Source organism: Betta splendens, chromosome 21 (assembly GCF_900634795.4).
Source record: "Betta splendens chromosome 21, fBetSpl5.4, whole genome shotgun sequence".
Lineage (NCBI taxonomy): Eukaryota > Metazoa > Chordata > Actinopteri > Anabantiformes > Osphronemidae > Betta > Betta splendens.
Genome location: NC_040899.1, coordinates 7,427,784 through 7,561,914, shown reverse-complemented (window position 1 = coordinate 7,561,914; position 134,131 = coordinate 7,427,784). Strand labels below are relative to the sequence as shown.

Genomic DNA, 134,131 nt, shown 5'->3' with positions numbered 1-134,131 from the left:
GTTCAAATAAAGCGGCGACAACGCTCGCAGCCGAGCGGCTCCACGTTTTTTTTTTTTTTTTTTTTATTCCTTCAAGTATTTACAGAAATGCACGTGACAACAGACAACAAAAAGCAAAGTGATTCCCCGTGTCCGCGGCGCTGAAAAACACACCAACGCGCTCTTTTAGCGGCAAACAGTTACAGAGTGGCGCAAAAGTGTGACGAAGTGAAAAGTTAAGCTCGCGTGACAGCTCTGCTCGCGCAAAATCAAGAGTGTTCAGCAACTTGTGAGAAGCTTATCTTTGACAAATAGCGTCATGTGGTGCTGGTTGCGGGGAAAACGTGTGAAACCAGATGATGACTTCGCTTGTTGCTAGGGAATAGTTGAAGCGCAAATGTGTTATCCATCAGTTTTATTCTGCCTCCAGAGATATATGTGCTTCGCATGATCATTGTGATGCGAAATGGCTTTCCTTGATAACTAAGGACTAAAGCAACAGCCTTGGCACGCTAACAGGCTTTTATTGAGAATAGATCTCATCCTACAGATTTGGAAACGATAGTATTAACTCTCATATTCAAATTAGCACAAACCACAAAGTAGCAGCAGAGTTATTTAAATGTATACTTTGACAGTGTCAAAACCCCGCAAAATGCACTTTAAACTAATAATGTGCTACATGATACGTTATTAATAGAATGTTATTACAGTTCATCCTGTCAGTGACTTGAATGGCTGTATCAGATCTGGCAACCCGTCCGGTGATTGTGGAGGCCGCAGACCCTCCGTAGAACCATTAGCCGGCTAAAAACAACATCCACTATTATAGTAACGTCACAGTAATGTTTTCCACTGCCTGATGAAAAGGGTCGTGCCTGTGTTACGCTGGGTTGTGTTTGGCTCGGTTTCACGCAGCCGTATGTTACACAATGTTTAGATAAAATACACAAGTTAGGTCAGGCATTAAAAAAAGAAGTTTTCCACTGCAACAGCAGAAGAAGAAAAGAGAAGCCGCAACAGAAAATGTAAATACGCCGATGTTTTTCTGGCCAATGAAAGGAAAATATTTACTAATTGACTTTACTACTGACGTATCACAGAAGGAATATGGCCAAGAAAGGCTGCAGGCGCATTACTACACTTCAACCCCACAGGTCCAGATGAGCTTCTCAGACTTGTGAGAAAACAGTCCAACTACGTCGAGTCTTCCAGCCCACACTTCCTTTATCTGTCCCATTTGTAGCATTTATCGGTACACAGCCAGTATATTAAATGTGTTTCCAGTGATGCCATGGTTGTCATAATCTGCTTTGGGCAGACGTGATTTTTGCGTGATGACCAAGTGTTCGCAGAAAAGTAAGAGCACAGAGGTTGAGTTGGACCAAAGTATACGGTCATAAACATCATGACCTACGAGGGAAACTTTATTTATAATAACTGAAAAACAAAGTGCTGTTCCTCGTCATACAGTAAAAGCAGAAGCCAGAGACACATCAGGCCTTCCTCTAAGTATTAGTAGAGACGGGAAAGGGTTTTTGTTTCATTACAATGCTGCAGCCACACTTAATCTACCTGTATAATCACGGTGGCTGCTCGAGTCGCACTGTCAGAGTAATGATGGCTCAAAAAGGGCCAAGGACTTTTATTGAGTTGATATTAATTGATTTGTCCTGACCTACCTAGACCTGGCCTCCCAGGGCTCCGTTTCCTCAGTGGAGCGCTGCCAAAGCTCTGTCCTAACTCTGCATAAAAATAAATGAGAAGCTATGGGGCTGGCCTCTAAAGCCAGAGGATATTGTTCGATTTCACGTCGGCCCTCCAGGAGGCAATTTAAACAAGCCAGCATGCTAATCAAGCCTCCATAAAAGGCACTTCTGGAGGGCGGCCCGCGCTTGTTTTCCCCTCCCGCCTGTGGAAAGCAGGCTTAAAAGTCTACGCAGAAGGTTGTAATGTGATGTGATGTGGAAGGAGAAACAGCCCCTCTCACGTTGAAGGTCGAGTCCACGGCCTGACATGCCGTTGTCATGTATTTAATATGGAGGCGCGGCGCTGATCCACTGACTCCGGGTCAGGAAGTGACCTTCTCCGCTGCCGTCAACAAATCAACAGGTCTCAGTGAAACCACATTGTGACCCTCACGTGAAGAGGCAGAGCTCCGGTCCCAACCAATAATTCAATACTCTCATATCCCCCTGGTATTTGTTGCCACCGCAGAAATGTGATAGTGTTCATTTTGTGTTTGTGCCCTGAACCCACAGGTCAGGTGGTAGCAGATCACAGGCTTCTCTGTGACACCGAGGTTAAACTAATCACGCATGACTTTCTGCCACGGCCCGACCGGTGCCTCCAGAACCCTACGCCGGGCCTGTCAGCCAGCAGAACCTGCTGCTCATATCTGAGTGGATCCACCGTGGATGATGCGCTGCCGTCCATCGTACACCTACGCTGAGGCGCTCATCTACTAACACAGACCGTGACCCAGCTGTTTGGCTCCTTTGAACTGTAACAAGGGTTTGTCTAAACAGTCCTAGATTTCAGCTGAGCTGCACACATTCCTACACATGTAGGTGTGTGCAGTGGTTTTTGACCTTTGATGACCTTGATCTGCAATGGGTTGGTGGAAAAGCCACATTTCACCTTTGCACTTCACAATAAATGTCCTTCTACTATTTCAGTGTGAAGATCTTAAACACAAACTAATTTCTCCCATAGCAGCCTAAAGTCGGCACATTTCGCTGATAAACACTGCCCCCTATTGGCACAAACACGTTATTACAGTTGTTCATAAAAGGCCTTTTGTTAGATATGAAGCTTATAGACATGAAGCCAAACACAGACAAAACAATAAGTTTATTAAATCATCATTATTAAATTATTTATTTTAGCTTATTATTGATGCCTTTAGCGCTTTGTTTACAGTGACATTAGTGCCTTTTAAAACGCTGTCCACAGCAAAATAACAGAAAACAAACACAAAAGTAGAAGCTGTAGTGTGATTAAAGTGAATAGTTACAGCAGCTGGTTAGCAGGAATGAAATTCTTATTATAAGTGCATAAAACAGGTTCTGATAAATGTTTTACCCTCCCTGACCGTTTTAGTAAGACACCTCTACAGGAAGTTAGACAGGTGGTTTGACTACATGTTTATATCCACATGTTTACTACAAAGATCACAGTTGTCCTGGAGTGCATTAAATTATGGGATGGTCTATTATCACCCTTCCTTCATTTTAAATGTGGGGCCCAGAAACATTAGAACCTGCAACCACTGTGATTTCTGTAAAACTGGCAACCTGGTAAAAGCAGTTCTGTCTAATGAAGTTGTCAATGACTGTATATAATATACTAATAACTCAGTATCTTTCCAGGACAGAAGTTAGTTCCACTGTAGTGTCTTTAATACAGGTAGAGAAGATGAGCTTTACCAGACGAGTGCTGTTAAATAAAGCTTAATTAAACAAAGCATCATTAGCTGACACATTTATGCATCATCATTAAATGTAATGAAACAAACTATAAATGTTAAATGTTATGCTGCGCTAACATTATTTATTGTTATCATTATTATAACGGTATAACACTTATTTTACTAACATCTTCTGTTCTGTATCTTCATCATTACCATCTTCATCTGACTCTTCTAACCTTGTCTCCTCATCATCACTCTCTTTATCTGACTGTTGTAACCCTATCTCTTCTGTGTCTTTACTCTCACTCTCTTTAGCAGACTGTTCTTCTAACATCGTCTCTTCTGTATCTTCTTCATCATCACTCTCCTTGTCTGGCTGCTTTTCTTTTCCACTGCATTGGCCTTCATTGTCATCAGTGTCTCCTTCCTCTTTACCATTGTTTTCCTTGCTGACAGTTGTGTTGTTGTCTGACTGCTCCTCACACTTGGGTGAATCACACTCCACCTTATCTTGTGTTTGTTGATCTAAGTCAGAATGTGTGGCATCTGGAGACTCCTGTAGTGAGTTGCTCTGGTCTGGTTTTTCTGGGTTTGGAGGTCTCTGAGACTGATTATTGTCTGATTCAGTTTGATCAGAAACTGCTTTTCTTATTTGACTTTTTTTATTTGGATCGTTGTTTTTCTCACATTCAGACAGTTCAACATTTTCCGCTTTAGTTTCGTCTGTCACCTGATCAGAGTCTGCACCTTCATTGTGTTCAGTAGTATCCTTGGTTCCCACAGCTGGAAACCGCGTGCCCAGATATCTGACTGTTTCCTTTGCAGGAGGTTCTTCACCCCCATCTTTATGGAGCTGCTTTTGTTGATCTGAAACAGGAAAGAGAACTTATGAAATGCAAACTCCGATGAGTTAAACTCCCCCAAAAAATTGAATGTAGAAAACATTTGTAAACTAATACATTTTTTAATTTAAATATTAAAATTTAAATTTAAATGATTATATACTGCTATGATTAAACAGAACCTACCTGTTTGATTGTCTGGGATATATTCAAATTCTAAAACACGTTTGTGGACAATTCCTGCAAAGAGTAAGAACCACCAATATTAATATTTGAACTTGTAGCATCTTTCAAACAGTATTAGTGATGATAAACAATTTTTGTAATCCACCTTCTGGTGGCATCTGACTTTGACCATCTTCTTTTCCAGTTTGATCATTTTTATTATAAGGTTCATCACATGTAGATGTCATATTAGTATCATCGTGGGACAGATTGACAGGTTGCTGAGCAGTTGGAGCAGCAGGTTCACTGAGGGGGTTGATGTGTTTATTCTGAGGTGCCTCATTATTCAAACCTGAACACACAACATAATGCAAGTCAATACTAAGAAAATTAAACAGGGAACTAGAATGACAAACCATTACCTGTTGCTGTGCCTAGAAACAGATTCCTAATATGAGGATTTTTTTTAAACTCTTGAACCTTTTGTCTCACAGACCCTAAAAAGATAATAACATTTTTGTAATCTAACCTGATATTAGTATCATCGTGGGACAGACTGACAGGTTGCTGAGCAGAGGGAGCAGCAGGGTTGATGTGTTTATTCTGAGGTGCCTCACTATTCAAACCTGACAACTTGAATCTGAATATTTAAGTCTGAATACTGCAGATTTGAGAAATTTAAATGTTTAGATTTCTTATTTAATTTGTTCGATTTAAACATATGATGGTAGATAACCAGTAAAATCCTCACCTGCTTCATTTCTCTGCTCAGGATGTAAAGGATCTAGTTGTTTTGTCTCTGCACAAAAAGACTGTTTCGTATCTGGATGGAAAGGAACACACGCAAAAATGACAAATAAAAAAACTTTAATAGATTAAACCTGATTAATAACACCACCCAATAAAAAGGAAATGTAGAGCAAACAGATGTTAATTAAGCCATGTATTGTCCAAAATAAATATATACTGCTATGATTAAACATAACTTACCTGTTTGATTGTCTGGGTTGTTTACAAAATTTGAAACAAGTTCTTGGACATTTCCTGCAAAGAGTAAGAACCACCAATATTAACTTGCAGCATACTTTTTAACAATATTAGTGATAATAACATTTTTGTAATCTAACCTTCTGATGGCATCTGACTTTGGCCTTCAACTTTGCCAGTTTGATTATTTTTATTATCATCACATGTAGATGTCTTATTAGTATCATTGTGGGACGGACTGACAGGTTGCTGAGCAGAGGGAGCAGCAGGTGCCTCTGCATTCAAAGCTGAAGCACACAAAATAATGTGAGTCAGAATTAAGAAAATGAAACATGGTATCTGAATCTGAATATTTGAGACTGATTACTGCAGATTTGAAGATTAAATGTTTAGACTTTCATTTGATAGTTTGTTGAGCAGCTCACCAGTGAAATCCCCACCTGGCTCAACTTCCTGGTCAGAATGTGAAGGATCCTGATGTTCTGCATCTGCATCACTCTTCTCGTTGCTGGGAACATCGTCTGGACCCTCACAAGAAGGTTGTTTTTTAACTGAAAAAAAGTACATAAAGATGACAGAAATACAAAACCTTAATGGATTAATCCTGATGAATTACACCACCCAATGAAAATGGAAAAACAGGTGTTATTTGAGTATTTTTTAATCTAAAATCAACATAATGCGAGTCAGAATTAAGAAAATTAAACATGGTACTTGAATTTGAATATTTGAGTCTGCAGAAGTTTAAATGTATGGATTTTTATTTTATTCATTAATTTATTTATTTGTATCTGATGGCAGATCATCAGTGAACTCCCCACCAGGTTCAGCTTCCTGGTCAGAATGTGAAGTATCCAGTTGTTCTGCATCTGCTTCACCTTTGTTGCTGCTGTTTGAACTTTCACAAGACGACTTTCTAGGTGAATCTAAAGGAGTAAACTTTTTTTAACTGTCATTGATTTTCTTACAAATGTTTAGTACATTTAACAAGCTAATTAAATTAAATTAAATATATTTTATATTTAATAATAAATAAATATACTGTAACATAATAAATTTCGGTAAGTAGCTGATCCCTAATCACTCTGTTTATGTGACTGTTAAATAAACTTTTTTAAAAAGCAAAACAAAATAAGCATATTTATTGTCACAAATAATTTCACATAATAAAAATGTTTTTAAAATATAACAGATAAATAATAATAGTAAGAGAAATCATTACCTGTTGCAGTGCCATGGAATAGATTTCTTATATGAGATTTCTTTTCAAACTCTTGAACCTGTTTTCTCACAGACCCTGAAAATAGTAAATGGTAAAAAGCATTTGTAGCTTAAAACATGAAACCCCTAAAACTACATGTACACACAGCTAATGATTGTAACATTTTGTGGTCTAACCTCTTACTAGAATCTCATGTTTGCACAGCTCTGTGTTTCGTGTGTCACTTCTCTCTAGGTCACTAGTTGTGTTATTGTTGTACAGGAGCTCACCACCAAGTCGCTGATCAGAGGGAACAGTTAGTGTTCTGTGAATAAGACTTGTTCTTTCCTCATTGTGTTTTGTCTCATTTTTCAAACCTGAAATGGACAGAAATTAAAAAATAAATTTAAATATTGGCCAAACTGACCTTTGAGTTAAAAGAACTCCGTTCAGACAAATCAGTGACATGGACCAACTGGGTTCTAGGTTTTTTACAGCTCTGTTAAAAAGAAGCTAATAAAGAGCATAACAATTTGGTGCTTTTGGTTATCTCCACAACAGTTTTCTTAAGCAAATCATCTTTAAGTTATATATATATAAAAAAACTCCCTTCTCACCCCACGTGGGTATACAGTATATATATATATATATGCAGGACTTGCATACAGGGGTCCACGGTTCGAATCCCGTGGAATCAGAGGGGTTACATGCAAAGAATGTGCGGCGAACGGGAACGGAGAAAGCCACATTCAAGGCTGACGGCGAAGCAACTAGTAGCTCAGTGTTCCAACATCTATAAACGGCAATTGCTATCACAACTTGAGATGACGAGGTACAACACAAATGCTACGGCAAGGGGGAGCCAGGACGCCAGGTCAGAGGGGAGGTTTCACCATCTCCCCAACCGGAAATTGGGTATGAAGCCCCAATAAGCACAGACACGCTGAGCGAGGCAGCAACTGACCTGAAAGATAAGATCATGGCGAGATTGAACAGGCAACCCCGAACCCCACTACAACGGCTAAGTGAAGTACCATCAGAAAGTCTCATGGAAGATGTGAATGCAGCATTGAGAGCGATCCCTACCACAACAATCACAGAAACCAATGAGCTGATATACGCTTCAGCATCAGTGATCCTAGAGGTGCTTGGCTATAAGAGCAACCATGGGAGCCATGAGAAACAATACCCACCATGGAAACGAAGGTTGGAGGCAAAAATCAAGGCAGCTCGGAGGGAAGTGAGCCAAATGACAGAGGCCCAGAGAGGTGCAATGAGAAGACCGATGCCCAAGAGGTACAGCCAGATGACCATACCTGAAGCCCTCGAAACTGCCAAGCAAAGGCTACAAGCCTTGGCCAGCCGCCTAAAGAGATACACCAGAGATAACGAAGCCAGACGAATAAACTGGCTGTTCGCAACACAACCTGCGAAAGTGTACTCTCAATGGCAGGGTAATAACAGCAGAGCAGACCCACCAAGGCTGGAAACTGAACAGTACTGGAAAGGTATATGGGAGAGGGAGGCATCACACAACAGTGATGCCAAGCGATGGCAACATCAGGAAAAAGGAACATGAGAAACTAGAGAAATACCAAGGGCTCAGAGAAGAACTGGAGAAGGCTTGGAAGGTGAAGGCCACAGTGGTGCCTGTGGTGATTGGAGCACTGGGGGCAGTGACCCCCAAACTGGAGGAGTGGCTACAACAGATCCCTGGAATAACATCCGACATCTCAGCCCAGAAAAGTGCAGACTGTGCAGAACCCTCAAGCTTCCTGTGTGTGTGTGTGTGTGTGTGTGTGTGTGTGTGTGTGTGTGTGTGTGTGTGTGTGTGTGTGTGTGTGTGTGTGTGTGTGTGTGTGTGTGTGTGTGTGTGTGTGTGTGTGAATTCATACAGTACCGTTGTCATCTGTTTTTTCCACATCTTTTTTGAAACATGCTGAAACCACACCCAGAAGAAAGAAACATTGTGTTGTATTTTTCAAAAACATAAGCATTAACATTATTAAACTGAAATCTTCTGAAATCTAAAATGTTTGCTACAAAAATAACAATAATGATGAGGTTTCCATTTTTTTGTCACATTGTGTTGTGTTTTCCAAAAGCACAAGTATTAACATTATTAAGCGGATATCTTTCAACTGTGGGGAACGTTCACTACAAAGATAACAATAATGATGAAGTATCCAATTTTTTTTCAAAACAACTTTAGGTTGAACCTTTTGACAAGAATGGCCTCAAACAGGAGGAACTTTCCTTCCTGTTTCCTCAACTTCTACAGGGAACTTTGTTTTGCTTTTGTTGTTTTTTTGAGCTGGTTTCAAACAAACACCAAATCAATGTTATTTAAGAGAAATCAAGCTGACTGCAGCCTGGTCACTTCAATGCTTATATGCTCCCTAATTTGAAGTCATTTTTCAGTTAAAGAGGATTTTGTAATTGTACCTTTATTATGTCTCTTGCGGCATATGATGTCTACAACGACTGCTATGGCTGCTACTAATAGGACGACTGCAACAATCAGGCTTATGGTCAGTGCAGAGACACCTTCATCTGTACAGAAACACAAACATCAAACTCAGATCAGCTTCTTCTTCCATTACATTCAGGACTCTGTACTGTGGCTGACTTACCAGGGTGGCAGGTTTTGGCAGTGACTGTGGCTGTTGCATTGCTCAGACGGTTTCTCACTATACAGGTATATTCTTTACTTTTATCACTTAGTGGTACTGTCAGCCTTTGACCAGTGCCATGTGAGATCCACTCATACATTAAGTACTGACATTGTATGGACTCCACCGAGCAGGTCAACGTTGCCTCTTCTCCATCGTTGCTCGTCTCACATTTTATGTTTGGTTTGGCAAGCTTTTCTATATTAATACAAACATACATGAATGATACTGCAATAAAAAGACGGCAGAGTAACTTAACTGCTGTGTTTGCCAAAAAGCAAAGCAGAGCAAAGTCCTTCAACTGATATGAAAGGCACCAATAAAACTATAAAGTTGATAATAAAAACTCAAGAAACCCTCCACATCAACGTCCACAACCTTTAAATCTCCACATAAAATGTATAAAACTTACCTAAAACCACCAAATTCAATGTTTGCCGTTTCAACACTTTGTCTGTGTAAACGTCTAATTCATATACTCCACTGTCGTCCAATCTGAGGCCTGTGATACTCAGTTCTGCAGAAATCCGGTCAAGGGAGACCCGGTTTTCAAACAGACCGAACTCCTGCTGCTTTATACCATCAAACCCCACCACTTTGTTACCATTATACTTCCACAGGATTTCGTCCAGTTGTTTAGTGCCATTAAAGTGTGGCTTTAAGTTGACCTTCAGTCCCATTAGTCCAAATGTAGGAGACTGTCCATAAACTAGAAGGGGAAACATCACAAAGCAGATTGTATAAAAGAGTTTAGTTTAGTTTAGTGTAGTAGCCGAAGGCTGTGGCAGCAAAATCAGCATCTCTGCAAGAAAACTAACGAAATAATTAAATTAAATAATGAATTTAATAGAAATAGCTGCAGTGTTAACAGTCTGTTCTATTATCTCTTAGTCTGCAGCATTGAACTGAACGTCTAGAGACTTTATCTGTGCTGCCGTCATTCAGATACATCAAGGACACATTCAATGACACTTTCACCTAAACATGCAGTAAAACATAAAGCCTCTCTTTTTAAAGGCGATGACACAGACACGACTGGTTTAGATCAGAATAAGTCAACAAAGACTGAACAAACTGTCAAACTGCTGCTGCAGTAAAAAAGGCTTAATATTCCATTTGAATCATGTTTTAGTTATTTAATAATTGCGATTTCAAAGTCATAATATTCCACGATGCCATTACTATATAAAACGTACTTTATTGTGGTAGGTTCTAAATCATTCAACCATTAAATGGACAGTTGTACTCAGAACCACGCTCCACAGACGGACTCACCTGAGCAGCTGCAAAGGAGACAGAGGACGAAATACAGACGAGTCATTTTTGACTCGCAGGTGCAGCTGAGGCTGAACTTTCACTCCAGGGCTGAAGTTAAAGCAACCAAATGTCCTTCCTCTAATTGAATGATGTAATTCCTAGTATTTCTAGCATTTCTGGCAAAGCAGATGAGTTGAGCAGGTAAATTAGTGGCGTACACTGCAGAAGTGAAAGTCAAACCACACACAAAGAGAAAGCTTGTTTCATTCACCTGAGTTGCTGAGTTGGACCCGCCTTAATTGTTCCTTATCTAACGGTGACATGATGATAACCTCTAGATCTGTTTAGTAGTTCAAATAAATTATTGCTAGGACACATACTTTTTTTACTTTCATTTTAGCTTTGCTTATGTTTAGACATAAAGTTCCTAGTTTTAAGCTAAAGACAAAATTTGTTGTTGTTTTGAACATACTGTATAGTTGTTCTGGTTTGGCAAAAAATACCAAAAGCTTGAATTTTGCTGTTTGCTGGTTTGCTGATATTAGTGCAGTGTAAAGATCACACAAACTAATTTCTCACACAGGACCTTAAAATCAGCCCCTTAGTGAAGACCAATGCTGATGAACACTGCCCCCTACTGGCGCCTGTGATGGCCAGCACACTGTGTAGGGGGTGGAGGTGTTGTCTAGGACAGAGAGGAGTTGGACCAGCATCCTCCTCTCAGCTACAGCATGTAGGGGGTCCAGCTCCACCCCCAGAACAGAACCAACTCCTGATCAGTTTGTCCAGTCTGTTACTGTCTGCTACATTCATGCTGCTGCCCCACAGACCACAGCATAAAACACTGGCCACCACAGACTCATAGAACATCCTCAGCATAGAGCTGCAGACGTTAAAGGACCTGAGCCTCCTCAGAAAGTATATTTATAGACATGAAATCAAACACTATCAAAAGAATCAATTCAATTTCAATTCCATTTTATTTATTTTAATGACAAATTACAACAGTTACCACAAGCCACTTCAAAAGGTAAGGTTTAAGACCGTACAAATACATAAACAATGATAATAATAATATATATTTACACTTGAAAAACAAAAACAGGCATACATCTTACATCACACAATAGTAAATGTTGTAATATAGTTTTACCTTACTAGGAGAAACCAAGGTGAAGTGATTCAAAGCCACAGAACGTTCCTTACCAGAAGTCATAGTAAAGAGCAATGAACTGATCTGATTCTGACAGGGCAACAGAACTGTCCGGGAAATGTCGTTTGGGATTCATTTTTCTTTTATAGAGAATAGTGCACTCAGTTGTTCAAACAGAGGGGTGACCTCTGAACCCTGGTTGGACCAAACAATGCATTTGACGCTTCAGACGTCATCAATCACTTGATCAGCGCCATGTGGCACACATTGTGCCGAACCACTCTGCGAAGGTAAAACAGGCGCCGAGGTGTCCGTGTCAAACGGGTCGTCCCTACTAATAATATCACCTAGAGGAGACAGTACTGGACCAAGCACAGAACCCTGTGGTTCTCCAAAGCTAATCCTTGTTCATAAGGAGGACTTGTCATTAACAATTAATTAATTATTTATTACAACTTATTATTAAACACACACACTTATGAACATTTTTTTATTAAACCTTTACTTCACAGATGAAAAAGAAGAACGTGCCTTCATGCATTAGATTTCTGTTTACTGAACAGTGACATTTGTGCCTTTCAAAACGCTGCCCACAGCAAAATAACAGAGAACAATCACAAAAGTAGAAGCTGTAGTGTCATTAAAGGGAATAGTAACAGCAGCTGTTTAGCAGGAAGCAAACTAATCCTCAGTATCAGTCACAGGATTCATACTAGAGTGCATTACATTATGGGATGGTTTATTATCACCTCTCCTTCCTTTTAAACGTGGTGCCCAGAAACATTAGAACCTGCAGCACCGTGACTTCTCCTCCACCATATAGAAAAATGACAATCTAGTAAAAGCAGTTCTGTCAAATAAAGTTGCCAATGACTGTACTGTATATAAAATACTAATAACTCAGTATCTTTCCAGAACAGAAATTAGTTCCACTGTAGTGTCTTTAACACAGGTAGAGATGAGCTTTACCAGACTAATGCTGTTAAATAAAGCTTAATTAAACAGAGCATCATTAGCTGACACATTTATGCATCGTCATTAAATGTAATGAAACAAACTATAACAAGTAGTTACAAGTACTTAATAAATGTTATGCAGCTCTAACATTATTTATTGTAATCATTATAACAGTATAGCAGTTATTTTAATAACTTCTTCTGTTCTGTATCTTCATCATCACCATCCTCATCTGACTGTTCTAACCTTGTCTCTTCATCATCACTCTCTTTATCTGACTGTTGTAACCCTATCTCTACTGTGTCTTTACTCTCACTCTCTTCAGCGGACTGTTCTACTAACATCTTCTGTTCTGTATCTTCATCATCACCATCTTCATCTGACTCTTCTAACCTTGTCTCCTCATCATCACTCTCTTTATCTGACTGTTGTAACCCTATCTCTTCTGTGTCTTTACTCTCACTCTCTTTAGCAGACTGTTCTTCTAACATCGTCTCTTCTGTATCTTCTTCATCATCACTCTCCTTGTCTGGCTGCTTTTCTTTTCCACTGCATTGTCCTTCATTGTCATCAGTGTCTCCTTCCTCTTTACCATTGTTTTCCTTGCTGACAGTTGTGTTGTTGTCTGACTGCTCCTCACACTTGAGTAAATCACACTCCACCTTATCTTGTGTTTGTTGATCTAAGTCAGAATGTGTGGCATCTGGAGACTCCAGTAGTGAGCTGCTCTGGTCTGGTTTTTCTGGGTTTGGAGGACTCTGAGACTGATTATTGTCTGATTCAGTTTGATCAGAAACTGCTTTTCCTATTTGACTTTTTTTATTTGGATCATTGTTTTTCTCACATTCAGACAGTTCAACATTTTCCGCTTCAGTTTTGTCTGTCACCTGATCAGAGCCTGCACCTTCATTGTGTTCAGTAGTATCCTTGGTTCCCACAGCTGGAAACCGCGTGCCCAGATATCTGACTGTTTCCTTTGCAGGAGGTTGTTCACCCCCATCTTTATGTAGCTGCTTTTGTTGATCTGAAACAGGAAAAAGAACTAATGAAATGTAAATGCTGATGAGTTAAACTCCCCCCAAAAAAATTAATGTAGAAAACATTTTTAAACTGATACATTTGTTATCTAAAATGATTATATACTGCTATGATTAAACAAAACTTGTTTGATTGTGTGGGATATTTTCAAAATTCGAAACAACTTCTTGGACATTTCCTGCAACGAATAAGAACCACCAATATTAACTTGTAGTATCTTTCAAACACTATTAGTGATAATAAACATTTTGTAATTCACCTTCTGGTGGCATCTGACTTTGACCATCAACTTTGCCATTTGGAATATTTTTATTATCAGGTTCATCACATGTAGATGTCATATTAGTGTCATCGTGGGACACACTGACAGGTTGCTGAGCAGAGGGAGCAGCAGGTTTACTGGGAGCGTTGCTGTGTTTATTCTGAGGTGCCTCATTATTCAAACCTGAACAGACAACATAATGTGAGTCAGAATTAAGAAAATGAAACAACTTGAATCTGAATATTTGAGTTTGAATACTGCAGATTGGAGAAATTTAAATGTTTAGTTTTTGTATTTAATTTGTCGATTTAAACACGTGATGGCAGATCATCAGGGAAACCCTCACCTGCTTCATTTCTCTGCTCAGGATGTAAAGAATCTAGTTGTTTTGTCTCTGCACAAAAAGACTGTTTCGTATCTGGATGGAAAGGAACACACAAAAATGACAAATAGAAAACTTTAATAGATTAAACCTGATGAATTACACCACCCAATAAAAAGGAAATGTAGAGCAAACAGATGCTAATTAAGCCATGTATTGTCTAAAATAATTATATATTGCTATGATTAAACAGAACTTACCTTTTTGATTGTCTGGGTTATTTTCAAAATGTAAAACACAGTCTTGGACATTTCCTGCAAAGAGTAAGAACCACCAATATTAACTTGCAGCATATTTTCAACAATATTAGTGATAATAATATTTTTGTAATTCACCTTCTGGTGGCATTTGACTTTGACCCTCAACTTTGCCAGTTTGATCATTTTTATTATCAATTTCATCACTTGTAGATGTCATATTAGTATTATCGTGGGACAGACTGACAGGTTGCTGAGCAGAGGGAGCAGCAGGTTCACCGGGAGCGTTGTTCTGTTTATTCTGAGGTGCCTCATTATTCACACCTGAACACACAACATAATGTGAGTCAATACTAAGTACATGATACATGGAACTGAATCTGAATATTTGAGTCTGAATACTGCAGATTTTGAGAAATTTAAATCTGCACAAAAAGACTGTTTTGTATCTGGATGGAAAGGAACCCACAAAAAATGACAAATAGAAAACTTTAATAGATTCAACTTGATGAATTACACCACCCAATAAAAAGCAAATGTAGAGCAAACAGATGTTAATTAAGTCATGTATTTTCTAAAATAATTATATATCACTATGATTAAACAGAACTTACCTTTTTGATTGTCTGTGATATTTTCAAAATTTTCATATTTTAAAACACGTTCTTGGACATTTCCTGCAGAGTAAGAACCACCAATATTAACTTGCAGCATATTTTCAACAATATTAGTGATAATAACATTTTTATAATTCACCTTCTGGTGGCATCTGACTTTGACCCTCAACTTTGTCAGTTTGATCATTTTTATTATCATGTTCATCACTTGTAGATGTCATATTAGTATCATCGTGGGACAGATTGACAGGTTGCTGAGCAGAGGGAGCAGCAGGTTCACCGGGAGCGTTGTTCTGTTTATTCTGAGGTGCCTCATTATTCACACCTGAACACACAACATAATGTGAGTCAATACTAAGTACATGATACATGGAACTGAATCTGAATATTTGAGTCTGAATACTGCAGATTTTGAGAAATTTAAATCTGCACAAAAAGACTGTTTTGTATCTGGATGGAAAGAAACCCATAAAAAAATGACAAATAGAAACCTTTAATAGATTAAACCTGATGAATTACACCACCCAATAAAAAGGAAATTTAGAGCAAACAGATGTTAAGCCATGTATTTTCTAAAATAATTATATACTGCTATGATAAAACATAACTTACCTGCTTGATTGTCTAGGATATTTTCATATTTTAAAACAAGTTCTTGGACATTTCCTGCAAAGAGTAAGAACCACCAATATTAACGTGCAGCATATTTTCAACAATATTAGTGATAATAACATTTCTATAATTCACCTTCCGGTGGCATCTGACTTTGATCATTAACTTTGTCAGTGTGATCATTTTTATTATCAGGTTCATCACATGTAGATGTCATATTAGTGTCATCGTGGGACAGACTGACAGGTTGCTGAGCAGAGGGAGCAGCAGGTTCACCGGGAGGGTTGATGTGTTTATTCTGAGGTGCCTCATTATTCAAACCTGAAAACACAACATAATGTGAGTCAGAATTAAGAAAATGAAACAACTTGAATCTGAATATTTGAGTCTGAATACTGCAGATTTTGAGAAATTTAAATCTGCACAAAAAGACTGTTTTGTATCTGGATGGAAAGAAACCCACAAAAAAATGACAAATAGAAAACTTTAATAGATTAAACCTGATGAATTACACCACCCAATAAAAAGGAAATGTAGAGCAAACAGATGTTAATTAAGCCATTGTCACAGTCCAGGTCATTCAGTTACTGTTTCCATTCATTTCCGGTTTTATTTTGTCACCACTTCCTGTTTAGCTCTTTACCCAGTTAGCGCTACTTTACTTCCTGTCCTAGTTATTTCCACCTGTATGTCATCAGTAATCAGTCACCCAGTACTTAAGCACCACCTCTTGCCATAGTTCCCTGCCAGATTGGCTTTGTGTTATAGCCAGTAGTCCAGCATTAATTCATGTCTTGTTTTGTGACAGACCCTGTTTTTCCTGACTTTGCCACCTGCCTCATCTGTGATACTGCCTTGCCGTAAGTCTGACCTAAGCCTGCCCCTGACCACCGACTGTCTGATCTATGCCTGTACCGCTACTGCCTCAGTTGTGTACTGACCTTTGCCTGCCTGACGACGAGTTCTAATAAATCCTTATTATCACCGCGCTTTGTCTCCGCCGTGCATGTGGGTCCGCTACCTAAAGCGCCGTGACAGCCATGTTTTTTCTAAAATAATTATATACTGCTATGATAAAACATAACTTACCTGCTTGATTGTCTGCGATATTTTCATATTTTAAAACAAGTTCTTGGACATTTCCTGCAAAGAGTAAGAACCACCAATATTAACTTGCAGCATATTTTCAACAATATTAGTGATAATAACATTTTTGTAATTCACCTTCTGGTGGCATCTGACTTTGACCATCAACTTTGTCAGTTTGATCATTTTTATTATGAGGTTCATCACATGTAGATGTCATATCAGTATCATCGTGGGACAGACTGACAGGTTGCTGAGCAGAGGGAGCAGCAGGTTCACTGAGAGGGTTGATGTGTTTATTCTGAGGTGCCTCATTATTCACACCTGAACACACAACATAATGTGAGTCAGAATTAAGAAAATGAAACAACTTGAATCTGAATATTTGAGTCTGAATACTGCAGATTTTGAGAAATTTAAATCTGCACAAAAAGACTGTTTTGTATCTGGATGGAAAGGAACCCACAAAAAATGACAAATAGAAAACTTTAATAGATTCAACTTGATGAATTACACCACCCAATAAAAAGCAAATGTAGAGCAAACAGATGTTAATTAAGTCATGTATTTTCTAAAATAATTATATAGCACTATGATTAAACAGAACTTACCTTTTTGATTGTCTGTGATATTTTCAAAATTTTCATATTTTAAAACACGTTCTTGGACATTTCCTGCAGAGTAAGAACCACCAATATTAACTTGCATCATATTTTCAACAATATTAGTGATAATAACATTTTTGTAATTCACCTTCTGGTGGCATCTGACTTTGACCCTCAACTTTATCAGTTTGATCATTTTTATTAACATGTTAATCACATGTAGATGTCATATTAGTGTCATCGTGGGACAGACTGACAGGTTGCTGAGCAGAGGGAGCAGCAGGTTTACTGGGAGGGTTTATATTTCATAATACATTTTTAAAATATAATAAATTTGGGTAAGTGACTGATCCCTATCACCCGCTTCACTCTAAAAATAGTAAATGGTAAAAAGTATTTGTAGCTTAAAACATGAAACCCTTAAAACTACACGATTTACTACTCAATTTAAACACATCTTTATGTTAAATATATAACATATAACATATGTGTGTGCGTGCACACACACGCACATGCACACACGCACGCACACACACACACACACACACACACACACACACACACACACACACACATATATACATATACATATATATATATATATATATATATATATATATATATATATAGAGAGAGAGAGAGAGAGAGAGAGAGAGAGAGAGAGAGAGAGAGAGAGAGAGAGAGAGAGAGAGAGAGAGAGCCTCACACGAAAATAATGTGAGTCAGAATTAAGAAAATGAAACATGGTATCTGAATCTGAATATTTGAGACTGATTACTGCAGATTTGAAGATTAAATGTTTAGACTTTCATTTGATAGTTTGTTGAGCAGCTCACCAGTGAAATCCCCACCTGGCTCAGCTTCCTGGTCAGAATATGAAGGATCCTGATGTTCTGCAGCTGCATCACTTTTCTCGTTGCTGGAAACATTGTATGGACCCTCACAAGAAGGTTGATTTTTAACTGAAAGGAAAGAAGTACATAAAGATGACAGAAATACAAAACCCTAATGGATTAAATGAATTACACCACCCAATGAAAATGGAAAAACAGGTGTTACTTGAGTAATTTTTTATCTAAAATCAACATAATGTGAGTCAGAATTCAGGAAATTAAACATGGTACGTGAATTTGAATATTTGAATCTGGAGAAGTTTAAATGTTTGGAATTTTTTTTATTTATTTATTTTTTTGTATTTGATGGCAGATCATCAGTCAACTCCCCACCCGGTTCAGTTTGCTGGTCAGATGGTGAAGGATCCAGTTGTTTTGCATCTGCTTCACCTTTGTTGCTGCTCTTCGCACCTTCACAAGACGACTTTCTAGGTGAAGCTAAAGGAGGAGCAGATAAATAATGATAAAAAGAGAAATCATTACCTGTTGCAGTGCCATGGAATAGATTTCTAATATGAGATTTCTTTTCAAACTATTGAAAATGTTTTCTCACATACCCTGAAAATAGTAAATGGTAAAAAGCATTCGTAGCTTAAAACATGAAACCCTTAAAACTACTAATGATTGTAACATTTTGTGGTCTAACCTCTTACTAGAATCTCATGTTTGCATAACTCTATGTTTCGTGTGTCACTTCTCTCTAGGTCACTAGTTGTGTTATTGTTGTACAGGAGCTCACCACCAAGTCGCTGATCAGAGGGAACAGTTAGTGTTCTGTGAAGAAGACTTGTTCCTTCCTCATTTTGTGTTGTCTCATTTTTCAAACCTGAAATGGAGAAAATTTTAAAAATAAAAAATTTGAATATTGGCCAAACTGTCTTTTGAGTTAAAAGAACCCCATTCAGACAAATCAGTGACATGGACCAACTGGGTTCTAGGTTTTTTACAGCTCTGTTAAAAAGAAGCTAATCAAGAGTATAACAATTTGGTGCTTCCTTCCAAGCCTTCTCCAGTTCTTCTCTGAGCCCTTGGTATTTCTCTAGTTTCTCATGTTCCTTTTTCCTGATGTTGCCATCGCTTGGTATTGCCACATCCACCACTACGGCTTTCCTCTGTTCTTTGTCCACCACCACAATGTCTGGTTGGTTCGCCATTACCATTCTGTCTGTCTGTATCTGGAAGTCCCACAGGATCTTGGCTCGCTCGTTCTCTACAACCTTTGGAGGTGTTTCCCACTTTGACCTTGGGGTTTGCAGTCCATACTCCGCGCAGATGTTCCTGTATACTATGCCAGCCACTTGGTTATGGCGTTCCATGTATGCTTTGCCTGCCAGCATCTTACACCCTGCAGTTATGTGCTGTGACTGTCGGGGCCTTATCCTTGATGTACTTATGGATCTTGGATGTTTCATCCTGGATAGTGGCTCTCACGCTCACTAGTCCTCGGCCTCCTTCCTTGCGGCTAGCGTACAGTCTCAGGGTGCTGGATTTGGGGTGGAACCCTCCATGCATGGTGAGGAGCTTTCGTGTTTTAACATCTGTGGTCTGTATCTCTTCCTTTGGCCACCTTATTATTTCCGCAGGGTATCTGATCACTGGCAGGGCGTAGCTGTTTATTGCCTGGGATTTGTTCTTGCCATTGAGCTGGCTTCTTAGGACTTGCCTTACTCGTTGGAGGTATTTGGCTGTTGCCGCATTCCTTGTTGTCTGTTCAAGGTTGCCGTTCGCCTGTGGTATTCCAAGGCACTTGTAATTGTCCTCAATGTCTGCTATTGTTCCTTCTGGGAGTGAGACCCCTTCTGTGTGGATTACCTTGCCTCTCTTTGTCACCATCCTCCCACATTTCTCAAGTCCGAATGACATCCCGATGTCCGAGCTGTAGATCCTGGTGGTGTGGATCAGCGAGTCGATGTCTCGCTCACTCTTGGCGTACAGCTTGATGTCATCCATGTAGAGGAGGTGACTTATGGTGGCCCCGTTCCGGAGTCGGTATCCATAGCCAGTCTTGTTTTTTATTTGGCTGAGGGGCTTCAGAGCTATGCAGAACAGCAGTGGGGACAGTGCATCTCCTTGGTATATGCCACATTTGATGGATACTTGGGCAAGTGGCTTCCCGTTGGCTTCAAGGGTGGTTCTCCACAACCTCATCGAGTTTGCAATGAAGGCCCTTAGCGTTCTATTGATGTTGTACAGCTACAAGCATTCAGTAAACCATGTGTGTGGCATTGAGTGATAGGCTTTCTTGTAGTTGATCCAGGCTGTGCACAGGTTGGGGTGTCGCACTCTGCAGTCTTGGGCGACTGTTCTGTCTACCAGGAGTGGGTGTTTGGCTCCTCTGGTATCCTTACCAATGCCCTTCTGTGCTTCGCTCATGTATTGATCCATGTGCCCACTTATCTTAGCTGCGATGATGCCTGACATGAGCTTCCATGTTGTGGAGAGGCAGGTTATTGGCCGGTAGTTGGATGGGACTGTACCCTTTGAGGGATCCTTCATTATCAGGATCGTTCGCCCTTCGCCCTTCCCTGCTGCCAGGCGCTCATGGATTGCAGTGAGCTTCTTTAGCCAGTAGGCGTGGATCATGTCAGGGCCGGGTGCTGTCCAGTTTTTCATACCTGAGACTCTATGTTGGATGTCTGCCACTGTGATAGTCACTGGATTCTGTTCAGGGAGGTTGCTGTGGTCTTCCCTCAGATCCACCAGCCACTGTGCATCACTGTTGTGTGATGCCTCCCTCTCCCATATACCCTTCCAGTACTGTTCAGTTTCCAGCCTTGGTGGGTCTGCTCTGTTGTTATTACCCTGCCATTGAGAGTACACTTTCGCAGGTTGTGTTGCGAACAGCCGGTTTATTCGTCTGGCTTCGTTGTCTCTGGTGTATCTCTTTAGGCGGCTGGCCAAGGCTTGTAGCCTTTGCTTGGCAGTTTCGAGTGCTTCAGGTATGGTCATCTGGCTGTACCTCTAGGGCGTCGGTCTTTTCATTGCACCTCTCTGGGCCTCTGTCATTTGGCTCACTTCCCTCCGAGCTGCCTTGATTTTTGCCTCCAACCTTCGTTTCCATGGTGGGTATTGTTTCTCATGGCTCCCATGGTTGCTCTTATAGCCAAGCACCTCTAGGATCACTGATGCTGAAGCGTATACCAGCTCATTGGTTTCCGTGATTGTTGTGGTAGGGATCGCTCTCAATGCTGCATTCACATCTTCCATGAGACTTTCTGATGGTACTTCACTTAGCCGTTGTAGTGGGGTTCGGGGTTGCCTGTTCAATCTCGCCATGATCTTATCTTTCAGGTCAGTCGCTGCCTCGCTCAGCGTGTCTGTGCTCATTAGGGCTTCGTACCATATTTCCCGTTGGGGAGATGGTAAAACCTGCCCTCTGACCTGGCGTCCCCCTTGCCGTAGCATCTGTGTTGTATCTCGTCAATCTCTTACTAGAATCTCATGTTTGCATAACTCTATGTTTTGTGTGTCACTTCTCTCAAGGTCACTAGTTGTGTTATTGTTGTACAGGAGCTCACCACCAAGTCGCTGATCAGAGGGAACAGTTAGTGTTCTGTGAAGAAGACTTGTTCCTTCCTCATTGTGTGTTGTCTCATTTTTCAAACCTGAAATGGAGAAAAATAAAAAAATTCAGACAAATCAGTGACATGGACCAACTGGGTTCTAGGTTTTTTACAGCTATATATGTACATATATATATATGTATGTATATAAATGTGTGTGTGTGTGTGTGTGTGTGTGTGTGTGTGTGTGTGTGTGTGTGTGTGTGTGTGTGTGTGTGTGTGTGTGAATTCGTACAGTACCATTGTCATCTGTTTTTTCCACATCTTTTTTGAAACATGCTGGAACCAAACCCAGAAGAAAGAAACATTTTGTTGTATTTTCCAAAAGCATAGGTATTAACATTATTCAGCTGAAATCTTTCAACTGTGGGAAACGTTTACTACAAATATAACAATAATGATGAAGTATCCATTTTTTTTTTAAACTAACTTTAGGTTGAACCCTGGTTTCAAACAAACACCAAATCAATGTAATTTGGGAGAAATCAAACTGACTGCAGCCTGGTCACTTCAATGCATAAATGCTCCCTAATTTGAAGTCATTTTTCAGTTAAAGAGGACTTTGTACTGTAATTGTACCTTTATTATATCTCTTGCAGTATATGATGCCTACAACGACTGCTATGACTGCTCCTAATAGGACGACTGCAACAATCAGGCTTATGGTCAGTGCAGAGACACCTTCATCTGTACAGAAACACAAACATCAAACTCAGATCAGCTTCTTCTTCCATTACATTCAGGACTCTGTACTGTGTCTGACTTACCAGGGTAGCAGGTTTTGGCAGTGACTGTGGCTGTTGCATTGCTCAGACGGTTTCTCACTATACAGGTATATTCTTTACTTTTATCACTTAGTGGTACTGTCAACCTTTGACCAGTGCCATGGTAGATCCACTCATACATTAAGTACTGAGGTTGTCTGGACTCCACCGAGCAGGTCAACGTTGCCTCTTCTCCATCGTTGCTCGTCTCACATTTTATGTTTGGTTTGGCAAGCTTTTCTATATTAATACAAACATACATGAATGATACTGCAATAAAAAGACGGCAGAGTAACTTAACCACTGTGTTTGCCAAAAAGCAGAGCAGAGCAAAGTCCTTCAACTAATATGAAAGGCACCAATAAAACCATAAAGTTGATAATAAAAACTCAAGAAACCCTCCACATCAACGTCCACAAGCTTTAAATCTCCACATAAAATGTATAAAACTTACCTAAAACCTCCAAATTCAATGTTTGCCTTTTCAACACTTTGTCTGTGTAAACCTCTACTTCATATACTCCACTGTCGTCCAATGTGAGGCCTGTGATACTCAGTTCTGCAGAAATCCAGTCAAGGGTGACCCGGTTTTCAAACAGACCGAACTCCTGCTGCTTTATACCATCAAACTCCACCACTTTGTTACCATTATGCTTCCACAGAATTTCGTCCAGTTGTTTACTCCCATTAAATTGTGGCTTTAAGTTGAGCTTCAGTCCCATTAGTCCAAATGTAGGAGACTGTCCAGAAACTAGAAGGGTAAACATCACAAAGCAGATTGTATAAAAGAGTTTAGTTTAGTTTAGTGTAGTAGCTGAAGGCTGTGGCAGCAAACTCAGCATCTCTGCATGAAAACTAACGAAGTAATTAAATTGAATAATGAATTTAATAGAAATAGCTGCAGTGTTAACAGTCTGTTCTATTATCTCTTAGTCTGCAGCATTGAACTGAACGTCTAGAGACTTTATCTGTGCTGCCGTCATTCAGATACATCAAGGACACATTCAATGACACTTTCACCTAAACATGCAGTAAAACATAAAGCCTCTCTTTTTTAAAGGCGATGACACAGACACGACTGGTTTAGATCAGAATAAGTCAACAAAGACTGAACAAACTGTCAAACTGCTGCTGCAGTAAAAAAGGCATAATATTCCATTTGAATCATGTTTTAGTTATTTAATAATTGCGATTTCAAAGTCATAATATTCCACGATGCCATTACTATATAAAACGTACTTTATTGTGGTAGGTTCTAAATCATTCAACCATTAAATGGACAGTTGTACTCAGAACCACGCTGCACAGACGGACTCACCTGAGCAGCTGCAAACGAGACAGAGGACAAAATACAGACGAGTCATTTCTGACTTGCAGGTGCAGCTGAGGCTGAACTTTCACTCCAGGGCTGAAGTTAAAGCAACAAAATGTCCTTCCTCTAATTGAATGATGTAATTCCTAGTATTTCTAGCATTTTTGGCAAAGCAGGTCAGTTGAGCAGGTATTAGTGGCGTACACTGCAGAAGTGAAAGTCAAACCACACACAAAGAGAAAGCTTGTTTCATTCACCTGAGTTGCTGAGTTGGACCCGCCTTAATTGTTCCTTATCTAACGGTGACATGATGATAACCTCTAGATCTGTTTAGTAGTTCAAATAAATTATTGCTAGGACACATACTTTTTTTACTTTCATTTTAGCTTTGCTTATGTTTAGACATAAAGTTCCTAGTTTTGAGCTAAAGACAAAATTTGTTGTTGTTTTGAACATCCTGTATAGTTGTTCTGGTTTGGCAAAAAATACCAAAAGCTTGAATTTTGCTGTTTGCTGGTTTGCTGATATTAGTGCAGTGTAAAGATCACACAAACTAATTTCTCACACAGGACCTTAAAATCAGCCCCTTAGTGAAGACCAATGCTGATGAACACTGCCCCCTACTGGCGCCTGTGATTGCCAGCACAATGTGTAGGGGGTGGAGGTGTTGTCTAGGACAGAGAGGAGTTGGACCAGCATCCTCCTCTCAGCTACAGCATGTAGGGGATCCAGCTCCACCCCCAGAACAGAACCAGTCCTCCTCAGTTTGTCCAGTCTGTTACTGTCTGCTACATTCATGCTGCTGCCCCAGCAGACCACAGCGTAGAACACAACACTGATCACCACAGACTCATAGAACATCCTCAGCATGGAGCTGCAGACGTTAAAGGACCTGAGCCTCCTCAGGAAGTACATTTATAGACATGTAGCCAAACACTATCAAAAGAATCAATTCAATTTCAATTCCATTTTATTTATTTTAGTGACAAATTAAAGTGACAAACAGTTACCACAAGCTACTTCACAAGGTAAGGTTTAAGAACGTAAAAACATATATACAATGATAATAATAATATATATTTACACTTGAAAAACAAAAACAGGCATACATCCTACATCACACAATAGTAAATGTTGTAATAGTTTTACCTTACTAGGAGAAACCAAGGTGAAGTGATTAAAGGCCACAGAACGTTCCTTACCAGAAGTCATAGTAAAGAGCAATGAACTGATCTGATTCTGACAGGGCAACAGAACTGGCCGGGAAACGTCGTTTGGGATTCATTTTTCTTTTATAGAGAATAGTGCACTCAGTTGTTCAAACAGAGGAGTGACCTTTAAACCCTGGTTGGACCAAACAATGCATTTGACGCTTCAGACGTCATCAATCACTTGATCAGCGCCATGTGGCACACATTGTGCCGAACCACTCTGCGAAGGTAAAACAGGCGCCAAGGTGTCCGTGTCAAACGGGTCGTCCCTACTAATAATATCACCTAGAGGAGACAGTACTGGACCAAGCACAGAACCCTGTGGTTCTCCAAAGGTAATCCTTGTTCATAAGGAGGACTTGTCATTAACAATTAATTAATTATTTATTACAACTTATTATTAAACACACACACTTATGAACATTTTTTTTATTAAACCTTTACTTCACAGATGAAAAAGAAGAATGTGCCTTCATGCATTAGATTTCTGTTTACTGAACAGTGACATTTTTGCCTTTCAAAACGCTGCCCACAGCAAAATAACAGAGAACAAGCACAAAAGTAGAAGCTGTAGTGTCATTGAAGGGAATAGTAACAGCAGCTGGTTAGCAGGAAGCAAACTAATCCTCAGTATCAGTCACAGGATTCATACTAGAGTGCATTACATTATGGGATGGTTTATTATCCCCCCTCCTTCCTTTTAAACGTGGTGCCCAGAAACATTAGAACCTGCAACACCGTGACTTCTCTTACACCATATAGAAAAATGACAATCTAGTAAAAGCAGTTCTGTCTAATGAATTTGCCAATGGCTGTATATAATATACTAATAACTCAGTATCTTTCCAGAACAGAAGTTAGTTCCACTGTAGTGTCTTTAACACAGGTAGAGATGAGCTTTACCAGACTAATGCTGTTAAATAAAGCTTAATTAAACAGAGCATCATTAGCTGACACATTTATGCATCATCATTAAATGTAATGAAACAAACTATAACAAGTAGTTACAAGCAACAGCACCCAAGAAATCTTAATAAATAAGAAACAACAAGTACTTGACAAAATGTCATTCAACGCTAACGTTATGTACTATTATCATTTTTATAACAGTTATTTTAATAACATCTTCTGTTCTGTATCTTCATCATCACCATCTTCATCTGACTCTTCTAACCTTGTGTCTTCATCATCACTCTCCTTGTCTGGCTGCTTTTCTTTTCCACTGCATTGGCCTTCATTGTCATCAGTGTCTCCTTCCTCTTTACCATTGTTTTCCTTGCTGACAGTTGTGTTGTTGTCTGACTGCTCCTCACACTTGGGTGAATCACACTCCACCTTATATTGTGTTTGTTGATCTAAGTCAGAATGTGTGGCATCTGGAGACTCCTGTAGTGAGTTGCTCTGGTCTGGTTTTTCTGGGATTGGAGGACTCTGACACTGATTATTGTCTGATTCAGTTTGATCAGAAACTGCTTTTCCTATTTGACTTTTTTTATTTGGATCGTTGTTTTTCTCACATTCAGAAAGTTTAACATTTTCCTCTTTAGTTTTGTCTGTCACCTGATCAGAGTCTGCACCTTCATTGTGTTCAGTAGTATCCTTGGTTCCCACAGCTGGAAACCGCTTGCTCAGACGTGGCCGAGGAACAGGAGGTCTGACTGTCTCCTTTGCAGGAGGTTCTTCACCCCCATCTTTACACAGCTGCTTTTGTTGATCTGAAACAGGAAAAAGAACTTACGAAATGCAAATGCTGATGAGTTAAACTCTGAAAATTAAATATAAAAACATTTGTTAATGTTAACTTGTCACATTTTTCAAATACTATTAGTGATAATAAACATTTTGTAATTCACCTTCTGGTGGCATCTGGCTTTGACCATCAACTTTTCCATTTGGAATATTTTTATTATCAGGTTCATCACATGTAGATTTCATATTAATATCACCGTGGGATGGACTGACAGGTTGCTGAGCAGAGGATGTAGCAGGTTCACTGGGAGGGTTGCTGTGTTTATTCTGAGGTGCCTCATTATTCAAACCTGAACACACAACATAATGCAAGTCAATACTAAGAAAATGAATATTTGAGTCTGAATTTGAGATTTGAGAAATTTAAATGTTTATATTTCTTGTTTAATTTGTTTGATTTAAACATATATGTGATATATGTCGTAGATCACCAGTGAAATCCTCACCTGCTTCAGTTCCCTGCTCAGGATGTAAAGCGTCTAGTTGTTTTGTCTCTGCACAAAAAGACTGTTTTGTATCTGGATGGAAAGGAACACACAAAAAAATGACAAATAGAAAACTTTAATAGATTAAACCTGATGAATTACACCACCCAATAAAAAGGAAATGTAAAGCAAACAGATGTAAATTAAGCCATGTATTGTCTAACATAATTATATACTGCTATGATTAGACATAACTTACCTGTTCGATTGTTTGGGATATTTTCAAAATTTGAAACAACTTCTTGGACATTTCCTGCAAAGAGTAAGAACCACCAATATTAACTTGCAGCATATTTTCAACAGTATTAGTGATAATAACATTTTTGTAATTCACCTTCTGGTGGCATCTGACTTTGACCATCAACTTTGTCAGTGTGACCATTTTTATTATCAGGTTCATCACATGTAGATGTCATATTAGTGTCATCGTGGGACAGATTGACAGGTTGCTGAGCAGAGGAAGCAGCAGGTTCACCGGGAGGCTTGATGTGTTTATTCTGAGGTGCCTCATTATTCAAACCTGAACACACAACATAATTTGAGTCAATTTTAAGTACATGATACATGGAACTTGAATCTAAATATTTGAGTCTGAATACTGCAGATTTTGAGAAATTTAAATCTGCACAAAAAGACTGTTTTGTATCTGGATGAAAAGAAACCCGCAAAAAAATGACACATAGAAAACGTTAATAGATTAAACCTGATGAAATACACCACCCAATACAAAGGAAATGTAGAGCAAACAGATGTTAAGCCATGTATTGTCTAAAATAATTATATACTGCTATGATTAAACATAACTTAACTTTTTGATTGTCTGGGATATTTTCTAAATGTAAAACACGTTCTTGGACATATCCTGCAGAGTAAGAACTACCAATATTAACTTGCAGCATATTTTCAACAATATTAGTGATAATAATATTTTTGTAATTCACCTTCTGGTGGCATCTGACTTTGACCATCAACTTTGTCAGTGTGATCATTTTTATTATCAGGTTCACCACATGTAGATGTCATATTAGTATCATCGTGGGACGGACTGATAGGTTGCTGAGCAGAGGAAGCAGCATCTTCACTGGGAGCGTTGCTCTGTTTATTCTGAGGTGCCTCATTATTCAAACCTGAACACAACATAATGTGAGTCAGAATTAAGAAAATGAAACATGACTTGAATCTCAAGGTTTGAGTCTGCAGAAGTTTAAATGTTTAGATTTTTATTTGTATGTTTTTTTAATTTGATATTTGTTTGTTTGGAACAAATCTAATGGCAGATATTTAGTGAAATCCCCACCTGGCTCAGCTTCCTGGTCAGAATGTGAAGGATCCAGTGGTTCTGAATCTGCTTCACCTTTATTGCTGCTGTTCGCACCTTCACTAGACGACTTTCTAGGTGAAGCTACTAGAGGAGACAACATTTTCTTATTGTGATTAATTTTCTTACAAATGTTTATTACAGATGTTGAACCTATTTAAAATTTCAAAACAAAACAAATATATTAATTTAGATGTCACAAATAATTACACATAATTAAAATGTTCTTAAAACATAATAGATAATTATTAATAATAAAGTTTTAATATAGTACAAATGTTAGTTGAGCTGCTGCTTATTGTCTATTATCAGTATATGTAACTGCTATGACTATTAATCTATACTAATATGACAAACCATTACCTGTTGCTGTGCCTGAGAACAGACTCCTAATATGAGGATTTTTTTCAAACTCCTGAACCTGTTGTCTCACAGACCCTGAAAAGAGTAAATGGTAAAAAGCATTTGTAGCTCCCTTTAAACTACAGCTAATGTCTATAACATTTTGTGGTCTAACATTTTGCTGGAATCGTATGTTTGAATAACTCTATGCCGTCTGTTTCACTTCTCTCAAGGTCACTAGTCGTATTATTGTTGCTCAGGAGCTCACCACCAAGTCGCTGACTAGAGGGAACAGTTGGTGTTCTGTGCACAAGATGTGATTCTTCGTCATTATGTGGTGTCTCATTATTCAAACCTGTAATGAACAGAAATTAAAAAGGATGGGATAAATTTGAATATTGGTCAAACTGACCTTTGAGTAGAAGAATCTGTGACAAATCTGTGACATGGATCAACTAGGTTCTAGCTTTTTTACAGCTCGGTTAAAAAGAAGCTAATCAAGAGCATAACAATTGGTGCTTTATGGTTTATTCCATAGCAATTACCTCAGCAAATGATCTTTATTTTTAACATAGCTCCATTATAGTTTAGCAATCTGCTTATGTCTGTGCTCAGCCTTATAATATACTACAGTATACGTGAGACTGGTCCCTGATGATATTTAAATTCATAGCGTATCTTTCAGCAGATCTTTTTTCCACAAACCCAGACCAAAAAAAACATTATGTTGTATTTTCCAAAAGCACAAGGATTAAGATTATTAACCTGAAATCTTTATAATGTGGTAAATGTTTACTACAAAGATAACAGTAATGATGAAGTGTCTCATTGTTTACAGTGGTTAAAAAGTAAAAATACTGGCAAAATAAAATAAGTCAATATTTACAATGACCTGGTTTTCTGCATATCTTTATCATCATTCTCTTGTTCATATAGTGAACAACTGTAGCTAACAAGGCTAATAGAGTTACACAACTGATTAGATACCTTATTTACTCTAATAATCAGTATTGAATGTAATTTTTTTTTCTTCTTTGGTTAAAGAGGATTTTGTAATTGTACCTTTATTATATCTCTTGCAGCATATGATGCCTACAACAACTGCTATGACCGCTCCTAATAGGACAGCTGCACCAATCAGGCTGATGATCAGAGTGGAGACACCTTCATCTGTACAGAAACACAGGGATCACTTCTTCTTCCATTACATTCAGGACTCTGTTCTGTGTCTGACTTACCAGGGTAGCAGGTTTTGGCAGTGACTGTGGCTGTTGCATTGCTCAGACGGTTTCTCACTATACAGGTATATTCTGTACTTTTATCACTTAGTGGTACTGTCAACCATTGACCAGGGCCATGGTAGATCCATTCATACATTAAGTTCTGAGGTTGTGTGGACTCCACCGAGCAGGTCAACGTTGCCTCTTCTCCATCATTGCTCGTCTCACATGTTATGTTTGGTTTGGCAAGCTTTTCTATATTAATGCAAATATACATTAATGATATTGCAATGAAAAGACGGCAGAGTAACTTAACCGCTGTGTTTGCCAAAAAGCAGAGCAGGGCAAATGAGATGATAAAATGAATTAAAAAAAACTTTAAATCTTTAAAAAGCTTTAAATTCAAACTTACCTAAAACCTCCAAATTCAATGTTTGCCGTTTCAACACTTTGTTTGCGTAAACCTCTAAATCATACTCTCCACTGTCGTCCAATCTGAGGCCTGTGATACTCAGTTCTGCAGAAATCCAGTCAAGGGTGACCCGGTTTTCAAACAGACTGAACTCCTGCTGCTTCCTTCCGTCAAACTCCACCACTTTGTTGCCATTATGCTTCCACAGGATTTCATCTGGCTGTTTGGTCCCAGTGACGTCTGGCTTCAAAGTGACCTTCAGTCCCATGAGACCATATGTAAGAGACTGTCCAGAAACTGGAAAGGGAAAAAATCATGAAACAGGTCGCATTAAAGAGTTTAGGTTATTCAAAAGCCAAAGGTTGTGGCAGCAAACACAGCACATCTGCAATAAAACTACGAAAAAATATTTAATATTTGCAGGTGTACAGCTGAGGCTGAACCTTCAGGGTTGATGTTAAAGAAACAAAATGTCCTTCCTCTAATTTAAACTTGTTAATTTCCTGTATTTCAAGCATTTTTTGAAGCAGAGCTTTTATTCAGGTCCTGTAAATCAGGAAAATATGGCAGTAATGGAGGTTACTGGGCTTCCATTACTGCCATTACTAGGCAGTAATGGAAGTATTAAAAAAACAAAAAGCTTATTTTATCCACCTGTGTTCCCAGTGTGGTTTGCACAATAAGGTACCTGCTCTTATTATTTCTAAAACATAGCCTAAAGGTGAAACAACAGTAGTGACATGATGATGACCTCTAGATACTTTTAGAAGTTTAAACAAATAGACTACCAACTATATTTTTCTTTTAAGATTAGAAAACCACAAAGCAGATTTTATGAAGTTTGGTTTATTTAAAAGTCAAAGGCTGTGGCAGCAAATTCAGCACATCTGCAATAAAACAATAAAAAACTAAATACTTAATTAAATAATGAATTTAATAGAAATAGCTGCAGTATTAACAGTCTATTCAATTATCCCTTGGTCTGCAGCACTGAACTGAACGTCCATAGATTGGATTTGGGCTGCTGTCATTCAGATACAAGGTGACATTCAATGACACATACACGTGCAGGAAAACAAAAAGCTTTGTTTGTGACGGCGGTGACACAGGCACGACTGGTTTAGATTTGAATGACACGTAGAGTCAACAAAGACTGAACGAACTGCCAAACTGGTGCTACAGCAAAAGCTGAGCTCGAGACAAAAGGTTTAACGTCCCATTGGAATCATGTATTATATATATTAGCTAATTAATAATTGCAGTGTATAAACATTCAGCGCTGCCATAGCTGTACTTTATACATGTACTAAGTAATTAAATGCGAAGAGGAACTTAAAGTTAAATACTCATAAAGACGACGCCCCACAGACGGACTCACCTGAGCAGCTGCAAACGACAAAGAGGAAGAAATGCAGACGAGTCATTTCTGACTCGCAGGTGCAGCTGAGGCTGAACTTTTACTCCAGGGCAGACGTTAAAGCAACAAAATGTCCTTCCTCTAATTTCAAGTTGTTAATTTCCATTATTTCTAGCATTTTTCGAAGCAAATGCCTCGTGCAGGTACATTAGGCACACACCCAAAAGTGGAAGTGAAAGTCAAGCCACACACAACAAAGACAGCTTGTTTCATTCACCTGAGTTCCGAGTGTGGTTTTCACAATAAGTGACCCTCCTCAATTATTTCTACAACTTATCTAACTGTGAAACAACAACAGAGGCATGAAAATAACCGCTAGATACTTTCAGTAGTTCAAATAAATAATGCTGCAACATATATTTTACTTTAATTAATGTTAGATTTGCTTATTATTATTGCTTGTTTACACATAAAGTTCCTAGATTTTAGCTATAAAGGCAAATTGTTTTTGTTGTTGCCGTTGTTCTTGTTGTTTTTAAAATATGGTGTAAACATGTGTTATGAAGTTTCTTCATAACTTCCTGGTTCAGCATGACATACAAAATGACCCACTGACGTTAAATGCAATGTTCATTTAACAGAAAATCTTTAATAGTATTAACTTGTCTGCGAGACTACTCCACTTAAAGGTTTACGTGCAGTGCAGTAATTACCAAATTGATTTAACTTCAAAAGAAGTTATAATATCATAATATTAACTATGTTACAACATAGTTGAAATATGAAATATGAAACATCACAAAGCAGATTGTTAGAACAAGACAGTTTATTGAAAAGACAAATGTTTTGGCAGCAAAATCAGCACTTCTGCAAGAAAACTATAAAAAACGAAATAATTAATTTAATAATCAATTTAACAGTAATAGCTAAAGTATTAATAGTCTATACAATTATCCCTTAAAGTCTCTTGGTCTGCAGCATTGCACTAAACGTTCATAGATTCAATCTGCTGTCATTCAGATAGTAAGTGATGTTCATGACGCCTTTGCCTAAACATGCAGGAAAACAAAAAGCTTTGTGTGTTTTAAAGGCAATGACACAAACACGACATGAGTGTTTGTGTACAGCGCTTGTATTGATGAACTTTATCCTTATACTAAATCATTAAAGAACCGTTAAAGTTGTAGAGGCTCCACAGACAGACTCACCTGAGCAGCTGCAAACGAGACAGAGGACAAAATACAGACGAGTCATTTCTGACTCGTCTGTAATTAAATAATTAATTAAATAATGAATTTAATATAAATAGCTGCAGTATTAACAGTCTATTCAATTATCCCTTGGTCTGCAGCACTGAACTGAACGTCCATAGATTGGATTTGTGCTGCTGTCATTGACACCTACACATGCAGGAAAACAAAAAGCTTTCTGTGACGGCGGTGACACAGGCACGACTGGTTTAGATCCGAATGACACGTAGAGTCAACAAAGACTGAACAAACTGACCGCGGTAACAAACGGCCAAACTGCTGCTGCAGCAAAAGCTGAGCTCGAGACAAAAGGTTTAGCGTTCCATTGGAATAATGTATTATATATATATATATATATATATATTAGCTAATTAATGATTGCAGTGGGTAGCACTGTCGCCTCACAGCAAGAAGGTTCTGGGTTCGATTCCCGGAGGCGGCCCTGGTGCCTTTCTGTGTGGAGTTTGCACGTTCTCCCCGTGTTTGCGTGGGTTCTCTCCGGGTTCTCCGGCTTCCTCCCACGGTCCAAAGACGTGCATTAGGTTTATTGGCTTCTCTTCATTGCCCGTAGGTGTGAGTGTGTGAGTGAATGGTTGTCTGTCTATGTGTGTTGCCCTGCGATGGACTGGCGGCCTGTCCAGTGTGTACCCTGCCTCTCGCCCGTAGCCAGCTGGGATAGGCTCCAGCACCCCCGTGACCCCGCACTAGGGAGTAAGCGGTTAAGAAAATGGATGGATGGATGATTGCAGTGTATAAACATTCAGCTATAGCTGTACTTTATACATGTACTAAATCATTAAATGCGAAGAGGAACTTAAAGTTATATACTCATAAAGACGACGTCCACTGACGCACTCACCTGAGCAGCTGCAAACGACAAAGAGGAAGAAATATTTCTGACTCGCAGGTGCAGCTGAGGCTGAACTTTCACTCCAGGACTAAAGTTAAAGCAACAAAATGTCCTTCCTATAATTCCAAGTTGTTAATTTCCATTATTTCTAGCAGATACAATATAATTACCTTTTTAGATACTTTCAGTAGTTCAAATAAATAATGCTGCAACATATATTTTACTTTAATTAATGTTAGATTTGCTTATTATTATTGCTTGTTTACACATAAAGTTCCTAGATTTTAACTATAAAGGCAAATTGTTTTTGTTGTTGCTGTTTTTGTTGTTGCTGCTGTTCTTAAAATAGGGTGTAAACATGTGTTATGAAGTTTCATCATAACTTCCTGGTTCAGCATGACATACAAAATGACTGACTGACGTTAAATGCAACGTTCATTTAACAGGAAATCTTTAATAGTATTAACTTGTCTGCTAGGCTACTCCACTTAAAGGTTTACATGCAGTGCAGTAATTACCAAATTGATTTAACTTCAAAAGAAGTTATAATATCATCAACTATGTTATGTTCAATGATTTTATTCAATTTCTTAAGTCAAAGCAAAATTGTATCACCAATTCCTAATTCAATTCATTCATCATTAAACCAGACCACTGAAATCATCATAAAAACAAAAAACATGCAAATGTATTCTTTTCTTTATTTAAAATCAGAATTTGTAACGTTGGTCCAATACAGGTTATAAAAGACAATTCAAAAAACTCATTTATACAGTATATTGTGATGACATGCAGTAGTCTAACGCTGTACACTGGCTAACCTTTACAGCTAACTACTTTAGTTCTGAGCCCTATTGGTGAGAATATTTGTGTTCTATACACTATACATCCCCAGATACCTCAGAGCAGGAAGAGCAAATGGTCTTTGCCAGTTTGGTTTGTAACACCTGAACACGTCACAGCACCATGAGGGTCACCAAATCAACAACATCTTCAGTTATTGTTGTGACATTGATGAAACAATGTTATTCTAAAAATACTGATGGTTGTAAAAAGGTTAACAAAATACTTTTAAATTAATGTTGAAATATTGTCAGTTGTTTTTGTGAAATTGATGTAACAGTGAAACGTTTGATCAACACTTGACCAATGTTGAATCAATGTTGCCCCTTCAACGTTGATTCACCTTTCACAATCAATCATAATTTCACAATGACATTTTCAAACTGTGTTTGCCTCATATGCCAGTCTACCATCGCAACACCAAAGAACGGAAATGTGGAGCAGCCTTTTGCGAACTGTTCATAGAACATACAACACCGAATTCCCACAGAAAATAGAACTTGACATGAAGATACTTAAGTCCAAATACTGCTCCACTATGACTGATGAACATTTGGAAATGTGCCTGATGTTGGCTGTCAGCAGCTACTGTCCAGACTATGCATCCCTGATTGATTCAATTTAGTGCAATTCATCAGAGTGAACTTGGGTAACGGCAAAAATATGTACATAGTTAATTATGTTGCGTTGTGCAGCAAATGTGGTTATGCAACGTACATTTTGACTTGATCATTTTATACGTACTGTAGCTCGCATGCTGAAAAGGTGTGAGCACCCCTGTCTTAAACTTTACCTTGTAAAGTGCCTTGAGATAACTTTGTTGTGATTTGGCGCTATGTAAATGAAATTGAATTAAACATGTCAGCATAGACATTGCAATTTACCATGTTACAAATAATAATAATATTCTGTGCTTAGTAAATTAATTATAGATGTAAATAAAATAAACTAGCAGGCAATGTCCAAAATGTAATATTATTATAGATGACAATAAGTACTCTTGTTTTGTGGTAGTAATAAATATAACGTAATGTAGAACATAACACATATTCAGAGCTGAAAACCCTCAAATCCCCCAAATCAAGTAAGCAATGATTTGTATTTACTTAGATTATTAAAAACTCTGTGAATATAATAGTAACTACACAAAATATGAGATTTCTTAGGCTCCTTAACACTGATTTCTCACAAACCCTGAAAAATACTAAATGATAAAAAGCTGTCATCATTAATTTGTAGCTCCCTTTAAACTACACACAACTAATGTCTGTAATGTTTTGTGGTCTAACCTTTAATTGAAGCTCAGGTTCACATAACTCTGTGTCTCTTCTCTCAAGGTCACTAGTCGTATTATTGTTGCTCAGGAGCTCGAATTGCTCCTCAGGAGGAGGAACAACTCCTGGAACAGGAGGTGTCCTGTACATAGGACTTCTTTCTTCTTTGTTTTGTGCTGTTCCATTCTTCAAAACTGAAATGAACAGAAATATAAATGATGGGATATATTTGAATTTTGAACAAACTGACCTTTGAGTAGTAGAATTTGGGCAAATCTGTGACTACTACTACTTGGTTCTAGCTTTTTACAGTTATGTTCCTCAGATCAAAGAAGCTAATAAAGAGCATAACAATTTGGTGGTTTGTGTTTTAAGCAATTTCCTCATCAAATAATCTTTTGTTTAACATAGTTCCTTCATAGTTTAGTAATCTGCTGCTGTCTATGCTCAGCCTTAAAGATGAGACTGGTCACTGATAATATTTAAAATCATACCATATATTTCAGCTGATGTGTTTTCCACACCTCCTGTGAAACAGGCTGGAACCAAGCACAAAAAAAAAAGAAACATTATGTTGTATTTTCCAAAAGCATAAAAACTAAGATTAGTAAATTTAAATTGTTATATTGTTGGAAACCTTCAATACAAAAAGATAACAGTTATGATGAAGTATTTAATTTTTCACAGTGGTTAAAAAATAAAAGCAGTGACAAGATAAAGCAAAGCTAGTTATCAGTTCATCATCAGTCCAATTAATAAATGGCTTTGGAGACACAAAGGAAGGTTAAAGAGGATTTTGTATTTGTACCTTTATATATTTTGTAGCATATGATGCCTACAACGACTGCTATTGCTGCTACTGATAGTGCTACAACGTTTGCACCAATTGGGCCCATGATCAGTGTAGAGACACCTTCATCTGTATGGAAACACAAGCATCAAATGTAGATCAGCTTCTTCCTCCATTACATTCAGGACCCTGTACTGTGGCTGACTTACCAGGGTAGCAGGTTTTGGCAGTGACTGTGGCTGTTGCATTGCTCAGACGGTTTCTCACCATACAGGTATATTCTGTACTTTTATTGCTTAGTGGTACTGTCAACCTTTGACCAGGGCCATGGTAGATCCATTCATACGTTAAGTTCTGAGGTTGTCTGTACTCCACCGAGCAGGTCAACGTTGCCTCCTCTCCATCTGTAGAGCTGCTTTCATTGCTCCTCTCACATGTTGAATGTGAATGAATGATATTGCAATGAAAAGACGGCAGAGTAACTCAAACACTGTGTTTGCCAAAAAGAAGAGCAGAGCAAAGTCCTTCAACTAATGTGAAAGCCACCAATAAAACCTTAGTTTATAAAACTCTTCACATCAACCAATGTTGCCTCTATTTTTCGTGTGTCTGAGCAAACACACAAACCCTGAGCGATCCCTTGGACCACTGCAAGCGACATCAGACATGTACCCTGTGGTCGCGCCAGAATTGCATCTATCTAAATTGCATGGTTTGTTAAAGTAATGCTGTCAAATTACAGCATTTACATTTGTGTTAGAATACCAAATAAAAGACAACATAAATTAAACTTTCAGAATTGCACACACGTGCTGCTTAAAGGGAGCGTTGACGTCAATGTCATGAATGTTTAGAACAAGCTTTAAATTCAAATAGCTCAAACTAAATACTTACCAAAAACCTCCAAATACAATTTTTTGCCGTTTCAACTCTTTGTCTGTGTAAACTTCCATATAATATTCTCCACTGTCGTTCAGTGTGAGGCCTGTGATACTCAGTTCTGCAGAAATCCAGTCAAGGGTGACCCGGTTTTCAAACAGACCGAACTCCTGCTGCTTCCTTCCGTCAAACTCCACCACTTTGTTGCCTTTATAAATCCACAGAATTTTATCCGGCTGTTTAGTCCCAGTGACGTCTGGCTGCAAAGTGACCTTCAGTCCGATGAGACCGTATGTAAGAGACTGCCCAGAAACTAAAAGATGAAACATGAACAAGACAGTTTTTTGAAAAGACAAATGTTGTGGCAGCAAAATCAGCACTTCTGCAAAAAGACTATAAGAAAAACTAAATAATTAATTTAATAATTAATTTAACAATAGCTGAAGTATTAATAGTCTATACAATTATACCTTTAAGTCTCTTGGTCTGTAGCATTGCACTAAACGTTCATAGATTGAATCTGCTGTCACTCAGATACTAAGTGATGTTCTTGACGCCTTTGCTTAAACATGCAGGAAAACAAAAAGCTTTCTCTCTTTCAAAGGCGGTGACACAAACACGACTGGTTTAGATCCGAATGACATGTAGAGTAACTTTGACTGACCGCGGTGAAGTTAGTTTGACGTTGGACATTAAACAGACATTCCATCATGTGTCTACATGTCCTTCACAGGGCACAACAATTTATATATGGAAATAGTCATGTTGCATATTTTTCTATAATATTTTTGTATAAATATTACTGTAATATTTCAATACCACCCCCACCATATGACCTACTGGTTCAAAACCTCTAAAATGTGTGTCTACTAGAGATGGCAAAATCGAAGCCTCATGAATCACTGAGCAACTATGACACAGTTGGGCTGAAGTCGACACATTGCTCGACACCATTTGACACAGTCAGAACAACGACATCTGCTAGTTGTATGTGAGAACTGCATCAGAGCAGACTGACCATCAAAACCTCGCTGATACGTGGTTGTTCGGGATCACTGTCCATGTTTTATTGTCAAGTAAATGTTATTTAATCAAAGGTGTGTAATTGTGTTTCTCTGTGGATAATAATATAACTAATAAATATTTTTGATAGGAGAAGGAAAGGAGATGTAGACACACATTTTGGAGCAGATGTTGAACTAGTAGATCACATATTTTGGACGTTATTGACATGTTACAGTGAAATTTATACTAAAATATTATAGAAAAATATGCAAAATGACTATTTCCTCATAAAAATGGTTGTGCCCTGTGAAGCGGATGTAGACACAAGAGATGTCCCACTTGAGACCTCCCACTCTATACCTATATTTCCAGAGTCGCCAAGCGGCTGATTGAGGGAAGCTTGTCCGACGCGCTCCGTACAAATATTGACGGACTCGGTTTCAATTAATTTGTATTCCGTTTATTATTTTAACCATTAATAATGACACTCAAATACGTCGTCCAGTAGTCCCCAGAGTAACGTATTGTATCGGTATAATACAGCGGTCAACGAAAATAGGCCTCCCCCCATCACCCGCTTACTACAAACTGGCAAAACAGTAAAAATAGCAGGTACATACATATTAGCTAATTAATAATTGCAGTGTATAAACATTTAGCGCTGCCATAGCTGTACTTTATACATGTACTAAATCATTAAATGCGAGGAGGAACTTCATAGGAAGTTATATACTCATGAGGACGACGCCCACAGACGGACTCACCTGAGCAGCTGCAAACGATACAGAGGACGAAATACAGACGAGTCATTTCTGACTCGCAGGTGCAGCTGAGGCTGAACTTTCACTCCAGGGCTAAAGTTAAAGCAACAAAATGTCCTTCCTATAATTCCAAGTTGTTAGTTTTCATTATTTCTAGCATTTTTCAAAGCAAATGCCTCGCGCAGGAACATTAGAGACGCACCACAAAGTGAAAGTGAACGTAAAGTCACACACAAACAAAGAAAGCGTGTTTCATTCACCTGAGTTCCGGATGTGGTTTTCACAATAAGTGACCCTCATTAATTATAACAACTTATCTAACTCCGACACGATAATAACCTCTGAATACTTTCAGTAGATCAAATAAAACATGCTACAACATGTATTTTACTTGAATTAAGATTAGCTTAGTTTATGTTTACACAGAACATCCCTAGAGGTTTTAGCTAATAGGACAAGAAACAAACTTTTTGTTTTTTGAGTATCATGACTTCCTGGTTTGGCATGACATACAAAAACTTTATTAGTGCAGCCTTCACTGAATTTATTTCCTTTGAAACGTAATCTTAAGTGTGACTCTTTAGAACAATTTAGGACATAAAAGAAGAAGCACCAAATAAGAATAACGTTTTTAAGATAAAATGTGTTGTGGTCACATATTGTGACGTGTCCCACACATAACTGTCCATTTCCCGTTCGAGTCCTCTCCACCACAGTCCGTGTCATTGGACCTCTGAGGCCGGTGTGATCCTGTGTATGTGTGTGTAGGACTTCATGAGGGTCACGCTGCCGTGGTGCGACACTCCCATAGGCAGAACACACTCCTCGGTCAGAACCCCCCGGTCTATGTCCCAGCACATCACCGTGGAGATGACCTGGTTCTTGTTATCTCGCCCCCCGGTGATAAATAGTTTGTTGTTACAGGCAGCGATGGCACAGCTCGCCCTCTCCCCCAGACGGGTCACGAGGGCCCAGGAGTCCGAGAGAGGCGAGTAGCAGTACATGGCATGCATGGCGCCCCCTAGAGGTGGTCAGCACAGACATGAGCACATTTATTACTTATCTGATGCAGGAAGTACTGTGATAGTTTGTATTAAACATTAGATTAACCAGAATTATGAATAAAATAATGCACTTCTATTAATAGGCAAAAACACATCAACCTACCAACTACATAGATGGAGTTCTTGAACGTGACAGCGTTTGTGCATTTGGTTTCTGCTGGAATAGGAGCCCGCAGTTCCCAGCAGTCGGCCTCAGGTACCCAGCACTGAACCTTGTCCGTGGCCAGCTTTCCATTGGGCCCTCCGCCGATCACATAAATCCATCTGTCAAAACTGGCAGCAGCAAAGGAGCTAACGCCGACCGCAAGAGGCGTGACCTGCAAGTACAGGCAGCAGGAAGCTCCAATGAAGTACGGCTGAGCTGGCATTGCAACAAAGTCTGGAGTCTCCTGGTTAAAAGCTTCGTAGCCCAACATTAATCACATTGGCTGTGAGTTAACACTATTATAATGTGTTTACCTGTGTCCAGCGGTTGTGAAAGGGGTCGTACGCCTCCACGCTAGAGAGTCTCTGAACTCCGTCGAATCCACCGAGGGCGTACACCTTCCCCCCGTGAACGGCCATTTTGTGCCGCCAGCGCCCGGTGGCCATGGGCTCGATTTGGATCCACTTGTCCACGGCGCCGTTGTATTTCCAGACCTCATGTTGCGTCTCTTTACCCCCTGCAGCAACAAGACCATTATAGAAAATCATCACCTCGACCAAGAAGATCGCAGATCATTTCCAACAACGCTGTCTGAGCTTTCATACTGTGTGTATTGCTGAACATACAGTAGTTACAGTGTGAGAGCGTGAGATGGGAAACACCTAAAACCACAATAGCAGTTACAACAGATGACATTCACAGCTTCCTGTTGTTTGGTTAACTTGAATGTTCCTTCAATCTGCGGTTCTTTCAACAAACTGAGCATTCCTATGAAACGTTTGGGACTTTTCTCACCAGATATGTACAGCTCATTGCGGAAGGTGACACAAGCAAACTCCACCCATTTTCTGTTCTGGGACTCGTCCTCCAGCTCTGTGATTGGCAGCCGGGCCACCTCCAGTCTGCTGCGTCTCAGGGGGTCCAAACACGTCACCGTGGAAATGAAGCGCTCGTCTTTGGTGCAGCCGCCGATGATCAGAAACACCTCGGACAGGAAGTGCTGCACTCGGGGTTTGGTTCGTTCAGAGACGACCTACAGACACGTCAGACAGCGTCGTGAGCACATTAACCTTTAAAAATGCAGCTAAATGCACAGAGAATTCACTGTTGCCCCCGGCGACCCCACCGACCTCTCTCCCCGAGAGGTGAAAGGTTCGCGCCTCCTGCAGCAGAGGATAAACCTCACTGCTGCAGCGAATCAGGTCGTCCGCCTCCACTTTTTCCACAAAGTACGCCGGCTCCAGCAGCGGCAGCCGCACGTGCGACAGCAACCGGGCCAGTAAAGGCTGGCGCTGGTCCTGCCGGGCTCGGACCCAGCGCATGAGCGCCTCGAAAACGCACTCCTCGCACTTCACGTCGAGGTCGTCCCTCTCCAGGACGGCCTCCAGCGACCCGGCCGGCAGCTCCAGGAAGTCCTGCTGCTGGGCCACCTTGGAGAACTCGGAGGTGATGAAGTCCTGGGCCCTGGTCTTCAGGGCCGACAGGGCGTGACTTTCAGCCAAATTCAGGATCCCAACGCAGTTCTCCAGGTGCAGAGACTTGTTGAGAAAGCCAGCGCAGGCGTCCACCACGCGCAGGAACTACGAGGAACAGAGGGTTTCACACCACTGGGGTCAAAACAAGCTTCAGAACTAGCAAAACTAAATCTAAGACATATGACACAAAAAATGAATCATATAATATCAAATGTTAAAAAAATAAACCTGCATCAATAATAAAAACTAAAGTTTCTAACCAATCTGTGTCCAAAGGTGGAATCCACAGTGATTTAACCTTTTAGTCTTTAGGATGTAAATCTACGACCCGTGTCCGGTTTGTTACTCTGCAGCACAGCTGTGTAGTTAATTTTGGGCCTGTATGGAAAACTGATCCTGAGTGTAAACAACAACTTTCACTTCCCTCTTCGAGAAATTTGCCTCGCGGGTGGCAAAAACAATTTACAGACTATTTTAAATGATGTCATAGAGAAGATGAAAGACTATGTTTTCTGGAATGTAAATGTGTAAAAGATTTCTGTATCGATACTTCAGGACAACTCAAAATTGTGTTTTTATATAAAATAAATAACTATAATAAAGTTGACATTATATACATTATAGCTGGGAATTTTGAAATTTTGAAAACAAGAAGCTTTGTTCTCTTCTGCTGATACAGCTATTAAACTATCACATGATTATTTACGTGACTGCACTGAGTCAGAAAGGTAGAAAGTCATTCGCACATGACTGAGTTGAGCTAAAGAGCTGCTGTTTAAAATGTTTTACCTCCAAACTTTCTCTAACACTCACAGCTAAGCATAAGTAACAGGTAGATTTCAGCATCTTCTCCAGTGTGTGCGGAGCTGCACCTGAAACTGGCTGGCGGCCTCCAGGACCCTCTGGACGTTGGCGTGCGTGAGCAGGGCCCGGCTGGTGTAGGTGTACTCCAGGAGCGCGCGCATGGTCCCGCTGTCGAGCCCCTTCATCTCCACGCACTCCTCGCGGCTCTCCTTCAGGCCGCTGCAGAACATGGCCCTGCGCGGGGGACACAGACGCGGGTTTCGTGACCAGCGGGCCCCATCGCCGTCGCACGGGGGCCGGCGCCGGCGGTGCGTTTACCTGAAGTACTCGCTGGCAGCGGCGAGGACGGCCCTGTGGCAGGGGAAGTCGTGTCCCTGCACCCTGAGCGTCACGTCGGTCAGCTCCTGGTTCTCGCGCAGGGCCTCCATCCCTCGCTGTAAATCGGCCGGCAGCCCCCCGTCCTCCCAGTGGAGCTCGCCGGCCGCCGCCGCGGGGCCCCTCTCCTCCTCGTCGGGACCGGGCCCATCGGCGGGCAGCGGCAGAGGGTAGTCCGTGGTCTTCTCCAGCGAGTCGCTCATCTTCTACGCCGTGGGCCCGTCGGCGGGGGCTCGCGCTGCCGCGACGTGCACCTGCGCTGGTGTACAGATAGAAAGCCCTGCGGTTTCTGCCTGTAACAGTCGTGCTGCTCTGCGCTGTGGATTCTGTTTTTTCCTGTGCCGCTCATACTTCCTATTCCTCTTCAATGAGGAACATGCAGCACGCATGTAGCTGCTCGTTTCTAGACACTTCCTCTTCTAGCGCTGCGCTCGTTTCCCCGAAGTTACCAGATTTTCCTTTTTTCTCTCCAACCACAGCGTTGGCCTCCGTCGGACGCCAACGCGCAGAAGTGGTCACATGCTGCACACACGCTTTAAGAAGCATGCGTTTTTCACTTCATGTTTCACGGTCACCTGTTGGACATCACTCCATGCTCCTGACTGGGACAGAACTGGGTTCAGTCAAAAGAAGAGTGTGACCGTGTGTGTAGTGCCAAGATCAATCAGTGTAGTGTCACTCTTGCTCCTCCCTGCTTCTGCTTCTACAGGACTGCAGGTGGAAATCGGCCTTAAACCAGCCGCCATGTTTTACAAGGGTCACAAGTTTAAATGTTTTATAGCATTTTCTATTACATCATTACTACTTTATTGTGATTTTCCATTATTTTTGTTACTACATAATAATACTGTATTTTTTCTTAATTGGTACTATACTTTTATACTATTCAAGTTTAGTGTCTTTGTTATTATATTTAGATTAATTTCCATTGTCTACACAAAATAATAAGTAATAATAATGTAAACATAAATATCTGTTTCAGTTCAGATATCTATTATGTTTACATCTATAATGCATTTACTGTATTATTTAATACCCTTAAATTTTTTTTAACTTTTTCAGAGATGTTATTCTGTCTCAATCATATTTTATTTAATTGCATTTTATATATTATAGCTCCAATAAAGCTGCTTGGGGAGCTCATAGCTGTCCTGCCGTATCCTCCAAAAATGTGCAGCCTTTTGGTTGTTTTCTTAATCATACATGATGAATTTATCATGTTAAACCCTCACCAGGCCAGAAACCGGACGCCTGGGCCGAGACAGCGCCGTGACGACGCAGCGGTGTCTCAACCTCTCCACTGGGGGGCGATGTTGTGTCATTGATGATGAACCAACACAAGAAACTTAGGAATCAACTTACTTCCTGTTTGACTGTTTTGACAAACTTGGACACGGCCTGTTTCCTAGCAACGCTAGACCATGTCTCTATAAAGGCTAAGCTAAGGTGCGATTATGGAACTTTTATTTGGAAAAAATACGGAAGTCATTTATAGTTTAAGTGACAAAGGAACAAATTGGTGGGGAAATATTTACATAGAATCAAGTAAGCACATGGTTACATTATCTACCTGTACATTATCTTACATAACATTTAACGTTAGCCTGTTAACGGTGTTTGATGTAATCACGTGACCAGATGGCGTCAAACCACCTGAACCTGTTCTCTCAGGTTTCTCATCCCAGGTTCACACCCCGTTTGTGTGAAGGCGGAAATGCGTTTTTTTTTTTACCTTTCTCCAACCCGCGCGTGCTGGTTTGTCATAGTGGCGTCGGCCATGCGTATGTTGTGCGGTGCAGCATGCAGGAAACACCTCAGACTTCCTCTTGCTGCAGCGTCAGAGAAGCGAGTCAGTCGCCGCGAGCCTCTTCACAGCTGCTATGGTGTGAACGCAGTGTGAATCAGAAGCGGACGCAGCATGAAGCCTTACCTGTGCTCCACCTTACTTCTCTGGCTCGGTGTGTTCATGGACTGCGGTAAGTGGCTCTTTTTTATTCTTAGAGTTGATGTGGCAAAAAATATCTCAACTACTTAATTTAAAACTGAAGCGGGATAGAGATGAAATGATAAAGGGCCCGGCTGGTGTCAATTTCAACATAGGACTAATTATTATTATTATCAAAGAAAATAACTATATTAAAAGACTAAAGATATTAACTAGAACAAGCGTTTAACTTGTAAACTTATCTGTATACATCTGATCGTTTTCAAGACTAATTTTATAAAATGGCACATGGTTATCAAACTTGTTTTGTCTGTGGCTCATAATTCGTGATTTTTTTTTAGTTTATTTAGATTTGATAAAAGGAGTCCAACAGTTTAGTTATTAGGCTTCATGAAACTTGAATTGTTTCAGCGATTGTGGTTCAACAGGCTTGAACAGGCTCCTGTTCTCACTCAATGAAGTCATGTAGTTTTCCCACACTGTAAAAAGTGAGTTTCTTGCAGTGTGCTTTGGCCTAATGTATGCAAAGGCCGGACCCTGCGCTAATGCAACATGACGAACACTTACATTTGCAGGATTGAACTGACTTTATCAAGCGTGTTTTGCATCTACTCCACTCAGGAGAGGCCCAGGTGATGACTGAAGTGCCGGTGGGGCCTCTGTACCGCGTGGAGGGCTCTCCCCTCATCATCTCCTGCAATGTGAGCGGCTTCGCCAGAAAGCTCTCGCAGAAACAGTTTGAATTTCGCATCAAGAAACCTGCAAAACCAGTTGAAATCAACATAATCAGCAGTGAAGACAACTTCTTTGCCTATGCCATGTATGCAGACCGCGTGAGGAACAAGGACATAACTCTGGAATACGTGAACGCAAACTCAGTCCTCTTTAAAATAGGAACCCTACAGAAAGATGACGAAGGGGAATACGAGTGTACTGTACTCAACAAAGAAGGCAGTTACAGAGGAACCTACAGCGCTGTGATCACAGTTAAAGGTACCGTAAGACGCCATCATTACACCTACAAACCACTAGATGTAACAACAGCTGTGTGAGCGTCATGTCTTTGTCTGTTCTCTTAGTTCTGGACAATTCCCTCAGTGTCTCATCAAGCGAACCCGCAACGTTGGACTTGAACGAAGGCGACCCGCTCGCTTTGACATGCCAAGCCTCCAGCAACACCATCCAGCACACCCACCTGTCCTTCGCCTGGTACCTGCAGGCGCCGGGCGAAGACGCTGCTCGGACCATCGTGACTCTGGACAAGGACTTCGTGCTGAGCGCGGGCCAGGAGTTCGACGCGCGCTTCCGAGCGGGACACATACGGTTGGATAAGGTTGGAGAGGCTGAGTATCAGCTGAAAATGGATGAGCTGCAGGTGTCGGACCGCGGGAGGATCTACTGCCACGCTCACGAGTGGGTCCAAGACCCTGATCGCTCCTGGTACTGTGTCACCGACCAGAAGTCAGGGGAAACACAAGTGAATGTCAAAGCCAGAGGTTCGGAGCAATTAATCAGCTGATGTTTCCTCCCACACGTCATTTTGATATTTGTCATAAATTATTATTTGTTCTATTTCTAGAGGTGGAGTCAGACACGTCGCCTCTGCTGGTGAGGATCACAGCACAGCAGTCGGTTCTGTACGAGGGGCAGGGGCTGTCCCTGACCTGCAGCATCGACACACCGGACCTGGAGCAGAAGTTCTTCTCTGTCGCCTGGCTCTGGGGAAACGTCTCGCTGGCCACGCTGGGCCCCACGGGCGTTCTGAGCGTGGGGCCGGACTACAGGTCCCGAGAGAATGAAGGCGAGCTCAGGGCCTCTCGATCCGGCCTCAGAGATTACCGTCTGGTACTGATGCCCGTCAGAACTACAGATCACGGAGAATATACCTGTCGAGCCTGGCCTCAGGAGAGAGGGCAGGACGGACGCTTTGTTCAGGGTGGAGCCCAGGACTCCAAGCCCCAGCTGGTCAGCATTTCTGCATCGGGTCAGTCAAGAATGGATCATTTTATTTGAATAATGTTAGTTTAATATATTAAGTAGGATTTTGTTTCCTCCTCTCTTTACAGAAAGCGGGATTACTGTTGAAATGCAAGGCAACTTCACTGTTAACGAGGGCGACAGGCTGAAGCTCACCTGTAAAGTGGGCGGAGTCAAGGGCCAGCTCTCCGTCACCTGGCTGCACAAATCGGCGTCCGCGCCGGCGGCCGCGTTTGCCGACGTCATCAGCCTCAGTCAGGAGGGAGTGGCGGAGAAGGGGGCGGAGTTCAGGAGCCGCAAGGTGAGAGCAGAGCGTCCGGCCGGTGACGTCTTCACCCTGGAGCTCGATGAGGTCACGCCGTCCAGCTCGGGCGTCTACCAGTGTGCTGTGTCTGAATGGAAGACCAACAGTAAGACCAACAGCCAGTCACAAACCAAGACTGTGACTGTGACTCCTATAGGTAAGATGAACACACTGATGCAACCGTTTGCCTGCATGAAATCAATACTATTTGCATCTAATGGCAACTTTTGGGGTTTTTCTTGATTTCTTTTAACATTTGCTCTCAGATAAGTTTGCGAAGGTGTCTCTGAAAAGTCGCAACAGCAGAGTGACCCTGGGGGAGAACGTGGAGCTGATGTGCCGGGTCACGGGACCCCGCATGCCCGTCACCGTGACGTGGAGCCTGCAGCGCGACGGCACCACCCCCGATAACATCCTGACGCTGTACTTCGACGGCTCCATCAGCTGGTTCGGGAGCCACCAGCGGTACCAGCTGCGGGTGGAGAACCAGAAGAGCCAGGTGGTCCACTACCTGCTCATCACTGGGGCGACCTACAGGGAGGCGGGCGCCTACCAGTGCAGCGTGTCGGTGTTCCTGCAGAACGCGCACAGGAAGCTGCCTCCGTCCAACCTGCTGGCCGTGGTGGTGCAGAAGCCAGGTGCTGAGCTCTCGGAGCAGCATGGGATCGGGTTTAGGCCTCATTAACACATTAACATAACACTGACTTCCTCTTGCTCTCCAGTCTACGACCTTCGTCTCGCAGAGAAGGAGCAGCAGCAGCTGAGCGTCATGGAGGGAGAGGACGTGGAGTTCAAGTGCAGCGTCGTCTCCGACCCGTCCAACCCGCTTCCCTTCTACAAAGTAGCCTGGTTCTACTCCGGGCCCGGCTCCTCCGAGAGCAGCGTCTCCCTGGTGGAGCTGGATCACATGGGCGTGCTGAGGTTCCCGGAGAACCAGGCGCTGCGCGGCCTGCAGGGGCGGCTCCATCTGTCCCGACCCGCTCGCAGCAGCTTCCTCCTGAGCATTCAAAGGGCCCGCGAGGGGGACGGCGGCAGCTACCAGTGCCGCGCCGAGCTGTACCAGCAGGACCCCGAAGGCGTCTGGCAGCAGGAGGCGGCCGACAGCGGCGGCCCGGTGGAGCTGTCTGTGAATGTTACAGGTAAAGTCGGGCGAGTTTAGCAGTATCGTGTTAGTTTTCATCAGTTTGCTGGTGCTACGCAACTACACGAGTTATGACTGTGCATCAGCAAAACCCCAGTTTATCTATGTTGGCCCTGAGGTTTTGTGGTTTTGTGCTGCTTCTACATTTTTGTGTGCCTCTGCTGCATTTGTTCCTCTTTACTGCTTCTATTAACGTCAGTGTTTGTACTGGTTCGTAATCAGCTTCCTCAGACTTCTCACTATCGCTTAGTTTAAATGAAAACAAATGAAAGTTGTCTTGGTTAGTTTGTTTAAAATCAAAGTATAATTTAGTGTGTTTTTTTTTCACTTTTATGCTTTTCCTCTCCAGAAAACAACCTTCTCCTCAAAATGGAGGAGTCTGAGATGAACGTGACCAGCGACTTCACGATCCCCTGTAACATCGACCGGCAGTCCAGCAACGACTCTGAGTTCCAGGTCACGTGGTTCTGGCAGAGCAGGGACGACGCGAAGCCACGCCCCATCTTCACCTCCCGCAGAGACTCCACCCTTCAGGACAGGTCTGGGAAGGATTTCCAGCTCAGGTTTTACCGCCCGCTCTCAAACCAGTTCAGCCTCTCAGTCCTGATGCCAGGGCCTGCAACCAGCGGCCTCTACTTCTGCGAGGTGGAGGAGTGGCTGCCATCTTTGTCCCGCAGTTGGAGAAAGGTTGCAGTGGAGAAGTCAAAGTCTCTGACTATTAATGTCCAAACAGACGGTGAGCCTCACTTTCAGCACGTCGTCATTAACACATTCCCTCCACAAGTGCATCCCTCATTAATGTGTGTCTGTCTCCTCTGTGCAGCCCGGGCCTCCTCTGATGCTGTTTGCATGTCAGTTGCCTGGATTGGGGTACTCGCCGCTGTTACTGCACTCTCGCTGCTGGCTGTATTAGGGCTGGCGCTCAAGATGTGTTTGTGCAGCGTCTCGGGAGGAAAGAAGGGAGCCCAGTCTCTGTGGGCAGAGCAACTGCCTCTTGACACCAAACCAGGTGCAGAGGGTTGAACCTCCCCCGACAGGAGAGGAGGCTGTAGGGGAGGACGGGGGAGGGGGGGCTCTAGTGCTTTTTTTAAATGTGCTTGTACAGTAATGTATGCAGTGATGTTTTATAATTTAAAGTGTACAGATTTTATACATTTTTTATAGAAAGTTTGATAATTGTTTTTTAGCGATGGCTTTGTTTTATGAATTAATTAATTAATTAAAATGGCCCTTTTTGTCCAACCACTCGTGGTGGACTGTCGAGTTCACCTACAGGACAAAAGCAACTTGTGTCAGCTCAGCTCGTCTCTGGGAGCAGCTCACGCAGATGTGTGGGAATATCTGAAGCTTCTCTGAGTTGGACGGCGGTGTGTCAGACAGGAAGTGCTCTGCGGCTTCCTGTCTGTGTTCTGTGACTCATTTGCAGACGAAGTCGCTGTATTAACAAAAAGGTCACGAGCGAAAAGATCAGCTACCACAAACAGGATCCTTGCCCTCGTTATGGACGTGCCGTGATAAAGGTTGCACAAGGTTTTCTGCAACTGAGGATACGTCATAGACGCCATACTGTGCCTGAACCTGGTTGCACCACTTCACTTCTTACAACAGCGTTGTGACGCATCCGCGCCTCGAGGGGCGTGTGTGGGCTTGAGTGAGTGAGTGAGTGAGTTTGTGTTGCAAAACCGACCAGGTTTTTAGACATTTGGGCCTAAAATGAAAGCAACGACAGTGATGTTTTGAAGCGGGTTGTTCAGTATCTACAGCGTAACGGCTGAGCGGCCAGAGGCCTGAATGCCTCCGACCCGGGGGCTGCTGCACCATCATGCGATAACGCACCAGTTTTCCCCCAGTTCTCCAGGGAGGCGCAGCAACAGCATGGCTCCTTTTACTCTCCTTTTGTATCTCTCCCACAACATCGTCCTCTACAACATTGGACGGCGGGCAGTAATGAAATCAAAACAAAGGAAGCAGAAAGTAGTCTGGCTGTGCCTCGCTCCAGCGCTCCGTGCATCAGCCCTATCAATGTTTAACACTCCATCTGTGTAAGAGGCAAGAATAGAATCCATTTCTTCCTTTTACTCGTGAGCAAACAGGCCGAGGCACTGGAATACACCCGTACAAAGGAAAGCACTTGTCCGATGGGTGTACGCCAGCGATGTACGACCAGGGGTAAAACAATGGTTTGCTGAAAGTGCAGGCGGGAGCTGGAGACTGGAGGGCACGCTGCAGCTCCCTGGCCTCCGGAGGGAGCGCCGCCGCTGCAGCTTCGCTCCTGAACCGCACCGGCTCCTCTCGCCTAACTTTACTGTAATTCCGCTGCTTTGCGTTGCCACGGCAATGCCCATCGGAGTAAACAAAGGGACGTTGAATCTGGGCGCTCGATCGATGCCTGTGCCTCTGCAGCGTGGGCTGGACGCGCCGGGGACCAACTTGGCGGCTTTCTGTCGCCCTTCGCCTCAATGAGGTGCGAGATCAGCTGCTGTTGTATGTGAATCCAAAGTTGTTTTCTTTCCAGCGCTTGTATGCGTTGGGAGGCGTTTAGGTTCCAGCTTTCCAGCGCGACGCTGGACGCTGGACGCTGGACGCTTTCCGCTGGTTTTCGCCGATTCTGTGATCTGACTCCAGATCTGATTTGGCTCCAGCGCGACGCACTGTCCTTCGTCTGCCATGAACTGGATCCGTGGAGCCGGCGTGCGATTGTTTTACAAGATCTAAGACCGCAGCTCCGTCGAGAGGGCGGACGTTGCAGCGAAGGTCGCGCGGCATTGATTGTAGTGATGGCAGCATTATAGATGTTTGTGGTTAAAGCAGCAGCGACAGATTCACAGGAAACGAACAGGCGGTTTATTTGTGTCAAAACAACGTCCGTTCTCGCGCTTGGATTCGGGCCAATGGAGCCACAGGCTGACGTTGTGCTTCCTGTCGGTCCGGTTTCTCTGTGCACCTGCATTGGTTTCAGGTCCAGCTTCTTCAGCAGAACCAGGTCTCACTGCAGAGACGTTGAGGTGGACGTTTGTCACCTCCTGATGACGCCGACTGATCCTTTAATGGTCGGCAGCAGCATCGCATTGTGACAGCATTAACCCGATGACAACATTTGACACACACACACACACAATATACAGCGGCGGTGATCAAAGCTAGCCCGGCTCACCCTCTGGTACCGGGATAATGTGTCCTGGCAGAGGAGGGGAGAGAGACACTAAACTACCATCTGCACTGATTACGTAAGGCCTGAAATCTGAAAGTGTTCTCTGAAGCACTTGTTGGCCTCCCCTCCCCTCCCCTCACCTCCCCTCACCTCACCTCCCCTCACCTCAGCTCACTGAATCTCCTCACTTACACCCTCAGCCGCTCTCTCTCCGCTCCCTCATGGCCCCGTTCCTGCCTTTGATATTCTCTTTTCTCGCAAGGAGAAAGGACGCGGGATTGACAGATCCACCCCCCCACCCCCCCTCCTCCATCTCATCTCTGTCTCTCCATATCAGCCTTATCACCTGTCAGCACTAGAGAGAGCCATTGCTCCTCGTGAGTCAACAGGTTAAGTCTGAGCGAGGGCGAGTCGAGGGTGCTCGTCGTCGCTGAGAAATGCTCGTCCTCCGCGTGCACTTGTTGAAATGAGGTCTCTTGGTCCTCAGTGAGAAAGCCTGTGTGTGTGTGTGTGTGTGTGTATGTGTATGTGTGAGAGAGAGAATGGAGTGAAAAATGTCGCCAAAGTTGGGAAGTTACCTACGGTGGTGACGTTTTAATGTGCACGCTGTCACCTGGAATGAACGTTGGGAAGTGTGAGCGACAGCCGGGCCCTTTCATGCCAACGCCTCATTTGTACAAACCCCCCCCCCCCTCCCGGCGCACAACTACACCGGCACACGAGTCTCTAAACTATTAGGAGCTGTCTGACTCCTCTTGTTGAGGCCTGATCGTGGTCCCCAGGGACCGGTGCCGGCTGGTGGAAGGAGCCGGAGAGTCCAAAATAAAAACAGCTTAAATGGTGCAATATGAAGTAATAGCCTGCTCCGCCGCGTGCCGGGGGAGCGCTCCACACACACACTCGCTCGTCTCTCTCCCCTCACGTAGCGCAGGACGCTGCGGAGTCGTTCCAGCCCGCGTTCCTCCCCGTCGTCAACTTTCAGGGGTCTCACCTGCGCGGGGGAGACGAGGGCTGCTGTAATTACTGCGGCGCGTTTCAACGCACGCGTTAACGAATGTGTCAGAGCTGGATCTGTCCAGGCCTCGATCCAGCGGAGCCGCGCTTCGCCCGCCCATTCTCTGCAGAGCGCGAAACGTTTCCATCCGTCTGACGAACAAGATCTAGATTCCGTTCGTTTGGGGGATTAAGTGCAGCACACTTTCCGGAGCGGATGGAATGACAACAAACGCGCTGCCTGTGTTTATACAGAGGCTGCTGCCTTCCTTGGGCTTGAGCCTCGCAGCAACATCTGCCCATTATCAAAGCTGGAGAATCCGCAGGAATTATTTAGACAATCCCAAATAGATGTCAGTGAAGAGCGGGTGCCGGTGAGTCCAGCACGACCCGTGTTCTGTGTGGTTATGTGATGCGGGCTTCCACTTTTTTCATTTAGCACAAGCTGTGAACTTTCATGGGGGAGGAGATGGGGGACACGACCACTAAGCCGCCTCCATGCCCACAGCTGGACGTTGGACTTTATCTGATTCTGATACGGACCGAGCTGCGGCACAAGAGGCCTCTGAGCCGAGGAAAGCTTCCAAAACACACACACACACACACACACACACACACACACACACACACACACACACACACACACACACAGCAGTCTAAGGTCTCGTGAATCCTCACCTCCACCACAGAGGTTCTGGTGGACAATCGGTGCTTTGATGCTCACGCGTCTCTTTGCTGAGCGTCGACTGTGTTTTCTGTCTTCCCTCAAACTGTCACGGAAACAAGAAGTGAGAAACTTTCATTGGCTTCGCATCCAGCTCCTCCAGCCTTTGTGGATTTACTGGATTTGACTGCGTTCCCAAATTACACAGGACAGACTAAAGCGAAGAGCAGCTCAAATCAGACAGATCCGTCGAACAAACACGAGCAATCTGATCGTCTTTGCTGCCTCTCCCCCAGATTAGCTCTGCACATTTGAGTAGCTGCGCCGCGCCACCGCGACGCCACCTTCCCCCCCTGCGGCGAGACAATTGCGCGTTCGCGCGCACCGGCGTTTTAGGTGCCGGGCTCCGGCGTGCGCGCGCGCGACGACTCCTCAGCGCCGTCGGAGCACTTTATTCACGCCGCGCCGCCGCTTGTGACAGCTGCCTCGCCTGTGACTAAGACGCCCACTGTACGCCGGTGAGCCCACGTCTTCATTAGCAGCGGTTTAAACGCCGTCGCCCCGCCCCCCTCCTCCCCCATCCCCCCTTTCTCCCCGTCACCGGCGACGACGCTCCGCTGCGCCCATCACTTCCCATCAGCGCCGCTCCGCGTGTGAGCGGCTCCCCCAACTGCTGTTGCACTAATTCACGTTGCTAATTTGCTGACAAACGCTACAGTTCCACCAAGTGGCGGGCACATTTATAAGACGGCGACGTTCACGGGGCCATAAAAGCTGCCGCGCGCAAACAAGCAATTTGACTTAGTCATGTAGCGCTTACACTTTATTGACTTTTAATTTTATTATAGGAATATTGAAATGAGGCCGACGTGGTAACTCACAGGTTACCACGTGGATGTCAAATATTTACTTAACAACCTCAACTGAAACAGAGGGCCTGATTACCATCCTCCTTTCAAGTCACCCCTTGGCTGCCATGGTAACCAACTTCTTGTGAATATTAACAGAAGAAAAATGTTTTTATAATGTAAATGAACCAGTTATGACTGACATTTTTCCCCACTGCTTCTGATGCGTGATCCTTATTAGTGCTTTTTCGGTGACACTGGAATTCGCTCCGTGATGGTCGTCCGGTCAAATCCAGGTAACCACGGAACGTGAGGCCGGATGACTTCATCTGTCTCCCCCCCGCTCGCTCCCCTGCTCCGCTCCTGAGCATGTGGTTGATGGGGTTTGAGGCGGGCAGGCCTGTCACACGCCATCAGGGCTCCAGCGTGACGCGGGCCCCGCGGGCAAAGCGGTGGTCTGGGTCGCATCCGCGTGAAGGTACGCCGCTTTTTTCTGCTCCACGGAACAACCAGGTTCAAAGTCGAGATGGAGGTAATGAGAGGTCCCATGATACTTTTATGACACGCTTTCTTTTATTTATTACCTCTGCATAATTACATACAGTACATCACAGGAGCTGCTCTTTTTTTACTCCATTTGCGGACTGCAACCTTGAATTACAATTAGAAAGGCACCCGGCAGGCACAAACACTACATGCACAACCTACTGCACTTGGTGCCGCTTGCTTCTTTCTGAATTGTGTCCCGCTAATGAAGTGCTGATGGTTACTGTACTTACGCTGTGATGGATTACTGTGAACTCTTTCATAAATCATCATCTTCCTTCTTTTCATCTCACTACTCAAAGGGGGGACGAATTTGAGTGCAGGACAGAAAATGGATGGTGCAGAGGAACGTCTGAATCACTCTGCACCTCTGGCTGCACTGCAATCAGAGATGTGAAAGCGTGTGATTTTTTTTCCCCCAGCTGATTGAAAACATCTCTGATTGGGGTGTGGCCAAGACTGCAGCAGGCTCCATAGTCCCATCCATGGAGAGAATTTCAATGGCAGTTTTATTTCTGTGATTAATTCAGTTTTATTCTCAATGGACCCAAATAACGCAGGAAACCTGTCCCGGACAATTATTGTACACTTAAGCTAATTCTTAAGTAAGTACAAGTCCAAGGAAGTATAAGTACAAATCATTTTTAGCATTTATTAACCTGTTTACAATAGAGATAGAGACGCCTGCAGCAGACAATATAAGCAATCAGCCTCTGATGCACCAAAAGCAGGTAGTCTGACACATCCGTCTCGCTTTTGTTACCACGTTTCCACACACAAGGCTATTTGCAGTGAAGCTTATAAGTCCTCGAGGGTCTCGAGGGTCAGTCATCAACAGACGCTGTCCTTTCCCAGTATATTTAGCTCAAGAAACAAGAAAAGCCGGGCTCTTCAGACTGTGGCGGTAAAACGAGCGGGAACGGCTGAGATCCGGGTTTTCCTGCGCGTCTTTCATCCCCGGCATCTCCCCGCCACAGCAGGCCCATTAGGCGTCATGAGGCGGTGTGCAGTAATTGGTATTTCTGTCGGTAAGCAGCTTCTTTATCCCCGAGCTGAGCCCCACGCTGCGCTGGAGACCGTCTGATATCAGAGCTGCAGAGAACACATGACTGAACCTGTACAGCGATCGACTTATCAGTCAGATAAACACCTCCGAGGATGAGCAACCTCCAATACTGACAAAATTTAATTAGACATTCTGTTAGGAGATGCTTGATTCGTTTGGTTTTGCCCCTGTCTACCTTTTTTTAAAAATATGATAAACATTAAGCATGAATAATCGATCAAAACGGCTAATAGCTGTTGCCGACTCAGCAAGATGACCCTAACCCAGCTGGAGGGGCGTTCATGCGTTACTGTTGAAAAAAAAAAAAAAAAGCTCCGTATCATCAAAACTGCCAGCTCACTTTACACAAACAGCGAGCGAGTGGTTGCGCTTTGATGTGGTAATAAGTGTTTTGATTTCATTCACAGTCATTTAAGAGCATGTGCTAAGAAGAGCAGGGATGCAGTGGGAGTCCTGGGGAAGGAGGCTAAGCCTGGGTTTACATCAGTCCATGGATGATGTGCATTAAAATCCATAGGTGATGGGTGAACACGCAGCGCACAAGTGTATTAACTTATTCATGAGTGCGTTCGTTCGCAGTGTTGCGAGTCGGCTGCATGTGCAGTGCGTTGTTGCCGGAGAAGCCAGTGTTTCCACCGGCAAAAATATAATGGAAGCCTTGAAGTGACTTCATGCTGTTTATATGTTTGATGGCTCATCGAGTCAAGTTTGTCAGTGAGAATCCAATTAATTAATCTCCTGAGCGTCCTGTAACATTTACGAATCCTGGAACTAATATTCTCTGCTCGAACCAATTTCACATAATTTGATCCTCTTGGTTCCAAATGTCCTCATGATTTATAAAGACGGTGTGCTTTTCAAGTATTTCTTTTTTAAACATTACAAACACTAATCATTTTACTTGAACACCTCTAAAAGTTGAATCTGAAACCCACGAGTGTTTCACACAAATTGCTCTGCACGGAGGGGCTCCCAGTTTCTTTTGAATGAGGTTTGTTTTGCGCGAGATTGAATTTGCTCACACTCAACAGATGTTCTTATGAGCCTCTATGTAATTCTATATCTTTGCTGCATCTCTGCCTCCACAGAACACTGTTGTTGCAGCCATTAGGAACAAAGACGCAGCTCTGCGAGGCCCGAAGGCCGCGAAAACGCACGAATGTGTTCCAGGAAGAGTTTTGCATTGGAGACTGGGTTTGCATCAGAGGCAGCGTTTTCCATAGCAGGTGGATTGCGTGCGTGTGTGTGTGTTTGTGTTACTGATGAATATGCAACTGTGTTTGTTTAAGTGAGTGAAGTGCATGACTCAGCCCGAGGTAGGACGGCAGCTCGTGTTTCCTCTGCTTGGCAGGCAGCAGAGATAAGCTCGGACTGACCTGATCATTTAAGAAGCCCCGGGCGTCTCCCGCTGCCAAACAACACGCACATCCAGCTCACAAATCCTTATCTGTCAGCGCTCAACTTTCATCTGTCTGCGCCGATTGATGATCAGCGCTCAGATCGTCCGATTCAAACTAAGAAATGTAACTAATTAGCTTGTATCGTGACATATTCGCTACGCGGCGCCGGCTCATTGTAGCAGAAATAAGACAATAGCGGCGACGTGGGCGCCGACATTGCGGTGGTTATTATGAGCCCCCGCGATAACAAACTCTTATCTCACCGCTTTCACCGTGCGACTTGTGCACCGGCACCGTCAATACTTCAATGTGACCTTTAACAGGATTTAATACTCGTGTCCTTGAGAGCGTGACACACTCGGTTATTCCGTCTCAGCTTTCGCCGACAGTGATGATGATGTCACACTGTTCTTCTCTGCTGCCGCAGACATAAGCACACAAGTTCACGGCCTTGCTGGGCTTTTTTTTTTTTCTTTCCGATTCTCTGGGTTTAAAAACCTGCTCAAGGACTCTAAGGAAGGCGTGTTCAGAAAAACAGCGACTCCTTCTCATTTGAATGTAGTTGGTGCCTGCTTTCATTTAGAGCGTGTTTTAATTAGAGAAGTCCATCGTTTCAAGTATTAAATCATGTAATGGTGGTAGCAGACTCACTGCTTCTAGCACCTATGCTAAATTGAGCTAACCACCTGCTGGCGGTGGCTCACTAGCTCTTGGCAGGAAATCTATGCATATAAATATATATGTGTATTTCTAAATCGACACCTATCAATAGGACAAGAGCGAACTCAACTCTCTGAAAGGTGTCCTGAGAAAGTGGCTCAGACTGTTTCACACCATAAGATTATATATGAATTAAATCAACCACAGTGTCTCCTCCTTTTGTTTTGTCTTAAACAATGTTCAAGCCTGTTGAACTTTAATCACACATATTTGTTGTAGCAATAACACAACTCACAGAATCCTGCACAGGAACACCTTGAAAGACAACAGGATAAGAAAAACCTGTTCTCCCCCACTTTATCACAATGCCTCTGAGGTTAAGGTAATCCAGCAGTAGAAGCTTATAGTAATCTTATAATTATTATTTAATGTGTCGTGAACTGGTCGGGAGCAGAGTAATGTGTGTTGTGTTCCTGGACTGTAGGGGGAGTCACTGAACAAACCTGGCGCCCCTGGTTGCTGGTTCTCTTTTAACTGCTCAGTCATTTCTTGATTTCACTGCCTCCTCAGTATAATGAACTCTTATTATATAACCAACAACGGGGCTTGTTTATTCCTTGGCTTACATAAATTATGTAGTGGAACATGTATAATGTACAAATTAATAAGATATACAAAGTACTGAAGGGGGCTGACGAGTAAACACTGTGATACTTGTGTGTCACCTTCTCTTAAAAGTGATAACAAGTGCAGCCCCCTCTTTTGTGTGCAGAGGTGTGATTCAGTAATCTGGTGGTGTATTAACTGTGCCTCCTAAAGCCTCTTTTGCCCACATGCTTCCTTTTCCAGCCATGACTCACGTCAGCTTTATGAGCGCGTGGCGAGGACGACTTACCTTGATCTGCATACACAACGCAAGCGCTGGCGTTAAGTGTGACCATGAGAAGCAAATCATGATTTTCAACCTGGAGTTGATAGATAGCATCTTTGCTTTGTTGTTGCTGCCCAGCAGCCAAAAGGACAAGTCTGCGCCTGTGAGGGAGGATGATGAAATGCGGCCGGTGTTTTGGGGAGTAAAGCATCTTCAAAGGTGCCTGAGCTCACCTTGATGCATTTGTTGTCATTGTGTGTGTGTGTGTGTGTGTGTGTGTGTGTGTGTGTGTGTGTGTGTGTGTGTGTGTGTGTGTGTGTGTGTGTGTGTGTGTGTGTGTGTGTGTGTCCGTGTCCAGTGGGCTACGGATGAATAATGCATGATGTTCAGCTGTGTCTTTCAAATTGGACAACACCCATGTAATCAAGACGAGCGACACGGAGACAGAAGTGGAGCCGCGATTGTGTGAACCTCGGTAAAATTACGCTCTAAACTAAAACTCCCAGGAAATTAGCCGAGCTGCATGCGGCGAGCCAGCGAGTGTACACAGCTGCCTGTCGCCATGACGCGGGAGGATTTTCATCCACGCCGCTGCCAGGAACTGTCATAATTGCGTCTGACTTCTGTTGTTGTACACTGTGGCCTGGTGGCTCCGCTTTTGACGACGCCGGTGTATGTGAACACCTGGTGTAACGCGGTGTAATAATACGCCGGCTGGGTGAAAGCGTCCATTGTTACTCAGACGCTCGACTATTCGTTCACCTCAACGAGAAGCCTTTAATTGCCGCGTTCAGTCAGAGTCACCATGAGCAATTAAAAGAAGAGGCTGCGTCTTCCAACCATCTGTCAGCGGAGGATGATGAACATTATGTGGCGTTTAATGCAGACTCAAGTGTGCTGTAATTCGAAAACAGCGGACTTAAATAAACATATAGTAACGGAGTGAAGGCACCTGCGGAGGCAGACACGTTCACGCTCGGCTAATTACCGCAGACCCCGGACCCCGGCGTCGCTGAGCGGCTTCATCCAAGCGGATGCACATGTGAGCTTGGCTAAGATTACAACAGAGAGCCACATATAAAAATAAACACGCAATCAGACGCGGGTACATATAATTATCATGTAATCATTGTAATCAGCTTTTCAACTGGAGGGGGGGAAAAGAGAAATATAATGTAATAATAGCAGAGAAATATGAAGAGGGGAGAAAAAGTCTATGGAAGCTCAGATAGGAGGCAGAAAAATTGGTAGCTTGACAGCCATTTCATATTAATACCCTACATTAGGAACCCCTATGATGAATAATTAATCTGCTGGAAAATGTAGTGACTTGTGCTCCTGTCAGGCTAATGCAGTGCAAGATAAAGCCCGGTGAATGTACACAGCCTCGGCTGGAAGTTGGGCCTCAGCCCGGTTGCTGGTCGGTGACTCGGCCCGCCCTCAGTCCCACGTAGGAGAGTGGCAGCCTCCGCCCCGGCTGGTCCCGGCTGGAGCGGCGCCGTCCGCCGGCTGTCCGTCAGGCCGCTGACAGGCCGGGCCCACGGCGCGTGCAATATGCCGGCTCGGCTTCTGTCACTGTACATTTAACATGCACGCGGACCGACGACACGGAGACAACAGGATCGGGGCGCGACACGCCGGCTCTGGGTCTGTCCCTGTTCACGTGTGACTACACAAGAGTTCCAGGGATCTTGTACTGATGTTTAATTCATATGAGCCCGGATCACACAATAGCTCCGGTCTGACAAATGTTAGCTGAAATGTTAAACCTCTGTTCTATGTTTATCTTCCCCCACCTTTAGTCATCTGGATCATTTCCACATCCTGCCGTGCTCTGGCTCTGCTATGTCTCACTGCTCTTACAGGCTCCTTAGAATAAACATCGCCAGTGATTTCTGATTTCGTCAGAAAAAAGTGCCGTCGTTTACTTATTCTATTCTAATCACAGTATCCTATGAGCACCCTGTGCCTTGCTCAACAGCCAAAATGTGTGTTTTGTGTGGTACAGCTACTGTGGAGAATAAAGTTTGTTGCTTTTTCACAGGTTGTGCAGAGCCAAAAAATAAAGAAATAAAAATAAAAAAAAAATACTCCACTATTCAGGGAAAATGTTAAGAAATGTCAGCTTGGCTTATGTGCACAGCTCAGACACCGGCTCTCCAGGAAGTGGAGTCCATGTGGAGACAGTGCACCAAGCAGGAACCGTGCACAGCTGACTTTAGTTAACATTTTAGATATAAACCCCAGCCAAGTGTGCTGACAGGGGAGCTGAGAATCCGGCCTCTGGGGCACAGCCCTGTCCAGAACCATCCCATCCGGGCTCTGTTCTGTTTAGTACGTCCAGGATTATTACAACTGTACTTGTAGTTGTAGCAATGATGAAGTACGTGTGATTAAACTACCATTTTTACGCCATGTCGGTACATCCTGTACATCCTGAGGAAGCCGACGGTTTCCTTTGGTGTGCATGCGTGTGTTAATACATTCGTCCTCGTGTGTAAATTGCTTCTATACACTCCTTGGGGTAATTCTCACACATTCATGTGAGACTAAAAACGACGAACAGAGGGATTCAATCATTTATTCCGATGCTTTGGGGATGATGCATGAAAACGCGCATATGATGAAATCTCTCGCTCAGCCGAGCTGCGTAACCTTGCTGACACCAGCTCAACAGATAAACCTGTGGGCTACTAAATAATTAGATTTTTCTTTTTTTTAAATTAACAGGTTCGTGCAAGCCGCGCACGGAGCACAACCGTTGCGAAGGACACCGGTACAAATGATGTGATGATCAAGACTTTTTCTGAGTGATGGACCCTGTTATAAAGTGCACACAATGCAGACTCCTCTGTTTCCATGGAGACCTATTATGATCCCGAGCAGCCACTATACTTTCAAACATTCCTCAGAAACCTTCCGTTTCTCCCCCTCTAACCAAATACACTCGTGGACATATTCCAGCGCTAATGCGAGGGGTCAGAGGTCATCTGGTTTTCTAACATCACAGCTGCCTTTTAGCCGCCTGCGCCTTTGGTCGTCAATTCAAAAGGAGAGCCGAGCTAATTTTAGGTCCGGCAATATGCAGACCAGGTGTAGTGCGCATGATGACCCTCTCGCTTCGGCTGCGTATTAATTCAGCAGCTCTGAACCTGCTTAGATCTTGGCACAGGTTGAACCGAAAGCCCACATGTTTGATACCTGGCTTACTTTTCCTTGGCAACAAGCCGTTTTCTGTTGATAATAAGACAAACATCTTCACATTCCCTGCTAACTGTTTTGTAGCCGTTATTCAGATGTGCGCTTGCAGTTTATCGGTGTTGCGTACTCTGCTAACACCCCTCCTACCGCCTCAGGCCCACACCTATTCTGCCAGTTGTTCAGGGGGGGGGTTTCATCTCCAGTAAGTTGCATCCAGGAGAACAGCAAAGGGAAGAAATCTTTTTTACTGCCTCCAAAAACGGGTATTCATGTTGTAGTCGGGCACTGTTCAGAACCTGCAATTCCCAGCTGAGGCGGAGAATACCAGATGGGTCTATTTCAATTACTTTTTGTATGCACATGCAAGGGCCTGCTCATTTATTTATGCATTACACAGGAGGGAGCTTTGAGTTTCACTAAGTTGGAGCTTTTTGGATTCGACGTATTTCCGTCCTTCCCCAGAAGCTGAGCTCTTTTCACAGCTTTACACCAAAGCTGCATTATTTCATTGTTCTACTTTCGGGTTCCCAGCAAACTCTCACTCACCCTGCCTATTTTGAGACGCTCCTAATAATGTAGCTAAGCTGTGCAAATCAATACATGGCGGCATGTACCAAAGTGATGGTTGGCTTAGTTACCTGCGATATGAAATATCAAAGAGATAGGAAATGTGCAACTTTCAACTCCCGAAGATGAGAACTGTAACGTGTCGCGGGGAAAAAAATGGGCCTGTGCCGATATTTCCTAAAGTTCCTGGGAAAAGTGGCACCTCATTATGCTGATTGCCTGTAGTGTGTGAGGCGGAGGAGAGCAGGGGGGGATATAAATGTACTGTCCCTATCACACCGGCTGCTGGTACATTATGCATCAGGAGGTTACTTTTACAATCAGCACGAGACATGTAAACATCAACAATAAAAGCCTTGCTATTAATAATGATGAATTTGTTACAGTTTTAATTGTGCACTTGTATAAGTTTACTGTCATTTTCTGCTATAATGACTCATACTAGGGAAAACTGGTATCTTTAATTACGCTCCCACCCAGACCATCGCCGACCTGACCTGGAATTTAAATTCAGAAATGCAAATCGTGCCTCCCCCCACGGCGGCCGGCGCCTCGTCCCACGTGGCCGGGCGTGGTCTTTGTTGGTGGATGGGGGCGGGCGGCACGGTGGGAACTTTTTTCAAACTGCCGGCCGGTCGAACAAAAGTAGCGGCTCGAGCCGGAAACAGGGAAGGGACGGAAACTGCTTGACCAGATTGGCGTTTAGTCCGACGGATCCCGGACGAGCGCCGCCGTGAAATACGCTGAATAATGTTTCACGCAGACGCCTGCACAGCTTTTTTTATGCGTAATAGGGCATGATGAATTATGACTTACTGGCGCAGGTGTATTAGGCGAACAAGTGCCAGCATAATGTTTGTAGTTAAAATATCCATTGATTAATTGGGTGTATTGTGTCAGAGCGCAGAGCCGCGTCTGCTTCGTCTGGAGCGCCCGCCCATTGGGTTTTCTGCGGAGCGATAGTGGGAGATTGATTATAGTCTCCGGGATTTGCCGTGGAGAAAGCCAGAGCTTGCGTGGACTGCGATCCGCTCCACCATCAGTACAGGGGACAACAATTAGCAACGGCTCGTTTCATCCCGACTCCACAGCCTCCTGTCTTCCACCAGGTAGCCAATCTAAATACGCGTAAGGCACGCTGGACTTTTTTTTTTTTTTTTTTTTTTTTACAGAGGAGGCTGAGAGTGTGAATTGCTCCGCAGTCTCGGATGCGTACGGGGAGTGGGCTGGGTCGCCTAGGCGCCTGGTAGACGCACACGTCGTCAGCGAGCAGGGAAGAAAAAAGCGATAGGTGAGGGTGCGCGCGAGGGGAACGCGACACCCGAGGCTTTTCTTGCTGGAGAAGGACGCTGTGGAGGGGAACCGCACGCGGGCAGCCCGCCGGACCCGCCGGCTGTGGACCTTCAGCACGAGCACCGGCCGCTTTTGTCTCCCGGGATTCGGGGACCTTCTTCTCTTCGGATTCGGGACCTGCAGTTGAGCACGTTGCCGAACCCCGGCCGGACCGCGCGTCCTCACCGAACGGGAGCGTTGGAAGGGAATCCGCGGGGCAAGACACGCACGCAATGGCAACCGGTGCGCTCCTTCTTGCCTGCGCGCTGCTCGGTAAGTGCTCCGGAGAAGCTGTCAGCCCGCGGTTCGGCACGATTCTCTTCCCCCGCGTCGGGTTCGGTTAACGAGCCGCCCGACGGTCACACCTGTGCGAGGCGCGTGCGTCGCAGCGGCTCGCTCGGGAAAGCGACTACTAGTCGTCATGAGTCAGGTGGAAGTAGAGTAATCACTGCAATAATAACAGATGCCCGGGGACAGCTGTGTGCGCGCGTGCGTGTGTGCGTGCACGCGCGCGTCTTGAACTAGGTTAATGTGATATTTGGACTTGATTCGCAGATTAACCCTGACAGTAGGACCCCCGGTGTTAAAGAGCTGATGTGGTCACACACTGATAGACGGGCATCATGTACACACCTGGATCACACACCAGCACTAACATGAAGTCTTCCAGCCACTGGAGCCGCTCACACGTTCGTCACGTGAGCTGCAGTTTATTGGATTTCACAGACAAATACAAGTTGGAGCTTTCGCACCCCGTGGAACACAGCGACGCTTGCAAAAGTCCACCCAGGGCCGAGGCTGCTGACACACACACACACACACACACACACACACACACACACACACACACACACACACACACACACACACACACACACACCGCATCCTGCCTGTGGACTGTCCCAAACAAACACCAGATGGCTTTTCTGTTCCTGGACTGGGAGGCCTGTTGGTGGGGACGGGGGAGGAGGGGGTGGGAGTGGGAGATTGGCCCACTGGAGGCCCCCCACTCGGCCAAGAGGATTACTAAGCAGCGCCTTGCTCCGCGGCCCCCCTCAGCCCATCTGAAGCCACTTTCACTGGGGGGGGGGGGGCGCGAGTCGGCCCCCGACAAACGAGCCGAGCTGAGGCAGAGTGCACGCGCTCAGCGCAGGTCCTGTCTGTAATGTAGGCAGCATTAAGGAGGGCTTTATATTACGTAATAGGCATGAATCATTTGGTTGGAGTGAAAGCGGTTTGAGGTGGAGGAGAATGTCATGTGTGAGAGGAGAAGCTTTGGTTTTATGCACTGGATCGCTGGCACAAATCACAAGGCCACTCGTGCCATTTTCTGATCCTCCTCATCTTAAAATTAGAAATATTTATTATTACAGCAGTTTTTACATCTCTTCCTTTGCAGAACATTTGACTTTAGCCTTTGATATGTGAATAGATTATAGCCTCTGTGGGAACAGACGAATGAAGCGGCGACTTCAACCTGCAGCTGTGAAGTATCCGACTGATGATGTCATCAGGACGTCACACTGAAATAGCACGTGTTCATAAAAAAAGAGAATCGAGTTTAAATAGGCTCTGTAGATTCTCAGTCATCCAGCTGAGGTTGTTTGAAAGTGGAGTCATGGGAACTGGGTTTGATTGAACCACCAAGAAAAAAAAAGGCCTCTCATTGTGATGCATTTTCAATTATGCAGCCGGCAACAAGAATCGTTTACCATTTCACTGCACCCACCTAAACCCCCCCACAACAGGGAGGCCGCTCCATCTCAATGAAGGATGCAACCGTGATGCTAAGGTATTAATAGCACATCACATGATAACATATGAAAATTACTCCATCAATGATTTATCGGTTCCAGGGACTCGTACGCGCACGAGCATCTGTGATAGTGTCTATTTTTTTTTTTTTTTTTGATCATCTGTCGTACGGTCGCATGTGACAGCGAGGACACGTGTTCGCACTAGCTGTGGGGGGGGAGGAGGGGAATCAAATAAAGGTGGGTGACAGCTGTGTTAGACGGCAAGTGTCATAGTCATCGTTGAGCCCAGAGGTGCCATCGCCGCGGCGATTTTGGCTGGAAATTCTTCTATGGGGTTATTTATGCTGCTGAGTTTGCAAGCAGGTGTGAGTGAGTGTGCGTCCACGGGCGTCTGTGTGGCACCGGGGTGTGTGATATAAAGCGTATATAAAAAAAGCCTCGCCTGGAGGAGCGAATGTTTATTAGCTCCACCATCAGGATGTCTCCTTCTCCCCCACAGAGAGAGAGGCCGGTGCCATGTGTTTGGCGTGTGTGTGTGTGTGTGTGTGTGTGTGTGTGGGGGGGGGGTTATTGTGTGTTTGAAACCCAGAGCACCTGAAGCCGCGCGGGTTTATATAACTTAAGTTTTCCAGGCGTGAGTGGTTTCTGTTGAACGGGCTGACAGCGAAGCAGCCCAGGTTCTAATGAGCTGCCACCGGTTCTGTTCATCAGCTGGTCTCGGAGCAGCTTTGCGTTGTCGAGAGCAAAAAAGCCTCAAGCAGATGAATGCATTTAGTTTGTGCAGCCCGTCCCGATTAATGATCAGAGGAGCGGCTTGCTTTTCACCGTGCTCGTCGGGTTCCTTTATTTCTAGTGCGATCGTTGATGCTATTTTGGGCGACGGTCGCCTGTTACACTTCTATCGATTGAAGGGAAAGTTTTGTAGCAGCGTCATCCAAGTGGATGCGTCTCAGCAGATGGACTCTGAAGCCAAGTGTGTAGAAGCGCTCCAGTCGGACGGCGTAATGGGCCTTCAGAGCGCTGACTGCCTGCCATTCATTTGTATGTTGGTGGACGGGCTCCACTTACAGCCACTTAACAGAAGATTATGTTTTCCATGTGGTCGTGTGACAATTATCCCACAATGCCACCAATGTAAGAGCGATATTTAACAGCGGGTTGATTAGAAATGTGTCCGAGGGACCGACTCCGTCAGAGGCCGGCGTGGAACTCATTTCTGTTTCCAGTGACCCGTCGGGTTCCACTCGGAGGCATTTCAAACTTTATCAGCATCCAGACGTCGCCGGGCTGCTCCCCGAAGCCCGGCCCGGCCGCGCCTCTCTCCCGGGCGCCGGGGACAACTGGACCCCCCCACCCCCCCAACCCCCCACAGTGACTTTGGGTCGTGCGCCTCATCCCGCCTCCAGTCAGCTGCTGCCACACATGCGCGAGTCCTTCCTGTGTGTGCGTGAGCGGCGTCTAGACAGCGGAGCATACCAGCAGCACCGGCTGTTTGGACAACTGGGCCGCGTCCAGTCCAGGGCTAATGCGCTATACAGCTCTGCTCTAGCTCCATTTCAGCAGTGGCACCCGCTCGTTGTGGGGTTGGTGGGGAGTTCGTGGCTAATCAGCCGGAGATTAAGCGGCGTCGTGAGGCGTTTTGGCTGCATCGGCGCTCCCCTGTATCTCCGCGTTCATCCTATTGCTCAGCGGTGGAGTCATTAGCGTTAGCACGTCGGCATGCCAGTTGCGTTGGCAGCCGTACGCGCCCCCGTCACATCGGAGCTGTCATCGTGCTTAGCAGACGAGGCGGCCGCCCGTGAATCACACTTCTATTCATCATTTTCATAGAGATTAATTATCGTACCATTGGTTCTAGGTCGTTTGTGTTTTTGAGGATTGGGGTGAATCTGGTCGTGACGTCACAGGGGTGAAGCTATGTTTAATAAGCTGTGGAGGAGTTGGGAGCGCAGGCGCGCGATCGTCCAAACTTTTGTTAGTCATTATTTGTGACATTTCGCCACCAGAAGCCGAGGACCTCCTTCCTCCTTGTGCAGCTGTCTCATCACGGCGCTCTTTGCTCCCCTTTGTTTTTTTCCTATTTCATGTGCCTGCTACATTCTCTGGTTTGCATCACACGCATTAGACCCACATCGTCGTGTACCCGGGACAAGGCGCCTTCTGTGCTACTGTGTTATTTCTCGTATCATAGCGTTGTTGACTGAACTGACAAAATACAAGCGGCAGAAGCGCCGGCGCTCGCTCGCCTGTCACTTCCCGAGCGCGCGGGACGTTCTCAGTCGAGGTCGGTTAAACCCGAGAGGCGTGATGAATAGGAACGGGCCGTCCTCAGGTCAGCCAGCTCGTGTTCGCCTGGATCGATGGAAGGGGATGAAAGGCGGGTGACTGTGCTGCCATGGGGGTGTTTGTGCTGGTGGACAAGTCAAACTGGTTACGACTGTGTACAACCCACAGGGTGAGTAATTGCTGTGTAATACAGGCTTCACAGCCAGATACTGAAACTCCCACTCAACCACGGCACAGTCCTCAGCTATCAGGTTCCCTCCTCCCTCTTCAAGGCCTGTGCTGGGGAATAAAACAACTCCCCTTTCGTTTGAGCCTTCAGAAAACATCAAGGAAACGTCTTAAAGACGTTTGAGATTGAAGCGGCTGAACTTAATTGCGAACTGAGCAATAAGTCAAACACTGGAGTTGGTTGTGGATAATCACGGCTAGATTTTATTATTTTATTTTTGTGACGATCCTCCCCCGTGACCCAGATCTGAGCCGTAGTCTCTCCGCTTCACACGGGGAAGATGAGTGACTGTGTGAAGTGAAACAAAGTTCTTGAGGGAGACTTCCTGCCTGTCACAGCGCATCAGGAGAGTGGCTGTGGCTGGAGACGGGGAAAGAGGCAGCGTCTGCTCCGAGTCTGATTTAGATTCTGGCGGCGGCACCTCCAGATAGCGGTCAGGACCCTCGGACGCTGCGCGGCCGTGCTCGTCTCTTCACGCCTCGGATTGTCTCCCGTGTTTGAAGATAACAACCCGCCAACAGCCCTTTAGCCAGATGCTCCTTTGGGCCGATTTGCATGGACCTCTGCCTCGCCTCACTCCCACTTTAAAAGCCACTCCAGCCGCCTCCCCCTCCTCCTTCAGAGAATAGCCCCTGACCTCCCTTCCTCCCCCACTCTTTTCTAAACAATACAGTGCCAAGCCCACCTCCTCTTCAAAGAACACTAATTGCGAACCGGCCTCAAGAGTCAAAGCAGATATTTCCATCTCCTTCACAGTGTCTGGGGAGGAATCAGCATTTAACAGCTACATCTACCTGCAAACGCCCAACTGTCTTTTTTGACCGTTCACAAGACAAACCCAGGCTGCTAAACCTCTCGGATTAGTCTGCTCCTCCCCCCCGCGGTGCTGTTTGATGTTGGGAGCAATGATGACTTAGATAAAAAAGGAAGTGACTCAACTCAAAGCTCACACTGATGCGATTGAAGTGCATTCTGTCCCGGCTTCATGTGTTTGGTTGCACAGGCAGAAGCCCCCACGGCGGCCGCCGCTCCGCCGCTGCCTTGCTCGATCCTGCACCCGAGCGGTTGCAAGCCAGGCGCAGTCGCCATGGCGACCGCTCCCCACCTGCACGCCGCCGATGCTTATTCAGTAACGCTTTGCATGTTCAGGGACAGATGAGCGCGGCCGAGTACATGTCTACACGCGTGCTGAATCGTTTTTAGCCCCATTAAAAACTTTCTTACATAACAATGAAAAGCACTCCACCGACTTTTCCACTTCGTTTCATGCTCTTCCTTTTTTTTTTCCACATCGCACCTAAAGCCAAAGAGATGCATGTGCGTGTTTGTGCATCTAATTGCTTATGCATAAATGCATGAATTTACAATCGCATGTCTTTTACTGCCTGAAAGGCAAAATGACTGACAATGGCAGAAAAAATACTCTGTTTGAAGTAGACTAATTAATAGTTAATTAGTTTCCTTTCCAATCTGCAGCTTAATGCACAAACGTGGGAAGTGATAGCAAGCTGCCAGTCACACAAAAACTAACCACTGTACATAAAGGAGATACAGCTGTCAGGCTTAATTGTGCACAAGATGGATAAGGACTGAAGATAGTGGAGTTTTTTTTTTTTTTACAGCCTTGTTTTCTTTTACAGCGTTCAGTTGAATTCACTGTAACAGAAAATAACCTTTTTTTGTATTGAAATCACTCTCCTTTGTCGTGCAGACGAGGTTGGAGGATGGGCGCCTTTGGAGGGGGATGGGATGGGGGGGGGGGTCCACGCAGGACGGAGCTGGGGAGATGAGGTTAGCGGGGTAGCAGGTGTCCATATGGGGTTAATGGATTTACCCAGGGGAATAGATGGAGGCCCGTGATGTGCTGCGTTGGTTTGTGTGTGTGTGTGTGTGTGTGTGTGTGTGTGTGTGTGTGTGTGTGTGTGTGTGTGTGTGCATGGCTGCAGAGCATGCAGTTGAATACTCCTCTCCATCGTCCCTTCAGTTCAGGCACATGTTCGCTGTGACTTTAACTCTTAACCCAAACCCTCCACGCGGCACGGCCCGTTCCTCCCGTAGCCACTAACTGTAACCATCTGTCCCACTGTAAATGTTTACCCGTTTAGATCAGACTCTGTGTTTGCCCTTTGCAGGAGGCAAACAAGCAGGATGTGCATGTTTGTGTAATCGTTATCATATCTCCCCTGTCCAGATGCTGTCGAGAAGCACGACGCTGTTGTGCGGGATTTAAAAGTTGCACATTTGTCATTTCCCTGATCTGTGCGGCATAATGTAAAAGAAAAGCTCAATAGGAAAATGATGGAGAGTGTAATTACTTCAGTACTTTGGGGTTATTTATGTGAATCGGTTGATTGATCGCTCGTCTCGTTGCCGCGGGGGTTGAGTGAAGTTCTCGTTATAAGTTCTTGTATAGTATCACATGGGCCTTATTATGATTCAAATATGTGATATTCAATGTTTGCGCGTGGGCGTGTACGACTTGTTTGATCCTGGCATCGTTGGCTTGTAGGACTTTTGCAGCACATTGAGTTCATCTCCAACGCCAGGTTTGTTTTCCCGTGTCCCTTTAGGTTCCCAGCTGTGTCTTCGGGCTTCCGTCGCATTAATACTTCTGTTGGCGTTACCTGGCGCGCGTGGGGATGGCGTAGCTTTGATCATGAGCTCCCTGTGGCCTGCTGCTGCATCGCTGCAAAGCTGAGTAGCAGGTTGAGCTAATCAGTCCCCGTTAAAGGGCCAAAGTAATTATATTGACTTCATCCCATCAGAGACACATACCGCAGCATTGCACAGACTGGTTCTGCCACGTGAAGAGGAGGAAAAACAATTAGATTGAAAATGTTCGATCAAAAAGTTTTTAAATAGATCAGAGGAATCACAGTCTTGATTATTTGCGCGGAGCAATCGCTCGATAGAGCTAAAAAAGCTTGTTTTCCGTCCGTCGTGGTCCGGCAGGAAAGAGAAGCAACTCAGGGTGTGGGAGGGAGGATAAGGAGGCAGCTGTTCAGAAGAGAAGTATAGATTATGATCCGCTCTGTGTTGTTGACACTATTGACAAATACTACAGGCAACAGAAATGGAAAGCAGCAAATATGAATCGGCCCACATACAAAAAATAGCATTTATGATAAATGCACAGCTGAGTGCAGTTGAAGAGGGACACCTACAGAATGAGCCAGGCTTCAACCTCCCCATTGTTTCCATTCAGGTCCAGTCTTATTGTACCAGCTGTTATGGCCAGGAGCACAGGTGAGGTCCTCACCGTTGTAGCCCAGGGGGTCCATACATTAGGACTAGTTAACAACAGGATGGGAGGATCCTGGAGTAACACGAAGACTGTGGACGTAAGAAAATAGGACTTAACTGCCGAGAAGCAACTGGGAAATAACAGAAATATAAGTTCATAAAATAGCCCGCTTCTTCCTTTATGCACTGACTTCCATTATTGTTTCGCAGGGACCTTAGTCCATTCTGTGATCAACTCTCCTCCTGCCGTGCAGCAGCGAACCACGGTATCTAACATTAGGCTCGCCTCCTCTGCTTGTGGAGATGCCTCGGCCTCCATCGCCCGTCATCAGAGTAATCGTCGGCAGACGATTTGCCGTCGTGCGCGTCGGTGCTCCGGGGTGATGGAGCCATCTTCAAGCGACTCGTTTCTTCCCCGACTTCGCCTCTCCCCGGGCTGGGCGCAGATTTAACAGGGCACTTACGCTGCCTGTGGGGAGTCGGCGACTAACGTCTGAGAACAAAAGTACACACAGATTACTGTACATAAACTGTAACATGTACCTGCGTACACACACACTCCATGCCTGCTTCTTCCCTTGTCATCTGCTTGTTTCCTTTTTTTGAAAGCATCACAAAGCGGGATGTGGAGCCCTCCAAAAATCCCCTGGTGAGTTTCCCCTTCCCTGTAATTTTGTACCGCTAACCGTTACCTGCCTCTCCTTCACTGGAGAGGAAACTCTGCTGCCTCTCTCTCTCCCTCTCTCTCTCTCTCTCTCTCCCCTCTCTCTCTCTCTCTCTCTCTCTCTCTCTCTCTCTCTCTCTCTCTCTCTCTCTCTCTCTCTCTCTCTCTCTCTCTCTCTCTCTCTCTCCCCCCTTGTTCCCGCTCTGATTAGAGCTGCGTGGGTGTAATGGCCAGTTGTTCCGTGTGTCAGCTGTTAGTGGTCCAACTGGACAGCCGGGACAACCCCTAATGAACTCTGCAGCGCTGCATCTCTCTCCCGTCCCACATTTCTCGACGCGAGGCGCACTCGGCCTCGCACCTGTTTTCCAGCCGACAGGCGTCCAGCGGCTTCGACTCTCGTTTTCCCTTGATCGCCGAAAACGAGCTAGCTTTTTCTAATATCCACTTAAAACATTTCCAGATAATGAATCAGGACGTGGACCTGGGATTTGTTCACTTTCCATCCACAGCGTGCGTTTCGCCGGTTTCACCGTTCTGATGCGGGCGATTATTATTACTATCACCACGGGAAGAACAAGAGTGAGAGGATGACGTGTGAAGTGTAATTATTAGCGCTGCCTTCAGTCCACCGCAGGTCCATGACTCTGAGAGCTGCGAGCCTTCGTAATTAGCCACGCTGTGATTTGCGCGTGTACCCGCGGCCGTGAGCGATGACGAGCGAGCGGCCTCGCGCTCCTGCATCACACCGGCGCCGGCGGAGAGCGGAGATCCGCTCGGATCAAATTTTGATGAAGACGGCGAGATGAAATGAAAGATGAGGCAATTATGATCTTACAGGCCGCGGGACATAATGACGGCCCTGTTTGGTTTCATCGGGCTGGATTCGCATTGTGCCGAGCCCACGTCCGCGCTAAACGCCAGCGCTTTCCACATGAAAAGGTCTCCTCGTCGTTCGTTCCTGCCACTTTTATCTTTCTCCCTCCAATTTTCCCCTCATCTTGGAATCTCTGTGTCTCTCACACACTCCTGCTCTCTCTCTGGTAATGATGTTAACAGGGTCAAACGCTTTCGGGGCCCTGGAGGGAGAAAGGCGGGGCGTTTTTTGGAGCCACTGGTGAGAATGAACGCTCCTATGCTCTTCATCTCCGTCCAGTGTTTAATTGTCTTTGTCACATGTTCTGTTCAGTGTATTTTGAGCAGCGGCACCTGCGGTCCATTCCTTTAATCCCCTGTTTTTGGTGGCGCTCTGGACCCTGGAGGCAGCTGTTGTTTTGCTCCAGCTTCCTCCCTTTTCCTCCTCTTCCTCCCGTCTCCTCTCTCCGTGCGATCCTGTCCTCTCCTCCTCGCTACCTCGCCGTCTGAGAATCCTCACAAGATTTTAGATCTCTTGGATGAGTGTGAACCTCCCTTGGGGGATAGGACATTGACTGGGTCCTCTTTTTTTTTTTTTTTTTTTTTACATCCACCAAGCGTGTTCATAATTAATTCATCCTTCCCTTTCTGAAGTTACTTCGGTTCCCACACTTTTTAGCTCTGCCTGAAAGTTTATGCAGAAAGATTTTTTTAGGTGAAAGGTTTCGGTTCATTTAAACCATTAGAGGATATAATAAGCTCCAAAATTCACCTCAGTCCGAATCCATAGAATCATATTATTATTGGTATTAGTACTTGAAATTATTCTCTCTCTCATATTAGACAAAGTTGTGGTAAATAATATCAAGAGAACAGCAGAACAAAACTCCTTGTCTACGTCTCCGTTGGTTCAGTTGCATCAGGTTCTGAGGCCTTACATAACAATACTACAAACATTCTTTTGCTGAATAATAATTTCTCCATGGACGTGACATTTTATTTCATTTTTTCCTGTGTAGAACGTTTAGTATTTCTGTCTTACGACGAGCACACGCGCAAAAGCTGAATATCAGGGCTTTTAAAAGTAGCTAATGGACTTTTTCACGTCACAACACTTCATTTGTTACTGGTCTATTTTGCGTGTGTTGATCTAATACTCATCATTGTGTGCAACCACAAAGCGGCAGCAGAAACTGCAGACATCATTCATATGTGATGATGATGCTGATGCTTCCTTCGAGTCACAGACCCCATCGTATAACATATATGTGAATGCTAACAGGAAGAGCAAGGTTATTGATCATTCTGTTGGGTGACGGACAGCACAGACATTCACACCAGCACTGCTCTGCTGTGAATGTCCTCTGTGTCATTTACACCCTGCTGTGTGGTTATTACACACCTAGGAAGGTGTATAATTATCAAGTGTCATAGAAAAGCGACGATGAGAGCAGTAGGCGTGGCTGATTGTGCTCACGGCTGTTTCCACTGAGAATAAGATACTGACCGCAAATGATTGGATTAGTCTTTAACCCCCCGTCTTCCACTTAGCATAATCCTCTTTGCAGCTTTGTGTGCGTTTGTCGTCATCTGCTCTCGTTGCGCCGCGTTCTCCGGCAGCAAGGTCACTCTGAGCGCCCGTCGGCGGCCGCTCGCCGTCGTCGGACGCGCGACGCGTGCCTCCCGCGTCCAGTCGACGGGCTGCGTGGGAGGCTGAGAGATGACGCACAGGCGAGGGAAGCCAGAGAGATGAGGCGGCATCCGCAGCGCGCCAAGATGAAGATGAGTGTTAATAATAGAAAATCCGAGGCCTTGTTGAGCAAATATGGGCACTCTGTGATGGAGGCAGCGCAGCCAGAGGTGAAGAAGCGGGGAAGGTTGCGGGCTGAGGATTAATGTGGAAGGGTGCTGGAATAGAGCAATCAGTTGATGGTCTGCGGGGTTTGGTATGTCATTGTCAGCCTCTCCAAACAGCCCGCAGAGTGATGGGCACTTTGAAGTTTCACAGAGCTGCTTAAATCCTGCCTGAAAAGATGCAGAGAACCGCGAGGCACCGAGAACAGACAGGATATACAGCGAGAGATGAAGGACGACGGGAAGGATTGACGATGGGTGAAACACGGAGGAAGGGAATGAGAGTAATCAGAAGCAGGGAGGCAGCTGGTTTCAGGAGGATGACAGGAGACAGGCGAGCGCGGGTAAAGCTCCGGCGCAGTGTGAGTAGCGGGGGTTTTTTAGGGACGCGTGAGTAATATGTTTCCAGGAGTTCAAGATGAGTAGCTGCAACATGAGAAGCGGTGATGCAGCGCTACGGCTCGGGGCTGATCTGAGCGGGATGTGGGTAGACCGGGCGCCGCCAGATTAGCACTGTGACATCACGGCGGAGACAAACGGGGAACTATGGTCTGAGTCAGAGCAGCTGCTTCTCTTACCTAACGCCTCCCTCAGCGCGCACCGAGTGACGGCGGTCGCCCACTGCAGAGGGATGCTGTAAATGTCACCGGCTCCTATGTTGTGCTGCAGCCAAATTCCACCTGTTTCTCAAATGAACATTAAGCCTAATGCGTGTAAGTGTGCACATGGTGCAAACCATCCCTGTGTGTGTGTGTGTGTGAGTGCAATCTGCGAGAGGTGATTTCGCTCCTCCACCACACATCCTTTTACTGTAACACACGCGTACCTCCACGCATGTTCACGCATGGCCTCACAAACACGGGCGTAAGTGGGTTCACTAATAACAATGAATGAAAGGTTGGGGAGTAGTGGAGTTTAACTATGAGAGAGAAGAGGATGTTGAAGTTAAAAAGCTGTTCTGGTGAATTATTAATGCCGACTATTGTGCCTACAGATACAGACTTTTCTTTCTCACACACACACGCGCACACACACACACGCACACACACAAACACAGCTGCAATCTCCAGTTGCTCGTGTGCACAGGAAGCAGCATACTTGTCGCTCTGTCTGAATTTGGGGGGGGACGGGATGTGTAAGTGCTTTGTTGTCTCTGGCCCCAGTGAGAGGGATGTTTGTAGTTGTTTTCTGAATAGTGAATGCTCTGTGCGTGTGTGTGCACGTGCGTGTGTGTGTGTGTGCGCGCGCGCGCGTGTGTGTGTGTGTTTGGTTGGTTGAGGCAAGATCCACATATGTCGGTTGCCTAAATATAGGCTGGAGAGAAGCGTACGGGGCAGTAAAAAGCAGCCTCGCCATCTGCTGTACAGTCGTTTCTCTGTTCGCCTCCGTGCTCGTGCTTCGGAGGTTTCACAGTGTGGCAACGATATGTTTGTCTCATCGGGTCCTATGGACTCGGCCGCAGCCCCGGCGGCTCCCGCGTAGCCCGTGTCGCGGCCCAAACACCTGTACCCGGTCCAGTTTGACTCTAACCGCCGCTGACCCTTTTCCCAGAAGGCCTCGCCTCTCACCGCGGGGGGCGGCTTTAACACGCCCGCTCGTGTAACAGCAGAGCGCGGAGTCGATGGCGCCGCTGCGAGCGTATCAAGTGGCCCGCGGTGTTCGGCGCCGGGCCGCGTGTGTGAGTACACCTTAACCTCAGCGACGCTCTGCCCGACGCTCGGCTGCACACGTCAAGCTGTTTCTGAGCTCCCCGGGTGATGTGAGGTGCATAAACTCTGCCACCGCTAAATATTTAATCTGCAGTTTTGTAACGAATGTTCTCCCTTTCTTCTCTCCCTGGCTTCTCCCCCCCCCGTGCACAGCGGGGGCTGCGCGGGCTCAGCGGGTGGTCACGGTGCAGACTGGACCGCTGATACGGACCGAGGGCTCGCACGTCACCGTGTGGTGCAACGTCACGGGCTACAAGGACGGCGTGGAGCAGGACTTCGAGTGGTCCATATACCTGCCGTCGGCGCCGGAGCGCGAGATCCGCATCGTGAGCACGGCCCAGCCCAACTACGCCTACGCCGTGTACGCCCAGAGGGTGAACAGCAAGGAGATCTACGTGGAGAGGCTGAGCCGCGACGCCGCCGTGCTCCACATCACCAAAGTCCAGGCCAACGACCAGGGTCTGTTTGAGTGCTACACGCCCAACACGGACGGCCGGTACCTGGGGTCCTACAGCGCTCGCACCAACCTCACCGGTGAGTCTCCGCGCCTCCTTGCACCGCAGGGTTACAGTTGTTTAACGCACATCCAGCCCCCGAGTCCTTTTTCGACCCGACTCTAATCGGCGAATAAATCCGGTGAATCGGAGATCACCGGCTAATGATCTCTCCAGCAGCTTTAATTTCCATGGCTGCATTAACTGCCTAGCTGGGCCCAGGGCAAGACATTCACAACCTGGGGCTTTTGAGGCCGTGAGGGCTGAGAGGCCTCAGGAAGACCCCCCCCCCAAACACATGTATGCTGTGAATTCAAGTAATGCAAGCAATGTAAAGAAGCCACAGCGATGCATCCATTAGAATATGAGCATGAGGATCGCATATCCAGCCTTTCGTCTCCATCTCTTCCTCCATGTACACTCTGTACACACACACACACACACACACACACACACACACACACACTCTCTTCCAGGGTCCAAGAGCAAACCAGGCGCTCAGTAGCTGAACGTCTGACTGGCACCCGCTCGTCTCCGAGCTCATCCAGGTGAATCCGCGTGTGGCACCTTTAACTGAGGAACGTCAATATTTGCCTGCCTCCTCTTTCGCTCGGCGGCGCTCGGGCGGCAGTAATCCATGCTTCCTAAATATACCGCGCACTTACCGGATCGATAGCTGTGTCTTTTCATTGAATGCGCGTTATTATGAGGGCCCGAGCGGGCCGTATTTTCGAGTATGAGCAGCCCGATCTGAATGTGGGGCAGGGCTGAGGCACAGGGCACAGTAAAACAGGGCCGCTGATAGCACGCGGTATTTATAGATCTGTGTGAGAGGGAGGTAGAGTGTGCGAGCAGAGGTGTTGAGGGACTTTGTTATCTGAGCCTCTTTCTGTGGTTCTAACCTCTTAACCCAGTTTCGGAGGTCGTGGGCCGACAGCGGGGTCTCTTTCGTAGCTTCGTTCTTCGTCCGTCCCGCTGTCGTTTCCCGCGGCGTCTCCACTCAGACCTCTACTCTTCCCATTTTCCCCGTCTTTCACATTGTCGTCCATCTGTCTCCATTCATCAGCCCTGGCCTCCTCCTCTAATTTGCTCTCGCCGCGGCCCTTTGTAGAGGCTCTCTTTCAAGGCATGACTTCCAAGGGTGATGTTGAAGGACACGTACGAGAGGAGTATTAAAGAGGGGATGTGGGAGCAGGGATATGATAAAGGAGGGCAGACAGAAAAGGCCGTGTCTGTATCCGTGTGCACGTCTGCTGCTGGGATGGTTGGGTTAATTGTAGGGAGAGAGGAGCACATATAAATCTGTGCCTGGAATGAATCATTAAAGCTCGCTCACAGGGCTGCGTTTCATCCACTCACCCCTCCGTACAAAGAGCAGGGCAGGGTTTTAATGTGGAACCTAATACCGGGCGCCCGAGGAGAGGAGCGGTTTCTGCAGCGCACCTGGACTCGCGCTGATGCTGTGACGCTGTGTTTTAATGCCGCGCATTGTCTGTAGAGTGCAACCAGACACCGTCAGCTGTGCCTGTGGTTGACTCCATGGGGAGAAAAAGGCCTCACATTCTCTTTGTACCGTACGCTGGCTGTTTTGGAGGCAGCGATCAGTGCTGTAGTAAATTAATCAAATGAAATAGTAGTGGGTGAACAGAGAAAATGCTCCGTTCACTGCCCAAGTGCCAGTTTTGCCTTAGGCAGTGTGGTAATATATTACACGTGAAAGGAATAATTTGGCATCACGGTATCATTTCTGGATAATGTCCACTAAATCCTGGAGCAGGCAGAGATGCAGAATTGCTATGTGATGGAGGGAAAGGTTAGGTTCCACATCTCCTTTATTGCCCGCAGGCTGCTTGATCACGGCCCAAATCCTGCTTCATTATTGGGCTCAATATTCAGATTTTAAGTATTTAACACAATTATCCATCGACCTTACAAGCGCCACACATTCATTAAACCCTAAAACAATGGGAAACAACTTAGGAAAAGGTTAAATTACACAACAATTAGCTGTCATTTGAAAAAACATTGCAACAGGCACATGGTGGAAATGTGTAGAAAAGTAAGCAACAAAAACACAAAGGCGCGCACGCGGTGTCTGGCTTTATTATTTATGAATGAACAAATGCTCTTGCGGCTGCGCTAATGTGACAGGATGCTAATTCGCTTGGAAGTGAACCATCCTGCGTAGAGTCTTGGGTTGCCACAGTCTGGCTCTCGCACAGTGACGCGGCGGCTCCAGCACAATGATGGTTTTATTTCAATCATCTTGCTCGTAATCTTTGGAAAGCCGAAGTCGCTAATGAGGAGATTTGATTAATCGTGTCTGACTGATTGGGGAGGTTCAATCAGAGAACGCGCCCTTAATGAAATCTGGACCCACGTTGTTGAAACCTCTGTAAATCCCGGCACCAGTCGAGTCCCACTAATATTTGTCTAAATAAGAAAATATTTGTCAAATCAAGCACCACACAATGATGTTGTGGTTGCTAAACACGCCTGTTGCAGCGCTCCATCTCCAGCTCCATCTCCATCTCCATCTCCAGCTCCAGCTCCAGCTCCGGCTACAGTGTTGATCTTCACTCTCTGATCTCCCCGATTGACTACGCTAAATTTGTCGCTTTTGAGTGTTTTCTTATTTAATTTCTCGTGGGCTTCTTTGCACGTGTGCATGTGTTTGACTTCCTCCTACACATCAGATTGCAGAAGAAAAGGACAACAGCCCGACATGGCCATCATGGTTGTCCTCATCCTACGCACCAGCCTGTGTGTGAGCGAATCCAACAGCTAGCGGAACAACAAGCCCTTGCGGAGACAAGTATCACACAGCTTCTACTTACGATGCGCCCATATACCCTCGCTGCCATAGAAAGCACCATAGGAGTCACCATGCTGGCAGATGTACACGCGCTTGCCTCCGCATTTGGCAGCGGTCGACTATTCCCAGTCTTGTAGTAATACAGTAATGGAGCTGGAGAACCAAAGCCTGGATGCATTTTCAAGCACAATCATTTTCACTCCTTTCTGATTTTCACCACTCCTGGGCAGGAAAAAAGGAACGCGGGCTCCACTTTCGGATACGCGACGCTAGAAAAGATTAAGTTTGGCGGCGAGTGGATTTGAAGACGAGAAGGCGAGATTTATGGCACGCAAAGGCAGCAATGAGGAAATTGGAAAAGAGAAGAATGGGGACGAAAGCAGCGGTGTTGGAAGCGGGTAGTGTTACGATGTGCAATAGAGTGTGTGACCAATAAATGATGAGCTCTTCCTCTCGACTCCAATCTGATTGGTTACACCTCCCTGAGGCATTTCCCACAATGCATCTGGTGCTGAAGGGACGCTTTTTAAATAGCCCCTTCCTGGTGTGACTCCTAAGGTTAACACAGCTGCTAACCACCAAGTTGGGAAGGAAATTAACCAGCACAGATTGAGGAGGAAACGAAGAATAAAAGCAGGAGGGAGGACCTGGGATTTTTAATTAAAGAGTAAAATAAAACTGTTGTACAAATCAATTTCCGAACAAGCTGCAGCAAATATTCCATTTTCACAGTCACACTCTTTATATCCACTGTATTTGTGGCCTACATTCTTTTTTATCCAGTCTTGACTAGGGTGGTGAGAATAATTTCACACAATGAAACTTTGTCTCTACTCCAGGCAGCGTCGACCCAAGGTCAAAATGCAGTTATCTTGTTAGTGTGTGCGTTCCTGCACACGTGTGGCCTTGGTGCACCAGTGTTTGCGGAGCAGGCCAGTGAACTGGGTTGTTGATTATCCTTAGCTTAGCCGATCCCATGCACTCCCCGACATATAAACAGAGCGGCGGTGGCTGAATCGCGCTTCTGCTGAGCTCAGCGTTGTGAGTGTGGGTCTGATTTGTGTCTTTCGCCTGCCTTTCTTTTCACAGGGGCCTCAGTGCTGCCAAGTTGCACTTCTCCACTTCCCTACTTCACTTAATGAGATAGACCAAATGAGGAGATGTCATCCTACATTCTGCCTCTCGCCTTCTTTCCTTCCTCCCGGCTGAATCTCGCTCCCTCCATCCACCCAGAGCTCCTGATTTGATTGACCCTCGCCCCCCCCCCCCACTCCCACCCCCATCACCTGATGTTATAGTTCTGTCCATGCAGCGCTTTGTTGAGCATCCTTACAGAGAAAGAAGGGATTGAAGCACACTGCACATGTCTATGGAGGGAAGCAATGATTGAATAAAGGCCGAGGTGGAAGAATGGCAAGAAAGAAATCTATAGGGTCTTACATATGGCTGGAGCTCTGTGTGTGTGGGGGGGGGCAAAGGAAGCTGTAGTAAGATGTACTGGAGGTAAAGGTGAAGCCAGGAGAGAAAGTGGAGATGAAAAGACAAGAGAGGCTGTATTTCTGTGTCTGTTGGTATCGATTGGAGGCAGAGGCCTGAGTGCGGCTGGACGTTTTTATCTCCTCTCTGTGACACTTCCCCAGGCAAACCCCGACGTCCACTCACATTCCCTTCCCCGCGCTGCACGCGTGTATGCACACACTGCGCTGGCTCTAAGCTGCAGACCAGGCACGGCTCCAAATGGGAAACGGATTTTATCAGTGTGTCTGGCCTGGCTTGCCGTTCCCTCGCCCATCTCGCGCACACAGCGGTTTCTGCTCGCTAACGTCCCTGCGACTCGGACCGGGCCTGCAGACACGGGCGGGAAACGCGGCTGCAGTCGCACACCGCAGCAGGCTGTCAGTCAGGACAGATGTCGCACCCATAATTGAGTCTGAGAGGGACAATGCTGTAGTGCTCCCATCGGAACACATGTAGCTACTGAGCATCTCTGAAGAGGGCTTTAACAAGCCAGTGGATCACTGCAGTTGACGTGTAACTGCAGAGTAGAAAGCGTGTACTATGAATAAAAAGCACTGCTGAATGGGGAACCAGACACCTTCCATTGTACAGGCCAGGCTCTCCACTGCACGCACTGAACTGACTGCACTAGATGTTCATATTTCTATCTATCACACAGGTTTAACTCTGGCTGGTCCCAGATTAAACCTGGAGCATGACAAATTTACTGACGAGTCAGGTTCCATTATAAATGAAATAAATAATCCCACAGATTTGTTTCTATTTTATTCTATTTCTACTCAGGTGTCTCACACTGTAGCACACGCGTCCACAGTAACACAGTGGGGTCCTGCCTTAATCACTTAGATGGAAAATGATTAGGACCCAAGCGGCTCAGGTGTCAGGAAGAACACAAACCTGTGAAGACCTGATGACGGCGTTTCAGCCCAGACGTTGTGGCGTGCGGAGGCCAATTAAGACGGCGCTGCCATCAAACATGAATCTGAATGATTTCCTAGCCCACACTTTCAAGCATACGCTGCCTGTTTCCCTCACGAAAATATAAATGATGTCAGAGATGCCCTGCATTTAGTTCATCGCCCACACGACTGAGCTTGGCTAATGAGAAAGGCTTTAATATGCTAACACATACGTGGAGGTGTGTGTGCGCGCGCATCGGTGTGTGTTGACTGTATATGTTTTTAAATGCTTATATAATAGACTAAAGATGCACCGCTGTTCCTGATTAGCTAAGCGCTAACCCTCTGGGGCTTGCTGCCGCTTCTGCGTGAGATTAACAGAGCACAGCCACAGTTTGAATATGAATCCGGCATGAATATGGATGTGAATGGATGCGCTAACGAGTGTTTGTGTTGATGTCATTAAAATGTGTAGTAAAGAGTGGAACTTGCGGGATAATAGCCTCCGTGTGGTCCTGGAGACCCGGGATGCGGCAGCGGTCGTTTGATGCTGGCAGCGATGCTGAAGCCTCGTCTGATTACAGGGGCTGGAGGGTTCCATCCTAGTTCAAGATGCCACCACCAGACATCCAGGCACATTGTCTTCCTGTTTGTCCAAAGCAGCTGGCTGTGGACACAGCTGATTGTTGGGTGTCTTACTATTGGAGAGCAGGCAGCACATGCTGTATGAGCTAACCCAGTCATATACTGCACCATTGTCGTCAAACTGCTGGACTAAACTGCACGTACTCTGACAACTACACTGTACGTATGGACACAACAGTCTTGTAAAATATGCTTCTATTCATATGTACTGAGATTAGAAGTAGTACTGCGCCCACGCCGTTAGCATGCTAATCACCGCCTCATTATTTGCAATAGGAAGCTGAGCTTTAGGTAAAACATCTTATGTACTTGAGTGTGGGCTGTGGATCCAGCCGCAGGCTCCTGCTGAGCACTGGTTTAGAGCCGAGTAGTAAAAGTGCAGTGGAAGGCGATGGAGCTGACGACCCTCGAGCCCCTCCTCAGGGCCATCGCACCATTTAGAGTCTGTCCTACAGAATCTGTTAATGCATACGTGTTGGGAAAAGGCGAGGAGTTGCAGGAAGCACTGACAAACGCAGGTATTACTATTCCCTCCCTCTCCGTTGACTGAGGCCTAGACAGCGGACATATGCTGCCACCTGTGCCCCCCGCCCACCCCGTGTGTGTGTGTGTGTGTGTGTGTGTGTGTGTGTGTGTGTGTGTGTGTGTGTGTGTGTGTGTGTGTGTGTGTGTGTGTGTGTGAGGGGCGGGGTGGGGACGGCATATGCCTAATTCCCCTCAGTGCTGGCAGCTCAGACAGACAGTTGCTCCCTCATCTGCTGCCATGCTGGACGGGTGCCTGGTGATTGAGCAGTGCCCACCTCCCTTAGTTGCTCTCCACTCAGCCCCTGCCTTGCTCTGTGCTCTAATGATGGGACGCTCTAGATGCTGCCGTTGTGCGCTTGAGCACCGCTCAGATGGCTTGGCTGTAGCCGTGTTGCTGCCAATTTACCTTTCGCAAGGTAGAAGGTTTGTGGAACCGGCCAAAAAAGCAGGGCTTTGTAGACTGGTGCAAACACAGTTCGCAGGGCTTACAGGCGCACGCACGCACGCACGCACGCACGCGCACGTGCACATACACACAGCCAGAAATGGTCAGATGGCTGGGGCTATAACTTGTCCTGTCCTCAGGGAAGTCTTTAATTGGTCACAGTGCTTTACCATCTGGGGCTGGAGCAATGGCTGGTAGGGGCTCCTGTAACGGGTATAGAGAGAAAATGAGGGAGCGAGCGAGCGGGTGAGAGAGAGAGAGAGAGCGAGGGATGAGTGCAGCACAGGGATGAAGCTTATTAGTTTTAATACTTGCACCTCCAGTAATATTAGAATTACAATATACTTGATAAATGCTGTTTATATTGTACAAGTGGGAAGGTGTGCGTGAATGTGATTGTGTTCCTGTGTGCGCCTGTAGGTAGATGGGTTATTGTGTGTGTGTGTGTGTGTGTGTGTGTGTGTGTGTGTGTGTGTGTGTGTGTGTAGCAGTAGTAATGACTCTGGGCCGTGTGTTTGTGCTGATGTTGGCAGACAGAGCAAAACCCTGCACATGTGCTAACAACCTCCAGGACAGCAGTGATGGAGAAGGCAAATAGACAGACACACACTCACACGGCGGTAGAGTCTATATGCACTTCCCTCCTCCTGAGCACAGAGGGTTTGATGTAGTTTGTGTTATTTAGATACACGACCAGATGTACTGCAAGGCGGGGAGTGGCAAAGAAGGTGTTTGAGGCATAAGGCGATGGAGGAAGCGAGTCTGAAGCTGGCGGAGATAAGAGGAGAACGGCAGGGGAAGAAGGAGGGTGCTCCTAAATGGGGTGGAGGGGCGCTCCGGAGGAATATTTCATGTGTTTAGGCATGATGAGTAAATCTTTGATGCTCTAAAGGATTTCAGTCAACGATAGCTTTGCGCCGAGCTTCTCTCAAATGCTCTTAGGAAGATTTGTCTTTCATACTCCCACCTCTCTTCAGGCTACCCCTCCTCTCACGCCTTGCCTTTTAATCTCCCGCTTTACTCTCCATCTTCCCAACGCACTCACTCAGGATCATTTCCTGGCCGGGCCTCTGTTCGAGGTAGTGTCACATCGTGGAATTGTGCGAGCACTCATGTCCGTGTGTGTGTGCGCGCGCTTTGTGTTAAATCCACCTCTCCTGCCTTTGTGTAAACAGTGTCTCATATTTTAAAGCTGCTTCTTCACCACAGATCCCTCGCTTATCGCGACGTTCAGCCTTTTTAACAGCACGTCACCATTCTCCTGCCACAATAACCAAGCCTACTCGTGCGCTCGCTGCCCAGTTTCCTTTTCTTCACCCACTTTCTGCTTTTGTTGCTGTCCAGTGACAAAACCTGGACTCATGCACACACATCATGTGACGCAAACCATTTAACAATGTGCCAGTTGAGTATTCCCCTCCTTTTAGCTCTGTCTTTGGTCTGCACCAACACACAGAGCGATGTTTGCCAACTGTCTGGGACAGTTAAACCGGTGCAGAAAAACAAATTCTGGTACCAACAAACTGCTAAACTAAAAGATGCTATATAATAATAGAATAATAATAATAGACATGATCTATTGCATCTTTCTTTAAATCCTCTGCCATCTTCAAGTTTAGTTTTCGGAAAATACAAACAAGGATTAAGTAAAAAACACGAGGGGAAGATGCAATGAAATAAAAAATGAAGACAGAGGATGCATCTGCATGAAAAATGGAAACTGTCCCTTGCCTTTATGTTGTTCTAAAAAGTGGCGCTAATAAGTAACACGCCCTGTAGGCCTTTGTGTAATTCGGTGAACCAGTACAGCTGTGACACAGCTCTGCAGGGCGAGCAGAGGGGAGCACCACCGTTACTTACACTACTCTGTGTGTGTGTGTGTGTGTGTGTGTGTGTGTGTGTGTGTGTGTGTGTGTGTGTGTGTGTGTGTGTGTGTGTGTGTGTGTGTGTGTGTGTGTCAGAGAGCAGATGTCCCCTCAGGCCTGACTGTATGTGTGTTTTGGTGTTTGGGTGGGTGGGTGAGAGAGCGACGGCACGATTTTGATGTGCCTCTCCTCCTACTTTTAGGTATAATAAGCTGTTTACCCAGGGGGCCCGCTCAGTTTCGCTCTGTGTCTGTTTCGCTCTCCCTCCTTTCAAACACTGAGCAGATGTTTCTACCTTTTATTGGCTCCATGACCCCCGAGCATAAAACAACCCTTTAACGGGGTCATTGTCTCGCTGACGTGTAATGTACGAGCTGGTTAGAGACGGATCGGCTCTCAGTGAAAGCGCGGCTGCCTGGCTTCTGAGGCAGTCGTGAGGCGAGCTGGAGGAGGAAGCGGGCTGAGAAAAACAGAATAAGTGATAATTGGGTGCTGACAAGCAACTTGTCTATTGAAAAAGAAACTCAACAGATAATGTGGTAGGGAGAGGGGGCGTGGAGGAGGGGGGGGTACATCGATAGAATGAACCTCAACTGCGGGGAAAATTGTGAGGAGAAAAATGGGACAGTGCCTGGAGAAGAGAGGCGGTGCAGGAGACAGGAAGGAATGCTTCAGAGACCACCTTTATTAAATGAAGAGGCCTTTTCCTTTCAGTCACTGTGACCTCAGCGCTACGGCGCACGCCGTCAGAGTGATGCTCCATTAGCACAGGACCTCGCGGCTCCCAGCTCCAAATCTCATATGAGCACCCGTAAGATCTCTCATATCCTCTCACCCTTTCCCCTTATTTCTATTTCATCTCTTTCCACATTCTCGTATTATTGGATGGCGCGCGTGTGATTGCACTGTGGGGAGGCCTCTTTGATTAGACGAGATGGCGTGAGACACCCGACTAATACCGCTTCATCTAAAAAGCAACTTGCAGGCAAATTAGTTTTAATTTGAACCCATTTGTTTTGTGAAACGTTGCCGTCGATTCCACAGTGTAAACAATGACGTTGTGCGATTGGGGTTTATTGTGAACCAGTGGGCTGTGATCAGTGTAATAAACATTTGTCAGCATCTATAAGGGAGCGCGTTGACGCACTGTTTATATTCGCTTGCTCATCCATTACAGCTAAATGCTAAGAACGGACTGTGACGGCTTGTCTGGTGAAGCACATATGCAGCAATAGTTAATAATTCACCCAAACACACTTGCATATTTTGCAGCTACAGTAATTATGATGCATTTACGTTGTGTGAAGGATGTGTTAGGAAAACACTCAGTCATGATGCCAAGACGCATCCAGCGACGGGACAACATTTGATGTGGTCTCCGACAACACACCAGAGCCGCGTCGGCTTCAAATATTTAACAAGGCCTTGTTGCCAGTGATTTCCAGCGGTTCCACAGCAGCGCGGCGTGAACGTGCTGCTACGTCCCGTTGTGTTTATTAAAAATCGATTTTGTTTTGACGTCATGAATCACAATCGGGTTCAAACGCTACATAAATCTCTGAGCCGGGCTGGGATTCGCAGCATTGCACTCAATTATGCGTCTGGCTCATGTGATGGTGCGTCTGTGTTGTATTAAGCCCCCCTGCTGTGGACCCAGATCGATTCTGCGTTTCCTTCCTCGCTCAGAGCGCGCTGCCACATGCATCTGCTCTGGCTTCGAGACATGATTCCAACATTTCCTTGTCGTACGCTCTTTTCCGTCCTTGTTATCGGTACGAGCTACAGTACAAGACCCCGGTTCATCACCGTTTGCTTCAGCGGTTGCTTGTGGTGTTGCGTTTGAGGATGTGCTTGTCTCCTGAGAATGGGCTCATTCTGATTTGCGTTAATATTAGTGCCTGTAAGAATTTGGGGTATTGAAGTCAGAGTGACAAGTACATCTATATATAGGCTACAAACAGAATAATAATAATCTAACTGATGTAGTTTTTCTACTTCCTGCACACAGATTCATCCACTGATGGTCTTTTTTCTCCCCTTCCTTCTCATCCTCATCTGTCCTCTTCCACCTTCTGTAACCTCCACTCTGCCAGTTTCCCAGCTGAACCCTGTCATCCCACAGTTTAGCTGAACATCTTTTACAGAGAAGAACAAAGGAGCGGAGGATGTAAGCGGGCAGCATAATGGATAATAAGCATGAGGAACACAGGTGTAGGCACAGATTCAGTGTTTATCTCTTTTTTTATTACTTCCTGACCCAGTACGCCTGCATATGTTACAGTTGTACTGGGTCACTGAGTGTTTGGTGAGGACGCTGGACTCGCGTGAAGTGGAGCAAAGAATCGCCCACTTGCTCTGTTTTCCTTTCAGTGCAGCTCTCAGTTTCACAGAGTAATTAACAATAATTACCCTGCTGGCTTTGCCAAATGTCCATTTGCTCCGTAGCAACACACACAAACTCACTTAAGGCCATTAGGCGCTGAAAAGCGGAAACCACTTCAGCTGTGGCCGCACATCTGCACTGTATGTAGGCCGTCCGGCGGTAACGCCACGGTCTGAGCCCAAGGAACGGAGCGGAGCTGCGGCAGCTGACCTGATGCCTGTGATCCAGACATGTAGCTCTACATACTGTAACTCCAGCAGATTTACACTAATTCAAACTTGTCATGGAAATTCACAGTGACACGGTTATTTTTGACTGGCCAGCCGCCAGTAGTAGAAGGCCGACGCTTCCAAATTCGCCGCTCGACGCTGGCACGGGGACACGTGTCGAGGTGGCACATGCTCACGTGAAGGAGAGCGTTTGTAGCAGCGATGCCGTTCCGAGGGCACGGGTGGATCTGCGCTCTTCCTCTTGTAATCATCTCCTCCCCTGACAGCTCCACACCAGGGAGCAGCCAGTATCAAGGGCTTGGATCTTCGCCGTGCGCTGTTTTTGTTCCGTCTTTAAAAAACATGTTCCCGCAAATACTCATGTGAAAACATTGAATAGACAAACAAACCGCTGTTTTACCCCCCCCCCCCCCCCTTCTGTAAGGAAGCGCCTCGGCTCCGGCAGCTTCAAGAGCCAGCTCACACGGCGCTGCGAGATGCTGGATGCTGCATGTAAAATGTACAGATCAGAGTTCATGAATTAGCATCGCTCCCACTTCTCGCGTCATCTTTGTGAAATCTCCTTTCTTCCCCGGTTTGTACGTCCTCGTGTCCCCCGCTCCTCTATCCCTGTGTGACTGGACTTAAAAGGCCAGCTCGAGGGATGACAACCGTCGCTCTCTTCAGACGGCTGAGGGAGTAGGAGAAGATCGGAAATGGAAAGAGATGAAAGCAGAAATTGCAGATGAGGTAGAGCAGGAAGAGAGCAGGTTTAAAGATTTATAAAGGATTGACAGCCTCTGTGTCAGTCAAAAACAGAATAACAGCTTCCTCCACATCCTCCTGAAGCTCCATCTGGAGTCATGAAGAAAAACACAGATTCGTATTTAAAACCTTTAATTTGCAAGTATTTAAGTCTTTAGGAATATGTTAAAAATAATGAACACAATTTGCCTCATTTTGAGTTTTTTGTATTTTGGTGAACTGACTAAATGTGCGAATGTTAAAAAGCACCAGCTTCAGGACACGATTTGTCTGTTTCTTCATGGTTGACTTAACTGATTTTGGTGGGAGCTATGTGGGATTGATTTGCAGTTGTGCTATTTACTACAGCACAGCGGAGCGCGGATGAATTTGAGTCTCCCGGTGCTTGTTTGAAATGGGTGAGGCTGTAATAAGGTACAAACAACAGCCCAGTTTTGTCAGACGGCCGTTAAGTCAAGGTTTGGATGCAAACTTTGTTCATGTGTTTGGGGACTTGGGTTCAAGAAAAACAACCAAGATTATCCCCAGATTTGATTAATACTGTTTTTCCACGGGTTAAGATTGAGCGAGTGGGTTCATTGCCTTCACAAGCGTGTGTGCACACTCACCGCTGAATCTGTGCCCCAGAATGCCGTCTCATCCTGTTCTTAATCCTTCCTAGATTGAGGTCAGTGGGGCGATTGCAGGATCTCAGTGTGTTTACAACCTCAGCCGGACCCTTGGAAAACTGAGATCGGCTGGCGTGATCTGATTGGTTCTGCCCATCGGATATGTCTCTGTGCGGTGATCTGATTGGTCCAGAGGTTTTGAGATGAAGTCAACGTGTTAAATGTCTTTATAAGAAGCAGGTTAAGGGGCAGGAGAACATCAACTAGCTGTGTTTGTGTTTCACCACAGGACAGGAGTCAGAAGTGAGTTGGTGTTGGATGGATGCAGTTGTTATAGTAACTCCTGGCTGTTCTCAGAGACCCTCGGCATCATGTGGGAGGGTTGCTATGGCGACGGCAAGTTTTAGCGTAGGTGTGTTGTTGTGGTAACACTAGGTCTAGGCTGCCATTCAGTCAGCGTTGACTGAGAGTCATAGCGAGAGAACTTGGCAACACCAGGTCCTTGAAGAGAGAAATCAAACTTTAAAAGCGTTTACATATAGGCGACCGGAAGAGCAATATCGGGCCGAGACAGAGAAAGGGCTTCAGTACACAGTAATAACAATGATTACGAGTCAGTAATTTAGGCATAACACAGAGTTATAGTCCGATAAAGGGAAGAATGAAGAATGATTATCCAGCAATTCCAGGCATCAAGAGACGCAGATGGTTGGGCCTTAACCTGTCATCAATAAAGCATCTGAACATAAACACTGATTCTCATGTTACTCATATTATCCTACATTCAACAAACAAATATATCAGCAGAATGCCTTAATAGCTGCCATGGCTGCCCTTCGCTGCCAGACTGGCCATCAAGCACTCAAGGTAATTTAGCAGCGGATTAAAGGACTTATCCAGCCAGACAGTCTGAGTATTTCCAAATTTACTTCAGATTCTGACAAGAAGCTTGTTTATTCCTGCCTGGACTTGGTGAACACATCACCAGAATGCGGCGTCTCATTAGGGTTCCCCCGCGCCTGACCCAGCTGATTACTCACTTTATTCTCTGCCACTTCTTTTCAACGTTGTTCCCGTTTTTTTTTTTGTTTTTTTTTGAGCATCTTGTTAAACTCCAGTAGCAGATGTCAGACCTCCTTCCTCCGCCTCCTCCGTCGCCGCCGTCGCTCTCTGATGCCACTGCCTTTGTTCCCCCCTGTTTGTGTCATTAGTGTCTGTGGCGCTGCCTGTCTCTCCTCGCGATCCCCCACCTTTGAATTACGCTAATTTTCCGCACACGTGCAGATGTGCAGCTCCCGCCAAAATAATTCAAGAGGAAAGTTACTGTCCTGCATCTAATGTATGTTTAGTGGGAGCAGGTGAGACGAGGAGAAGCCGCAGACCGTGCAGGGAGATTTCTTCTATATAAACAGTCTGTGCACCGACTTCAAACACGCTGATGCTCACAGTGACAATCCCTTAAGAGACTGAATGGCCAAGCGTCTTGACAAAGCGCTCCGCTAGCGCAAACCCACACAAAGCACTTCCATTTTCTGGCTTCTCGGAAGGACTCGCCATCATTACATGGCAATGCAAGAAAGCTTTTCATAGCATTATTCACTCAATTCATTTCATCCCGACGGAGCTTTAATGGTTTACTGCCGTCCTTTGTCAACACCGACGTCTTCGGTTTCCTGATGGTTCTTGGTGAGTATGTGTTTGTCCCACACGTGGCGGCAGCGGAGGCAGGGATTGAATAAATCACAGCAAAACAATACAGATACTATCTTACTCTAAGTTGGGTTTAGTCTTCTAACATCACCTTTTGACCTCGACTGATTCTCTTGAATGGCATTTCGAAACACACACACACATACACACACACACATATAAAAGATATACTGTGGTAACCTGGTACAGACCAAAAATACTTCATCTCCTCAGCTAGGCGTGTTTATTTCCGTCTATGTGCACGTCTCGCAGCCTGTTTTCTGGAGTTATCACATCTTAATGTCTCTGTTGCTTCCTTGCACTCAACTGCCCCCCTTTTTTCTCATCTCCTTTGCTTCTCAGCCATCTGTCCCAACGTCCGTCCTCTGTTCTCAGCTCCGCTGCTGCCGGAGACGGCCCGGGCTGAATTTATTACGGCAGTTTTAACTCGATGGCCGTGCACAATATTTAGCGAGCGCGATCAAAAAAAAAAAAAGCGCGGAATGTTTCATTAGAGCCGTACAGCTGTAAGATGCACTCGTGGAGCTGTTATGTTTACTATAACTGAGCCATATGGGATATAATCGGACTGAGCGGGCGCCAGAGGGAGTCTCTGGAGGCATCTGGCTGTGTGTGATAGAGTAAATGTCATCAACTCGTAGGGATGTGTGAAAGTCATGTAAAAATATGGAAATAGAGGGCAGATGCCTCGGAACAAGTGATTGGGGGCATTCACACCTGGGGAGCAAATCAGATTTTCAACCACTAACAACACACTATTTGTTTTTGCTCATCCACTGAATTGAACAACAACGTCTTTTATGACATTTGAGGATTCATATTGTGTATAAGGTATTTAAGGAATGACCCGTTTCCTGTTCTTTTTCCTGCAGTCATCGCTGACTCGTTGACAGTAACGGCGCCGGCCCAGACTCTGTCCAAGGTGGAGGGCGACACGCTGCAGCTTACCTGTGAGGTGTCTCGGACCACGGTGCAGCACACCCACCTGTCGGTGGGCTGGTACCTGCGGTCCCCGGAGGACGCGGCGGCCGCGCCTCAGGAGCTGGTCACCCTGTCCAGGGACTTCGTTCTGCGCTCGGGGGGTCCGTACCGGCAGAGGATGGCGGCAGGGGACCTCAGGCTGGACAAAACCAGCCCCACGGCCTATCGGCTGACCATCCACAAGCTGCAGCCCATGGACCAGGGCCTGCTCTACTGCCAGGCCGCCGAGTGGATCCAGGACCCCGATGACAGCTGGTTCGCCATGACCCGCAAGCAGAGCGATAAGACCCAGCTCCGCATTCAGCCCACTGGTAAGCGAAGCAGCGAGGGGAGCGTTTTAACATCCTAGTCCCTGTCTCACACGCACGTGGGCCGGCTTCCTCTGATTGCTGATCACTATCGCACCCTAAGCTCATTAGCGTCCTAAAACGGGCTTAACCGAACCTCCACAGACTCCACACTTTTGTGTTTGCGTCTGTGTGACGGGCAACATGACAAAAAACACCAGAGAGCGACTCGACCGGCGTCGGCGTCTGGCGCGGGAGACCGGTGCCTTTCCAGAAGCCCAACAACGGGATGTTCAGTCATTGCTCACCATTAATCACAGCAGTCTAGTTGATGCCTGAGCACATTAATGGCAGGAATCATGCTGGTTTAATGTGGCTGTCAGGCTCTTAAGGAGAAGATTGCCTAATGGTGAGGAAGGAACACAGAGCAACCGAGAGCAGCGGCAGGGAGACTCGGGGGTGAGTAAATTACTAGAGGGCACGTGATGGAAGCAGGAGGAACAAAGAGCGTGTTGAGGGGCTCCATAGAGGAATATGTCTCGCATGGTTACAATAATGAGCTGTCCACGTCCAGCACTGATGGACGGAAACAAAGGCGGCTTTTGTTTCCCGGATACTCATAACCTCCCGCCAGGCTTGAACCCGTGACAGCACCGGCGCTGTACTCCACACGCATAAAGAATTTATTTGTGCTCACCAAAGAAAGGGCCATGGAGATGGGTGATAAACTGCACTGACATTAGCTCAATTACCAAGGCTGCACACAGCGTCTCGTGCCAGTAAATCACTTCAAAGTGGGATCATTTTGCCTTTCTCCATTAAGCATCAGATCCACCATGAACCAATACGACTTGATGGTGCCCCAGATAGTGCTTGGTGGATGAGAAGGCGATTGGGAGCTCGGATGTAAAGCAGGTTTGTCAGATGAGTTCCCGCGACTTCAGGGAGGAGACAAAAGGCACAAAGAGCTCGGCGCTCAGCCCCCGTCGCCGCTCGCTTCCTCGTCCTCCCTGTAATCTATTATGGATGGAGGTGTTGTTGCGTGACAGAGAGAATACGGCGGAGTTGTGCCGTGATTTGCGGCTGGGGGTGCGAGTTCCCCCGGCTTGAGTGTAGGTGCGAGCGTATTTTGATTTGTCCTTGTGCACTTATGACATCAGAGGGCACGCGCTGCAAACTTTGAGGCCGAGCTGAGGTATTTGATGTCGCACTTGTTCAAGTACGTATCTGACCGAAAGTGAGGGAGCGGGGAATCTAGAAAGTAGAGGGAGCAGCTCCTCCATTAGGCCTATTATAAAAGATGGAGTGGATCTCGAGACAGCCCCATCACTAGCTAATCACCCACAGCCAGTGTCAGGGAGCGAGAGAGAGAGACGAGCAATGGACAGAATCTTAATGCACCTTTCACTCTTTGTCTTCGCCGTCTCCCTCCTTCCCTGCATTTTCTTCTCACCTACTCCCTCGCTCTGCGCTTTCCCATCACTTCACATTTCCTGCAGACGTATCGTGTCATCTCTCCCCCTGCTCCTTGAAGCCTCGAACGCTAACACATTCGTGACCTGTGGGGCCATCTTCTGTCCCCGTCTTTGCATCCTGTCAGGCTGACTCATCCCATAATACGTGGCTCTAATAGAGGCTCCGTGCGTTGGGACTGTGGCTGTCAAAGCCGGTCGTGGCCCCTTTAACTTCAACTTTAACTGCCCTTGCGTCACCTTTAATCACAGTCAAATGTCATAATAGAATTTAGAGTAATAGAAAAGTTTTTATGCCCTTTCCCTACAATATTACATACAGACAACATTCAGTATTTATAATAAAAATGTCCCAACCTGTCGATACAAGAGCTGCAGTCCAAACAACCTAACATAGTCAACATTCAATTTCAGGTCTTCATTTGTTTGTATGTCAATATTTAGTTAGTGTGAGGAATCATTTGTTTGTGTACGTGACCCCCCCCTCCTCCTCCTCCTCCATCCCATCATAATGTTCCCCATGCATAATGAGCTTTATTCTAACAGCAGGCTTTGAACTTTTCCACACAAGTGTGTTTCTCAGGAAGCCTGTTTAACGTCTTTGTAATTACAGCTCGGGGCTCCCACCACCTCTCGGAGAGACTCTAATACGTAGCGCGCTCGTCGTCTGGAAGCTAACGCTGCGACTAAAACACGCACGTGCACGCGCGCGCACACACGCACATGCGCAGGCGAGTGGAGCGTCGAGCCTCCGCCCTGTTTACTCTGTCAGTCCTGAGGAGGAAGAGAGCGAGTGTCGGACTCCGTTGAGGAGAATTTAAATTAGATGTGTATTTTTATTGCAGAGGTGAAACCAAGGGAGTAGAGAGAGGAGCTCTCTGAAAGATCAGCGTTTTACTAGAGCGTAGCGCCGTTTGACCTCAGCCTTGTCTGTTTTCTACTCTCCCCGGCGCTAACTGATGCTATTTTATGGCCCCCGCCCAACCCTGACCAATTTAAACCCCACCTTTACCACCCACTCCCTTAATCTTCTCACGCTTTCTCATCCAGTGAACGGGCTCAGCAGCCCAGACTGTGGATGTGAAGACAGCACGGCACCATCGTGCATTCGATAGTAGCCCTCATTTAGACGGCAGATTGTGAGCATAAGCGATACCAGCTACTAGAGGAGACCTCTCCAACGCCTACGCATGCTTCATGCTGCAGCCTCGCCTAATTATTAAAAGTTGAATGATCATATTAATTAAAGCCCGTTTTTATAACAATCAGTTTGTTTCCAGAAACATTCATTGCAGATGTTTCACTGTATATGGTACATTATAATGTTGAGCCAGCTCATCCCGCGTCCCTGTTTCCAGATCGGGACTTCAGCATCCAGGTGAGCACGGAGCGACGGTCCTTCACGGCCGGTGAGCCGCTGGAGCTTCGGTGCACCATTGAGGCCCAGAACGTCCCCGAGCGCTTCTTCTCGGTGTCGTGGGTTTTCAGCAGCTCACTGGTGGCCGTGGTGGGCCCCAGTGCCGTGCCTGCCCTGGGCCCCGCCTACGCCCCCCGCGAGGCCGCCGGCCTCATGACGGTGCGCAAGGAGAGCGCCAACGTGCACCTGCTCAAGCTGCAGCGCCTGCGCCCAGACGACGCCGGCAAGTACATCTGCCGCGTGACGGAGCGGGAGAAGACGCCCACGGGGGACTTCATCGACCGCAGCAAGAGGTCCCGCAATGTCCAGATCACAGTCCAGCCGCTCAGTGAGTAACAATTTGTCCTCGAGGCTGCTGCTTTAGTTATTCTCCTCTTACTTGTCATTTTCTCGAGGAATAATGAGCTTCTCATAATAGCGGTTTTATCACTCATTCACAATAGCAGCATGGAATTTCTTGTTATGCTTCTCTCCACTCTTGCTCTTTTTTTTTTTTGCTCGCTCTCCTTCATTCCTTTCTCTCCAAGGTGGCCTAAAACAGATAGCTGCACGGCCTATTGTTAGCTTCGAGTAAGAGGGGAAAGGATAATGCTGCTCTTATTCCTGATGTATTTTCTGTTTGAGTGGATTGCTGAGGATTGGTAAAGTAGCATTATGGTCCTTGCCATTTCCTTGGCTGAGCTGGGAGGAGGGTAACACTAGTAGGATAATGGAAAGCAGAGGAGTCCAGACTCGAGGAGGCTGAGCTAACAGCCATGAAATGGCAGAGAAAGGGGCCTGTCTCTCTAGGGCCCTCTAAGTGGTTCCCCAGGCTAAATTAATGTGCTCTGCTGGGGCAGACGTCTTTGGATAGTTTAAGCCGGAGTGGCTGCTGGGGCTGTGTCGGGCTTAGAGCTGATCACTGCAAATTTACAGTCCAACCTTCAAAACCATGCATGCAATCCTCTCATCTGTCGCCGAGACTCTTCTTCCTGTTGATGCCAGAAGGAAAACCTTCCTTCCTGAGCTTGAATGCTAATCTCCTGCTCATCTCTTCGCTGTACCTTCACATCTCTCAGGACAGGGGGAATATGGAGTCGGGCCGCCACCAGTATAATGAAGTCTAATAGACACAGATTAGCATTTCCTCTCAAGCAGCCAGTGCTACTGTACCTTCTCCTGACCGCTCAGCACATCCTGCTAAATCAGCCAAAAACAATGGCCCCAAGCCTGCAGCTGTCTCCAGGGGACCTCTCTGTGTGGGAGGTTTTGTTTTTCCAACAAAAGGCCTTAATGGCGTTTAAAAGATGTTTATAGGCTTTACATAGTATAATAGCCATAGTTATTGGAGGACAACTTCCTCAAAGCCTAGTAGTAGTCATTATTTCATGCACAAACTACCCCTCTGTGTTTGTTTTCTCCCACCGAGCTCCATTTCAAGATGTGCTCCATCACTCTGGAGGGAGTTTGGTGAGAACGGGGAATAGAGGGTGACAGGGGTTAAAGTTGACGACTTGGATTCAGGCAGAGGTGACGGCGAAGGAGAAACGGAGGTAAACACTTGTGACAAATCAGTGCTGATGGATGAGCTGGCCTTTGCAATAAGAGAGGACAAGCTAGCCTCCATGCCAGACTGATTGTGTGTCGTATAGGACGGGTTGGGGACAAGAAAGAGAATATATGGGAATGCAGAAAAGTAGCTGGTGGGGAATTTTGAAAATTCAAGAAATAAACTTCTCTGAGGAAAGTTCGAGAAACTAGAGAAGTTTAAGGGGAGTGAGATGTATGTATCTGCATTTATACCAGTATAACAAGCCCCTCCTTATGTCTCAGTGTGGGAAAATGATAGAATCCCACAGATTTTAGCTGTGGTAAAAAAAATATATGAAACTCCCAAAATGAAACGCAGAAGAAAGGATGAAGAGTTTTCCTTTTGTTCACTCGAGTGTGATAGAAGTCAGAAGCGAGTTTATTCCGTATTCACAGAGAGCTTGTGCTTATTAGCAGGGCTGCTGAGCGGGGAGGGAAGTGGCAGAGCTTTGCCCCGAGGGAGGATAAAAAGCCCCCCCCCCCGAGAGAGCTTTTGGGTCAGCCAGGGATCTATAATGCGTGATGGACAATGAAGCGGGCAGGCAAGATGAAGCATAAAACCCCACGGCATGAAGGTGTACAGACTTTCATCCTCCTGGTCTGACGTGTGACTGTCTCCGGTGCCGCTGTGAATCTGGGCCCACGTATCTGAACGCACCCCCACCCTCCGCCTCTCTCTGGTGACCGGCTGCAAACTGCACCGCTGTCCCCTGAACAGATGTTCTTACCTGAGCCGACACATGCACGCCGCTTGTTCGCAATTGTGCTCCGCTCCCCAGAACAGGCTCCGCGATTAGTTTTATCGCCCCCGGCGTCCTGTCCTCGCTCGGCGCTCGACACGCTGCCGCGAGAAGCAGCCGGGGCTTTTTCCTAACTCCTCCTTTTCCTCTCATCCTCTCTTTCAAGAAAGCAACATCACGGTGTCATTGTCCAGTAACGCCTCCGAGGTCCTGGAGGGCGACGTGATCCAGCTCACCTGCTCGGCCCAGTCCACCGCGGGCCCGCTCTCCGTAGCCTGGCACTGGACGGGCCGGGACCAGGCGGGACCGGGCCAGGAGGTGGCCTCGGTGGATCGCGACGGCACCGTGTGGCACAGCCCCGCCTACAGGGAGCGCTCCAGCTACGGGGAGGTGCGCGTGGAGAAGGCGCAGGCCGACGCCTTCTCGCTGTCCCTGTACAGCGCGCTGCCCGGCGACGAGGGCGAGTACCGCTGCACGGTCGCCGAGTGGGCTCAGACCGGCGCCGAGCCGGAGCTGGACTGGGAGAAAATAGGAGAGATGGCAGCCACCAAGACGGTGGCCGTCAGGACCGTGGGTAAGATCATTCGGGCTAATCTCACCACAGCATTGTGTGCGTCGACTTAAAGTCAGCAAGGCATGTAAACGCAGCACACCGAGCGAGGACAGAGGCATATGGTTTGTGATTTGCCCAAGACTGATGAATGGCTTAGGCAGAACATGCACTTCACATAGTAGAGTACACCATGGTTTATTCATGCACCGCCCAGGGGACAGAGCTATTATGACACAAACACACACATACACACACACACACACACACCACCTGCCACATGTCAAGGAGAGAGCTTCCTTGACACCCATCATACCACACACACACACACACACACACACACACACACACACACACACACACACACACACAGCCTCTCACCCATATGGATTAGCCAGAATTATAAGGGTGGAAATGCAGCAGCAATGTGTTTCACAGTCCGTGGGCCTCCTCTGTCAGTCCTCAGTTAAACTGCACATCCTCGGTTCAGGCTGAAGGAGCCGGCGGAGCGGAGCCGTGAGGGGCTGGCAGGCCAGGAGCGCGCACACACACACACACACACACACACACACACACACACACACACACACACACACACACACACACACACACACACACACACACACACACACAACCGAAGGATTAGCTCCCAGCAGCATCACACGGCGCTGCTGCACGGAAGAGATGTCAGTTTTTAAGTGGCCATTTGTTAAATTCGGGCAACAACAGAAACGTTAGCTTGAGAAACAAGGGGAGCATTATGCAAATGAGGGCAGAGAAATCCAAAGCGGCTCGTGCTTCTTCAGTCGCACTCCTCGACGTCTCCTCTTTTTCACACCCAATGCTTGTTGATCAAAGGATTTTCTGAGCGCGCGCCCTTGTGTGACGGTCAATGTGTGTGTTTAACTTTGTTTCAGATTTGTTTTCAGTCCTCGTTCGTCTCACTTTAGCGTCCAGCTGCAGCTTATTGGACCTAAACTTGCCATAAAGACAAAGACTTTCCTCTGCTTCAAGTCTTGCTTTAAATTTTAAATCCTAATACCTTGTACCTAATAATAAATACAGAAAAGGAACTTGTACTTCATTTTCCCTCTAAAGTCAGACTGGGCTTCACACCAACCTGTGTTTCTGATCAGTGTAGCATTTCAATTTCTAGGTTCTATATACTTTCTTACGTGACCTGTATTAGATATTACAGGGATGTCTCCTGTGAACCATATGCATCTGTTCCTATAGTGAGGACACAGAGTTGTCTTTGCAGCTGATTGGTTCATAGAGCCTCTCAGGTGTGTGTGTGTGCGTGTGTGTGCGTGTGTGTGCGTGCGTGTGCGTGTGTGTGTGTGTGTGTGTGTGTGTTAGTGTGTGTGTGTGTGTGTGTGTATATTATATATATACCTTGTTTTGTAATTTAAAAAAGGATTTGTATTTATTCACACAATCAAAACAACAGAGTTGACCGGGAAAAATGGATCACCGTGAAATCCTATCTTCTGTCACAGAGTCGGACAAATGGATGTTGCAGTGTGGAAGAGGGGCCCAGATAGAAGGAGAGGGGAGACCTACTGTCTGTCAGAGTTATGGTCCCAGGCGGCCGTCCCAGTAAAGAAAGCCATTGATTAAACACCCTGAAGGACACCGGGGGCGACGGCTGCCAGAGGAAAAAGATGGCGTGAGGGGAAAGTGACGGCTGTTGACCAAAGCAGACCGAAGAAACAGAAATAAGCTTAACAGTCATTTTCCAATCGCGGAAATGCCTTAAAATAACAGGACCTGGTTATTAAAGGGCCGCAGATTAAAGCCTCCCTCACTCTCCTCCCCTGCCTTCAAGTGAAGGTGTATCTTGGCAATAATATATGGAGTTTTTAGCTTAATGAGGATAGTTTAGTCTTGGCAAGGAGTTAGATCGAACAGCAGCGCTTAGAGGAAATCTCTCCCCTGGGTTTTCTTTGTTGCATCACCATTAATTTTGAGCGCTTTTCTCACAGTCATGCACACAGACTCACACAAGCTGGAGGTTGCACATGAGCTACAGTAAATGACTGTGTCACGGCGTGGGACCTCAACGATGGGGGAAAAATGCTGGTGAAGATCGAGAAGCGCTTTACGTGGGAGACGGCGCATTTAAAGTAAACACCGTCTGCATTTGTTCCAGCAGGAGGCTTTGTTCCTCTCAGTGGCCGAGCTTAAGGTGGACTTAAAAGGAACGTTCCTTCCTGGAAATGATTACGCACCCTCACATCATTTGTTGAGCTTTAAGCTTTTAGAGAACAGACTCAATCACACGCGCAGGCTTTGTTGTGCTATTACATGCAATCGGCAGCACTCTGTTTAAAGGGCTTAACATCAGTCAAATAAAAGTCCATTTAAGCACGCGTCTCACTCCCCTCTCCTTCCACCATCTAGAGTCCTCCTTCATGGCGTCGGCCTCTTCGCGGACGCCCTCCGTGACCTTCGGGGACTCCTTTGACCTCCTGTGCCTGGTCAAGCCTCGCCACAACCCGCGCGTGCCCACCTCCGTCACCTGGCGCTTCATGCCGGCGGGGACGGAGGCCGACGGCGACGGCGAGTTCCGGGACCTGGTGACGTTCACCCGCGAGGGCACGCTGCAGTGGGGCGAGCAGCTGCTGGGGCTCGGCACCCGCACCACGGTGGACCGCTCCCTCTCCAACACCAACTTCCGGCTGTCCGTGACCCGGGCGGGGCGCCGCGAGGCCGGCAAGTACCAGTGCACCGCCGTCCTCTGGAGGAAGAACTACGACGGCAGCTGGAGCAGAGTGGCCAACCGCACGTCCAACCTCCTTGGCATCAGCGTGCTGCAGCCAGGTAGGCCGCAAAGCAACAGGGATCCACACACGGGCAGACAGAGTCAGTCACACTCACTCGCACAAAGTGAAATCAGCAGAGCTCGGAGGATTCCTCCCCGTCCTAATTGCTCTTAGTCTATGGTTTAGCCACTAATTGGAGTGTGCGTGTGCGACTGTGTGCGACTGTGTGTGCAGGGTGGAGTCCATTAATGGAGTGCAGTGAAAGGATTGCTAAATATCCCACAGGAGGGGAAACTGAATAAAAGAAGGAGAAGGGAGACAGAGTGCTAAACAGAGTGAGTGATCTGTCCTTGAACCTTGTTCCTCGGCGGAGGCATTAAACCGTCTGCGTTACCCTGTGTACTCCCCACGAACACAAAACGGGCCTTTCAGACACAGCCCAATTAGTGGTTGAACACGAACAGCAAACACACACCCAGACGCAGACACACAAACGTGCGCTGGCCCAATTTAGCCCAGCCCGGTGTGCCTCCACAGCGTGATACTACATTTATTCAGGTGAATGTGCCCGAGGCAAATACTCATCCTGCTGATAAAAACCACGGTTGCAGTTTATATTTCAAAGCAGCCTAGCAAAGCATTGTGGTACATGAAGTACCAATGGGATCCAGATTTTCAGGATTTGGCAGGAGGCCTATGAGCAAAGGGATGAGAGGTATCATTTAAACCTGTAATAATATCAACCGCATTTGTGGCCACAGGCAACGTGTAAGTACATTATGCGCAAGCGGGACTTAGTCTGTCTGGTTGCGAGCGACGCTTGGTTGGAGGAGAAGGAGGATGCTGCGTTTAATTCACAGGCAGAGTGGGATGAGTCGCAGCTGTGGTGAAGCTGTTCTCATTCCTGCTGCTGTTGGGTCAGATACTGTAGGTAGACGCGGTGCTCCAGCTGCTCGAGTGAGCTCCGGCCTGGTCCCCCGGCCTTTACTTGTTATGTGGAAATTGGCTCATCATCTTCACCTTACCCCTGCGTGCGGTTCACTTTGTTTATTCCTAACCGGAACAAACCTGAGGACACGCTGGAAGCCACACACACACACACACACACGCACACACACACGCACACACACGCACAGGAGTCAGATCCTGGGTCCTCCTACTCTCTTCTCTTGCTGCGTCTCCATGACAAAGTCATCAGTTACCTTGGTAATGCCATCGGTAACCGTGACGATGCGATCAGCTGCTGACTGAATGCCAATCAGTAGTCGCAACGGTGCGTAAGGGCACCCTCCCACAGGAGACACAGGATGAGTGAGATATTCCTTAATGTCAGGCTCAGGCCTAGTTCAGGCCTGATCATGCTGCATTCATCTCCTAATGTACAGTATATATAATATATATATTTTATATATTTTTCCATGCGACTGATGATTCATTTGTCAGACGGCAGCACGCCTCTCCCTGCCTCATGCTTCTCCTCCCCATCTGCTGAATGTTAACCACTTCTGCCTAAATGAGCGGCTGGCGTTTTCACACAAGTGGAATGAAGGGAGAGGGCGCGCGTGTATTAATTTCTGTGAGCAAAACAGTCTCTGACCAGATATATAATTGCATAAGGCTTTGAATCCGGCGGCGGCGGCTCATTACGTACAGTGGGAGCTGCCTCGCCGCGTGTCCACTTTCTCCCGGGCGTGTCTGCGTTCCTGCATGAACGCTCCGTGTTCCTTTGATGTGCCTCTGAGAGCTTTCATGTGCTCGCCGCACGTATGCGAAGACGCCGCTGATACCGCGCATCCCAACAGCTGAATTGCTCCTCTCAGCTGTCTGACGGTCCATTACGCAGCCGTCTTGTACTGCGAGCGTGCTTCTAGCACAAGAGGGTTTTCAAATGCAGAATGACTCTCCTCATTAAATCATTGTGGAACTTCAAAAAAGTGGGGAGTGGAAAGTAGCTTCAGAAATGGCGCCGGCGGTCCAGTCGTGGAGCTGGATGTGAGTAAAAGGCGCTGGGTTGGGCCGGTCAGCTGCTCATAGATCAGGCCCACTTCCTGCTGCGGCGCCCGTTAGCAGCACACTGCCTGGGTCCTCTGGGTCAAACGGGACGACTTCACTGCACACACACAACATTTTAAAGGTAATTGTGAGGGCAAGCCCTCGCAGCGGTCGGGCCGAAGCGTCCGCATGCAGCAGGAGCACAGATGTCATTAGACGGAGACACGCCGAGGGATGACCTCCCAGAGTAACGCCGTAATTATCTTACGGTAGGACGCAGCAGAGGATCCCCCCACAAGCACACCATAAACACACAGCGCACGCGGGCTCATATTACAGGAGTCATATTAGATTTCCACTGATTGCGTTTTCTCTTTGCCTCGTTGCGAAATGCGATAATGGCAAACACATGTTCAGCATGGCAGATCACCAGGGAAGCCTCAGTCTCCACGACACAATCTAATATCAGCTCCTCGTAATGCAAACACACATACACACACACATACACACGCAGGACCCATCTCGCAGCCGTACAAGCGTACAAACGGAAAACATGCAAAGCTAATTATGCTGAATCTTCCCTAATGGAAGCGGAGTTTAGATTAATAATGGTTTTGGGAGTGCAATACAGTTTCTGTGTGTGTGTGTGTGTGTGTGTGTGTGTGTGTGTGTGTGTGTGTGTGTGTGTGTGCGTGTGTGCGTGTGTGCGTGTGTGCGTGTGTGCGTGTGCGTGTGCGTGTGTGTGTGTTTGCCTGGCATGAGGAGAGGGATATTAAGGCCGTCTGGTTATTGGCTGCGCTAGAATGATGGTGATGATGGAGGGGGGGAGGGGGGGTGTCCCACTTAGTTTCTCTTCATCTCCTTTCATACACCTACACTTTGCTTGGCTACCTCGCATCCACATGATCAAACATCACGACACGGGAGTGGATGCTTCCTCTCCAGCGGGTTAGAGGATGCGCGCCTCCCACTTCCTCCATTTTATCTTGTCCTGCTTCGTCTGCCTCTGTCTCTCTGCGAGAGTTCTTCAGAGTGTCTCCTCATTTAATACGGCCTGGCACCGGCAGCTGCTTCATGCGCTCTGCTTTCATGCCAATGAAGCGCTCGCCACCCACTTGTTATTGATAGCCCTGGCGTCACGGCGGTGATCGGAGATCCCTGCTTATCGGAGCATGGAGAGGAGCTGTCTGTCATCATTAAGGCCGGCCTCTCGCCCCGCTGCTCCTTTGTTCTGTCGACATTTAGTTCTCGCTCCCCCCATAAGTCTTTTTTAATGTCTTCTTTCCCCTTCACTCTCACTTAACTGCGTGTTCCTCCACTCACGCCCCCAGCTTCTTACTCACTTTTGTGATTTTTTAATATTTTATAATTCCCTGTTTCCTCCCACTCCTCCTCGTGATTCTGTTCATTATGTTTACATTTTTCTTCAAGTCGCGTCTCGCCGCCGTCTGTATTTCATGAATAATAAGGATACGGCAGCTGCGCTTGTTTGCACACAATAGCAGCTTCATCACAGCGTTGCAGTTGGTGACAGGGCTGTAAATGTCGTTTGCGCCGCGTTTGCGACTGCGGCGCGGGTTCGGGTTTGCCCATGAGCACACCCGAGGGCAGTGATCTGCAGCAGCCTACTACCTGCGTATGCTGCATACTGAATCAGGATCTGTCTCCTTCAAACACACATGAACGCCGAGGACAATAACAGGAGATAAATGAGGAGCCACCGGGAGGAGGGGGGGGGCGCTGAAACAGAAAATAATTTCATAAAAGGTTTTTGATTAATCACGTCTGTTTCAGACATTCAAGGTCAGGCTCCTCCGCCACGCGCCTTCCTCCTCACCAGACTAAACCCTTTGCACTCTCGCTCTCCCTCATGCAGGAACACAGGCGCATTCTTCTGTCAAATCCAATCCAATCTGGCTTCATTTCCGCGTCCGGCACCAATCTGCAGACACAATGAGATTCTGCCTGTTGTGTCTCTCCATCTCGCGCTCTTAAGCACACGCTTGTGTGTTCTGCTGTTGCTGTAATTGAAGTTATAACTCAGCGCTAGCCACAGCGCTGCTACTCGCCATGTAAATCAGGGGCTAATAGTATGAGGAGAGCGGGGGGCGTGGGGGGGGCAGTGCCTCCTGAATGCTCTCACACACACACACACACACACACACACACACACACTCTGCCTTTTCCACCCTGCGCTAACTGAAACACCACTGTTCCCCGCGCTTTAATGGGCATAATGTGTTTTATGCTTATTGGCAGACCTCTTTGGAACGCGCACACATGCACGCACGCCTGCGCTCCACTCCACGCCGGCTATTAATCTCTGAGAGCTCCCCTGCCCTGACCCTCCCGCCTCACCCCCTTATTGTGCATCCGTTTTCCTGTTGGGCCAGCAATCACTCTCTCAGGCAGCCAGGAAGGAAGAGGGAAAGTGCAGCCAGTGTACCACTGGTGGAAAATAGATATTATAATGGTGGAGATTATGTGTGCGTAATGGGAGATGATGAAGGGGGGGTTCAAGGCCGCTGGTACATGCACAGATCCCTATAATTAGCCTAGACTTAACAATATTGTAAAGGGGATTGGAAAGGGGAGGGATGAGAACTGGTAATATCCCTCTGACACAATGGGATCATAGATACATCACAGTCATTAGCATAGAAATTAGGCTCCCGTTTTGGCAGAGGCCCCTCTTCCAGTCAGGGGAACCCCATCTCTCATTTCTTCTGGCATCCCGCTCTGATCCGCGCCCCCCGTGGCAGAGGCTCAGGCGGGTGGAGCTGAGGGAGCGCGGGCCGGAGCAGCGGATCTGCCGGGGATGAGGGTGTGTCTGAGACGCTGAGTCCCGACGGGCTCGCGGGCCGCGGCCGCGGATTAGCTCAAGGCTGCGCTAATGCTAATGCTAACGGCAGAGCAGGCAGCCATTAAGACTCCTAAGTCCTCTGGAGTGGAGCTGGAGAGGCGGCCTGCTGCTTTCTGAAATCCCCCCTGGAGCATGTTCTCACTTTCTGTCTTTTGCATCTCTCTCATCTTTTGCAGGCTCCCTCCCTCTACTCACTCACTCACTCACTCACTCACTCACTCACTCACTCACTCACTCACTCACTCCTCCGCTCCCTGTTAGGTTCTTGTGAATATCTATTTAGTTTGGTGCTATACATGCATCTCTGATCTGTTTTGTTTCCCTCTATCTCCTCATCTTTATAAAGTATCACCCGTCACTTTTGTATCTGTTTTTCTTCATTCCTCTTCTTTCTTCACTAACTAAAAGCATCAAGTCCAGTGGTCATTAATTATTAGATTATGACTAAAACAAGCTAAACGTTAGGTCAAGGCTCAGTCCACACCTCATTAAAATGCACATCTGCAAAGGTGAGGCTGCTGAATATTCATGTCAGTGTCAAGTGATGATGAGACCGGATGCGTTCAGACGAGACAAGCCGCGGATCATAGTAAAACAGAAGGGATGAGAAAGGCAATAATTGGCGATGACAATCATTACGGCGAAGAGGAAATAAGGGGGTCGAAGCAGATCTGTCGACTCCAACATTTAGATCCCGTCTTGTATTAAAAGACTTCACCTGGAGCAGTGGCATAAAACAGAGATGAAAAATGAATTGGATTTCCTCTGTAGCCAAAGAATAAAGGATAACATTCTTTGATTTTAAATCTCAGGCTGTGTTCTCCTCCTCTGAACACTTGGCCAGGCACTTCCCCTGCTCCTTTGAAGTTATCTTAAAATTGTGTTACACACTTTGGCGAGGGCGAACTGACACGCCACAGTAGCATCCTTAGCCGTACGTTTCTCCTCCCCCCGGACCTAAACTTGTTTTCATCTGCTCTGCTTCATAAACAGCAGTTGTACAGTGAGGCTTCTGGGGGTTTGGAGGGCACTTTGCTGCCCTGCTTCCTTATCAACACTGTGGTCCGCGCACTTCTACTGATAAATAAAAGGAATAAAGACAGCTTTGTCTCAAGTCTGCAGTTTCCTGTAGCTGTTAAACCAGACAAATTGGGCACACATGGGAGAGACCAATTTGTCTGTACTGTGTGTGTGTGTGTGTGTGTGTGTGTGTGTGTGTGTGTGTGTGTGTGTGTGTGTGTGTGTGTGTGTGTGTGTGTGTGTGTGTGTGTGTGTGTGTGTGTGTGTGTGTGTGTGTGTGTGTGTGTGTGTGTTTGTACTCTAATGATGGGACGTGTTCAACAAACTGCTGAAACACCAGTATCTCCAGTGGAGCTGGGATGGTAGGAGGCACTCGGTGTGTACAGGGCCATTACTGTAGCAACACATCTACCGTCCACAAAATAAAATAATTTTTGATTAACGTTTTTTTTTAATTTTTTATTATGGCTTGTGTAATGGAAGCGTAACTAAAGCCCCTGTTTTACTGGAAGATCAGATGAGGAAGACCCATAACGGCATCTTAGCTATGCCACGCTGATGGTGGTGAAAGCGTTGCCCTGGAAACCACAGTATAAGAAGCTATCAGCATCTTTAACCTCAAGCTCAACGTCAGCGTTATTTTAAGTTTTGCTCTTTTACCTGGTTATGAAGCCATTTTCCATTTTTTTTCTCTAAAGAAAATAAACAAAAGTGAAACAACAGGAGAGACGAAGTGCTGCTTTAAAGGCCAGCAGACAGAAAAAGAGAGGAAGCCCTTTGTGTTTCCAATTATGGATTTTATTATTTGGTGGATGACCCTTGAGGCTCATTACAGGAGCACAGTAACAAAGAACATGCGATCACACTTGTACTGGGCACCGGCGGCACCACTGACACACAACAGCACGGCGCGTATGCTGACTGTGGAGGGACCTGCACACGCGTGGCGCGCGGCCTTGTGTGCGATTGATCCATCCGTCAACACGTGGAGTCGCCCTAACAGTGACTGTTGATGCGTCGTACGGACACTTTTTGCCTGTTCGCCGCCGCTTTTGTCAGCTGATGCGCTGATGAAAGGAAGCTCGCGCTCCGTGGGACGCGTGGCCACGGGTCAGAGGATGTGACAGGCCGCTCTGTGAAGCCGTGCTTCTGATTCAGAGGCAGTTCACAGCATGGAAGCATTAAACAGGGATCAGAGACTTTAAAGTTGTTTGGGGACAAAAGAAAAGAGTATTGTGTTTTGCCAAATGCTTCCTCACTATATTTGTCCGTTTTCTTGTTCGTAGCTTGAGTGAGTGGTTGGTTATAATAACGCGTAATAGCTTGCGATGCTGACTAATAGGGCTTGAATAATTAGCCTGTTTTAGCTTTGAAAAAGCGTTTCTGTAAACACTGATGTACGGCAACAGGCTTCCAGCCCCCAGATTTTCTCCTGGCTCCGGATTCGAACTTCAAATGGGAACAGCAGAGAATTACTTTGTACTGTGCCAATCCAATCGTGCATGGTTCCACTTCAGGAGGTTCGGAGGTAAATCAGCAAAAGAGCAAAAAAAAAAAAAAAACGCCAGGATTCTGCGAGGCTCTGCAGTAATTCCGGATGGGGAGATTGTCAGGCTTCCTACCAAGTCTCTAGTGGCTGCCGAGGCAGTAATGTTGACTAATATGGGATGCTGGCTCGGAGCGATGCTGTACTACAGGGTGGTCTGGTGATGCCTCGCAGCCATGCAACCAAATGTGCACACGCTGTACGTAGGATGCAAATGTGCTCGATCACTACGAGCGACGGTCTGGCCGATCTGTGGACGAGGGTGAGGGTTTCAGGACAGATGGCTGTGACCGTGGGCAGTCAGTCACTCGGGCTCAGTCGAAGCAGCCAGCGATTCATGAACGTCAGAGGAACATTGGACGTGGAGGGTTGAAGAGAGGGGTCAGTGGAAGACACCATTTTTCACCATTTGCAAATGAACTGAGCTTCTATAGCAGACAGACCAATCAACCTTCAAATCTTTAGACCCACATACAGTAAGAACAAGGCGAATGTACCGCTTCTTCTGAGGCATATTTCCTTCCTGTGTAAGTCACTGCCTGGCTTTCATCCGTGCGTTCGCCGACCGTCTTGCAGGTCCCCTCGTCTAGAAATAGGTGCGTGATTCTGCTGGCTAGAAGTGGAGGGGTGACATAATCGTCTGCTGCGGAGATCAATTAAGGCAATTTGTTTCCCTGCACTGGTCTCGGGCAGCAAACAGCGCCGAGTGTCGCACCACAGCTACGCTCCAGGTCTAAATGTACCCTGTCGATTTCTGTAAATAAAACAACAAGTCGGAGGAAGGCGTTGATTGGGATTCAAGCGTTGTGGTGTTTGTAATCGCGCGTCTCGGTCTTTTAGCAGTTAATTCTAACCTGAGTTGCTTCGGATCTCCTGAGGAACCGTCGCTGTCCTAGTTCATCTCCCATAAACTACAGCAAACCTCATGTCTCAAAATACACATTTCTGTTTATGTAAGTCGTGGAGCTCTGTTGTGCTTTGTGTCTGCGCTCTCACAGCTTGTGTCGGGCCTGCGTGTGCGTGTGTTTCCTCCATTTTCCGTGTGAACTAATCCTCCCCCCGAGCGTTTGACAGCCGGGCTCCGGTCGCGGTTGCACCTGATGTACCTGCAGCTAATCCTATCCCACAACCGATGTCACTGTAACCAATCCTGTCACAGCACTCAGGGCAGCCTCGGCTGCTTCCTGACATCTCAGTCACACCTCTCTATCATCCCCTCCCTCCCTCTGCTCTTTTCCCGTCCTTGCTTGACTTTATAAACACATTCCTTCTCGCTGGCAGGCCCTGAGCCCGGCTTTTGTCTTGTATCTCACCTAATAATATCCACAGCCCTTGTCTTTTCTGCTGCTCTGCATCTTATCCCGCATTTCTACCTTGATACCAACAAACCTCTCATTCTTTCAGCTTTGATTTACCTGACGCTTCCTCCTGCTTCGCCTCTCCTTCATATTTTCCTGTCTCTTTGTCACCTGCTGTACCCGCCCACACGCCGCTATGTTTTCCTGCCCTGCCGCCACCAGAAATAAACCCAGCTACAGGTCGTGTGTCACAAAACAAAAATTGCATTGTGTACCTGTCACCGGCGCTCATATATTCCCACACCCAAAGGAATGATTGTGTGCCGTTTCTTTTTCGCCCCCCCCCCCCCCCCCCCCCCCCCCCCCCCCTTTTAACCCCCCTCTCCTTTGAATTTCTTTGCAGAGAGCAGGCTGCAAGTACTAAAGACCAACCAGTCTCAGGTGTATCTGGAGGACAGCCGCGTCAGGGTCAACTGCTCCATCACCTCCCAGACCAGCCAGGACTCCCAGCACGCCGTGCTGTGGTACGTAAAGCACGCCACGGGGTCAGAAGCCGACGAGCTCCTGCTCCGGATCGAGCGGTCGGGGGCCTTCGAGTACGGCGCCTACGCCGACGAGGAGAGGCTGCGGCGGCGCGTGCAGGCCGAGCGGCTGTCGCCGCGCCTCTACGTGCTGACGCTCAACAGGGCGGAGAGCAGCGATTCTGGGACCTACTACTGCCTGGTGGAGGAGTGGCTGAGTGACCCAGATGGAGCCTGGTACCGGCTCTCCCGGGAGTCCTCGGGGTTCACGCGGGTTCTGGTCCGGCAGCCAGGTGAGCGCGTCGCCGGAGCCGCGGCCCAAAACGCTTGTTTACTCCCACTGCGGGGAGGCGGCGGACGCGCGTCGCCCCCACACAGAGCGGCGTTCGGCCGGCTGAGCCTCGTTAAGCCAGTGCCCTCTCCAAATTGCTTTTCCCCTCACCTTCCCTCCCGCACCGCGCTCTGCTTTGAGCTCCGTGGCTGCCTTGCTCTGATGACCTTACACTCGCCTCAGGCAGAGCCAAGGTGGCAAAAAGCAGGTCCAAGTCATGCCAGCTGTGATCTGCCACACCAGAGGGCAAATCCTGCCTCATGAGCACAAACCTACAGTAGTCCTGTTGTCCATGATGCACCTGCTGCCACTCAGACCCTGACATCCCACCATTTCATTCTTAAGTACCTCATTCGTTGTATCTTGTTCTCCACTCGGCTGTTTTGTTTCTCTAAGTCTTAGAACATTTCCTCCAATGCTTTGGAAATAAAGCTGCATGTCCCCAAATGCAAATTCATTATAACAAACCAATCTTCCTTGACATTCTCTTTTATTGTGACTGTGTTAAAGGTGCCAGTTATTTGTTTGTTTGTTTGTTTGTTTGTTCATTTGTTCGTTTTTCTTTTTTGCCCAAATAGAAAATACATAGCAGTTGTTGTGCCAGGTGCCCTGTTTATAGTTCAGAGAGACACCCTTGGAGTGGCATCTGTCCAAATAGAGCATGAGGATGAAAACATTTGGTCGTATGCCAGCAGGGTAAAGAAAATACGAGGACAGTATCACAAGCGATGAGGCGACAGGGCACAAAGCAGATCCATAGCACAGAACCCTGCTGTTTATGGTTTAGTATCGATTCATGTAATTCTGTTACTGCACCAACTATTTAGCACATGGTCGCAAACTTCACAAACTTAATTATAAAGAAATAATTACATATTTAGAAAAACCCTAACCCTATGGATTTAAACTTTTAGAATGTTTTTCACATTTTTAATTAAGTAGTAGAATAAACAGTGGATTTTCATTAATGTGCGAAAAGAAATACATCCAGAAAAATCCGCCTGTCGAATATTGTTTTTTTTTTGCTCTGATCTAGTTTGGTTTCAACAAGAAGACGAATCAAACTCGAGCAAACCAGGCCTTTACTGCTATTTATTTAGAAACTGCGGCGTAAGTGGGTCAATGTACCGGCCCTGAAGGGCAGGAGCGCACAGACAGACAGTGGCCGCGGGGCAGGCGCTAACCTTGTTAAAACCGGAAAACTGGCGGTGGATGTTGGATGTTTTTACTTGTTGTGTTGGGAATAATTAAGATGTCTAAATACTAATAGAGCTGTTGTGTCACTTATGATCTGCTCGTCTGAAGAGGTTCGGCTTCAGGTGGAGGAACTGGAGTCCAACGTGACCGTGGAGGAGTCGGCCTCCATCCGCCTGGGCTGTAGCATTCCCTCCCAGTCGTCCCGAGACTCGCGCTTCTCCGTGTCCTGGTACGTGGAGCGCTCCGAGGGCGCGGACGAGGACGAGCCGCCGGGCGGGGACGGAAACCAGCGGGAGTGCGTGTTCTCCATCGGCCACGACGCCGTCTTCGGGAACGGGAACTGCAGCCCCAGGGAGGAGGCGGCGCCCAACTCCCGCCTGCAGTTCGAGCGGCTGGCCTCAGACCAGTACAGCCTGACCATTCAGGGGGCGCGGCCCACGGACGCGGGCAGGTACTACTGCCACGTGGAGGAGTGGCTGCTCAATCCGCGCAACGCCTGGTACCGCCTGGCCACCAACGACTCCGGCTTCACCATCGTCAACGTCCTCCAACAAGGTGAGTTAGCGCCCGCTGGAGTCTAGTAGAAGCACAGTAGGTGCGGACAGCTTGACGCAGGCCGTTACCTGTCCTCTGTCCACAGTGTCCACCCTCCAGTCGGTGGTGTGCTCCAACGAGTCCCTCTTCTACTTCGTCTTCTTCTACCCCTTCCCCATCTTCGGCGTCCTCCTCATCGCCGTGCTGCTCGTCCGCTTCAGGGGCCGCAGCAGCAGCAAGAGCCAGGAGGGCAAGAACGGCGCCCCCCTGCTGTGGATCAAGGAGCCGCACCTCAGTTACTCCCCCACGTGTTTGGACCCGCCCCGCCCTCAGCCTGCACCCCGGCTCCGTCGACTAAGCCGGGTCGCCCCCCCCCCCCCCCAGTTTCTCGTGTCGCATATCCAGCCAACACAATGCCAGGGAGCAGAACCGGACTCCACCCTCAGACCTTACCGTCTTTCACCGCTGTGTCGAGTTAGTCAATGAGTTGATCAGTTTATTAACCCCTCCCCTGGTGGCTGCCCGTTTTCTGTTAACAGCTGTGTGTGGGTGCGTGTGTGCGTGCGAGCTTGCGTGCGTGCGGTTGCCGTCGGCACCATTAAGCGTGCGAGTGTTAATTGAAGGGCAAGAGAGTTTTATGAGCCTCTCGTTTTTTTGTTTCCCGTGAAACGAAATCTCATAGCTGCATTTTGACTTTTTTTTTATTATTCTAAATATTTGTCTATTTTTCAAAGCGAAAAAAAAAAAAAACTGCGCACAGGAGATCATTGGCAAAGTGGGGAAGAACATTTAAGAGAAGGAACTCTATGATCGACTCCAGCACTGAACGGATGCCAAAAAAGTCTCCACACTGATCCAAGAGCGGCCACAGCCTGGCCCACTATGTTGGTTGCCATAGTGATGCTCTGCGCCCACTGACTCCGTAGCTGATGACTTGGTTTCCAGCCTGTATGGACACAAAGGCAAGGACACACAAGTCTGTGTCCTAAGTGAGGATGTTTGTCTGTGTGTTGGCCCACCTGCTTCCACAATGAATTTGCCTTGGCAGACAGAAAGCAGTCCCGGTGCACCACTTAAACACTGCCAGACACTCTGGCCTTAGTGAGAGACTGCTCCACTCTTCTATCTCCCGTCCCCCTCCCCTTTAGAAAGAGACAGCGACAGAAAGGGACGGAGGGAGGTCGGAAATGATGGAGGGTAAATGAACTGCTCTCTTCTGCTAAGGCTATATGTGCTTTGACACGGGGGGATGCTGTTCAGTGCCAAGTCCACCTTGTCTCCACACAGTCCTCTGCAGACGCTTATGAAGTTTAAAGAGAAACGGGTCAGGGAAGGAAAACAAATGTCTGCTCGCTCCCCGCTGTGGCTTCATGGGCCTCGTGGACAAAGGGACGACTCTTACTCTCACCGTAAATCAGTGGAATTGTCCTAAAATTGCACAGTGGGGGGTCACTGACTGAAATTAGATTCTTGCACATTTATTTAAGTTGTCCGGTGTGAACACTCTAGCTCGATTATACAATATATCAGAAGCTCAAAAGATGCATATTAGATGAAAAAATGTATTTAGTTTTTGTTTTTTTTTGTTTTTTGTTTTTTCAGAACCCCACTGGAGATTGCTTACGTGTGGGTGTGTAGAGAAGCTCTAAAATTGTGATCTTCACATCATAAGAAAACAAACCAGTGGGCAGGTGGTTGACTTTTGTGTTTGTTTTAAAGATTTTTCTATTTATTGTTTTATACTACTTTGCATAGCTTTGTAAGATTTTCCTTTTGCTTTGAAAGTCTTTGAAAACTGTGCTGCTTGTGTTGCCAGGCAACTGCACCAAGCAGATTATGTCAATAGCCTGTGTGTTGGCAATGTGGTAGAAGTAGAAATGCTAGATATGTCCTGCGCATTGCAGTGTGTAGCATTTCATACCAGATTGTCAAGTTTGGTCAGTGTCAAAACACTGTATATCTATACCTATAATGAAATTTGCCGTGGCTGTACATGTACAATAGTTGAACAGACGAGTCACAAAAATGGATTCACTTAATGCTCTTCTTTGCTCGAGTCGCGTTTATTTAGTGCAGTGTGATGTAAAACTAGGTAGAACGTTTGATCAAAGACGAGTCAAACTGAACTGTTACGACGTCTCCTCCTCACGTATTCCAGCCGCAGGCGTCCTCCTCCGCTCCCCTCGCTCGCGGCACGCGGGTCGGAGGTCTTTGTCGCCCTCCCTGGAACCCTCGGCCCGACCCGGTTCTAACCCTATCACTGCCAGACTGGATACGAAAACTTGACCTCGTTGTCTCAATTGTGTCAACACGTATATTGCATGACAATATTTCAGGAGGAATTTTTGATGTTTTGTAAACTTTCAACTCTTTGAGCATTGTATTTGTGTGACAGAGCAGTGCCCCGACGCTCGCCCGCCCCACAGCACCCGGCCCGCGTCCCCACACCCGAGCCCGGGCGCCCGGCGCCCTCCGAGTCCGACTGCCAACGACGCCCTTTGAACCTGTGAATTCATCTGTTTCCAGAACGGGTGTTGTGGAGATTACGTTTGATATTATTGCTCACATTTGTCTTTAAAATGCTTTGCTTTTACGCTGCACTTCATTAAACGGATTTGTGTCAAAAAAAAGCCTAAACTATCGTAGCCGATGCTAATGCTAAAAGCTGTTTTCTCCTGCGAAGCCCACATCCAACAGGTGAAGTGCTGGTGGTTTTTAGCGAGGCACAAATGTTGACGATTGATCCGCTGCCTGTGCTCATTACCACCCGTGCTCACAAGTGTTTTTATGAAGACGCTCTGATGGGGACAGACAATCTTTACAAGAGGTCTTTGTTAGTGGATGCACTCAAACCCTTGTACACGAGCATCCAGATAAAAGCAGCATACAATGAAAGTAGCCCACACAGTGAACGCTGCGACTTTAGCAGCTAATGAGGCAACAGTTCGACTCTCGCAGCCTTCGTGAGGCGAACGCCGACGTGAAGGGAAAATGAGAAGTCCACCTACAATTAGACCGCAACACACGAACTCCTACAGTGTGTGGTGTAAAACACACAGTTATACTGTAGGAATGCACATGTTGATGTGTTTTAGTTTTCTCCTTACAGACACTTTTCCTCCACACTAGTCAGGTTTCTGAGCTGACAGGTTTTGGCAAGGCCGTGATGCGATAGCGGAGCAACGTCACATCATGGACCTATGATCTATTTATTTAGGTTTTTATTCTGACGGGCTCTGTAGTAATAATATCTATCCCGTCCACCGCTGCCTCCCGGGGTTCCTCCAGACGAGCGGACGGTATTGACGCCGCCTTCCGAGGCCTGCATGTATTGGCTGTTTATTGGCTCCAGATTTAGGTGTAAAATAGTTTGTGATGATGTTTTTTTTTTCCGTTCTCAGCCAGTGGAACCTTCTTTTCGGTGATGTATTTTTATATGACCGTGTTCTCTTTTCATTTGTTCTTCTATCAAATAGCTGCCGTCGTGGCCGTTCAAAAGGCAACTCTGCTACTGTCCATTTATTGCAATAAAATACATTCAGTGCATCTTTCTGTTTTCTTTACGAGCGCTCGTCGAGGACCTCCTGCTGTGAAACGATGCACCCTTTGTGTGCGTGTGGGGATCTGACCCTTGAGACGCTCCAGTTAAAGGTTTTCCTCCCCCGCACGTCCACATCGGCCTCTCCACCAGTCCGTCCAACCGGACCAAGAGCAGCGAGCGCTCGGGTCAGCATGTCACAGGATGAATGACGACCGCTGGGCCTTTTCTAACCTCAGCAAATCACCCCGCACACATATCAGCACCTCGCCAGCCATAAAGCATGAGTCCATGCCATTCATCCACCTCCTCTGACTCCACCTCCCATGAATCCACAGGAACTTGAGATATGAAGCTGAAACAAATGCTTGCCTTCGGGCTGTAAATCAAGGTGATGTGCAGCTTTCACTGCGAGGAAAAATGGAGTTCGGGGCTCATTTTCTCAGTTTTGTGATGGTCGGGTTCCCTTGTGAGAGGATTTGGTCAATTCCTGACAAAACAATTTATTTTGGTCCAACGCTCGGATATTTATTTATGCTGCTAGCGCTGACAACAGGCGCGCTGGTACTGCCAGTTTCATCGCAACTTCACAATATCCTCGCTCTTTGTCTCCCTGTCCCACTTTCTCAGTTCTGTGAAGCGCGCGCCCCGTGAGCGAGGATCTGCTTTGCATAAAAGTAAGCAACGCTCGCGAAGTCGCCGTCGTCGCTGAGGATGCGGACACCAGAGGGCACACACGAGCACACAATGCTTAACGATCCTGTGTGTGTGTGTGTGTGTGTGTGTGTGTGTGTGTGTGTGTGTGTGTGTGTGTGTGTGTGTGTCCTGGGGGGGGGCAGTCAGGCAAATAGATTAGGATTTATTACCAGTGAGGGAGGGGCTGCTGCATTCTCCTGCTTTGGCTACGGCTTCATAAGGACTGGAACACAGAAATAACACGCAAGTGTCAACAGACGGAAATATTTGCTTCTGAACACGGCGCTCAGCATAAATTACGGCCCATAAGCTGGACAGACAGGTTCTGTTGTTGGGGTGAAGACATAAGGTGAAGCAGAGCGGCGGATTTAACAGCTTGTGGAGAGCGCATGGTCCGCCGAGGCCCGCGCGCCGCCCGTCCATCTCACCTCCGCGTGCCGTGACTCACGCCGCCGTCACCGGCTGAGTCACGGCACGCGGAGGAGAACCGGGCTCGGACTGGAGCGCTCACGTTCGGAGCGGCGCGTTGGTTTTGATCTCAGTGGCTCAAGGACGTGAGGGGGGAGGGGGGGGGCAAAGTGAGCAATAAAGTGGAGGCAGAATAGATGCACCATCTGTCAGCTCAGAAGAGGAATGAGGTCTGTTAGATTAAAGAGATAGTTTACTGGGAAATGTCAGCAGTTATTAAAATGATTCACGTGCGCTTCAGATCACACCTACTGACATTCAGACAAGAACCTGAGGCTCCCACATCATTTATTATGGATAAAAAACATGCACAAATTTACAAACACACGCCGGAATAGTCTCATTTCATCCATAATTGATAGACACTAAAGTCTGTGTGTACTTCCACTGGCTCTGTCTTAGTAAACTGACTCCAAGGTTGCTGCTAAGGCATTATTCCTGAGGGACCTCTGCGTTTAGTCTCGTCTCTCTGGGGCCCTGTGGAAGCCTGAAGATTCAGATGTGGAGCTAATTAACTGCTCCAGACGTCGGCTGTCGTATTTGTTTTAGTGCGAACCTAAATGAAAATGCGAAACCTAATCAATGCGTCGACCTTGATTCGAGACTTCCGTTGCTCAGAGAAAAGTTTAGCCACGACAGTTTAGTCCTGAACTTCCTGCTGAAGGCAGCAGCCAGAACCCACAGAGTTCAGGCGTCTTCATTTATTTTAGTGAAAAGCCGAGGCTGATGGGAAAATTATCTCCAGGTATTTGTTCATAAAATATTTTGCTGATTAAAAGCTGACATTTCATACCACAGCGTCCATCTGACGTGATGCAGCAACGACTCCCATTTGCTCAGATCCGTCAGACCGCTGCCACAGCTCCTCATGCACCTGCAGGCATTCGCAGCGATGCATTAGGTGGAAGCTGAGACGCAACAGGGGCAAACAGCGGTTTGAGCCTCCTCGCGTGAACCACCTGCAGACGTGTTGCAGAAGGTTGAGCCAGTGCAAACAAGCTGCAGAGTCTCAGCGTGTTAATCTGCAACGATGCTGCCTCAAGTGACTCGGGATGAGCGGTAGCATGCGAAGCGAGCGGTGACAAGCAGAAAGATATAATTGTGCTGTAAGATGCCCCTTCAGAGACGGGAGGAGGAGAGCGAGCGAGCGGGAGCGTCAGGATCAAAATAAATGGGAGAAGAAAGTGCGAGACAAGAAGGAGAAAAAAGAAAGGAGCTGTAAAAATCACGTCCCCCTGAGACCAGGCCGCTAAATCAAACAGCATATTTTAATAAGGCTTCTTTATACACGGTCTCATTTCCCGTGATCATGGATGTGGTTGTGGTTTCCATAATGTTTATTCACACCCTGCGTGTGGATTCTGGGCCGTGCTGGTGCTGGTGCTGGTGCTCGCAGGGCGAGGAGCCCCCGCGGCCTATCAGCGCAGCCTTTGGTGGCGCCTGCTGTTTGGTGATCACACCCTCTTGTACTGTGCGCCGGAGCTCCGTTGAAGTCTGCACACACCTCCACCAAGGACTGAGACATTCCCTCACGGCAGCGCTCTGAAGATCAAAAGCTCTACATGCGGGCTGCCTGACTTATTTTTGGTGTGAAATCTCTTCTGGACTCGCTATCTGCTCTCTGCCTCAATCTACATTTCCGTGTGTGTGTGTGTGTGTGTGTGTGTGCGCGCATTCTCACTGACTTGCTGTAAAAGATGTGGCCAACCAGTAGGAAAGGCCAGGCTCCAGTGGATCTCTGACTATTCCACCATGCCCCAGCCGTCTGTCTATCTATTAGCGCTTATTAGCACAGATGACATCGCCTTCAGATGTGGTTGTCATGGCACCAGAGGTGGCGGATCTCCCATGACGCGTAGGTTGGGGACCAGCATGTACGCTTTACGTCTATGTGCCACCGCTTGAACCGGCCCTCGCCCGTTCTTCCGTCATGTGTGTGAGCAGCCAGAGCTCCTCCGCAGAGAGGAGCGACTGTCAATTAGCGGAGAGTGACGCCGCCACATGCCTTAAGGAGCGTGGCGCCTGTGTAGGTGCCGACTGCTCCTTCGCTGAATTGTGTCCCTGTCGTTCCCAGGCAGCGGTGACAGCGGCAGACAAAATGCCTGTCATCACCTATTAGAAGAGAAATCGCTCACTCCAGATATCCGCGTGATTTACTAATGCATGCATCATACATAAAGTCAGAAACATCACACGCGTGCGCCGTCGGGGCCCTTGTGTGTGTGTGGGGGAGATTATCTGTTATATTGTCCGCAATCGTATGTGACATTGAAATGAAAATACAGATTTTAGCCATGAATATTTCAGCCGGTGAATTGCCTCGCAGACATGTGCTGCATTATTGAGCGCGAGCTGCTTGCAGTTTGAAGCATGTCGTCGGTGATTCTCATTGACAGGAGGGATTCTTTCATCAGACAAAGAGATGAGAGATGCTGCAGACGTGTCTTTAGTCTTTCTGGGTGTCCTCGGGAACAGGGAGCCACATCCCGGCGTGGTTTGACAAATGCACTATTACATATTGATTCCCCCCCAAAAAAATATGCCCCCGCTCAGATGTTTGAATTTCTCCCTGTTTGAACTAAATGGTCAGTGGCAGCATCACAGCCCGCTGCGACTTCTTACGACAGCAACAGGTGCAGAGTAAACAGAAAGAAGAGCTGTGCACGCAGATTGAGAGGAAGCGTCGTTTGAATTAAAATGTAGTTTTGTCCAGTTCTATTACAGCATCAAGCCAAACCTCTGCTGCTTTGTCAGTGGGGCTGCTCACACCAGGAAGTCTGGATACATAATAGATTACAGCACCGCGTGTCTAAGATCCAAAGCTGTGTAAGATGTTTGTTTACGCACACAAATTAATAATATATGTTTACAATTTCATTAGTCGACTTCTGTGTGATTAAGAATGCCCCAGGTCTTTGCTGTTGAGTGCGCAAAGGAAACAGGATTCTGCCCAATTACTCCAATAAATGTAGATACCGCTCTCTCCTAGCAGCAGCTTATTATCTTATTTGTCCTGTCTTAATGTGGAGCGGTTCTGCCAAAGGCTTTTTGACCCAGACTCGTGGAGCGCTTTGCTGCAGTGCAGAAATATGTCCTTCCACTCTAAAGGTTTCTGAGGGAGGTTCACCCTCCTGACCTTCTCTAATCAGAGAAGGCCAATTATTTCTACTTGACTGGGACTTTCAGACCGTTCCTACTTATTAGAATGTTATAGGACTAATACCTGAGGACCTGGGAGGATGGGTTAAAATAAAAATAAGCACCAGGCCAGAGACAGATCCCTCCTACAAAAGGAGGCATTTTCTCCTGCTGAGGCCCCAGATACAGAATATGACCAAATATACAGCTCTTGTTTGCATCATCTTTAAACATCCTTCTCTTGCACACAATTAGTGTGTGACTGTGCATTTATTTTAAACATGTTGGATAGTTCTCCAACAATTTACATAGTTTTCCAATTTGTAAAAAATAAACCCCAAAGTCAAAATGCAAAGAACACATTGTACGCATGAAACATTTTAATAGAAAAAAAACAATTAATGAAAACTGTACAACATTTGCAGAGTAATGAAGAAAAAAAGGACCCAAACTGTTTTATGTACTAAACATGATTTCAAAAAGAAGTAAACAAAAGCACTTCTTGAACCATTTTATTTGCAAAATCAATTCAGATCATTCAGGAATGTTTACATATGTGAAATCAGTGGAACTCTAGCTCCAATCTCAAAACATTGAGACTTACTTTGACCTAACTGTTCAAAGAGGAGATTATGGAAGGACAGGATAAAGTTCATACTGTAGCTCAGTAGAGGCACGATGCAAATTCACTTACATCAAAGTTATTTAGCTTTTAGCACGATAGCTCCAGAGAAGCCCCCTGCTCTGGCTGAGACCCTTGCCTTGAGTTTGGTCCACTATCTGCTGCGGTGTGAGACTTTCACAGGCGAGTAGCCAAGAGGAGCTCGTCTCAACGGTCCAGCGAGCGCTTCTGGATCGCTTCAGCGACCACCGTGCGCAGGAGAGCGATCACCGAGCGAGGGTCGTCGCTGCTTATCACAGCGCTGCCGGACACGATCATGTTGGCTCCTGCCTGCAGCAAACATGGACACAGCGAGACGTTCACTAAATCATATCAGGTGGTTATAAGTGGTGAGTAATGTTCGCATTCGTTACCTCTGCACACTTGTGAATGGTGTCAGGGCCGACTCCTCCATCTACCTCAATGTCTAAAGAAGGAAACTGACTCCGCAGCCAGCTCACCTGGTCACGGACACGGGAAGAAAGAGCTAAAAACATGCAGGACATTGGTTCTACAACAATATAATGATGTACTGGGGGAAATTATAATGTATCACAGAGTATAAGAACTTAGTATTTTCTTTTTATATGCATATTTGGTCCATTGTTGACTTGATAAGTGCACTGACCAAGGCTCATCCAATCCCAGTGTAATAATGCACAAATAAAATATTGTGCACTCTGGTTTGTTGTGTGTTCAGTTAGGAGATCTAGCTTGTTGGTGCTCATGGTGTTTTCCTTCCTCCCCCTGTACCTTTGGCATCATGTCCTCCATGAACTTCTGCCCTCCAAAGCCAGGTTCAACGGTCATGACCAGCGCCATGTCAATCTGGTTGGCCCAGGGAGCGAGCTCTTCAACCGTAGTGCCAGGCTTAATGGCCAAACCCACCTGCAGCATTTACAGTGTTAATGAGTCGGCATCCGACAGCACAGCTGTCTCGTGTACGGTGCCCTTTTAGATCCCCACCTTCATGCCGCTTTCCCTGATCTCCTTGATGAGGTTTCCTGGGTTGGTGGTGGCCTCTATGTGGAATGTGTACTGATTGGCTCCAGCTGCAGCCATGGGCTTCACCCACTGCTCCGGCCGAGACACCATCATGTGCATGTCTGCAACACTGACAGTCACAATACGGCAGCCCACTGCACCACTCACCAATCAATCAGTGGCGGTCAGGTCATCAAGTAAACGGAGGCCTAGCTGGGTTCTCACCAAAGAAAGGGTCTCGGCCTACGGACTTCCTCAGGCACTCCACCATGGGATGGCCAAACGTTAGGTTGGGGACAAAATGCCTTCAGAGGGGAAGCAAAAACTAAAGTTTCACTACAGTGTAACACTAGCATGTTGCCCAACAGCAGCAAAGTAACCCCTTGCACAAGTGGCAGGAGTGAGGATGACGCAAGTCTGTTGTCAGCAGGTCAGAGACAGTAACATGTGTTGTTCTGTCGATACAGAAGGACATAAATGGTCGCAGCCTAACTTACTAGAGGCTAATTCACTGTAGCTAGCTTCTTGCTGCTAGCCGCGTTAGCGCTCACAGCAAACTTCCAATGGGCTAGCTAGGTGTTAGCATGGAGCAGAACTAACTACTGACGAACTGACCCGTCCATAACGTCGAGGTGCAGGTAATCCGCGCCGCACTCCATCATCCGCACACACTCGCTGCCCAGACAGGACAGGTCACTGCTCAGAATGGACGGACCGATCCTAGCGCTGTAAGCCATGCTGGTGCTGCTGCTGCCGCTTCTGTCGGCAGGCAGCCGGTCAAAATAAGCACGACGGGAGAAACAACATCCGCTGTGACTGTCAAAATAAAGCCCTGAGCAGCGGTAGCTCAGTGGTAGTATGAATAAGTAAGACAACTAAAAAAGCTAAATAAAAAGAACATCGTGGCAATTTAATTTATTTCTTTCATTATTAAAATGTCTTTTATAATTTCTGTCTTCGTGTAGACATTATTATATTTGTTCTTGGCTTCTTTTCCGGTCCAGCTGTTTCTGGGTACATTGACTCGCCGCTTTATTCTGGCCTCGTACTTCCGCTGAGCAAGCAGAACAGTACCTGCTTCCTGACGCTAGATGTCGCTCGACTCATGTGGGTAATGAGCTGTCATTTACACAAAGGGAGCTTTGATGAGTGGAAGAATAACACTAAATGTAGAATTATGTAAGTTCCTGTAAACAATTCCTACTGAGCACATTTCTAAATTCCTAATGTCTGCTGATGATGATCGGAAACAAGTTCCTGCAAAGCTGCAATCATTATGTTTCCACAGTACTTACAATCCAAAACCTTTTTTTAGTAACATGACTTCTTATTTGGTAATGTGGGGCGCAGCTTGGTATTAGTCTAATAGGGCACGTAGTTAAGTAATGTGGGACACAGTTTGTTTGCTGATGAAGAGCATTAAATTGCCAAACTGTTCAAATTCCTCTCAAGGCGTCTCACTCCCGTAGACGCCTGTCTCTGTCAGCCACATCTCTCTGTGTCTCTGTCATTGGGTGGTGCCATCACTCAAAGCAGACTGTAAGGTCATAAATGTAGATTCAATTCAAACTTTACTGCCCGGATGAAAGAAACACTTTTACACATATGGTGCCAACAGGAGACAGATGTGTGGGGATCCACAGTTGGAGTCTGGCAAAACATACACTGATAAAGTCCTGGCAGTTACTGGATGTGCAGAGACTGGAGAGTTTGTTTACAGCGTTGTTATATGAAGGCCTGAGAAAAAAAAGGAATACTTCTCTGCAAAAGGAAGTAAACCTAAAAAAAGAAATACACTGGAACTTTAACCATTACGCAGAAATGACCCGTCCATTGCCCAACACCAGCTTATTAATAACTAATAAACAGACATTAGCTTGGTAATAAAAGACAATCTGAAAAATCTGATTTAGCTGGTTTTACAGGCCTGCAGTTCGTTTAACCCTGATGCCTTATCAGTTTGATCTTGTCATGACAAATACATGGTGATCCAACACAGGTTTGTGTAGACAGCTTCCAGATAAGAGGGAACGTATGTTACAGAATAATAGGTCCCACATGTTCCACTTGTGCTACCTGCATATTTTCAACTTACTATTTTTTCCCAGCCTACGTTATCTACAGACTTCAATTTTGAGGCATCTTTCCATCGTCTTGTCATGATCGCGGTCGAGGCAACAGCCTGCATGAGTTGTATAATGTTTCAGATAGGCGAGTGAGTCGTGACTCATAAAAAGCAGGAGGCTGAGGTTTTTAAACAGCCTCTCTGCAGCAGCTCTCTGCTGAGGCTCCAGAGCCTCACTCATATTCCCACATTGACCAAACAGAATCTGACATTTATGAGTCTTGCCAGCGTTTTGCGTTGCTGCGGCGATGATGGAAACCCTGGTGGCAAACTGTAGCATGCGCCTACAAATATGATGTATGCAGTTTTTAAGTAGGGGCGAAGCGAAGTAAGTCGGCCTCACAGAAAACCGGGGCCTCAGGAGCCTCTGGGGAGGGTTGTAAAAAGCTGCAGGCTTAGATGTCCTGCCTCGGCTGCAAGAGGCTGCGCTTTATAAGTCTGACCATAGAGAAGTGCCCCATCATAACTCTCTGCGGTGAGTGTCTCTCTGACTCCTCAGTGAGGATTGATGGGAGAGGGGCCCACATAGATTCACTGCAGCTCCGGTGATACATCTGTAACTAAGTTGGCTGAAACAATATTTTGTGGAAATTGGATATTTAAGAGTGGTTTGATAATTTGTCTGGTCTGATGTCCCACTCGAGGTTGATCTGTTCTGTCCAAAGCGGCTGATTTGTGCTTCAGCCTCACCAGAGGTCATTCTTTTGAGTCCTGCAGCTGACGCCAGGACACATTCTTCACCTTTACTGTAAACAACCCAGAGCGGGCGTTTCAGTCAACCTGGGGCTCCTGTTTACTCACGCTGCCCGTTTACAACACTGCTTCTGGTTTAGCAGAAGAGCAGCAGCTCAAGAATATGACATTTTCAGGATGCTGTCAGACTGCTCTCTGTTGTCTTTACGATCTTAAATAGACTCCAAAATAACAAGAACTGTACTCAAAAGAAATAATCTTGACAGAAAAAGTGGAATATAAATTGCAAGGAAAAAGCTGTTTGAAAATGAAAATAGAAATAACAGAACGACGTTGAGCTGATAAATGATTTAGAGTTTGTCATTTTTGTAATACAAGCTTATCTAATTTTTATAAATTGGAACCAAAGCTTTGAGCTGAATCAGTGTTAAAGCTGAAACTTTCAAAATTGATTAAAGTCATCAAGGTCCAGTGTGTGTGTGTGTGTGTGTGTGTGTGTGTGTGTGTGTGTGTGTGTGTGTGTGTGTGTGTGTGTGTGTGTGCTTTTTCTATGTATTTATGCAGGGTGTGATGTATGATCCTCATGAGTGTGGATGAAAGGTTTCTCCTTTCTTGCATTCCCTCATCTCAGTCATCTGTGAACAGACAATTACAAACGTCTTCACGTCTGCTCTCTGGGCCGAGTGTGAGCCGATGCTGATAAACCTCCTAATCAGCCCGGTTCCCTGCGCTCCTTTGAAATCTGTCTTAACCGTCGCTGTGTTTCTGGACTTTCACATTGCTGAAGTGCGGACGCATTCGACGTGCTTATACATCTCTCAGCGAGAACATACTTTTCAAATGAATATTTGTTTTCTCAGCCCACAGTGTTCCCACACGGCTCCAACCCTCTTCACAAAGTTGACATCTGGCTTCACCAGCACTTTCATCTTCCTCTGGAGGTCCAGATTTAGACATTACAGGTGGCTAATTAACAGCTACACAGCAGCATTAAACGTGTTAACATTTGTTTCACAGTCTTTTGCGGAGCCTCAGTTGTCGGCTATGAATTAATTTATTAATAGATTAAGTGTAAAATATTATAGTGAAACTGTGTCATATCCTCCAGGGATGAATGGTTGATTGGACCTAGGAAGGAATTCCTCTATAAGTGCTCCTCGTGTTATAAACATTCCTCTGATTTATGGGGCTTTTAACCCTGCTTTATGATACAGGAACATTTATTTTTGCACTCATTATTGAGAGCTAGGTTCAACTCCAAACTTTTCCGGTATTATCCTGATTGACGCCTTCCCCTGCTTCCCTTCTGCCGCCTGCTGAACAAACAGACAGCGATAAACCTGCCCTGTGATGGTCCAGAGGAGACAGAGGAGCGGCTGCAGCGTGGCTCTACTCTTCCTGACCTTTATGTCACTGTGGTGGGGCTCCGCTGCGGAAAGGAAAGCGTCCGCTACAGGCTCGTTTTCCCAATCAAATGTGTTTGCCTCCCCTGGGGAAGGGGTCACAGGACACAGGGCTGTGTGTAAAGCTTCGTGTTCTTTGAAGGTGGGATGTCCAGGAAGATGAGGGAGGAGAGGATTCTGTCTCTCTTCACGCAGCAGGATGGTGAAGTAGTGATCCAAGCTTTTATGTAAAAGCGGAAAAACTGATGGCTTCTGCCCATTTGGGCGATTCTCAGTTTTGTGGAAAGCTTTTCCATTATACCCTGGTGCACTCACAGGGTGTGACCTCTACAAAGCTGTATTCAGAGCTTAATTCCTTTAATGCAATTTGTTTAAGCATTAAATCACTTCACATCATGGCCTGTATTCTTTGGCTTGACCTCAGCCCTTGCACCATGACCACAGCACACTTCAGAGCTCCAATAACCAGCATTTATCTGTAATTGCCTGTGAAAACCCTCTTTAGGGACAAATGGATCTATCGCCCCTTCATTATTTAATGCTCCACAGAGGACAAAGCGTCATTTAAAAGTGGGACCACAAGGTAATATGTCAACATGACAGGATGGGGTTAAAAAGCAATGAAAGCACAAATTTATTCACAATATTATTTGATTTAATACCTGTGGCCCGCTGAGAAGGTTTATTTGAGCAAAGCTTCCCCCTGACTTCATTAAAAAATCCAATCCACCTGATTTAATCTTTAATATTTAGAGATGCATCCAAGGAGAATGTGGAAAAAGCACACCAGGGTTTAGCATGATTTTTTCATGAGCTCTTAAGCTGCTTTAGGAAAATCTGGTTTTGATTAAAAAATTGCTTCCTCGCTTTGGACAAAGACATTTTCCCTGTAATAATGTTTTGTAATAATGTTTTTGATGTTTACTCACTTTTTCTCAAACGTATTTAAAGGTTGGTTTCTTTCACGCAGAGCTGTATGTATTAAAACCAACACTGCACAGATAGTTTGTCTTCATATGCAGGAAGCATCCTAAAGGTGGATGAAAAGTTATAAATGCTCATAATGCTAAGAATCCAGTGCAGGAAACAAGCAGAAATAAGCTGTGAAACCAAAGGATGATGTAAGAAACTCCGTCGCCTTCTGAGAAAATAAATTTGTTGCGAAAGTAGCGCGAAGCGTCACGAGTGGTCAGAGTGTGGTTCCAGGTCCCATCTGGTGTTCCTGACAGCTGTTGGACCCACTGTGGAGAGAAACCAAACAGTCACGCAGCATCAACAAATTCTGTAGAGCGCCGTGGATTTCAGCAGCGCCGCAGCACAAGACAAATAACTGGGATGCACAGATGCTGCTGTATGTATACAAGCTGAAACATATGTACTAATTCACAGGCTTGAACACACACACACACACACACACACACACACACACACACACACACACACACACACACACACACACACACACACACACACACACACACACACACACACACACACACTCGCACTAAATCTTTGTGACGTTCTCACTTCCTGTCTTTGAGGTCAAACGCTCTCCTGGCAGGGTTTGACCATGATGAGTCTCCGGGGAGGAGAGACCCTCATGCTGCACACTGACATGCTGTGACAATACAATTTGACTTAATGAAGGTCCATACTTAAAGTCAATTTAATTTAAGAAATTATGAAAAAAGTGTTTAATTAAAAGAAGAGTAAAAAGTCAGTGGCAACTCACAACACTGTGCAGATATCAACTAAAACTGGTGTAGATGTAGTAAAAAACAACCTTGGTCAATATATACCAGGCATTAAATATCAATTAAAGGGTGTCAGCTCTCTCTCCAGCTTTACCTTTGTGTATTATAACCTATTTTAATCAGATAATCTCTTTGAGATCAAGATTACTTTTGCAAGAGAGGCTACGGTTTCACATTCACGGTGAAATTCAGCAGAAGCCAGTGTCAGTGTTTCCTAACGTGACACAGACTCTTCCCAGCGGTGACGCGTTCGCTCCCTCTGCTGATAAAGCAGAAAGATGTGCAATCGAAGGAACGAAATGCCACTCAAAATGTCAGGAAACGTCTTCCCGGAGCCTCGAGCGGGTCCCGCGGCCGCCGACGAGAAGCTTAGGGAGAATTAAAGCTTCCATTTCTTTTTGGCAGCGAGTCGCTCGAATGCAGGTTATCGCGGGAAACGTCCGATGCCCGAACGAGAGCCAGACACATATTCAAGTGCAGCGCGTCACACACACACACACACACACACACGCACGCACGCACGCACGCACGCACGCACGCACGCACGCACACACACACACACACACACACACACACACACACACCCTGATGCGTTCTCCTGCCGTCCAATTAACCCCACACACAGCGTGGACGGAAGTGAGGGAAGGCGCGTGGTGGGTTACAGCGCTCTGGAGACGCAGACCAGAGGGCCTCCACCCGCGCCGGCCATCCAAGTGTTTTCATTTAGCCCTAAGATGTCCTCTGAGGCATTTCCCCGTCTTTTATTCCCCTCTTCCTGCTGCTGGCTGGCAACATAAAAACCTAAATATTGACTTTGTTGATGTGTTTTTGTTTGGAGTGGAACTGCTTCAGGCTCTGGCCCACGCTGGCCTCTTTAAGTGTGTTACCAGAGGGGTCTGGAAGGCGGCCAGGATATATAGCAGCTAATAAAGGGGTCTGCTCTGCTCATTGAGCGAGCGAAGGGGACGCATCAGCCGCACACAATGAGTTGGTGCACTGTATAAAATACATTAGGGCTGCGGTGCTGTCAATAGGGAAATTCAGGAGGAGCGAATAAAGGATATAGATCTGGTTATTAATGGGGCGTTGAGCGGTGAAGGCTCTGTAGTGAAGGGACTTATCTTTTATTTTTGTCAGGAGGCCTCTCGTCGTATTTAGAGAGAAAAATCGACTCACAGAGCGTCTGCCAGCAGATATCAGACTCTCCATCAGCAGGACAGGGAGTTCCGCAAATCCACACCAGCCCCGATCAGAATCTCGCTCGCTGATTTAGAAGCGTTCTGACGGATGCAGGGAAACGCAACCCGAGGTTTTTGGAAGGCGGCGGAGTTCAGCGGTGGAACGAATCAGGGCTGTTTTTCAGGCTGTGACGGGGTGTTCCCTCGCTGGGTCATGTGAGGTCCGCTGGAAGAGGAAAGGTGGCTCGTCAGGGTGGATTTCCCTTGAGTGAAATAACCGGTCCGTCGGGTCATTTGCTTAATTGTTAGTGACTTTGTTTAAAATTTCTGTTTTCCAAATAACGGGTTGGTTTGTGAGCTTCTACAGTGCCAGAAAAACATCACTATTCACTATCCTAAAATTGTGAAGTGAACCCAGTGTAACGCTCTGTACTGATATCATGTCTTTATTTTGTACATTTCCTCATGAAGTTATCTAGTGCTGAGTTTTAGTCAAATTGCTTGTCCATTATCTTAAGGATGTGAATATTTACAGTAAATGTTTGTACATATGTCAACATGCTTTAGGTCTCGTTAGGAGACCACACACATTCTGAGGACACTCTTTAATACGTTATTTGGATGACAATCAAACATCGTTAAATTGAATGTAGGTTTGTGTGCAGGGAAGAACACGTCGTGCTGCTACGTGCTCCTCTCCAATAACAAAAGGGAACAAACAGTAACCGTCCCGGTTGCCTAGGACGCCCCGGCCTTATCTGGCTCCAGCATCTGCAGCGGTGATGATAGTCATGTACATATCACTGGCACATTCCTGTGGTATTAAGACACTCGTGGATCGCTGGCAGGAATTTCCCCTCTCTCTCTCTCTCTCTCTCTCTCTCTCTCTCTCTCTCTCTCTCTCTCTCTCTCTCTCTCTCTCTCCTTCTCTCTCCCTCTCTCTCCTCTCTTCGCTCTCTCTCATCCTCTCTCGTCTTCTCTCGTCATCTCTCTCTCTCTCTCTCTCTCTCTCTCTCTCTCTCTCTCTCTCTCTCTCTCTCTCTCTCTCGCTCTCTCTCTCTCTCTCTCCCTCCCTCTCTCTTTCTCCCTCTCTCGCTCTGTTTTCCCTGCCGTGTCCCTGCTCTGCCTCTTGAGGTGAGACAAAGTTCAACCACACCAAATCTGGAATCTGGTGAGAGCACCTTGTTGTTCATAGGCGCGGGGCGTCTTCTGCTGCTGGCACCCGTGTTACTGTAGGTAGGACTTGTACAATGCTATAAAAAGGAAAAAAGCTCCTGACTCCTGACACTGACAGGTGTGTGTGTGTGCGTGTGTGTGTGTGTGTGTGTGTGTGTGTGTGTGTGTGTGTGTGTGTGTGTGTGTGTGTGTGTGTGTGTGTGTGTGTGTGTGTGTTTCCAGTCACTCAAATCTCTGTAACACAAGGAAGGAATACAATGTTCACCCAAAACCATGAATACCTAATTGAAACTTAATCCATAAAGCACAACTGCTGGATGATTGTGGCAATGACCAGGGGGAGTATCTCTTTACTCGCGCACAAAGGATAAGAGGAACCTGTGAACAACGTCTTATTACACCAACCAGAAAAACAAGAAGTCATTCGTGTCATTACCTTGGCAACATCTTCATGTTCTGCGCTGGACTTTTTGTTTTTGTTTTTTTTGAAGGTGCTTCGGCGTCGTCCGTCGTCCTTTTGTGTGAGATGCTGGATTCCTGGGACGGGACTGGCTGTTCCCTGTGCGTCACTTCATGAGAAGCGCTGCTGCGCGGTCCAGATGTTCCTGCAGGTTAGCGTGGACACTGCTCGCCTCTGTTCCCCGCAGCATTCCTGCGCTGCTACTTGGCAAATGCTTTATTTTTTAAACACCGCGGGCTCACGTTACCATTTATAATTTCAAAGCTTGGCTTCCAGTGACACATTTGCGGAGAATGATCACTCTGTAATTCCTTCCAGCTCCAGTGGTTGAAGCCCTTTCCTTCCCTGAAACCGAACGTTTTTGGTTTACACTCGCCGCTCCAACAGAGTCCCTTCCAGCTGTACGAGTTACAGCTGTGTTCACGATAAAACAGCTGTTTTTCAGCACCATATGACAGACGGACAAATAGAGTTGCCAAAAACATGTAACTGTACAAATCTCAAGGCAGCGATCCAGGTACTGGCAGCCCTCACAAATCACCACATATAAAGTTCGCTCATGAAATCCGCTCTGAGGCCTCTGAGTTTGAGAGGTGATTTCTATTTCCAAGGTTTGACTTTATTGAGCCCTAAATTGTTGAAATGTGTGTATAGTTTCAAGAATTTCACAACATTCAGAGTCGAACACAACATGATGACGCTTGAGGCATGAATGTTTTGTTGTGTGTGTGTTTCTCTACTTTTGATGGGATGAGCAGTGTTTCCGCACCGTCTGCCAGCAGAGCGACACCCAACATCCTCTGACACAGCTTTCATCAGCGCAGCGTGACGTCCGAAGCTCCAACTGTCGCTCGCCGACAAAGACACCGCGCTTAATCTAATACAGTAGGACAAATGTCTACACGTCTCGAGATCAGAGCTATTAGTTGTAGAATCCTGATGCTCGTGATTTACCACTTGCTTTCTAGCAGCTGCGTCAGGATCCGTCAGACTCCCACACATACGGAGAGACCAGATCATGGTCAGTCACTTTACAGCAAACGTTGAGTTTCACATAAGCTTCCAACAAGATAAGCCATGTGTTCTGTGCAGTGAGAAGAACCAGGTCGTGGGAAAAGCTTTGACAGTGAAGAGACCCACTTACTCAGGACGCAGGACATGGCGCCGTGAACACCTGCGCGTCTCTACGGAGCCTCGCTCTGAGTCCCTCTGTTTGAGGGGAACAGCCCGACGCGGGCCGGGCCCGACGCGGGCCGGGCCCGACGTGAACCTGAGCCCAAACGCTCTCAGCTGGGCTCAGACACGGGCCTTGATTAATGAGTATAAAGCTGAAGGAAGGCTTTGATATCTGTACGTCTGTGTTTTTGTTAGAAGGCCACCTACTTAGCACTATTTATACAGCGTCCAGCAAACACAATCCCCACAGCGGGAGTGGGGGGGCAGGAAGCGTATGGGACTTTAATGAAATACGTGGATTAAAGGCTGAAAACAGCGACAGAGAGCGAGGGGCCGTGCATTTAAAGGCACCTGTGTGTGTGTATGTTGATGTTGTGCGTGTTTGTACTTGCCTCAGGTCTGTTTGTGTCCAGTCGGTGACCCAGTGTGGGTCAGGCCGCCTGCCTGTGTGTGTCCTAACCGCAGCACGGAGCGGAGGTGATGGATGACGTCTGGAAGTGGCGGAGCTGCGGCGGGTGCCGTCACAGTTACGGATGATGGATGCTTCCGAGGCCGCGTATATGTGGGGATTAGCGCCGGGCGCGACTGAGCGACAGCTCACTGATGGTGGGCAGGTTCCAGGTTACTCGAGCATTATTGATGGCGAGGGGGCAGGAATGTGAAGGGAAAGCTATGTGACGCTGCAGCTCAGCACCTCCTCCCACGCTGGTGTTTGTCCGGGCCTCCCACTCCTATAGAGTTTCAAACCGTCCACCGGTGGAAAGGCACAATGGAAACCCCGGCTTGGGTTGCAGCCGTAACTTGTAGCACATCGAGCTCAATGAAAAGGTTCATCCATCAGTCTAAAGCACAGGTATGAGCTCACAAAGGTTGGAAGTCAAATGTGATTAGAGAAAATGTGAGAGGCTGGTGCTGCATGAAATGAAACAATGATGTCTTGTTTTAGTGACAAGCAAATCAAACTCAAGTGATTTAAGTCTGTCCAGTTTCGCCACTTCGTGCTTAATCTTCAATTTTTTAATAGTTCTCATTTTCACAATGGGAGTTTCCACTTTAATTAGAAGATCAGTCACAGAAGACGCCGCGGCTTCATTGCAGCTGCAGACTTTGTTATTTCTATTCTCATTCCTTCGTCTTTTATGTCGTCTGCCTGACATTTTTGGCTGCAAGCCTGAAATTATGGCTGTTTGACGTGTCTGGTTGCCATGGTAACCTAATTAGACAGATGACCGAGACCATACATTTGATTCGGTGAGATGTGACATCAGACAAGAAACCTGGTTCCCACACGTTTAATCCTGTTCTCATCTGCTAACGGTGATGATTTGTCATTATGGTTACATTCGTTTACTGTTTAAAGAATCAGAATGATTCAGCGTCCACCTCCACTCAGACAAACGGCCCTGTGTGGTGACATAGGTGTAGCTTTTTTCTCCTACAGTTTTCCAACAGGCCTGCAGCTGTGACAACAGCACAGTCTGGAAGCGAATGCGTGTGATGCATGGAGGCACCTCAGTCACTGTGAGGGTTAAAAGGGGACAAGGCAACACCTCAGCAAAGCTCCCATTCATGACTGGAGGCCGGAGATGGAACACAATCTGCAGCGTGTTTTCATTCGGTCAGTTGTGTGAGTGGATGCTGATATTTGGGGTCTCTCGCAGTCGGGCAGATATTAGACGTGTCCATTATCAGTCTCCCCACCTCAAACCGCCCGGAAACTGCAGCTTCCTCCCCCATTCATCTCACTGGGATTTTGTTTTATTTCTCAGGAGCTGTTTCACAAAGTCATTTGTCAAGGCCGCACAAAGGTTTATAAAGCCCTGTGAAACCCGGCTTAGGAAAACAGTGGCGAGGAAGCGCCCTCCTTTAAACACGGAGCCGGATTACAGAAA

At 46.2% G+C, this 134,131-nt stretch overlaps 7 protein-coding genes and 2 long non-coding RNA genes across 13 annotated transcripts; 2 read left to right on the top strand and 7 right to left on the bottom strand.

The window, feature by feature from the left end:
• Positions 1 to 2,867: 2,867 nt before the first annotated feature.
• LOC114847619 (protein starmaker-like) lies at positions 2,868 to 10,741 on the bottom strand. Of its 4 annotated transcripts, none has more exons than XM_055505268.1 (16): positions 10,534 to 10,741; positions 9,671 to 9,967; positions 9,220 to 9,456; positions 9,032 to 9,139; positions 8,487 to 8,525; positions 6,784 to 6,963; positions 6,608 to 6,682; positions 6,207 to 6,311; positions 5,811 to 5,936; positions 5,526 to 5,672; positions 5,389 to 5,442; positions 5,150 to 5,221; positions 4,821 to 4,895; positions 4,565 to 4,750; positions 4,420 to 4,473; positions 2,868 to 4,258 (listed from the first exon to the last, which is right to left on the bottom strand). In XM_055505268.1, exons 1-16 carry the CDS (start codon positions 10,577 to 10,579, stop codon positions 3,564 to 3,566), a joined length of 2,496 nt encoding a protein of 831 aa, XP_055361243.1. In that variant the 5' UTR covers positions 10,580 to 10,741; the 3' UTR covers positions 2,868 to 3,563. The 4 variants fall into 4 exon arrangements, with proteins under 4 accessions (XP_055361243.1, XP_055361244.1, XP_055361245.1 ...); XM_055505269.1 differs by having other exon boundaries at positions 5,150 to 5,197; XM_055505270.1 differs by lacking the exon at positions 4,821 to 4,895 and having other exon boundaries at positions 2,869 to 4,258.
• A 10,996-nt stretch (positions 10,742 to 21,737) lies between these two features.
• Positions 21,738 to 24,142, bottom strand: LOC129603481 (lymphocyte function-associated antigen 3-like). The gene is made up of 5 exons (XM_055504873.1): positions 23,963 to 24,142; positions 23,099 to 23,395; positions 22,648 to 22,884; positions 22,460 to 22,567; positions 21,738 to 21,922 (listed from the first exon to the last, which is right to left on the bottom strand). Exons 1-5 carry the CDS (start codon positions 24,006 to 24,008, stop codon positions 21,738 to 21,740), a joined length of 873 nt encoding a protein of 290 aa, XP_055360848.1. The 5' UTR covers positions 24,009 to 24,142.
• A 1,390-nt stretch (positions 24,143 to 25,532) lies between these two features.
• On the bottom strand, positions 25,533 to 33,317 carry cd58 (CD58 molecule). Of its 2 annotated transcripts, none has more exons than XM_055504807.1 (13): positions 33,259 to 33,317; positions 30,694 to 30,990; positions 30,300 to 30,536; positions 30,124 to 30,231; positions 29,330 to 29,416; positions 29,083 to 29,157; positions 28,699 to 28,806; positions 28,343 to 28,528; positions 27,736 to 27,921; positions 27,601 to 27,654; positions 27,363 to 27,434; positions 27,021 to 27,206; positions 25,533 to 26,882 (listed from the first exon to the last, which is right to left on the bottom strand). In XM_055504807.1, exons 1-13 carry the CDS (start codon positions 33,302 to 33,304, stop codon positions 26,278 to 26,280), a joined length of 2,247 nt encoding a protein of 748 aa, XP_055360782.1. In that variant the 5' UTR covers positions 33,305 to 33,317; the 3' UTR covers positions 25,533 to 26,277. The 2 variants fall into 2 exon arrangements, with proteins under 2 accessions (XP_055360782.1, XP_055360781.1); XM_055504806.1 differs by lacking the exon at positions 33,259 to 33,317 and adding an exon at positions 32,072 to 32,283.
• A 1,514-nt stretch (positions 33,318 to 34,831) lies between these two features.
• Positions 34,832 to 44,133, bottom strand: klhl6 (kelch-like family member 6). The gene is made up of 13 exons (XM_029137501.3): positions 43,917 to 44,133; positions 43,509 to 43,824; positions 43,259 to 43,424; positions 42,042 to 42,491; positions 41,707 to 41,944; positions 41,226 to 41,428; positions 40,870 to 41,083; positions 39,706 to 40,723; positions 37,952 to 38,249; positions 37,267 to 37,547; positions 37,076 to 37,186; positions 36,762 to 36,806; positions 34,832 to 36,461 (listed from the first exon to the last, which is right to left on the bottom strand). The coding sequence occupies exons 2-8, from the start codon at positions 43,766 to 43,768 to the stop codon at positions 40,425 to 40,427; spliced, it is 1,830 nt and encodes a 609-aa protein (XP_028993334.1). The 5' UTR covers positions 43,769 to 43,824; positions 43,917 to 44,133; the 3' UTR covers positions 34,832 to 36,461; positions 36,762 to 36,806; positions 37,076 to 37,186; positions 37,267 to 37,547; positions 37,952 to 38,249; positions 39,706 to 40,424.
• A 1,268-nt stretch (positions 44,134 to 45,401) lies between these two features.
• LOC114847586 (immunoglobulin superfamily member 2-like) lies at positions 45,402 to 50,677 on the top strand. The gene is made up of 9 exons (XM_029137500.3): positions 45,402 to 45,541; positions 46,132 to 46,503; positions 46,590 to 47,006; positions 47,090 to 47,494; positions 47,577 to 47,948; positions 48,058 to 48,429; positions 48,514 to 48,930; positions 49,282 to 49,668; positions 49,756 to 50,677. The coding sequence occupies exons 1-9, from the start codon at positions 45,484 to 45,486 to the stop codon at positions 49,953 to 49,955; spliced, it is 3,000 nt and encodes a 999-aa protein (XP_028993333.1). The 5' UTR covers positions 45,402 to 45,483; the 3' UTR covers positions 49,956 to 50,677.
• Positions 50,678 to 63,538: 12,861 nt separating this feature from the next.
• LOC114846875 (immunoglobulin superfamily member 3-like) lies at positions 63,539 to 113,283 on the top strand. The gene is given in 10 exon segments (XM_029136073.3): positions 63,539 to 64,504; positions 76,979 to 77,359; positions 92,579 to 92,998; positions 95,805 to 96,191; positions 98,339 to 98,746; positions 101,126 to 101,545; positions 110,610 to 111,020; positions 112,364 to 112,810; positions 112,896 to 113,110; positions 113,112 to 113,283. Coding segments are annotated over 10 exon segments (3,165 nt in total). The 5' UTR covers positions 63,539 to 64,464; the 3' UTR covers positions 113,148 to 113,283.
• On the bottom strand, positions 71,263 to 72,436 carry LOC121201901 (uncharacterized). The gene is made up of 3 exons (XR_005897087.2): positions 71,938 to 72,436; positions 71,668 to 71,836; positions 71,263 to 71,500 (listed from the first exon to the last, which is right to left on the bottom strand). It is a non-coding gene; the product is annotated as an uncharacterized LOC121201901 (long non-coding RNA).
• Positions 113,284 to 121,125: 7,842 nt separating the features above from the next.
• rpe (ribulose-5-phosphate-3-epimerase) lies at positions 121,126 to 123,081 on the bottom strand. The gene is made up of 6 exons (XM_029137650.3): positions 122,890 to 123,081; positions 122,500 to 122,579; positions 122,257 to 122,396; positions 122,044 to 122,178; positions 121,665 to 121,751; positions 121,126 to 121,581 (listed from the first exon to the last, which is right to left on the bottom strand). The coding sequence occupies exons 1-6, from the start codon at positions 123,009 to 123,011 to the stop codon at positions 121,459 to 121,461; spliced, it is 687 nt and encodes a 228-aa protein (XP_028993483.1). The 5' UTR covers positions 123,012 to 123,081; the 3' UTR covers positions 121,126 to 121,458.
• A 3,859-nt stretch (positions 123,082 to 126,940) lies between these two features.
• On the bottom strand, positions 126,941 to 131,203 carry LOC129603519 (uncharacterized). Its single transcript, XR_008693421.1, has 3 exons — positions 131,040 to 131,203; positions 129,426 to 129,653; positions 126,941 to 127,736 (listed from the first exon to the last, which is right to left on the bottom strand). It is a non-coding gene; the product is annotated as an uncharacterized LOC129603519 (long non-coding RNA).
• Between the last annotated feature and the right edge of the window lie 2,928 nt (positions 131,204 to 134,131).

Bases quoted from the DNA above. Each gene is read 5' to 3' on its own strand.
- LOC114847619 (XM_055505268.1), bottom strand. From the start codon at position 10,579: ATGACTCGTCTGTATTTCGTCCTCTGTCTCCTTTGCAGCTGCTCAG. The intron at 5,937-6,206 runs GTGGGGAGTTCA...ACTTTTTTTCAG, and splicing joins TGACCAGGAAGCTGAACCTG to TTAAAAAACAACCTTCTTGT. The intron at 4,896-5,149 runs GTGAGGATTTTA...TTATCTTTTTAG, and splicing joins TGAGCAGAGAAATGAAGCAG to GGTCTGTGAGACAAAAGGTT.
- LOC129603481 (XM_055504873.1), bottom strand. From the start codon at position 24,008: ATGACTCGTCTGTATTTTGTCCTCTGTCTCGTTTGCAGCTGCTCAG. The intron at 23,396-23,962 runs GTGAGTCCGTCT...TTACCCTTCTAG, and splicing joins TCTCGTTTGCAGCTGCTCAG to TTTCTGGACAGTCTCCTACA. The intron at 22,568-22,647 runs GTAAGTCAGACA...GTTTCTGTACAG, and splicing joins TGCCAAAACCTGCTACCCTG to ATGAAGGTGTCTCTGCACTG.
- cd58 (XM_055504807.1), bottom strand. From the start codon at position 33,304: ATGACTCGTCTGTATTTTGTCCTCTGTCTCGTTTGCAGCTGCTCAG. The intron at 29,158-29,329 runs GTGAGCTCCTGA...TACTCTTTTCAG, and splicing joins CTCTAGTCAGCGACTTGGTG to GGTCTGTGAGACAACAGGTT. The intron at 28,529-28,698 runs GTGGGGATTTCA...TGTTGTGTTCAG, and splicing joins TGACCAGGAAGCTGAGCCAG to GTTTGAATAATGAGGCACCT.
- klhl6 (XM_029137501.3), bottom strand. From the start codon at position 43,768: ATGAGCGACTCGCTGGAGAAGACCACGGACTACCCTCTGCCGCTGCCC. The intron at 42,492-43,258 runs GTGCAGCTCCGC...TGTTCCTCGTAG, and splicing joins AGGCCGCCAGCCAGTTTCAG to TTCCTGCGCGTGGTGGACGC. The intron at 41,945-42,041 runs GTCGGTGGGGTC...ACGTGTCTGTAG, and splicing joins TTCACCTCTCGGGGAGAGAG to GTCGTCTCTGAACGAACCAA.
- LOC114847586 (XM_029137500.3), top strand. From the start codon at position 45,484: ATGAAGCCTTACCTGTGCTCCACCTTACTTCTCTGGCTCGGTGTGTTC. The intron at 45,542-46,131 runs GTAAGTGGCTCT...TACTCCACTCAG, and splicing joins CGGTGTGTTCATGGACTGCG to GAGAGGCCCAGGTGATGACT. The intron at 46,504-46,589 runs GTACCGTAAGAC...CTGTTCTCTTAG, and splicing joins CGCTGTGATCACAGTTAAAG to TTCTGGACAATTCCCTCAGT.
- rpe (XM_029137650.3), bottom strand. From the start codon at position 123,011: ATGGCTTACAGCGCTAGGATCGGTCCGTCCATTCTGAGCAGTGACCTG. The intron at 122,580-122,889 runs GTCAGTTCGTCA...TCCCCTCTGAAG, and splicing joins CACCTCGACGTTATGGACGG to GCATTTTGTCCCCAACCTAA. The intron at 121,752-122,043 runs GTACAGGGGGAG...GTCCGTGACCAG, and splicing joins TGGAGGACATGATGCCAAAG to GTGAGCTGGCTGCGGAGTCA.